Below are 144,179 nucleotides of genomic sequence, written 5' to 3' on the forward strand. Positions count from 1 at the left end.
AGTACCCAATTAACTCACGACCATCCGGTCATCACGGTAAAGTACTAGTAATAAATTTCCTAATGATCCTTTAGAAGTATCATATATGACAATTACCAACACATAAATAAAGTAATCACTTAAGATAAAATAAACAGAAACTCCATAAACCTGGCAGATACCAAATGGCATGAGTAATGAATGCAAAACTGGAAGGACTGTGTATAGTTACTACATGTGTAGATATAGCAGAATAAACTTAATTAGAACAAGGTCTAAATACCAGATGTAAACATGGTGAGAGTAATCTGCAGATGACAAATGAAGTCATACAAGTAACACTTGAAATCCAGTGCAAAAAGATATCATATTCAGCTTAATGATACACCGTAGTATTTATATCCTAAGGTAATGTTTCCAAAAGTTCTCAGTTAGTAGAGTATGGTACTGTAAATTAATATTGTGGTCAGAAAATCCATATTGAGGAGAAAAGTTCAGGGTGGTGTTTGACGCGTTTCATCACCAACGGACTTCTTCCTGGAGTGGTGATGAAATTCTGAACAGAGAGGGTATTTAAACCAGACAGCTAAAGATGACGTCAGTTAGGGCCAAAGATTTGTGACCAATCTCTCAGGGAGAGGATAACACATGTAACTGCAGTTGCAATCTGTATCCCTTTAAGCAGCTGATCTCATTTACACCCAACAGTAATTCAATTAGTGGGCTGAATGAAAGCTCGTAACATTTGCCGAGCTTGACTGGATTGCACATGCATAAAGACTACAACCAATCAGAATTCCCCTTGTGCAAGCCCAGCACAAAACTACAAAATGACAAAATAAACAAACTTCAGCACAGTTGTATTGATGGATTTTGTCTTCTAATCAGATAAAATTTCTTCCATATAAATGGAGATGAAAGAATCATCATGCTTAGACCTGATTAATGCTGCTTTGATTGTTCATTGTAGAACGTAATTAGACAAAATGTTGTAATAGATGAGCATTCCTAGTTTTGTGGAAATGTTGGGGGTTTCTTAGAGCTTGCTGGGTCTCTGTGTGTTTATTAACTTTGTCCAGCTGGTCTCAGATGTTTTGGAGGTTAATGGTTCCTCCCTGGGTTTAAGCTCGCCCCTCCCCAGTTTCCAAGTAAGCAGGTCATTTTCATGCAGCTGGTTGGGAAAGGTCCAATGTGATCATTCTTCCTCTAATTATAGAGTTAAATAAGAATGTTAATCAGTTAGTGTTAGGACCGGCAATATTTTGTCATGCCTTGATGTGGATTGCAGGCTTAAAATGCTTTGGCCAAAGAGTTTAACTAAATTACCCTTTTTCAAGAGATATATTGGTATTTTACTGTGTATTTTTGTCATATTGGATGTAGCTTTGGCCTTCTCTATTTTTTTGTTGTATAAAAGTTTTTTTTAACAGTTTAAATAATAATTGTCTGGAATTAAGTTTGACGTAATTTTTTAGTCATATCAATTTGGAATTTTTAGATGTTGAATTATTCCACATAGAAGGGTACATCCACACTACTGTAGGTTCTTTTGAATTTGTTTTAGATATTAATGGCTACATTAAAGCTACAAGTAGTCACTACTCTAAGTGGATAGAAAATATTCTGTATGGCAACAGTAGTTCCAGAGTATATGGAGGAACAGCTATTTTCAAAAGGTTGAAAGAAAATAAATATGACTCAGTTCTGATTTAGCAATTATTTGACATAACCTAGTGAAAATAAAGGTGAACAATAGCGCTCATGCAAACAATGAATTACAATTAATTACAAAAAACCTGTGAAATAGAGTCCAAGGTAGTCCTGGAGCTGCCCAAAGAAGTGAATCTGGAATCTCCTACCCAGATTTGGTAATGTAGGGGAAAGACACCTCCTGTGGCGCTGAGGAATGGTTTAATTGTGATTGTAGAAAAATTTCTTTTCTTGATGGATTCCTCAAGAGAAAAAGAGAAAACAAGCATACACACTGCAATAGTGCATTACCCAGGGACAACTAGGATGTATAAAGAGAGCAATTTTAATACAATAAAAAAATACAGTATAACATATAAAATAAAAAACAATTGTTTACACTAAAATAATTATACTAAAAAGAACTATCTGTGCCTTGGCATAGGAACCAGATGTCTTGAAACTTGCTCCGTTTGGTGTAAAATTGGAAACCTACTCACCAAAAGTGACTAGGACATAAGCGTTATTGAAATGGTCTTATCAGCATATGGGACCGCTTGCTGTGAGGTGAAATTGCGTCAATCCACGGAAGAGGATCTCCTTTTCTGCTCGGGTGTCTGCTTGCTGCACACTGCTTGCTGCTTTCTCCCAGAGTTCAGCCGATCAACTCCTCTTGTGACATCACCGCTTGTTCTCCACAGCTACGGTGTCTCAGTAATGCCAAAAGACCTCCTACATGTTTCGAAACTCCTAATAGTGGATTTCTTCCTCAGGGATAGGAAATATTCTGTATGGCAACAGTAGTTCCAGAGTATATGGAGGAACAGCTATTTTCAAAAGGTTGAAAGAAAATAAATATGACTCAGATCTGATTTAGCAATTATTTGACATAGCAGCAGTCCTGGAGAGAGATTCTTTAGTAAACAAAAAGGAACAAAGTAATGAACAATTGACAGACCTGCTGTAGTTCCATTCATCACAAGATACAATGAGGCAGCCACAAACATAATCGAAATCTTAAGAAACATTGATATATCCTCAAGGGGGATACTTTATTGAAAGAAAAATCACCAGAGTTCCCTAAAATATCTTAAAGTACAAGAAAAATTGCACTGTCTGCACTAAAGATTATTATAATAACTAGTGACATACCACGCATCTTAATAATATATTATTTACTCTATGATATCAGCTGGTGCAAAAGGGATAAGGATGACAGACATACATATATAAGGAGACAAGAGATGCTCCTAAAAAGATCCCAATTTACTGCACAGCAAAGCCGAAAATAATCCACAGGTATAGTAACCCACTAGAGTAGTAGTATAGGCTATAAGGGTACAATTAAGTAACCGCTCCCAACACTGTGGGAGGACAATGCCCAATGGCAAAAATAATAAATTGTTAAATATTATTCAAGAATCGACGCAGTAACACACACTCAAAATAACCACAAAAACAATTAAAACTTAAATCACAGGGGATGCAAGGTAAAGGGATATTTTATAGGGTTAATTCCCAAATATTAGTATATGTCCCCATACCAGTAACAGGTGGTAGTGTGAGACACAAATTGATAAATACAAATAATTATCACTAGACAAACGCTAGAACCTCTTGTCTCAGGGTAGGGTGTGGTAGAGGTTGCACTGATCAGTAAATGCTGTGAATAGTCTGCTCAGTATCAGTAACCAAACATCACACTGACAGCATGTTGTATTTTTCCGGGGGAGCGGCAATGGGTGCGGAGCAGAGGGTGAGAGGCTGCGCGTACATCGGCGTCTTGCTGGAGCGCGCGGAGGGCCTCGAGACTCCCGAGTCCTCACATAAACCCCCTCAAAAGATTCTTCCTGGTTACCAAGTAAACTATTTGGTTGCTATGAATTTTGTCAAAAGAATTCTAAAATCGGTACATTTTTTGACTATTAAAAGAAAGTAATTGTCTCAAATGTGACGTGAGAAACAGCCACTCGAACACTTCATCAGCTGCAGAACAATGTATTTATTTATTTATAAAATATTTTACCAGGATGTAATACATTGAGAGTTACCTCTCGTTTTCAAGTATGTCCTGGGCATAGGAGTTAAAATGAAAAAAACCATTGACAGACGGAGAGAGCTAAAGCCTTTGACTCAAAAACTAAAAGACAACAACGTAAAATACCGCTGGGGTTTTCCCTTTAAAATCGTGGTAAATAAAGGAGGCAAATTCCATACGCTCTCCTATCCAGAAGACTGCACGCGGTTCCTACGAGGCCTGGGTCTGACGCAAGCTGGAGAAGAGGATGACGCTGGGGATGCGGAGGATACAGAGCGCCAACATCAGCAGCCGAGACCACAGCGAGCATCACAAAGGATCGCCACACAGAGGGCCCCAGCAGAGGAGGAGTAGGGGATCCCCCCCACTCATCTCACCCACAGTACGCATAAGAGGAGCACTTGCCTGGCCTGCTGACATGCGGAGCTCCAGGAAGATGCAGTTAACTTGTTATACATTTTCTTGTTAATGTATTTGCCTTTTAACTAGGTCCAGATGACCACATGACTAATCACAGGGGGTCCCGGGTGTATCCAGATGGGTCCATGGGCGGGACGTCCCGAGAGGTTCTCAAGGGGCACTATGCCCTACACCCCCCCATCCTTAGAGTGATGGGGGTACCCATGACGGGGCGTACATATCGCCCACTCATTCTCTTTTTCTTTTTCTTCCTTTCTATCACCCCCCCATTATTCCCTACCTACCTCCCCCAGCCCACACTAAGCAGAGACAAAACCCAGCTGAGCCAAAAGGAAAGACAAGACATTGAGATTACACAAAGCAACTACGCTGATCACAAGAGGAGCTCCGAAGGCAAGTCCCCCCTCCATCGTGGGAAAATGGAGGGAAAGGTAAGACGCAATACACATACCAAAACCATAAATGGCTCTTAAAACGACACTTAAATTAATATCCTTAAATGTTAGAGGGTTAAATTCAACCATCAAAAGAAAACTTGCCCTCCAAGAGTTCAAAAAACAAAAGGCGACATACTGTTTTTACAGTAAACGCATTTCAATACTACGACCCCCCCAAACACTTTCCAGAGGGTTTTCCCACAGGCGTACTATGCGTCATGCCCCACAAAAAAAAGAGGGGTAGCAGTCTTATTTAAGCATACGGTCAAATTCTTGTTAAAACAAGAGAATGCTGACCCAGAAAGGAGATACATTATCCTCCAAGGTACACTGTCGGGAGTGGATGTCACTCTTGTTAACATCTATGCCCCAAACGAAGGCCAACCCAAATTCTTAAGAGATCTATGTGACCTTATCAACCCCCAAACTCGAACTACTTTGTTATTAGCAGGAGATTTAAATATGATAGCAATGCCGGAACTAGATAGAACAAACCCCTCAGGGACTCCACATCCCCGTGTCACGGAAAAGAATGCCAGAGAATTTAGACAGATAATGAAGGAGTTCTCCCTGACAGATATTTGGAGGGCCCAGCACCAGGGGCAGAGGGACTACTCCTATTTCTCCCCCCCACACCAAACCTACTCAAGGATTGATTATTTTCTGGGTACTAAAGACATCTTCCAGGCAACCTCCCAGTCAGACATAGGATCAATATCTTGGTCGGATCACGCCCCGGTCTCGCTGACACTCTCCCTCCCCTTCTATAGAACTAACCAATATAATTGGAAACTGAATGATTCTCTGTTAAATCAAGTAGATGTAGAAAAAGAGATTAAACAAAAACTCAGAGAATACTTCACGCTGAATAAGGGCTCTGTAGAGTCACCAGCAATGTTATGGGAAGCCCATAAGGCGACAATCAGAGGGAATATCATCTCCATAGCATCACATAAGAAAAAAATAAAGCAAAAACTCTATAATGAGCTAGTGGAGAAAGTCCAACTTTTGGAGCAGAAACATAAAACTAATCCCTCGAAAAATCTATTCAAATTGCTAGATAAAACTAGATCTGAACTTAAGCAGACCCAAATGGATGAAGTGGAGAAGGCGTTGCGGTGGACCAAACAAAAATATTATGATAAAGGTAATAAAGCCGACCGATTACTCGCCTCCAAATTGCGCGGTATGAGAGCTAAATCCCAAATAACAGCTATTTTGACAAAATCAGGTACGAAGACACATTGTGAGACGCAAATAGTGAACGAATTTTCGGACTATTATAACAAATTATATAACCTACATTTTCCCAAAAATAAATCATCAGATGCAGAGGCTATCTATACATACTTGGAGGCGTGTAAACTTCCGACACTTTCGGAAAATAACCTCTCAGACCTAAATAAAGAAATCTCTCTAGAAGAATTGATAGATGCAATTGCCCAATTAAAACCCAACAAAACGCCAGGCCCAGATGGATTCTCCAATCAATACTACAAAAAATTTAAGGCGGTCCTGGCCCCGTATCTACTCGATATGTTTAATGCGTTTCTGGAAGGAACAGTCATCCCACCATCTATGTCTAAAGTTAATTTAGCAATCATACCAAAGGAGGGGAGAGACCCACTACAGTGTGGTAACTATCGCCCCATAGCCCTGCTTAATTCGGATCTAAAACTGTTCAGCAAAATTCTGGCAAATAGATTGACCCCCATACTCCCAAGCCTGATACATATAGATCAAGTCGGGTTTATTTCCGGCAGACAGGCCTCAGACAATACTAGAAAAATTATAGATATAATCGACCATGTACATCTCTCATCCACAAAGGCCATCCTGTTGAGCTTGGATGCGGAAAAAGCATTCGACAGGATTAGGTGGGACTTCCTAGACCAAACCCTACTTAAATATGGATTTCAGGGCCCATATCTAGAAGGTGTAAGAGCCCTATACAGATCTCCCACGGCTATAGTGAAACTCCCAGGAGGAGACTCAAATCCTATAAACATAAAGAATGGTACTCGACAGGGATGTCCCTTGTCTCCGCTTCTGTTTGCTCTCTCTATTGAACCCTTGGCAGCAACAATTAGAGACGAAAAAAACATAAATGGAATTGTAATAGGAGAGACAAACTACAAAATATCCCTATTTGCCGACGACATTATCCTAACTCTCGCCAACCCCTTGATTTCACTCCCGAATTTACATTCACAACTAGATAAATTTAGCAAAATATCGGGATATAAAATCAACATGGATAAGTCGGAAGCATTGAACCTAACCCTATCAGATTCTGAAGTCAAATTATTACACGCAAATTTTAAATATAAGTGGAACTCCACAAAGACCAAATACTTAGGAATCCAAATAACAAGGGAGTATAATACACTATACAAACATAACTATCCACCATTATTTGAGAGGCTAAAAAATGACCTCCAGAGCTGGAACGAATACCAGATATCTTGGTTAGGAAGAATAGCCACGATCAAAATGAATATCCTACCAAGGCTCCTGTATTATTTCCAGACTCTTCCTATAGATATTCCAATGCCGGAGCTTAAAAACATACAAAACAGAATTTTCCAATTTATCTGGCAAAATAAAAGACCCAGGGTAGCTAGATCTGTTATGCTAGCCCCAAAAGATTGCGGAGGCTTGGCAGTCCCGGATATCATTAAATACTATTTGGCGGCCCAACTCAAACAAGCAATAATTTGGAACAATGATCCAGCCACCAGTTGCTGGGTGGGACTTGAGTCTACTTATACAAGACCTCTCTCTCTCCCGGCTGCTATGTGGACCGAGAGGGGAGGAGAGACCTTCTTGGAAACATTAAAACTGGGAGCAATGAAATGTACATGGCGGATATGGTCTAGAAATAAAAATAAATATGGTCTGACAGCCAGTCCAACACTACTAACCCCTATATTCTATAACCCTGAATTCTCCCCAGGCTGGCTACCACAGAGACTCAATAAATTTAAGACGTTAAAGCTGATGGTAGCTGACGACTTTGTAGATAACGGTATAATTCTACCACTCCAAGCGCTGGAGAAGAAACACAAAATCATAAATATACCAGTGTTTGGTTACCTCCAAATTAAGCATTACCTGCAATCAGTCTCCAAAGATTCGGCATTCAAAGATTTAACAAATTTTGAAAGACTGTGTAGGAAAGGATATTACTGTAAAGGGCTGATTTCGGAGATATATCTGGGTCTGGCGCGATCAGCGGGTTGTTCCCAACATAGCTATATGATCAAATGGGCAGAAGATTTGAATACAGAGATCGATAGAGAAGACTGGGAGGACATTTGGGAGGTAGCTGCAAAAACGTCAATCTGTACCACTATCAAAGAGAATATTTATAAAATTCTATTTCATTGGTACCTAACCCCGAGCAGGCTGGCTAAGATCTTCCCCGGGTTCCCGGATTTGTGCTGGAGGGGATGCGGGCAAAAAGGAGATATGGTTCATATTTGGTGGAGTTGCCCAAAAATTCAGGTATTCTGGGTCATGATACAAAGATTGATCAGAGAGTACTTGGGGGTGGAGGTTGAGGTGGAACCGCTGACCATGGTGCTGGCCAAACCAATAGATGAATTAGGAACGGCAGAAAGTAAGATGATCACTCATGTACTGACAGCTGCCCGCTGTGTTATTGCGGCTGCCTGGAAAAAGGTGAATGCGCCTTCTAGGCAGACTGTCTTACGGAGACTAAGGGAAATAAAGATGATGGAGCTCCTCACAGCACAGTTGAACCAGAAAACTGACAAATTTCACAAAATTTGGGAAATATGGCCAGGAAACTAGGGAAATATATATAAATATATATTATTTATATAAATAAATACAGAAATACCAGACAAATGGGCTCGTCCTACCCCCCCCCCCCCCGTCCACCCCTCCCACCCTTCTTTTTCTTCTTTTCTACGTTCTTCTCTTTCCTTTGTTAAGCTCATGAGAGACGCGTGTTATATCAATTATTTTATTTCAGATGACGAACTGTTAATGCTCTTTGTTGTATGGACAATATATTTGTTATGTCTCTCTAAAACAATAAAAATAAATTGAAACAAAAAAATGACAAATAATACATGGTTACAAATACAGTTACATAAGTGAACAGGGTATACATTATATACAAGGCATTGCATGCATACTTAAAGATAATATATATTATGGGCGTATGTAACAGTTACAGACCAGATTAAAATGTGAGACAGCTTTGGTTTTAAAAGAACTTAAACCGGTGGTGGATGTGAGAGTCTAGTAGGATGTGAGTCTCTAGTAGGTTGTGCCAGTTTTTGGGTGCACGGTAAGAGAAGGAAGAGTGGCCAGATACTTTGTTGAGTCTTGGGACCATGAACAGTCTTTTGGAGTCAGATCTCCGATGATAAGTGCTGCATGTGGTAGGGGTGAGGAGCTTGTTCAGATAGATGGGTAGCTTGCCCACAACGTATTTGAAGGCAAGACAGTAAAGGTGAACTTTGAGCCTAGAGTCAAGTGATGACCAGTCTAAGGGCCTCATGCAGTAAGCGTTGATAAGGGAATTATCGCCATTTTATAGCCAAAATTGGGTTTGAGATTCAGTAAGCGCCGATAAGTGCTTGATATCGCCAGGTTTCGGAGCCGATTATTTTGTTATGGCCAGTCGGCTGCCGATAAGCCTGTTTTCGCCACTGATCGCCACTTTTTTAAATCGGCTGGATTCAACAAAAAAAAACAGCTTATCGGGCCTGATCGGCACTACGAAATTGAGATGTTATGGCCAATTTCTCCCGCCAACTAAAGTTGGCAGTTTGGAGGGGAGAACGATCGCTAAGGCTGCCGCAACGGCACTTAGAAAAAAAAAACTTCTGTACATCAATGGAGTCAATGGAGCGGGGACGTATAACAGTATAGTACTGTTTACGTTTCATTGCTCACAATACAAACGTCATTTGCATTACAGTGTGGGGGCATTCCCTGCATTGTGTCACAGCTGACGTGTATTATTTGCATAACATTATACTTTTACATGTTTGCAGCATTTGCGGGTCACATTACTCATCATGTGATGATGTGCCAAGGGAAAATACTATACTCAACTCTTAAAGGAGAACCTCACATCATATCACACATTTTAATGAACTGAGCGACAATTATTTACATGATGTTACACATGTCACACATGTCACACATACACAGTATATTCATCTTCCTTTACATTACACAATGCTTGTAATGTGACACGCATCTTTAAACGTTCATGTACATCTGTCTTCTCATGTTTACATATAGTTTTGGGTCCTCCCTATTTTCATGACGTCACTTATTGGACGCTCAATCACATTGCATGTTTACATTGTAACCGTAGCATAACAAGCACTTCAACCTAACTTATACACACATGTACAGTAATTCAGCATTGGGACACCTTGTTAACTCATTCTATACCAACTATCCTCATTACACAAATGCATGCATATGCACACGACTATTCATTGTTGTCAACATGTCACAATAACATGCCTAATTACACATGTTACACAAAACTTTTCCCACGTCAATCTCAGCCTTTTTGCCTAATTACATGACTGACTGTTGCGTTCACAAGTGTTACATGCATTGCACATGCAACTATTTATTTGCAAGCAATGTTTCTACAAAGGTTCACGTCACATCATTGCCAAATATCATCATTCCCTGCAGAATACACACAACAAATACTTATAACAAGAACTGCACACAGCTTGCCACAGAAGTACTTTATTATGTTAATGTAACACCTTGCATTTTACTATGTCACCTGACATCATCACATACCTATTTAAAGGACGCCCATTACCTGATCATTCACAGCTACTCATTTCAAAATGTTGAGATTGTTTAGGAGACGGAGGAACATTCTTTTCTATGACATGCTTGATGATGAAGACAATCATATAGGGCAAGGGAGGGACACACCGAGGGACAGTGACAGGGACAGTCACGCGGATACGACAGAGACAGGGAGAGGGACAGGAGATCAGAGGAGAAGACAGAGGAGACAAGTTGTGCCTCGTCCGCGTCTGTACAGGGAGAGAACCCTGTTAGATGGGATGAGTGAGGAGGAGATTGTAAGTCGCTATCGTTTGAGTTCAGCAGCAATCTTAGCTCTTTATCAGGAGTAAAGGGGAGATTTAGATTTTTTCACAGCCAGAGGTCGTGCAGTCCCTGGGCTTGTTAAAATGCTGTGCTCATTACATTATCTTGCTTCCGCGTCATACCAGACAACTGTGGGCATAGTGGGCGGGGTCTCGCAATCTACATTCTCGCGGGCCTTGACCCAGTTTCTCTATGCACTCAATAGACGCGCTAGGAATTATATTCATTTTCCTACAGAGGCGACAGAGTGGCTGGAAGTCAGGACTGGCTTTTATAATATAGCAGGGATACCATGTGTGCTGGGTGCAATCGATTGCACACATGTTGCTTTGATTGCACCTAGTCAGAGTGAGCATGTGTACCGCAATCGTAAGCACTACCATTCACTCAATGTACAGGTGGTATGTGATGCCACGATGAGGATAATGCATGTGGTACCCAAATTCCCTGGTTCCAGTCACGATTCCTCTATCCTGAGGAACTCTTCAGTCTTCCATGCGTTCGAAGAGGGACATTTTGAACATGGTTGGCTGCTGGGTGAGTACACATTTACATGTTCTAACACAAAACACATTTTTATTTAGGAATGTTGGCATTGTACAATTTGATCACTAATGTCATCTTATGTGTGCTACATTCATTATAGGTGACTCAGGATACGGAATTAGGCCATGGCTCTTGACTCCGGTGCTAAACCCTCAAACTGAAGCAGAGGACAGGTACAATGCAGCCCATATATCTACAAGATCTGTTATAGAGAGGACATTTGGCCTACTCAAGACCAGATTTAGGTGTCTGGACAGAACTGGTGGGGCTCTTCTATACAAGCCTCAAAAAGTGTCTGATATTATCCTTGCCTGTTGCATTTTGCACAATGTTGCACTCAGGCACAATGTACAATCAGACCTAGCTGAGCCTTTGGTAGACGAGCATCCCACCCATGTAGCTGCTGAAAATGAACAAACAGCCAGTGGTGGCCAGACACGCCAGAATCTCATCAATTCATTTTTTTCTTGTAAGTAAAAACATATATGTTCCAAGTTATACTTTTATACTTACATTATGTTATCTTAACAATAATGTTTTTTTATATACCCTTCTGGTAGGACACAGATGAATATGGGTTGCACACCTTTCTTTTCTCTGCTGTGTGCACAAAGGGATGTGGCACCCGTATGTTATTGTTGCACAGGTTATATAATCCCTCTTCAATTGTACTTTAGTTGTGTGTATGTGAATACAACTGGGGTAACAAAGCACTAATATTTTAGCATTGTGTTGTTCCTTATGCTAACACAATACACATATTATGCCCATACTCATTCATGCTTCTAGTATGCTTACATACAATGTTATTGGTGCAGTGTAACATGTACATCCATATGATGTGTACACCAGGCTGATTTACATTTTGAATGTCATGAAATATACATGGTGTTGCACATTTAACACCAAATACACAATTTGCTGTGTTGTTTACGGTACTGAAGATGGCATGTCAATGTTTGCAATTTATATATTGTTCCTTTGCATTATAGGTATATCTCCAGTATGACTGATCATGGTATGTATATTTGCTGACATCTCTCATAAGATGTGCCTACATCAATCTTCCTATAATTATTTGAAGTCAAAACCCAACATATTGGTTTAAACACAAATGTTACATATATGTACTTTCTGTATCATGTATATGCATTTAGCTACTCTTGAGCTTTCATGTGCATTGTATTAGAAAATGATTACTCCCATTTCATCACATTTTATGTATGTTTCCTTATAAATTCCATTAATGTAATATAGAAGTGTTTGGAGACAAGGGGATAACTGTACTTATTTCTTTACTTACGGGACATCATTCATCACGGATGAAATTGACTGATCATAAAACTCCATGCATGAATGCCTGCAATCACAACAATGCGTACTACATCTTATATTTAGCAATGTTGGTGTTTTGTAATGCTAGGAATTAATAGTCAACATTAATTTACATTTGTGACATGTGTATGTATAAGTCACACGTGTGTGGATGTGTCCTACATGTACCAAGTGTTAAACTGTTAACAGAGAAGACAAATTTGTCACTAATGTTACTGTCATTTAGCATTTCTAATTTACCAATATGACAATGTTGGTAATATTTTTGCAATATAAATCACGTCACTTCATCATTATCATGATGATAATTATCAAGTATTGTCACAATTGTAACGTCAATCACGTGCACATTAGCATAGACACACTTTGTAAGACAACTGTTTGTGTCTGTATCAATTTGTGTAGGATCCATGTATAACACCGACAAATGATAACACCAGCTTTATTATGGTAGCTTATATCATCATATTGACTATACTATGTATTTTTAGAACGTTTAATAAACACAGTAAACTATAGTTAGTTAGGTTAATGAAATATACACAGAAACGTACTTCATTACATGATGTTGATGTCATAATCAGAACATCATGCATTGTAGGGGACCACAACATCTGGCCAATAACATTATTTGCTACAGTCCCAAACCATTTTATCAACATACCCATGTAACAAGAGATTTTTAACAAGAAATGGCTAGTTGGTTGTAAGTGTCCTTTACATTGGGAGAAGGAGTGGCTCAGTGAGTAAAGACACACACTGGCACTGAGATTTTGAAGCAGGGGAGTCTGGTTCAATTCCCGGTGTCGGCTCCTTGTGACCTTGGGCAAGTCACTTTATCTCCCTGTGCCTCAGGCGGCAAAAAATAAATTGTAAGTTCCACGGGCCAGGGACCTCAGCCTGAAAAATGTGTCTGTAAAGCGCTGTGTACAACTAGCAGCGCTATACATGAACATGCTCATATTATAATTATTATTATTATTATTATTGTTACATAGTTTCGACAGTCATACGTTCCATTACACAATAGAATTCACAAATGTGTTAGCAGAGTGGGAATGGTTGTTATATATAAAACACACCATGCCATAAAATGATAGTAGTCATTAAAGAACACTCAATAAAAATTCATGAGGCACTATTTTGCAACATCATTATGTTAATTAAGTGCTTATGCAATATAGGCATAAGGGTATCACATTTTTAATTGTTTGTTAATAAGCGCTGCAAGCAATATAAAATTAGTTCCATATGTAGTATAGTAGTCGGTGGCTCCTCCTCACAATCATCTCATATAAAGGTAGACTCTTCTGAAATCATACATTGATCCGATTGTATCTTCCCCGACATCTCTGAAATACAGCAAACACATGATGGTCAAATATGGCACCTTACTATATATGTATCCGTGACAACGCATTACACAGCTCTATATGATTGTGTACATACACACGTCACTCACTTATATGTTAGAAGTACAAGTGTACATCAGTATGTAATGTTTCTTTAAATTTGTAGCAGGCATAACTATGTATATGATGTGAACGTTGCCTGTATACTGAAAAATGTGCGCGCACATCTTAGTGTGCGCACGCACTTCACGCTTGGCTGCACTAACTGTTAGCGCATGCGCAAAACAAAGCGTACGTTGTGCGTTCAATACATCTTGAAAATACCATTAAACATAAAATCTTTATTTCAAATACAATGAATACGAAACTACATTCTGCTAACGCCCACTTTACGGCTACAAACACTGAGCCGCACACATGACACACTGCAGTTACCGTTACTATAACAAAACATGACAGCCAATAGGCTTTGAGGCGCGCACGTCGCTTGGGGGCGGAACTTACATCCGTAATCCTTTTTAAGGACGCCTTGGGCCATGACAAGGGTCCCACGTCATACGTGGTGGACCCGCTTTTAAATGTTGCATGATAACAAAACAGGTATGTGTTAGAGTTATGTTAAAATGTTGCTACTATGGTTAAAGGGATAGGAAAGTACGTATATTTATTCCGTCAGCAATGTTTACTACTCTTTCAGGTTATACTATATTGTATTCGGCAACAATTTCTTTGTGATCGCTACATGTTATGCAGTCTGCAATGTTACGCTGTATCCACGCATTGAAAGGGAAAATGGTGGTTAAAAAAAAAAAAAAAAAAACATTTAAACGCACAGTCAACGCATAACGGTTGTTATATTTAGCATTCTTCTAGAATTAACTCTTCGTCTGGCTGCAACTGGTCGCTCCAGAAATGCAAGGCATTTTCATCCACGCTTGACCCACCCGCTGAATCCAGTATGACACACATCTCCTCCATGAAGCGCTCATAGGAATCGCCACTGCTTTCTTCAAACAATTGGTCGGGAGGTAGGTTCATTTCTTCTGGTTCCCATTCCAATGCATTTTCAGCTGAAAGGCTTGGTACATAATCATAGTACTTTTGTTGTTGTACAATGTGGGTTTCAGGAATGGAGGGTGCAGATATTGCAGCAGGTATCGATTCACACGGAACAGTAGTAGCGGATCCATTGCTATTGGCATTAGGAATAAATATGCCTTTCACAACAATATATGTGCCCTCTTTCAGGGTAAAATGCTTTTCCTTTGCAATCTTCCAGAAACCATAGGTGTGTTCTAGCTTATCCTGCACACGTTCAAAAAAGTCATTAGTTGATAAAGTGAATCTTATTGAGGAATTAAAATTCCGCGCATGCCTATGGTCTTGGTAATAAGGATATTTTGCTCGAATCAAATCATAGATTTGGCGTGTGCTTGCTTTGTGTCCGCGACTGTTTAAAATAGCTTCTGAAACCATGTACTTATACCCTAAAAGGGGATTCATATTGTTAACGAATTCATCAGCCATGTCAGAGTAGCACAAAAGATGTGTGCAGTTCTGTCTTCTTTGCTCATCAAAATGATTCTGCTCAATGGCTAACAAATTCCTGTGTTTCGTTTTCAAGGTCAACAAAAGTAACTAATTTTACTCCTTATTTCAAACGCCAATTGGATGTGTCCTTTTAATTGGGTTAAGTTTTGTGGTTAGTGATAGGCGAATGTGGGAAAAACATGTATCATTATTTTATCTCGTTTGTGAAAACATTGCTACACTTATTTCAGTAACATTGAGTTTTCTAGAAAAATAACAAAGAGCACTGTGTGAAAATAGTGCTTAGACAGCCATATCAGTAAATACACACACCTGCAAAATGAAATGTTTTTTTCCCACATATTTTTCTGTGTGTATTTGAAAGTCTGGTTAACTACCTGTCTGCATGAGTTTAAATACGTGTGTATCTATATATATATAAATATATCTCTCTCATAAAAATATATATATATATATAAAGTGTATATTGTACTATATGTATAGTGTGTGTGTGTGTGTGTGTGTGTGTGTATATATGTATATGTATATATATATATATATATATATATATTGTATCTTTTTTTTTTTTTTTTTATATTGCAGGAGTACACACAACATATTGATGGCAGTAAGTAGGCCTTGTATGAAACCTATTTAAATGGTGATAAACATGAGTGAATTAAGTAATAAACATTTGTTTGCACCCAATAATGTTAGAGGCTCACACTTAGTATAGTTGTCAAACATTAGGCCTGTATTATTAAAATAGTGTGTTTTCACAAGGAAGCATGAAGTGTATGTTTTTTGTAAATACATCTATACCAGTTTAGATAGTACTATATATATACACACACACACACACACAGTGTGTGTCTGTGTGTGTGTGTGCATATATCAATACATACTACATATATTTTAGTATAAATTCAGAGATGTTCTTGAAACAAGAACACATAAATGATTAAAGGACAACATTACAATGGCCACCAAAGGTAAGTAATATTTAACACAAAATCCTGCTGTACACGTACAAGAAAGATGTTTGCAGTTAAATAGGTGCTTTTATAATTGCATGAAAATAATATGCACATGCAATGATTACATCAATTAACACACCCAAATGCAATGTTTTGCTGCAAAGTCAATGGCAGCTTCTCTAAACTTAGCAACTGGCTCTTGGTGGACCATTACTGAACAGACGATTAAAACATAAATATTTATAACACTATTCATTAATTAGTAGTGTTAACATTTCCAAAACTTCACGTGTACAAGAACATACTTGAAAGTTTGGAAACAACACAGTCTTCAGCATACATACAATAGTAATTAGATAATCTGAAGTCAACAAAACAAGGCCAAAGACATATTTTCTGAATTATAACATTTATTTTTTTTGTTCCTTTTGCGAGCGAGTAACAGGCCTGCTTGTTGTCTCTTGAATTTTCCTTTTTCTTTTGCCACCAACTTTAGGCACAACAGAGCCACTTTGAGTGGCCTCTGGCACTTCACGGGCAGGGCTTGTGGCCAGTGACTCACCTACAGGGCTTTTGGGCAGTGATTCACCTACAGGGCTTTTGGGCAGTGACTCACCTACAGGGCTTTTGGGTAGTGACTGTTCACCTACAGGGCTTGTGGCCAGTGACTCACCTACAGGGCTTTTGGGCAGCCATTCACCTACAGGGCTTTTGGGCAGCGATTCACCTACAGGGCTTTTGGGCAGTGACTCACCTACAGGGCTTTTGGGTAGTGACTGTTCACGGACATGGCTTGTGCCCACTGACACATGTGAGCAAGTTGGTAGACACTGCACAAGTGATGGTTGGTCTGTTTCATGTGTGTCTTTTGTTGTTTTTGACCAAAAACTGGTCAGTAGTAACTGCTTGTGTTTTCTTTTTGTGGCCTCCTTTGTAGGTGTCAGCTGCTGAATTTGTACAGATGGCAGCGGTAGGATGGCGTCAGGAACCTGCACAGCAATGTCTGCTACTTGACCGGTAACATTTGGGCCTGGTGAATGAATATCAGAAGCATGTGGTGAAAACTGACCTGCATGAACAGATCCTGCCTGTGAGCTGTTGAATTGTGGTACATTAGTCATTCTCCAGTAATTAGCTTGTGTTTGCTGAACAACTAATGCTTCGAATGAGGTGTTGATTTTTTGCAACTGTTTAGGCACTTCAATGAAGACTCTGTGGAGATGTGCCAATTGTGAAACTGTTTCTTCCTGCAGTGCAATCATCCTTTCCAGCACTGTCATCAGGTCAGAATGGCGACGATTTTCTGCTTCCACAATTTTTCCCTCAGAAGCTACAATTGCATCATATGTGGTATTTGCTGGACGTTTTGGCGGTAAAACAGTTTCAATTGGAACCTCTTCATGGTCACTTGCTTGTATTTGTGTGTCTATGGCGGCGGCGGCGGCATCATCATCATCATCACCATCATCAAAATCCTCTTCATCATGTTCTACAAATAAATGTACACATTATTAAATGGCATGTTAATCTCTGCTGTGTTACTATGTAATTGTACTGTGTCATAAGTAACAAGTAACATGTTTCCATACGTTTTATAACCTCACATTAAAAACTACCTTGACTTAAGAATAATGTTTGGACTCAGTATGAAATATGAGTGAATGAAAACTTGCTGTAAACTCACAACTCCTACATGATAGTTAACATCACTAACACAATACAAGTTGCCTTACACTTCATTTTCACTGACACTAAGTAATCCTATTTAAAGAAGATGTGCAAAACAAATAATGAACATGACAACATAACATATAGAAGAGCACATATTATATGGCCACCAACTGATACACTCACCTTCTAGGTGTGTTGAGCTGGCTGACCCAGGTGAAGACACTTGTTCAGTCTCAGGTGACACATGTCCTTCAGGGGCAACTATATATAACAATAACATAAGTTTTACATTTACATGTGTAAATATTGAACAAACAGTTATTGTATGTTCTGTATTTATGAGTACCTAACAGCATCATTTCCTTAACCCAAAATGTGTGTGTGAAAGTGAACATAAATAGTTGTAATAACAATGTACTTGCCTGTGTACTTAGAACTTTTGAGTTCCCTAACATAAAACATACTATGTTCCTGCAGTAATGCGTGAGGATAAATAGATAAAATTTGTACATAAAAATCATATGTTGTGTAGTGATATCAGTATCATAATGTACATAACTATCATGAGCTGACCATTCACAATGGTTATCATGAAGGTGGTCATATTGCAAAAAGTGTTGTTTTTGGTAGAGGATATGTGTGGTACATTAATATAAGATGTGGCACACCTGAATGTGGCTGTGACTCAACAAGACAACACATGCAGTGTGTGATAATGTGTCGTTGATAGTAGTAGTTCAACTATAGATATGAGTGAACTAATGTGTGAGGTACGCTTTGATAAGTAATGAGTTGTTGGGGCATTTAGTAGCTAAAGTGAAGCTTTCAAATGAGTGTGATTAACTTCAGTTGTGCTAGTCAGGTTGTAAGAACGGTATTCACTTCCCCAAAAAGCCTAATCAGCCACACCTTTCAATTACTTGAAACAGGTGAAAATGGTGTGAACTAAGTTGACCCTAAAATGAGGCTGTAATTAGTGTGTGTGCTGAACCCCACCCCCTCTGTTGAAGTGTATGCTGTGATGAGATATTAATTGCAGCTGCTTTAACACAATGGTAGATGAGCAAAATAGTCGTGTGCAGTTTTTAAGTTATGAAAACAATGACATAAAATATGATACGTGTGCCTCATTATGCTGTCTGTATATGACTTAAAGCAAAAATGGACCTTTTCATAAACAACTATAGATGTGTTAGTGCAAGTGATGTTTGTAGGCCGTTGCATGCAATATATTTGATGCATGCTTAAAATAGGCAGTAATGTCATGTTTGTTGGAGTAAAATAAATAAAATACACAATAATATTCTACATATTTCTGTTCTGTACCTGTAGCTAGTAATAATTTCTGATTAACATGTGTTACACATGTGTACTACCCTGTTGTTCCCCATCTTCGCCCACCATCAATTGCTTCCACTGCAGCAATGCATTTTGGGAATTCACATGTAAATGAGCACGCAATGGCACGTGCTATATTAGTTACTGCTTTTAGTAGGACTACAACATATATGTCTATTTTGAGATATATATATATACAGAATCAGACATATACATATATAGATGCAGGTATGCTTATATTGTGAAGACAGTATAAAAAGCAGTGTAACTATGCAAAATAACTGTAAGCAACGACACGCCTAGTACAGTAATATTTCTCACCTGGTGGAAATTGTGAGGGGTAAATTCCTATATCACGGTCACCAGGTAAGCCTTCCACGACGACGGGAAGTAATTTTGCCCGAAGCAGCTCCTCCAATGGACTTAATATGAGACGTTGTGGTGTGGGCCCACCTCCAGTGCCAGTAGCATGCACGCGTTGGTGTTGTATTTTCTTTTTCAATTTGGACCTAATATCATCAAATCTCTTGTGACAATTCCGCTTGTCCCTCACATGATTCCCACACGCATTGACACCAATGACTATTGTGTCCCACATTTCTTTTCTGCTTGCTGAACTTGTCCGCCCTTGAAAAACATATAAAATATATGAGGTAAATGAATAATAATAGAAGCACCAGTTTCCTACACTGCTAGCTGTTCCAAGAGATAGCAAACATGCTGTTTTATGTGTAATATGTGAAGCACATGAGCATTCACTACTAAACCTATACATGTAAGCAAGGTTGCATTCATATTGTATGCAGTTATGGCAAATTGACCGCCTGTGTTTAGTTGTCCTTGTAAGGCATGATAAAAAGCTGTGTTTCCAGACTAATTAACATAGAAAGATATTGTGAACCCATATTTGCATATGAACAAAACTCAGATGACCTAGGATCACATGTATTTGAATAATAAATGTAAAGGTACACTTACCTAGTAAATGTCCATATATACTGTCATAGTGCTCCAGAATGCCAGAGACAAGAGCTGTATTTTCCTGGTCATTGAAGCGAGGATTACGTGGCTTCTCCACACGTTTCTTCCGAGCAGGTTTAGGGTCAGAGCTTGGCTGGTGCTGACTGGACTCTCCTTCTTCCAATGGAAGAGCCTCCAAAAGCTGGCCACCAGCAAGCACGCCACCACCAGACACCCCATCAGCAACTGCGCCACCAGCAGCACTCACAGCACCAGCACTTCCACTCCTAGCAACAGCACTCCCACTCCTAGCACCAGCACTCCCACTCCTAGCACCAGCACTCCCACTCCTAGCACCAGCACTCCCACTCCCAGCAACAGCACTCCCACTCCCAGCAACAACACTCCCACTCCCAGCAACAGCACTCCCACTCACAGCAACAGCACTCCCACTCACAGCAACAGCACTCCCAGCAATAGCACTCCCACTCCCAGCAACAGCACTCCCACTCCCAGCACCAGCACTCCCACTCCCAGCAACACCACTCGGTGCACCAGCAACATCACTCCCCTGAACAGTACGTTCACTCCGACGCGTACTCGCACGAGTAGCACTCCCACTCCCACCAGCATCACTCTTCCCACGCTTTGCGGGCATACTTCCAGCACTCACAAAAAACAGACAACTAATGTACAGCCAATCACACGAAACACTTCCACATATAAAACAAGACAAAGATGTAAACAAAACAACAATGGACAAAGCTCACCCAATACACAACAAGTCTCTCCGTCAATATGCAAATGTTCAATCAGCCAGCTCTGTGCGTCTCTCTCTCTCTCACTCCCAACAACACAGAGAATGATTAGCAGTACACGTTGCCTTTAAATATGGCGCGCAATCCAAAACATGCTTGTTTCGCCTGATTCAGCAAGATTTGTGATTGGGCAACCTATCAGCACCCCGCCACGCACGCCGATACACCTGTGTGTGATCGGCTAATCATCGTGAGAGTGGGCGGATTTGTTTTCGGGTTGATTTTGAATGTATTCGGCACTTACTGAATACGGAGAGGAAAAATCGCCATTAACATGACTAATCGGTAAGCTTGCCGATTTCACTTAATCGACGCTTACTGCATGAGGCCCTAATTCTTTGAGCATTTCACAGTGATGTGTGTTGTAGTTGCATTTGAGAACAAAACAACATATTGAATTGTAGAGGGTGTCAAGTTTGCTACGGTGGGTTTGGGGTGCCGAGCCAATTACTATGTCTCCATATTCGATAATTGGCATTAGCATCTGCTGTGCGATATGCTTTGTGACCTGCAGGCTTAGGGAGGATTTGTTGCTGTAGAATACACGTAGTTTGGCATAGGTTTTGGATGTCAGGGTATCAATGTGCATCCTAGACCAAGGCCCTAGAAGATGGGGGTAAAAGGCTTTAAAGCCTATAAAAAACTGCACAAACTGCAAACCCATCAATGTCAAATGGCCACAAAATGAATATAGACATACCAGCATTCTTTTAATCATGTTTTATATATTGATATAATTATTTTGATTTGAAAGATTGCTATTGCCCATATCAATGGTCCGAGATTAGTCGTCTGCCACGCATAGAGGTTGCATGGTACTCTTGGTTGAATTCTATTAAATAATGGGTTCTGTAGCACCGTGGGATTGGCCTTTACTTTTCAGTTCTCAATATGAACTCCTTTCTAATGCCTTCAGATAAGGAGGGTACTACTCAGTGACGGGATTTGTATCCTTGACAATGGAAGTATTTCTAGCATGGGTCTTGGTGGGAAGGAAGCAAATGCAAATGCAGGGACCGTGAATACCATGCAGATCCAGCGTTAAGGGTATCAAGTCCAGATCCTCTCTAAGAGTCTGGTGAGAGCTACAAGGAACTAATTCCAAATGCGTCTTTATTATTTGCCACTCATTATTGTCAAAGGAAGATGTTCTCGCATGTGGAGCATAATCAAATGAATGAATAAAGCTCTTGTTTGTACCAATAAAGTTCCTGGCACCCTTCATTACTATCACCTTAACATCAATCCAGATGCCAGAACACTAACAAGTTAAATAGAGACTCTGAGCACCACTGAAAATAAGACACCTTGATGTCACACGCTTTTGAGCTAAGGAAAGGAGGCGTTACATATACATACTTATATGCAAATGCAGTCTTTGGGTTTCTGATCAGCTGGGATGTTCCCATAGTAGTCCGTTCACTTCCCCCGGGGAAATTTGTGCCCGTCCGCGGCATGGGATGTCCTGCGCTATGTAAAAAAAGGACATCAATGTAAATAAAGGAGTATGCTGCACACCACAATTAAAAAAATATACATACAGTCTACCGGTGCTGCTGGTTCAAGGGGTACCTGTCAGAGTAATTCCAGGGCAATACTCAGGAAAAGATGGATCCAACGCTAAGATGTCTAGACACTTGAGAAAGACCCACTTAGGTCAAAACGTTGTGTGGCACAAATAAATTAGCATTATCATCAAAACCGTAGAGCGTTGGATCCTTCTTTTCCTGAGTATTGTCCTGCGCTATAGCATTTAAACTTGCCTGCTTACTGATGAATCGTGCATCAACTTTGAGCACGCATGGCATGGGAAGGGATGCCGTACGGATCCTGAAAGGCAATAGCGCAGGGCTCCATCTGTATGTTTTTTTAATTAATTTTAGGGAGGGTTTGTCATGTTTCACCATAACGATGTACACTAGGTTGAACAGATACTTCAAAAGTTTAAAAAATTCTAACTTTGTATTTATATCTGTTATTGAGCATAACACAATTGAAGCTGAAGAGAAGAGACTTCATCAGACGTGAGTTCAATTGATCTGCTTTTATTTTATACACTGTTTTTAATAAAGTTAATGCATGAAGATAATGTGTTATTTGTGTGGTCTCATACTGTACCTGTTAAAAAAAATAAAATCTTACTAAAGTACACAGTCCCAAGACTTTCAGTATCAGTCATTTAAAACTGGAACATTGCTCCAAAAATTATGAAAAAATATTCATAGTGTCCATGTGCTCTTTAAAACAACATTTCTCTAACAGTAGTAAATTATATGGGCTGTGATCATAAGAGAAGGGTACATGCAATTACATTATATCTACAACTGGTTAATGTTGCCACTTTCTATCAATCTCTGCTCTTTAAAGATCAGGCCCAAATGTAATAAAGCAATAAAAAAATGTTTGCTCTGCTTTATGTGGCTATTTTTCATCATATTAACACATATTTGAAACAGTGTATTTACATAAAAATAGTACATAATAAGGCCTCCACCATTAACTGTACCATTAATGTCTAAAAACTTAAACTGTTATCCTGAATGGCATGATGGGTTTCTGACAACTATTGTAGAATAAATTTCCCCTTTTGGAAAAATATTCTGATACTTTAAGGCTCATGTTTTGTGTTCAAGCAGCATGGTTTTTTTTCATTGTGTTTTCACTTTGAATTATGTTTCTTGCTGAGAGTTGTGTTCTGCAGCAAGGCATTTAAAAGCACATATACAGTATACCTTTAAGTTAATAGAAATGAGTAAACTATCAACAAAACAACATGTTAGGGCCTGTGAAATTAAAAGTGTTGCCTAATAAACTTACCGTTTGTATAGAATATATCATTAGTAGTGATGAGACAATACGTGCAGATAAAACGATGATATTATAAATGTGTTTCTCTGTATGATCATGTACATACTGTGTGTAGCATATTACCCCCAATTATGTGTAGCAATGCATAAGAAAAAGTATGCATGCATTATAGAGTTAATAGATGCGTTATCATTTTTCAATGATGCACATGCATTAACACTGCTTTAAATATCATGATAGCATTGACAAAATGCATTGTGTTAATGGGTACATAAATGTCTGATACATCTGTATAATAATTATCAGAAGCGGCTTCAATTGTTTTTATATTTAGTTTGCTATTACGGTACCAATTATATCACTGAACAAACTTACAACAAAATCATTAGTTCAAAACAATATTACAGTCATTGTCACGAGAAACCAGGTCTCTTAACACATTTATACCGGGATCATATGATTGAGCAAACCAAGGAGGTAAAATAAATTGTAATTTGTTTCACGAAAAGACATACACACAATGTTCCACAATTACAGTCAAAATACACTTACTGGGACAGGGGCAAATGAAATAATTTGTTTCCAGAACAAAATCTTGCAAAATAAAGTCTGTAGGAGTAATTTCTCAGGAACGGGAACTACACGCGAAAGTCTTTGTCCGTTCTCAGCTCTGCCACTGCTGTAATGGCACTTGGAATCTTGATGACAATTATGAAGCTTGATGAATCTTATGCATCTTATGTGAATATCATTCCCGATGGGCTGCAGAGTTTTTAATAAGGTTCAAAACCCTATACCTAACCGGGGCAGCCAATCTCTCTGTGGGAATAACTTTTCCAACCTATCCCGGAGTTGCCAATACCTCAGACACCTGGCAGAGGAGGCTTCTCATTTTGCTAAGGGCATGTGCAAACCGAGCACCTTTGCTTCTTTGCATATGAGACCAAGTCCCTCTACCTGGCGACAGTAAGTCTGGGCTGGCAACCATTTGCCAAACTGGCCGGACTTTATACTAGAATGGGGGTACTCGAGGGACCCCATCCAACCTAACACCTTAGGAGCTTTGAAACTTTCAACTCCGGACTTTAACAGACACTGCGGTAGCAAGCCAGCGGGTTGCCTTAGAAGTCCGGAGCTGCAGATCTCTCAGCTCATCTCCAGTGATTCACTACACGCATTTCTAAGTGGAGTGATATAATCAATTGAGTGTTTCCCTATCTCCGGTGTCCTGAATGAAAGCCCAAACCTGCCTATCATGTTTAATACACCAATATAGGGGGACTTTCATTCATCAATTTTTTTTAAATGTTATAAAAATTGCATTATGGTTGTTTTTATGATTCTTCCTGAACTATGCACACAGCAAGTTTCAGATCGCTAGGAGCTTCCTAGCAAAGTTAGCAAAAAGCTGCTTTTATTCTTTAAGCGCTGGACATAGAAACATTTCCTCACTTTATCTTATAGGTAAAACATTTTACACTATCACTTAGAAAATAATTCCCTCTCACCACCTTATACCTGGTTGTAGATACTCCGAACCCCTACACTGGGTCTGGGGGTTTGGGCATAGACCGGGGGACCCTGGATTGTGATTTCACCCTGACCGGTCTTACTATTCTGGTCTGTTCTGAAGCAGGGAGATCTGGCGGTGAGCCACTAACTGCTTCCTAGGGAGGATTTTATCAGGTGGTCTGTGTCTTCATGTCTCCAGGAATCTGGTAGGATTCCTGGGTACATGTTTCGGTGTAACCAGCAAATCTTTCCCCCTTCTACCCAAACACACCCTGACAACATTTTACCATAAAATCATCCCTGAAACTCATGCCCTGCGAATCTCTGATGGTTGGCACACCTGCAACAGTAAAACACACATACATCTTTATTAAAATACAGTTCACAGGCCATAACTGGGTTGCAGAGCTGACACTTCAAACTCCCCAATATGGCTCTGCGGCACCCAGCCCAGCATCATACCTTTATTATTGGCTTGGGTACCCCCTCACCTTCACAGTCATGCTGAACATTTGGTTTTAATATCCATATTAATAAACTAATTCAAAGATGGTGGATTGCTGACAATGGATGCTGAATTCTCATGTCAAAACTACTTTGTGTTCACTTGATGAATAATAAGGATGCAAATTAGGTTATTATTTTTAATTATACATGGAAGCATCACTATCAGACTAATTCCACCCAATTATTCCAATTTGAGAAACACATGATAATATTGCATTATAGTATAAAGATTTATTTATCAGTTAGTGAATGCACTGACAAGCCATTACAGAACAAAGTTGCCAATTTACAACAAAGTTAAATGTAAAGAATTTCCCACAACAAATTCATATTAAAGACTATTTGCCATTTACTTCAAAATTGTTTGGGATTACATAAAACTGCGGTGTTGAAACAAAGCACTATACCCAAGCAGATATCACTCGGTGGCCCTGTAAAAAAAATATTTATTCAAGTCTCATGGACATAACAAATTTGAAAAAGAGTGTCCATGAGGCTTGAATAAATATTTTTTTACAGGGCCACCGAGTGATATCTGCCTGGTTATAGTGCTCCGTTTCAACAGCACGATTTTCTGGATTTCACTTAACGGACTGCACGCGACTGGCAGAGATCCAAAAGGACAGCAGGCATGCACCGAGGAGGATTAAGGTACTGGCATTGGATCTACATATTTATTATACAGTCCTTTATATTGCCTTAGAAATACCATACTCTAGCACCACAGCCATCATTGTGAGTACTGTTTGATGTCTCACTAGGCGGAGGATACATTATGTGATTTAGTTCATATTCATAATTTGCATCAGGTGGCTGCTAAACTCCATTTCAAGCCACCCCATTGGCAATCAGCATGCTGTATTATATTGCTGAGGTGGGTCTGACCAGCTGAGCACCATCCCCCTTTTCTGGATTATATAAAATGACTGACGTTTTGGTCCTACACATGGGAACTTGAAAAATATCCTGATGTAGGACCAAAACTTTAAGCACGAATAAACTCACTTAAAGAACTTTGGCCCAGATACATCAATCTGTGGTAACCTAAAAATGCAGTATTAGCAAAAGAAAAAGGTTCCTTATTTTTTTGTCTTGCACTACATCAATGTTGCACCAACAAAAATAAGGCACTTTTTAATCTCTGGTAAAATAAATCCCTAGATATTTCAAATTGGACTTTTTCCATTTATAGTCAAAGTGCCGTTTAAGCACCTCTACCTCCTTTTCAGTTATCGTGAAATTTAAAGCTTCCGATTTCCCCTTATTTACTTTGTACCCAGAGAGCTCACCAAACCCCCGAATGCTGGACTGCAGATTCAGAAGGGATGTCAATGGGTTAGATATCGTAAGAATCATACAGATGCAGCGGCCGTTATTTGAACACTTCACGTGTTGTATACCTCGGAATACCCATGTCATGGCGCAGTATTTCTTCCAACCGTACCACCTTAAGACGCGAGTGCAGTCGAGTGCAGAAATTGGCATTTTAGTGTTCTGGTTTTTAAACACCTGAAATTGACACAGTAGCACCGTACTGTACACATTACCATTCATCTCTCTCTCTCTCTCTCTCTCTCTCTCTCTCTCTTTCTCTCTCTCTCTCTTCTCTCTCTTCTCTCTCTCATCTCTCTCTTCTCTCTCATCTCTCTCTTCTCTCTCTCATCTCTCTCTCATCTCTCTCTCATCTCTCTCTCTCCTCTCTCTCTCCTCTCTCTCCTATACACTGCCGACACGCTTTATTGCGCATCGGCCAGATCCGCAAGCCGGGAGATTTCCCGGCTTGCTAGTGGCCGCCCCTCGGCGTGCCAAGCGTCATAGACGCGCGGTCACGCGTCTTCGGGAGCCTGCGCCCCCTGCACGCGCGTCCAGGGCTCCCCGAGGGAGCCCTGGTGTCCCGCGATCGCGGGACGGCGGCAGGGGGTTCCGGGGGACCCGGCGGACCCGGCAGCGGTAGGGAGAGCGCCCCGATCGGAGGGCGCTCTTCCGCTGCTTCGGCGCGCGCCCGTCACCCTCGGGCGCGCGCCAGGCTACTGCTGCGGCCAAGAATGGGCAAATGCTCGAATAAACTTGGCCGCAGCAGTATGCTTGCTGTGGAGGGTTTTTGTCACTTTCTTTTCCCCACCATAACTTAACTAAGCATGTCAAACCTATCCTTGCTTCCTTTTTGCATAGCCAGTATAACCAACCCCACACTGAAGAGACCCATTAAGGTCGAAACGGCTGTCTGTGGGTGGGTTTACTGCTATGAATCTTGACACTGGCTGTGCTCAAAGCTGTGACAATGCAGCAAGCTTAAGCCTATAGGGAACCATGTTAATGGTTTTGAAGCAAACACGGAACACTGCATGCAGAGAGCTGGGAACAGCTACAGAAGCACTAGACATCGGCGGGGGCAGGACGGTGAGCTGGTGCGGCGTGCGACTTCTCTGGGACCCCACTGTGGTGTTATAAGCCCATTTTCATTGCTTTATTGTAAGTGCACCATTTATATTTTTAATGATTAACATGACCATATTAAGTTGATCTGTGATATGTAGTTCTTTCTCTCCATTTCTTCATTTGGGGTCATTTCTTCTGAGTACCGTGGACTCTGTTAACCAGACCTGTTTCTTGGGAGAAGTTATACCACAGAATACACACTGCCTTTGAACATAATTTCTTGAGAGATCACTACCCTCTACCTACTGCCTTTGATTGTCTTACAGTTTGTAAGTAGGTCTTCTATAAGAGCCAAGATTTTGACCAACATCATCAATTGATTTATCACCTGTACACTTAGATTTTCTATGTGTACTTTGTTCCCCAGACATGCACCTCCTGGATTCTGAGAAATCAACTCTACACCTTGGGGATAAGTGAAGACGAATCCCACCAGAGGGTTTTAGCAGGGAGTTCAAATTAATTTTTATATTTGTGTATTTCACTCTTTGATAATTTTCATGCACATACAATATATATTTTTTTGTATTACACATCCAGTTAATCATAATACTTTATATATCACCGGTTAAGTTGTTTTGCGCCTAATATCACTTTTCTCTAATATTTTGAAGCAAAAGGAGGCACTGTGCGCTCATTTGCATGTCATTTCCCAGAATCCCTTGCTGCAGTGGAAGTGCTGTGTGCTGGGTGATAATGGTGAAAGACGGGGTTGCAGACCTGTCTAAGACATGCAAATGAGCATACAGTAATATTTCCATTATATATATATATATATATATATATATATATATATATATATATTGTATATATAAATATTGTATATATAAATATTGTGTACTGTTTTCTGTATATATATATATGTAGAGGTATCAGTACCGTGTTAGCTGAGCTTCAATAATCAAAAAATAAATAGATGATACCGTTCTGTGGCTAACGAAATGCTTTTATTTGTGCGAGCTTTCGAGATACACTGATCTCTTCTTCCGGCGATGTTACAATGAATGAAGCAAGCAAAAGCTATACTATAAACAGTGTCTATTGGAATGTTATCTGTACCAGCACAGATAACATTCCAATGGACACTGTTTATAGTATAGCTTTTGCTTGCTTCATTCATTGTAACATCGCCGGAAGAAGAGATCAGTGTATCTCGAAAGCTCGCACAAATAATAGCATTTCGTTAGCCACAGAACGGTATCATCTATTTATTTTTTGATTTTATATATATATATATATATATATATATATATATATATATATATATAAAATCACAGAAAACAGGTGGCAATAAGCTCCAACCCAATTAGTGAACGTGTAGGTAGAAAAAAAATTATATTAAAATGTTCAGTGTTAAATATGTGATGCTGAGACATCATTAAGCATTGTGGACCTTCCGAAACGCGGAAACACAGAGCTTTCCCTCCTGCTCTATATTTGGATTGCTGGTTTCTTGCTAACATTTGCCACAAACCTTTTCCAATCCGTTTTTTTGATGGACGATTGTGGATTGAAGAGCATCTTTGGGAGAAGCAAATAATTCCTGACAGTGACGCAAAGGTCTACATCGTCCTCGGATTGATGGTGGGTAAACTATTTATACTTTCAATGCTGAACTGAACTTTAGCTTACAGTATTTATTAAACTTTTTGTACTTTATCTTTGTTTTTTATAAATATATGTGTGTAACGGATTTTCTGGTCTGACTGACCCACCCAATCTCACATTGGCCCCTGTGGTCTAACCAGTCCCCGTTACATGGTCGTGTCTGGTTGTGCACCTGTTGGAAACAGGACTCCTGAGTCTCCCGCATGATGTTGTGTGGGGAATGCCAACCCAGACAGTCATTTGAGGTAGTGTGTTAGAGTCCTACCTACATACAGTGCAGCGCCTCCACCTCATCAGGATATCTGCGTCCTTCTTGGTGGTGCCTTCCGCTGGATAGTATCTTCAGTCTCACACAGTGGAATTGATTTAAAACTGGACATCTTTATTGCAGTTAGTATGGGCCAGCTGCCCTTCACAGCCAGTAACTCAGCCGCTCATCTTGGCTGGTACTTCCCTTTGAAAGGTCTGCTCTCTTAATGAAATTGAATCACCTCTCCCCTCAGGGAGATCACCTCCTGTGCCAGGTCCCTGGGCACAGTGTAGGCCCAGCCAGCCTTGCTGCTGCTGGCCTTTGAATTAGAGCGGTGTCACTAGTTACTTCACTAGTACACTCTGGCCTTCTGCTCTGCTCAACCTTGTAGAACACCTAACTTTGGGCAGTGCTGTGCCTTATATACCTCAGGAACCAGGCACATCTCTGATGTCACTAACGGTGGACTCAGTGTATGTGACCACTCCCCTTCAATACATATGACACCTCACCAGGTTGTGAGGGCAAACCTCCATGATTGATGCTGGCAACCCTGTAACTTACCAGGCTTACTGCCAGCATGAGAGAAAACTGTATGCCATTTTACAGCATAGCTACATGTGATAATGTCAGGCAAAAATAGGGATATGTGCACAAACATCGACCAAAACAAAACAGGGAAGAAAAACTAGAACATTACAGATGTACTGTAGCTACCTGTTCTCTACCACTTGCCATGCGTGTTTTGCACTTGTTTTTTTGTACCACTGTCTACTACTAGCATACATCTAAGGGATATCTATTTTGTTGACTGTGCTTGAAATCCTTTCAAGGCTACAAAGTAATATGTACTGAGGGCTATGAGTTACTGAGGCCAGGTGAGGTGATATAAAACAGAGTTTTTTTTGACACATACCGTACAAGTAAAAACAAGTTGAAGGACAGCAAATAAAGCAGATGCAGACAGAAAATAATATAACAAAGTGACCTGCTGACTTGAGTAGGTAGTACTTCTAATCTTAAAAAAGATAAAGACAGTGGGCTGTACTCACTAAGCAGTTTTCTGCTATAAGGCACCTTTGGTGCTGGAATACGTTAGAGCCTATTCAATTAAATGGACTGTAAGTTGTTTTCCCACACCAGAAGATGTATCATGGCAGAAGACTGCTTATTAAATACTGTATGCTTGTCTATCCCAGAAGAGTGTAAAGGGCTTTGCATATGTTTAGAAGTACTCAATGAGAAGTAGAGCTTAAAACTAATTATATTGTGACAGTGGTGTTATCCATAAGCTGGTTTAGCTCATATTGCTAGAGCTCTTGTTTTGAATAACAGAGGTTATGTGGGTTCATCTTCTGATCCTGTTGGTTCTGACACTATATAATATTCCTCATAAGGTGCTTTAGACTTGATAACCCCAAAACACCTTGGGGCCTATTCACAAAGCAATGATAAAATCAGTGCATTTGCACCCAACTTTGCATTTATTTATTGCGTACTAAGACATGAGGCCAAAAATGGTATTCACTAAGAATGAACGCAATTTTTTTTAAAGCCGATAAAAAAAAATGCACTATCGTCCAACCTGTTTTTGTATCAGACTATTGCGCTATAAAGCCTATAGTGCGATAACTGATAGAAAAATGTGCAGCTGGAAGAGCTGCATGGAGACGCTGCATCTCCATGCACAGCTCTTACAGGCGATCGTGGATTAAAATTTTTGATTTTGATAATAGTGTGGGAGCAGGGGGTCTCCTGAGCATAACCACATTGATTTCAGCCTCGGGAACCCCTTACTTCCTGAGATACAGTATGGGGAGCAAGTATTCTCTGTGATTTTAAATCTACGTCACGTGACCGTGGGATTTAAATCTTGCACTGGGATACCGGCACCCCATAATGGGGCCTGTATCTCATGAAGTAGTGTTCCCCGAGGTTGAAATCAATGTGGTTCACCTCAGAAGACCCCCTGCTCCCGCACACTAGTATCAAAACACAAATAATTTTTTTTTTTAAATCGTAACCGTAGCGGCGACCGCAATGGTAATTAAGCTGTTTTAATTACATTTGTATTAATAGGATACGGGAGCAGGGAGTCTCTAGAGCTGAACTGCATTGATTTCAGCCTCAGGGACCCCCTAATTTATTTAGAGTGATGTTGGAGGTCATATGTATATACAACTGAACACACTCACTACCCAATTAAAAGTGCTTGTCTCTCATTTTTAATAATCCAGCAACGGATTTCAGATTCAATATGAAATTTGAGTTCAGATTCTTAAAAATCCATTGGAATTATATTCAATGACAGATTTGAATGAATCTGCTCTGCTTTTTAGTACCCAATGCGCAGACAGATTTTGGTGGGTTGGACGGATTTGGTCAATCCGTGGAATCCCGGGAAATTAATTTGGACTTTTTCACCAATCTCTATAGTTGGTGCTCTTTATGGGGCTTATTTACCAAAGCACAGAGTCAGGCCTCCGCTCATCTTACAGATATTTTACGTACTAGGGGGGTGCTAAAGGGAATGTGCACTATATGTAAACAAAAGAGAAAAGAATCCCTATAGTAAGCACTAGGTCTCTAGTACTTTTTAATATTTTTTTGAACAAAAGGGAAAGAGATTATCACTGCAAATATTAGGAACTCTGTGATATAGAGAATTCCACACTGTTTTGTGGAACCAATTGTGGTCCCCAACTTGGCATTTAGTGTCCTTAAAGTTTTAACTCACAATCTCTTTCCCTCTTTTGTTCATTAAAATATTAAAAAGTATTATTATATATATTAGTAGAGGCAGAGTGCTTACTATAGGGATTCTTTTCTCTTTTGTTTATGCCTAATTACTAAACTTCAATAAATGCATTGCATATCGCATGTGTTTGCATGTTCCTACCGAAAGCAAAGAAAGTTGTGTAAAAGGGTTTTCATTGAGAAAAATTGCATTTTTTTTAGCGTTTGGTAAAAAAATTCCAGACCACACTAATTTGTAGTGACAAAAAGATCCTGCAGTATGCAAGAGCTGCATAGAAACAGCTGAATCTCCCTGCACATCTCTTACAGGAGATTGCACAATTTAAATTGTAATTTTAATAACAAAAGATTGAAGCAGGGGGTCTCTGGAGCTGAACCGCATTCGTTTCAGGTTTGGGGATCCTTGCTTCCCAAGGTACAGGCCCTCCTTAGGAGGTGCCAATATTTCCTGCAAATTTAAATGTCCCGGTCAAGTAATGCAGAAGATATACACTTGTAGGAGATACCTGCACCCCCTATGGAGGTCTGTACCTATGGAAGCAGGGGGTTCCAAGACCTGAAACTAATGCAGTTAAGCTCCAAAGACCCCATGCTTGAAGCCTATTGTCTGTTATTAAAATTAAAACACACCTTCATTACCTAAGTGGCTAACTGCTAAGGTAGTGAAGGGGTTAAATAGCGTTACCCGGTTTGCTGGTGGTAGAGAGTATGGGTGTAGCTTGTAGTTTCCCCAGAGTGGGTGGTTACGCTTCCCAGGAATTAACCCTTCATTTACCTACATGGTTACTACCACTAAGATAATGAAGGGGCTAATCCTCCCGCAAGGAATAACCACCCACCCTGGGGCAACTACTCCCTTCACCCCCCTCTACCTCCAATAACACCACACCGGAATGGGCAACAGTGCTATTAACCAAATATGACACATAGGACTTTTGCCCATTCAAATATACAATACAGTGCAAATAATTATAATAAAATTTTAAAAAAAGCTGTGTGTGCTGTGCACGCGCATAGTAAGTGAAACTTTTTTGACTTTTGTCACAGAAATTGACTTATAACGCACGTGCTCGGCACACGTGTCAGTCAGTGTATGTGTCAGTCAGTGTGTGTATGTGTGTCAGTCACTGTGTGCATGTGTGCAGTGAATACATCTGTGGTGCTTTTAATTGTTTAAGTGTTTAATTAAGTTCCGACCCGCAATGAGTTAAGAACGAGCTATATAAGTACAAGGGATTGCATAGGCTCCACAATACCCTGACGAAGTGACGTTCCCCGTCACGAAACGCGTAGGGAGGAGCCTAAAACGAACGTCAATCAGGACTCTCATCCACTCTCCGGTCAGTTCACTGAATAGTGACGTCAGCGTCCGGCGTCTTCTCGCTGTGTTGAACAGCGAAACGCGTAGAGCTAAATCATTTGCTGCAGCTGCCTTCACGAGAAGACGCCGGACGCTTGAACTCTCCCACAGACTTTCTCCCAGCGCATCACAATCCATTTTCACCGGATGCGGTGAGCCGCGAGAGTGAAGTGACGTCAGACGCCACCGCCGGCGGCGCGGCTGGAAACAGAGGAGGATAGGGAGAAAACACTGCCACGAACACGAGAACCTTGTTATCAAAGATACCTTTATATGTACATATTGTTTGTACCAATTGTGAGTACATCTCTTATCCCTTAGTCATATAAAAGCCACTGTTTTTGCAACCTGCACCATTGGGCGTTTCTGTTTCTCTATTGCATATTACCACATGGGGAATTGAGTATCATCATCTCTGGAACAGCCTATCTGCAGGAGAAACGATTGGGGAAAATACATACCTAAAAAGAATATCATATCTCCTGACTAAGTCAGACAAAAGCTTTAAATACCAATTGCTGTTGTAAGTAGAATAGCCTCAAGAGCCAAGACCTGTATCTAGTCCACACTGAATTAACATACTGCACAATTATTGTTTTTTTATGTTTTTTATTCACATGATGTGTTCCTGATTGGATCGCTCCCTTTCCACCCCAAACCAAGACTGCATTCGTGGGAAATCTTAGTACGTTTCCTGGAGAGGTTGAGAAGTATCTTGTTGGGTAACATCTAATGTTTATTTCTGTTGTATTTATATATCACTGTTGATTTCAAAGGAAACTGTGGCGCTCGTGCAAATCATTTAAGTACATTGTATCACGATTCCAACCATCATAATTTCTCTCGGCAGACGACAGGGATGGAGTTTTTCTTGGGGAGAGGATCTCTGAGAAAGAACTGCACCGGCTCCCACATCCGAGGCATCAACTTCCAATGTGAAGGGAAGAGAGGTAATAGGATGACGTAGGATGGGTGCAGAGACGAAGGCTTTTTTGAGAAACTCGAATGCGTCAATGGCTTTGGAGGACCAAGACGTGGGATCGGCGCCTTTTTTGGTCAAGGCAGTAATGGGGAGAGCAATGGAAGAAAAATTACGGATGAATTTCCTGTAATAACTGGCAAAGCCGAGAAAACGCAGCACGGCCTTAAGAGAATTTGGCAGCGGCCAGTCGAGGACAGACTTCAATTTCTCTTGGTCCATAGAAAAACCTTGGTTAGAGATAATATAGCCTAGGAAGGCAGTAGACGTCTGGTGGTAAAAACATTTCTCCATCTTGGCGTATAGGCGGTTGGCACGGAGCCTAGAAAGCACCAATTTGGTATGGTGAATGTGTTCATCTAAGTTTTTAGAAAAAATGAGAATGTCATCCAAGTATACGATAACAAATGTTCCCAATACATCCCAGAAGATGTCGTTCATGAACTCTTGGAAGACGGCAGGAGCATTGCATAACCCAAAGGGCATCACTAGATACTCATAATGTCCAGATCTTGTATTAAACGTGGTTTTCCACTCGTCCCCTTCCCTTATACGATTGAGATTATAGGCCCCTCTTAAATCGAGCTTGGAGAAGATAGAGGCTCCTTGGAGGCATTCGAAAAGTTCAGAGATTAGGGGAAGGGGGTAACGATTTTTTACCGTGATTTTGTTGAGTCCGCGAAACTCGATACAGGGTCTTAGTGATCCATCCTTCTTCTTCACGAAGAAGAAGCCAGCCCCAGCGGGGGGAGGTAAAATTGCGGATGAATCCTTTCTCCAAATTTACTTGGATGTAAGACATCATAGCCTCAGTTTCAGGAACGGACAAGGGATAAGATTTCGACTTCAAGAGGATGGTTTCTGGAATTAAATCAATAGGACAATCGTATGGACGATGGGGAGGCAGAACTTCAGCCTGTACCTTGTTGAACACATCCAGGAACTCATGATACACGGTTGGGAGAATCGAGAGATTGGAAGGAACGGAATTCAAACCGGCGAGCACCGCAACAGGAGGCGAAGTAGAGACTGACCCAGCGGAGGAAGGCCATGGAATAGGTAAGGTGCCGGTCCAATCAATGCGCGGATTATGGAGTTGCAGACACGGCAATCCTAAAATAAGCTGAATGGTGGGAGAATGGAAGATATCAAAAACTATTACCTCCTTATGACCGTCGGCCAAGGTCAAAGTGAGAGGGATGGACTCCCAGATGATGAATGCTGGCTGGAGCGGATGACCATCAATAGCCTCGAGGCCAATGGGTGTTTTCCTCTTGACCAGGGGAATTTGGTTATCAGAGGCGAAGGTGTGATCCAGGAAGTTACCGCCAGATCCAGAGTCAATGAAAGCTTTTACTTCCAATAGGAGGTCAGCACCCGCCAGCGTTGCAGGAAGCATGAACTTCTTTGGGAGATCCTCAGAGAGAGAAGGGCAAGAAGAGACAGTACCCAGTAGAAGCCCCTCTACCTTTACTGGGTGTTCCCGTTTCCCGGCTTCAGGGAACAGTTCTGGAGGCGATGTTCCAAAGAACCACAGTAGAAACAGAGTCCCTTCTGACGGCGTCGCATTCTCTCCACAGCCCGAAGTTGTTGGCTACCGATTTGCATTGGTTCTGGGGCGTCCAATGCCAGGAGGGGTGAAGAGGGCAACCTGTGAGAGACAACAGGGGAAGAAGGAGAACGGAAACAGTGTCTCTTATGCCGTCGTTCCTGGGTGCGTTGGTCCATTCGTATACTGAGAGTAATCAGTTCCTCCAGGGAGGAAGGCCAGGCATGAGTTGCAAGATCATCCTTCAAGGTGTCAGAGAGACCGTGCCAGTATGCAGCGGCGAGTGCCTCATCATTCCATTGCGTCTCCGTGGCGAGGGTACGGAACTCGATCGCGTACTTGGCAGCAGATCTTCGAGCCTGTGAGATATGAAAGAGAGAAAAGGCGGCCGTCTAGCGTCGTGCGGGAGTGTCAAACACTTGCCTGGATTCACTCCTAAATTTAGGGTAATCTTGGGTTAATTCAGTCTTATGTTCCCAGAGAGGAGAAGCCCAAGTGAGGGAGTCGCCGGTGAGCATGGCGTAAATGTATGCCACCTTAGAGCGGCCAGTAGGAAACTGAGAGGGAGACATTTCGAATTGCACCTCGCATTGGTTTCGAAATCTGCGGCAAGCGAGAGGGTCCACATCATACTGATTGGGAGGTGAAATACGGGGTCCAGCAGTACCATAAGCCATAGTGACAGGGGGTGACGGAGCCACTGGAGTCTCCTGGATAGAGAGGTTAGCAAGTTGCTGGGAAACAGTGGTCAGCTGGTTGCTCACAAATTGTAAATGTTCCAAAGAAACACCTTGACCCACCTCAGGGGGGTCTGCATTTGTTGGGCTCTGCATAATGTAACGCCTGTATGCCCGCAGACCTGGCCAGTCCCCAGTACTGAGGTGGGTAGGGTTAAAACACGCACCAACAGCAGTGAGGCATGCCCAGAGTGTGGTAGTGTGTTGCCGGGCCTGTAGAAAGATGGTTAAGGTACACTTGCAACGCCTTGAGATTCAGAGTTCAGATAGTGATGTCCGTGTGCCAGAGTCTAGGGCAATAGAGAGCAGAATAGTGATGTCCGTAAACCAGAGTCTAGGGATAACAGTAGGCAGCAAGGTTGTATCTGTAAGCAGGGTTCAAGGGCAGGAGAGAGCAGGGTAATCCAGTACAAAGCAGAGTTCAAGCCAGGGAGGTCCAAGGGTAAGCAGGAGCAGGAACAAATGCTGAAAGACACAGGAGAGCCAAGCATAGGACTGCACACACAGAGGTTACAAGAAGCTATGCAGAACAATGAGCCAGAGGACAGACAGGGGTTATAAAGGAGGGCACACCAATGGGAGAGAGAGGAGGAGCAGAGGGTGAAGTGAGAGGCAGCAGGGATAGGTGAGGAGAGAGGGAGGAGACAGGTGAACCAGAGAGGGAGATAGCTTGAACAGCATGGGAGGCGGAAAAAGAGGTCTGGGAAGGTTTACAAGAGGAGCGTGTGCGCGCGCCCTCTGTAAGGTTAGGGTGCACGCGCACAGGCTGTGTCAAGAGGAGCGCGGAGCGCTGCGCCATGGGGGCACCCGCCGAGGGAGGAGAGAGAACCGGAGGAGAGACTGCAGGAGGTAAGGGGACCGGAGGGGAGACAGAGGGAGGCCGTGAGCAAGGAGTACTGCAGAGGGGATGGGAGTTTGCGAACATGTGCGCGCCCTGTGGGGAACGCGCGCAGATGCTGGGAGAGCGTCAGGGGATGCCGCAGAGGGACGGATGCGGGAGGAGGAAGGGGAACCAGAGCGAGGAGGCAAGAAAGGGATATCAAGGCAAGGGGAAGCGCAGTGCCAGGGACACATGGAGAGGAAGGAATTCCATGAACCGTCACACCCCCCTCCAGCTCACCAAACTGAGGATGAAATAAAATGATAAGGGTTAACCTCTCACTTCGCTAAGGATTCCTAAGCTACAATATAAGGTTGGCTAAATGTGTATAAAGTATAAAATCTACAGTATGGAAGATTTTAAAATACATATTGTATCTACCATTATAATATAACTTAGTGATATACCTGTATTGGCATTGAGCTGCTGCTACCCCTCCACCCGCCCACGCTCTCCTCTCTCCTCCTGCCTTCCCCCTATATCCTTTCCCCTTTCCCATCTCCCGCTCCCCCCTTCCCCATCTCCCGCTCCCCTCTCCCTTCCCCGTCCCCCGCCCTCCCCCTCTGTATACATGATTGTCGCAATTCTGAAACTGTAAAATCCAATTCTGCCAATCTGACCAAATGGGTTTTGTCTCAGACAGACAAGCCTCAGACAACACCCAAAAGATCATAAGCATCATTGACCATGTGCACCTGACTGATACAAAAGTTATTCTATAGAGCCTGGACGCTGAAAAAGCATTTGATAGAATAAAGTGGGCAGTTTAAGATCAAACAATGTTGACATTTGGATGTAAAGGCCCATTCCTGGAGGGTGTTAGAGCCCTATAACAGATGCCTACAGCTTTTGTCAAACTTCCTGGAGGAGGCTCAAACCCAATCACGATTAAAAACGGAATCATACAGGCCTGCCCATTGTCCATGCTCCTCTTTCCACTAACGATTGCGCCTCTAGCTGCAATAATCAGTGATGAAGTCAACATACAGGAAATCCCAATTGGGAGGGGTACATTATAAAATCTCCCTATTTGCAGATGACATAATATTAACCTTAGCTAACCCACGGATATCGCTTCTCAGATTAAATTAGATCAATTCGGCAAAGTCGCAGGCTACAAAGTTAACAACGACAAATCAGAAGCCCTAAATCTAACCCTCCCAACCCCAGAACTTAGGCTGCTGCAATCAAATTTTAACTATAAATGGCGTTTGGCATCTATTAAGTACTTAGGAATCAAGATTGCAAACTCCTACGACTCCCTATATCAATGTAACTACACTTCCCTATTTGATCAAATTAAAAAAAGGCCTGCAGGCATGGAATAAATTCCAGATATTGTGGATGGGAAGAATTATCTCCACCAAAATGAACATCCTCCCGAGACAACTATACTATTTCCAAACCCTCCCGATAAACATCCCCGTGCATGAGCTTAAAAATATTCAAAACCGAATATTCCAATTCATTTGGAAAGACAAAAGACCAAGAGTATCAAGATCGATAATGTTGGCCCCAAAGATGAGCGGAGGCATGAGGGTTCCGGATATTATTAAATACTTTCAAGCGGCCCAACTAAAACAAATAGTTATTTAGAATAACGATCCAGCAACCTGTGGATGGCTAGGAATTGAAACTCATTGCGCGAGACCTCTATACCTCACAGCAGCGCTATGGACTCGAGGGGCCAGAAAGACACTAGCAAAAGGTTTGACCTGTGAGCAATGGGGTGCATGTGGAACGTATGGTCCAAAAACCAGAGGAAATTTGCCTTAGCCTCCTCCCCATCCCAGCTAGTCCCCATATTTAATAACTCAGAGTTTTCTCCTGGTTACTCTCATAACCAATTTTCCCAAATTAAAAAACTTAACATCAAGATAGCAGAGGACACGGTGGAAAGGGGGAAGATCATGTGTTTCCAGGAACTAAAAAACAGATACCAAACACAATATTTGCAGCTATGCGACTTTCTTCAAATTAGACATTTTCTCTTGACAGTGTCTAATATTGCAAGGTTTCCAAACTTATCAATATTTTAAACGTACTGTAAAAAAGGTACCTATCATAGTGGCCTGATTGCGGGAATATACGGGGGTAAAGAATCTTCAGTGTCTACCCAAACACATAACTATACTGTATGTTAAAATGGGCGGAAGATTTCAACGTTGAAATAGATAGGGAAGGCTGGGAGGATATCTGGGAATCGGCAGCCAAAACGTCAATTTGCAAAACAAAACAAAATATATACAAAATTCTATTTAAATGGTACTTATCTCCTAGTAGGCTGAGTCAGATCTTCCTGGGTACACCCGATCTATGCTGGAGGTGGTGTGGCCTGAGAGGGGATATGGCCCACATCTGGTTGTCATGTCCAAGGATTCAGAACTTCTGGACTATGGCCCAAAAAGTAATTCAAGAAGTATAAGATCTGAGAATACCACTGGACCCATTGACTTTTCTGCTGGCTAAACCCATAGAAAATCTCTTGTATCCCATGGGGCGGCTAGTCTCACACATTCTAACAGCTGCAAGATGCTCTATAGCTGCAGCCTGGAAAAAAAATCAATGTTCCTTCCAGAAGAACTGTCTATAAAAGAATAAACAAGGTCATGACCATGGAAAAAACTAATGACCCAATTAAAACAAAACAGAACAATTTTATAGAAAATTGGGAACCATGACTCCAAACAGAAATTAATATTTTTAAAACCTAAGTAAAGTAAAAATCCCACCCCAATAGTAAAGACAGAAGACCCTGAAATATAGACCAGAAATGAGTGGGTGGGGCCTCGGGCGGGGGGTGGAGCAATCTGTTCTGGTCCTCTTCAACCCTGCTCGCATCTCTGCCTCGTCTATCTTAAGCAGACCTCCCCCCTCTTCTCCACCCCTTCCCTCTCCATACCCCACTTCCTAGATCATCCCCGCCCCTCCCTTCTTCTCTTCTTTCTCTCCTATCTCTTTCTGTCTACTCTAAGCCTCATGCAAGGGGTCCAAAGTCCTTACAAGATACATGAATCTGAAGAGTTGGACAGGTACACCCATGAACAAAGTGCCAAGCCACTAACTTATGTTAGAACATGTATACATAGAAGTGAAATGTTAGTCTTTAATATGTATTTTGAATATTACCAACTGTAATCTGTCTCAACTCCCTTGTAAACATTGACCTGTGGGGATATATACATCCTTGTCTATGCAATAAATAAAGATTGAAACATAAAAAGCCATTTTCAAGCTACTGTATTTATATATATTACCATGTAATCGAAGCTTTGTGAAAAGCTATATGTGTTGCTTGAAAGTGCACTTAACAATTGTTAAGTCACTTACATTATCGAAGTTTAGTAAATAGGCCCCTATGACTGAATTTGAGGCACAGGCCTAATAAATAATCACAGCATTTGATGACCTTATCATAAGTTATAGTACACTGTTAAGTTACAAAATTCAACAGGAAACTAATTCAACTACAGTTAACCCTGGATATAATGGCACTCTAACGGCAATGTCTTTCTAATGGCACATTTCGAAATGTCCAATCACCAGTCAAAATGTCACAGCTCTGGCAGTAAAACACATTTTGTAGCATACAATAACTTGTTCACCCCTCAACAATGGCTCCTAATATTAACAAAGTAAAGATTGGAGAGAAATGAAGTACTATATGGTAAGAAATTTGAAAAAGATCTAAGCGGGAATTTTTTGATACGCGAGTACAATGTTGCAAATTTATTTATAAAGTGTAATTTTACATTAAATATGTTTTATTTATGTTTCATATGCAAGTTCTTTATTTTCAATATTTGTAATAAACAGCAGCACTGACATGTCCATTTTTTATTTATACCCCCTTATAAAATGAACTCTCTATATAACAGAATATTTGCTATAACGGCACCCACAATTCCCAGAGGGTACCGTTATATCCAGAGTTTACTGCATTACTATTCTGTAAAACAACTAGAAGTTGTTTATAATTTTTAGGTTATCACATTTTATGTAACTTTTTTTAGTACACTTATTTTAAATGTTTCAATTGGCAGTGTAGTATTTTTTTTAAATTAGATTTTATTCTCTTATATCTCAGGAAATAAAATAGCACTAATCTGTAATAGTTTCCTCTAATAGTTATGAACTAGTTTAAAGTAGAGATAATTATATTAATTAAGAAATCCCTATGAAAAAATATGGTAATGTATAACAAACCAGCTTTTGGGTAGCTAACCTTTGAGAAACAGAACATATGATCTGCCATAAATACCAATGACAGACATTGATGCTCTTTGTAAAAGGTAGCTGATATTTCAAATCACCATATGTTCATGAATGTCACTGGCAATCCTTGATAATCTCTATTATTCTAAATTGACATTTTCTCTTTTAAGCAGGTGGTTAATATGGATATTTCATTTAGCAAAGTTCACACATTTTTAGATAACACTTAAAAGGTTAGTCTTACTATTGTCCTAACATGGGAAACAGTAGAATTTTCTTTTTTGTGTGTGTTATATCATTTACATCCATACAAATACAATTCTACTCGTCATATTGTTTTACAATGTACATTTGAGTATATTTTAGAATATTTTTTTTTTATTAATAATGTTGGGTTTTGCAATTGTTCAACAACTCACTCCAAGGGAGTGATCCACGGGGCTCAATAAGGGATATTGTGCTCCAATGTTCCTTATAAGAGCCTTGTGAATGTATTCCATTTCGAGTTATTTTTGGTACAGTAGTTGGATCTTTTATAAAGACATTTTCTTTTGCTCTATCCCCTGTTAGACTTTTTTTATACAGTTGTGTGTAGACATTTTTAAATGTTTCATTTATTTTCTTTGGAACAAAAGTTATTTTTGGATTGTCATCTAGTAATTTAGTGATAGGTATAGAATTTTTGAAAATGTTCAATATATTAATAATAATAATAATTAATAATATATTAATCTGCTTGTTTTGTTCCCATAGTACAACGTTTATTTTTTTTTTTAATTTCTTACTTTTCTTCCTTGCCAACCAGATTATGCATGTCATACTTTTGTAAGAAGCTTTCTTTATTACTTTGTGTAGGGAAAAATGTAAAGCGTATGTTTGCTTTAGTAAATTCTATACAAGTTGTAGCATATTCTGCATTGCTATTTTTCTTGAACCTGGCAATGAAATAAATAAAATTTCCCCTCAACACCGCCTTTGATGCCTCCGAATATAACAAGGTATTTGTTGTATCTTTATTTGTTGCTTTTTAGTCTCCCACTTATTTATCAGATATTTTGTAAAGTTTTCATTAGTTTCTACGTAATTAGGAAATCTATATACAGTATATATTGGGGACATGTTTGTCTATTTCTAACCTTATATCCAGCCTGCTTAGATATAACAATTTCTCCTATGTGTGTGTCAAATCTTTTCTCATAAGGTGAGGTCTTATTATTATACACCTGGCATAGACGTCCCGTCTATGGCCATACGAGTAGCTTTGCGCCAACACTCTCATCTCCGGGGTACAAACGCCCTAGCCTTGGTAGATCAATGTACAGAGACCAAGGGGTATTATTCAGTGTTAGTGAACATTGGGCAAGATGTAAATGAGGAACAAGGACCGTCCAGCGTGTGGTTTGACGGCCCGGCCGAGTCGAGTTGTGCGGTGGTGTACCCCGAGCGGCCCATCAAGTCCGAACCCGGCAGCTCCCGCACGAACTTGGAGGAGGTGGATATGTGTGCCTCGTCTTCTTCCCCTGAGAGTTATTGTGAGTCTACTGTAGGTGCAGCCACCGACCACAGTGCGCCGCTCAGTATTGCACCGGCCCCTACTAGCGGGGGAAATGAGATCCAAATGTTAGTTCAAAGTCTTGCCGAGTTGGGAGGGGTCAGGGCTGAAGCATCGATGCAACAGCAGTATCGTAAACTGAAAATCTTTTCAGGCACTAAACCGACACCGGCGGGCGAAGAGGCGTTTGACGCATGGATAGAGTATACTTCACAGGTTGTAGAGGAATGGACGTGCCCTGAGCTAGTCAAATGACAACGCATAATGGAGTGTCTACGGTCACCCGCTTCCATCACCATACGGCTGGCTAAGGATCAACATGCAGATATCACTGCTCAGAAAATGTTAGAGACACTTGAGCGTGCTTACGGGCGAACAGAAGATTAAGGCCAACTGATGATGAGGTACCTCAGCCTTCGCCAGAAGCTGGGGGAGGAGCTGTCTGCCTATCTCCACCGAATTAGGAATGTCCTATGGGATATACGGAAACTAGACCAGATTTGTATCTAAAGCCCTCTCCCGCCTTAAACCTTTTTCATTGACTGCCCGTCACCTCTGGAATGCCCTTCCCCTCAGTACCCGACTAGCACCCTCTCTATCCACCTTTAAGACCCACCTTAAGACACACTTGCTTAAAGAAGCATATGAATAGCACTGTGGCTATTCTGAACACATGGCACATAAAGCTTGGCCCCCTGCAGATGCACTTACCAGAACTCCCTCCTACTGTCTCTGTACGTTCTCCCTACCTACCAATTAGACTGTAAGCTCCTCGGAGCAGGGACTCCTCTTCCTTAATGTCTAAAGCACTTATTCCCATGATCTGTTATTTATATTATCTGTTATTTATTGGATTACCACATGTATTACTGCTGTGAAGCGCTATGTACATTAATGGCGCTATATAAATAAAGACATACAATACAATACAATACATACAATACAATACAAGTCCACTCAGGTGGATGAGTATTACTGGAATCAATTCCGGAAAGGAGCACTTCCCGACAACCCTATCGCCATCATGGTTAAATGCTCCCTGATGCGGCACGACCCCCCTTGCTGGGATGATCTAGTGGATGAGATAAACAAGCATGAGGCATATGGCCGGTTGCATACTCCCGCCAAGGTTAAGGAGCCTACCACCAGTGACCCGACTAAAGCCGCGGGGGCCAAGGCCAAGAACCCCGCGACTCCAGAAGAGGAGGTCGCCACTAAGGGCTCGGGCCACAAAGCTAGGCCCACTCGCAACTCCCCTCCCCCGTACTGTGGCCGTTCTGAATCAAGGGACCCCCTTTGCTACACCTGCAATAAGAAGGGCCACTTCACTCGGGCTTGCCCAGAAAGGGAGGACCCCCCTGAGGACAAAACTCCCACTCGACGAAACCCAGCCCGGACGATGGTATGCCGAGCACAAGCCGCCGGAACTGACGTGGAGACCCCTCAAGAGAACCCCAATGCCCCTGCGGATACCGAGGCAGGGGAGGAGGCCCCCAACCGAGAGGCTTACAGCCAAGTAGGCCCTGCAGCCATCGTGCCAGTATTAGTAGAAGGGATCTACGCATCAGCCCTACTGGTTACAGGGTCGCAAGTGACCATCATATACCAACCGTTCTATGAACAGCACCTCCGGCACTGTACTCTGAGAACGGCCGATCATGTGACAGTACGAGGGCTAAGCAATGAAGACTACCCTATCGCTGGGATTGTACAGGTGCAAATGGAAATACTCCAGCTGAACACCGGAAACAGACACCCCATGCAATTAGCGGCCTTGGTATGCCTGGAACCCCAAGGACAGTGCAAGTACCCGATCATTTTAGGCACCAACGCTGATATAGTACAAGCAGTGTTCCGGGCGTACCTGAAAGAGACTAATGAGTTGCCACTAGCCACCGCCCTTCTAGATCCAGTCCTAAGAGAAGAGTGCCAACGGATATATGCCCTGGAGTGACATGGAGATCTAAACAATCGTCAGGCCGGACTGACGACCATATTACCAGGAGGAGTACAAAGACTGGCTGTCTGGTGTTGTTACCCTGAACGAGATGGGGATGATCGGCTTTTCTCTCTGGAGAGTACCCCGGAAGAAGAGGCCCAGAGAGGATATAAGATACTACCGGAGGTGAGGGAGTGGGCAACTAAGATTCCACGCCAAACCCACGTGTATGTGCAGAATATCTCTCCCTTCCCGATGGAGTCGGATGCCGGTCAGAAGTTGGGTGGCATATATCCGGTCAGCCCTATAATAGACACACCTGAGGTGAAGGCGGCGGCCGCAGATGAGCGTTCCGTCGAGCTGGATTTCAACTTCGGTGATTCGACACTGTCCACCCATTGGAAAGAGCGGCTGGCCACGCAGTTGACTCAACGACGACATGTGTTCTCCATGAGTGAGATGGACGTGGGGTGTAGTCGTAGCGCCCAACATACCATCCGATTGAGTGATACCACCCCGTTCCGAGAACGCTCCACGCCGCCTCGCCCCGCGGGATATAGACGACGTGAGGAACGTCCTTCACGATATGGAAAATGCCGGGATTTTGACGGAGTCTAGAGGCCCCTACACGTCCCCCAGAGTGGTAGTGCGTAAAAAGAACGGATCCGTACGACTGTGTATCGATTATCGGACATTAAACAATCGTACGATACCGGATCAGTACAACCTTCCGCGCATCGAAGAGATACTGACCGCGCTGAATGGAAGTCAATGATTCAGCGTGCTCGACCTCCGATCCGGGTACTATCAGGTACCTATGAGCGTGGAAGATCAAGAAAAAACAGCTTTCGTCTGCCCCCTGGGATTCTATCAATTTACCCGTATGCCCCAAGGTAAATGTGGGGCGCCTGCTACGTTCCAAAGGTTGATGGAGAAGACTATCGGGGACATGATTCCACGGGAGTGTCTGGTATACCTGGATGATATCATCGTCTTCGGAAGGACTCTGGAAGAGCACGAAGAACGATTATTTAAGGTGATCGACCGTCTGAGGAACGAAGGTTTGAAATTATCCCTAGACAAGTGCCGGTTTTGCTATACCTCGGTGACCTACGTAGGACACATAGTGTCCGCCAAAGGGATCGCCACCGACCCTGTAAAGGTAAAGGCCGTAGTGAACTGGCCTCGCCCCGAGAACGTCACAGAGTTGCGATCCTTCCTGGGATTCTGTGGGTATTACCGCCGCTTCGTGGAAGGGTACTCGAGCAAGGCTAAACCCCTGAACAAATACAAAAGAAACAGCGCAAAAGACCTCATAGTGTAGTATGAATATAAAATTATATTGGTAAAACAGGTGAGTATTGCACGTACATCAGATAAAATAATTACTGGCAGTACATGTATATGGACATGTTACCAATCAGAACCACGGGTGGAACGGGCAATCATCAGGTGGATATTCTCTCCTTCCCCTCTCCTTTGGTGGATCAAGGCTGCTGTGGTGTATGGTGTTACCCCGACATCCAGCTGCAGTAGTCCGGTGGAATTCGTCTATTTCACAGCTGTTGTTTCAGCGGGGCAGGCTCATGGCATCCAGTTTCAGCAGTCCGGTAGATTTCGTCTGCTGTGCGGCTGTTGATCCAGCGAGACAGGCTCTCACCCTGTATCTCTCGGCGTGTGACGTCAGACTCCGGCGCACGTCAATGACGTCATCTGGTAGCGTCTTCACGATCTCAGCCGGTCAGGGAGGCAGCGGGCGGGAACGGAGATTAATAAAGGGTGTATACAGGATACAAATGCACAGTGGGTAGTACTAGAGAAGCGTCCTCTTATCCAACGCGTTTCGTACTATTACAGTACTTCAGGGATATCGGAGGTGTCTAGAGGTGCGCTTCTTATACCAGTCCCTGTCTTGTGATTGGCTGTTTAGTTTGAGTCCAGCCTCTCAACAAGTGGAGGGAAAATTAAAGGGATATACCCTCTAAACATTGAAATACATATTAAAAAACTTTATTAAACACGGTATACTCCATAGGCTAAAAGGTAAAAGAAACAGATATTAATAAAACATAAAAACACAATGTTAAACATATTCCTAAGCTAACGGAAGTAAGATAAAGGGGAGAATAGTTTTCATAGACTATATCCTAACAGAGATACATATATTAATATTTTGGAGACAAAGTGAACATATAGTTTCAGTGCCTAAAATTATAAATATAAAGATTCGTTCTGCCAAATGGATATGTTTTGGGATATTAATATAGAGACCAGACATCTATTTCCTCATTTAGACCCAACGGGGACAGTGTTTGTAATTTATAGATCCAAACACTCTCTTGCCTAGAGAGCATTTTGTCTCTATCACCCCCCCGTCGTCCTGCAGGAACAGTTTGAATACCAATGTATCGAAGACTGCTATCATCACTGTTATGTTTTAGCTTAAAGTGTCTGGAAACACTATGGTTATCTAATCCTAATCTTATATTTCTAGCATGTTCCAGAATTCTCACTCTAAGATAGCGTTTAGTTCGACCAACATATTGATATCCGCAGGGACATTGAAGAAGATAGACTACATCTACACTGGATAAGAGGACGCTTCTCTAGTACTACCCACTGTGCATTTGTATCCTGTATACACCCTTTATTAATCTCCGTTCCCGCCCGCTGCCTCCCTGACCGGCTGAGATCGTGAAGACGCTACCAGATGACGTCATTGACGTGCGCCGGAGTCTGACGTCACACGCCGAGAGATACAGGGTGAGAGCCTGTCTCGCTGGATCAACAGCCGCACAGCAGATGAAATCTACCGGACTGCTGAAACTGGATGCCGTGAGCCTGCCCCGCTGAAACAACAGCTGTGAAATAGACGAATTCCACCGGACTACTGCAGCTGGATGTCGGGGTAACACCATACACCACAGCAGCCTTGATCCACCAAAGGAGAGGGGAAGGAGAGAATATCCACCTGATGATTGCCCGTTCCACCCGTGGTTCTGATTGGTAACATGTCCATATACATGTACTGCCAGTAATTATTTTATAAGATGTACAGTATGTGCAATACTCACCTGTTTTACCAATATAATTTTATATTCATACTACACTATGAGGTCTTTTGCGCTGTTTCTTTTGTATTTGTTCTTCTAGTTGGTCTGTGGAGCCATTCCACGAATACAGCTGCACACCTTCACAAAGTAACAGGTTTATATATATATTTAATCACTTTATCACTGTAAGAATACACCACTTTGTTCACAATTTATAGAGCGCAGTTCACTCCTTGTTTGTTTAAACCCCTGAACAATCTGTTGAAGATATACCCTACAGAGACCGGGAAGAAGGCTGTATCGGCACGCCAACCGTTCGGTGACAAATGGACATCTGAGTGTGAGCAGGCCTTCCTGAAACTGAAGAAGTGTCTGACCAAAGCGCCCGTGCTTGCATATGCGGATCCCGAACAGCCATACGTCCTGCATGTGGATGCCAGCCTCAATGGACTAGGTGCCGTCCTGCACCAGAAGCACCCGGAGGGCCTGCAGCCTGTAGCTTACATCAGCCGCAGCTTGAAACCCAGTGAACAGAGACACCCCATCCACAAGTTAGAGTTCCTGGCTCTCAAGTGGGCTATTACCGAGAAACTACACGATTACCTGTACGGTGTTGCCTTCGAAGTAAGGACAGATAACAATCCCTCACCTACGTCAATACCTCGGCCAAATTGGACACCGCCGGACACCGCTGGTTGGCCGCCCTGAACAGTTACAGATTCTCCATGAAATATAAGCCGGGGCCCTTGAATATAGGGGCTGACGCCCTCTCCAGACGACCCGGGTTAAGCGCTGTTCCAGATGATGAGGAATGGGAGGAACTCCCAGGACCCGGCGTAAGAGCTATGTGTAGCATGGCCGCTATCGTCAACGGCCAAGTGGCCTTTTCAGAATTACGAGCAGCTGATTCATTGGGATGCCGGTCGCAGGCTGTCCCAGCCGCTTACTGCGACCCCAAAGGGATGAATATCACGCCTGATAAGGTGTTACGGTGGAAGGACCTGGTAGACTACCAAGTACGAGATCCTGTCGTTAGTATCATTTTGAGAGCCGTAACAAAGGAGAACCCGGCCCTTCTTAAGCACGCGCCCAAAAACTTGGTGGCCTTGCTCATGCGGGAGTGGGACAAATTCGAAATAGACAATTGCTTACTCTATCGGGTGGTACAGTACCACAACCACCCGGATAGGAGACAACTAGTCCTCCCTAAGAACCTATAATATCTAGTGCTGAAATCCCTACACGATGATCATGGGCACCTTGGTACAGACAAAACCTTTGGGCTGGTCCGAGATCGTTTTTTTTGGCCTAAGATGCGAGAGGCTGTTGAGCGTCACTGTCGCCGATGTACTAGGTGTATACAGCGAAAAACCCTGCCTACCCGAGCTGCCCCCATGGGTCATCTGCAGAGTTCGGGTCCCATGGACCTCGTGTGTATGGACTTTCTGTGCATTGAGCCGGATAGCCGGGGAATATGCAACGTGCTGGTCATCACAGACCACTACACGCGGTATGCTCAAGCTTTCCCTACTAAAGACCAGAAAGCCATCACCGTGGCGAAGATATTATGGGAAAAATACTTTGTACATTACGGCCTCCCCAACCGCCTTCACTCTGATCAGGGTCGGAATTTTGAGAGTACATTGATCAGGGAACTGCTCCGAATGCTGAACATTGCCAAATCCCGAACGACCCCGTATCACCCCGAAGGAGATGCTCTACCTGAACGTTTTAATCGGACATTACTAGACATGCTCGGAACACTACAAAGTGCTCAGAAATCGGAGTGGAGTCGACATGTAGAGACCTTGGTGCATGCGTATAATTGCACCAGACACGAGTCAACGGGATTCTCCCCATACTTTCTGATGTTTGGGAGAGAAGCGAGATTGCCAGTGGATGTGCGTCTTAGAGTCTCAACGGATGGGATACATAATGCTACCCATTTTAAATATGTACAACGACTCAAAGACAGCTTGCAGCAGGCGTATCAGCAGGCAGAGAAATCCACCGCTAAGCTAAATGCTGATAATAAGATGCGATACGACCATAAGGTCAGATATCGGGAACTTCGGCCAGGAGACGCTGTGTTGCTTCGGAACTTAGGCATCCCAGGAAAGCACAAATTGGCCGATCGTTGGAGAGACGGAGTGTATGAAATAGAATCTCAAATGCCTGGCCTCCTGGTCTATCGCATCAAAGACTCTGACGGCCGGGTAAAGGTATGGCACCGAAAACATCTTCTTCCCATTCCACAAGTGGAAGATGAAGAGACCGAGATACTGGCCACACCGCTCAACGGTGAGCCCAACTTTTCAGAACTGGGTCAAGAGACTGTCCATAACGAGACCCACTCTGACACTCCTGAAGATCCTATGGAAGGACCCTCTCAAAGGGACTACTCCACAGAAGGGGCATCTCCCGGAGGAGCTACGGGTAAAGGGCCCTGTAGGCCAATGCCTACTAAGGTGGCACCAACAGGCCAGCCTTTGGATCCACAGAGCCCGAGCTTTGTGCCTAACAGAGACTATTCAGAGACATTTCTCCCCTCAAGGGAAGAGGCTGAGCCTCAGGACTGTGCTTATTACTCCCCCGAGGGAGTTGCAGAAGAACAGCTCCGACGGAGCCAAAGAATCAGGTACCCTCCAACTCGGGTAACCTATGATCAGATGGGGGCACCCCATTATGAGGCTCAGCAGTGTTCTCGGAGCAAGATCCAATCTGTGATTGTGATGCTCACGGAATTGTGCAATATTGTGTAGAGTCATGCATGTGCTAAGTTATGTTTCAAATGCATTTTCATTATATAACTGCTGTATATAGTTACATTGAGTTGTATCCCATGCGAGGACATTGGGGATTTTACCGGGGGGAGAATGTAGCCAGGTCCCCCTTGCCGTATTAACCCCCCTCCTGCTGGTGCGCGAGCCGCGCGTTATTAAGGGTTGCGGCCGGTTGCCAGGGATGCGATCGGGCCGGTTGCTGGGGACGCGATCGAGCCGTCGTTAAGGTCGCGATCGCGTTGCTGCGGTTCCGTCGGTTCGCGGAGCAGGGCGCCACCATTGTTAGGGGTGTTGCGCATGCGCAAGGGCTAGGAGCACCGGGAGGACTGCAGGGAGCTCGCGCCTGCGCAGTGGAGGCCCAGAAAGCCCGCAAAGCACTAGCCTATGAGAGGAGGGCTCTGTAAGAGGACTTCAAGTCCCATGAGCCTTTGGAACGGCCCCATGATGCCAGGGAGCCAATAGGGCTGGAGGAGCTCTGTTGGCAACATAGAGATACATTTCACGCGCAGGGACCACGTTAGCAGTTGGTGACCAGAGCAGCTAGGGGAAGGAGGTAGGGTGCTGGAGTCAGTGACTCCCTGCACTAGGCCAGTACTCCCCTAGGCCCCAGATAGCCCTGAGTCACCCTAGCGGAGTGTGATAAGGACAGGCCCTAGGTTAGGGTCCCGGCCCCATTATCTATACGCTAGTTAGGAATCCAGCGGACGCTGTGCTTTACACCGCGAGGCTTGGGCTTAAGCTTGGCCTCTAAGAGACTACTAGACTATAATTGCGGAGGCCCAGTACGGATTGACTGCGGCCTGTGGATATCAGCCCGGTTATCGTCAAGGTACAGACGGCGGGTAGAAGCGGTGATATTATCCACGCCGGAATTCACCCCAACTTTGGAGGACAACCCAGCGATTCCCCCGTGGTATAGCAGTACCCGTGGCTGGAGCCCGGGCAGGTAACTCTCCAACTCACGTGCACCAACAAGGCCTATCATCAGACATAGTGGCTGCGCAGTCACACACATACACTGGCGACACACTTTATTCGAGCTCGGCTAGTCCCACGAATTCGGGTATACTCGGGTGTATTGAGGTTTGTGACTGTTTTCTGCCCGAGTGCATTGCGTTATTTTCCAGGCAGGGATTGAAGCATTTTATTCCCGCTGGCTGCAATACTGCACAGTATATATATATATATATATATATATATATATATATATATATATATATATATACACAGTATACTGCATTACAATTCATGAATTTATGCCATCTGGTAGACACGTGAAGCATTGCAGCCTATTAAATCCTAATCATTATCATTTAACAGATCAGCCGCCCGTCAGCCAGGCATGAACCATGGCTGGGAAGGCAAACGCAACGGGGCTTGTCAGAGATGAGGAGCGGCGCATTCCAGGTATCTGCCAGGTACATACTGGGTATTTGCTCGAATAAAGTGTTTCGCAGCAGTATACACACGCTGGTCTATGAGTTGGGAGTGCGAGACTTTGGGTGGGATTCACTGGACTTGGGGGTGGGATGGGTATTGTCCTGCGTGGAACCACTCCCCCTCTGGTGGGAGCCATCGCAGGTGGAGGCACTGCATCATTGTAATTGTATATGCTAGTATATTGCCCCAGGTTCCCCGTGGCGGAAGCTCAGCCCTCCTGTGAGCCAACAGGTAATGCACAACACCGAGTAACACTATATGTTTCCTGCACCCCCACACTATATCTGCGATTGGGGGGGGGGAAACCCGTTACACATATATTAAGATTATGGTGAGAGAGTGCCCCCATCCACAAGGATATAGCCAGGAGCCAATCCAAGACTTTGGACTGCAGGAGTGAGTGTTATGGATTTCAGGTAGCATAAGGTATATATATACTGTAGCATAATTGTTATAGGTTACAGGTAGCATAAGGTACATATATAGTATAATTATATGTCTTAGTACAGCTTAGAGCATACTGTCACAATATTAACTACTTTTTCTTGCCTTGGAAATAATATCAGTTACCAGAAGTTTTGCAGATAGAATTTCTTTGATCTGCTGAGAATGGCCAAGATGTATTGTTGTGACACATGTCGTTAAGAGGCAGGTATTTAGCTTAAAGCAGAAGTTATTTGAACTGTAGGCACCCTGTGGTTAATCTGCCAGTAAGACAAATCAGCAGCCACAGATAATGATCACGTACCACACGTACGAAATGGATAATAAACGGTTAGTGTAAGGCCATGTTAGACAGAACCGAGTGGCAAGCCACACTGAGACGAGACTTACTGAGACTGGCATGACATATCATAAAATCTTTGAGTTCGTGAGTATGACAGGCATACTAAGCAAATAATCTCTGCACAGGTAGATATGGATTGTTAGCTTATTGTTAGCTTATTTTCTTTGCTATCTTCCTTATGATGTTTTCGTGTTATTTTGTTGTATTACAATAAACAACAAACCTTATCTTATACAAACTCTGAGTAACCTCTCTTTATAATAATCTCACAATACCCTAACATAAAAAGGGTGTGGGACCGTGTTCTGCAGGTGAAACATCGTGATGAGTGCTCCTGCTTAGGGCAGAATATAACTTATCACGAGGCATTACCTGGGAGAAGAGGGTATGGCCTTGCCCATATTATGAGGGTAAGGGTGGTTAGATATTTCTGCATATGTTTTGCATAGAGATGATACCTAATGCCAATAGTGTTGATGAGGTCACCAAGTGATAATGTGTAGAGAGAGAAAAAGACAGGTCCCAGAACAGAGCCTTGAGGTACAACAACAGAGAGGTACTGTAGAAAGAAGATGAAGACATGTTAACAACAGAGACATAAACTGTGTGATGAGAGAGGTAAGATGAGAAACAGGATAGGGCTGTCTTGCAGATAACAAGAGATTTTAGAATAATTATGCAGGAGAAGTGTATGAAAAGCAGCAGAGATATCGAGTAGGATTAGTAGGGAAAAGTGACCTTGGGATTTAGCTTAATGTAATAATAATAACAACAATAATAATTGGCTACTTTAGTAAGCACAGTCTCTGAGTGAGCTTTACGAAAGCCAGATTGCAAATGGTCCAGGAGAGCATGGGAATTAATAAGGCATGTACTGTAGCATCTAGGTTATTTTGAGAATAGGTGTGAACACCACATGCTTAAAGGAGGAGGAGAAATTGTCGGAGGTCAGGGTGGAATTTCAGGTGTGAATGAGAGTGGGGATTAAAACAAAAGTAAGAGATAAGATATGGTGTGATGTGATGGGAACGAGAGGGTATGTGTTAGAGGGAGAAGAGACTATCAGCTTCATAGTTTTCAACTCTGTAAGCAGAGAAAATGAGTCAAGAGTGGAAGAAGGAGGTTTAGGTAGCAGCAGAGATGAGCGGGAAGGAACAGAAGAAATCTCCTCATGGATAACATCCCCTTTGCCTTTAAAGTAGTTGGCGAATGCTTGAGTTGAAGTGAAGGAAGGACGGGAAGTTGGAGGAGAAGGTGGGTAGGGGGAGTCAAATAAAGAGAAAAGACTGCTTGGAATGAATTTCTCCCTGTTATCACATGAGTTCTACACAGTATATAAACCTAACTGGCATGTCATAGAGCCTTTCTGGTCCTCGGCATACCAGCATTAATATGAGAGTTAAAATGAACATTTTTTCGTTTTAGATAAAGGATATACATTTGTGTCAAAGTTAAAAAATGTACTGTGCTTTGTCAAACATCTAGCAATTTCCCAGCAGGATCTGATATTCTTGGGTTAAGAGTCTCTTTCACCCTCGTCTACTCTGTGAAGTTGTAGTCTAGCTTCCTCTTTTTTGTCTGAAGTAAACTGATTTGTACCAGTCTGTGTAATCTTTAAAGTGGCAGGATACTTTTAGGCACATTTAGGACGTATTCACTAAACAGTGATAAGTGGTCTAAGGCACAATACAGATGCAGCCACCAGTATCCGATGACTTGCCTTGGAAAATCTGGGACAATCTCCCAGTAAACTGCAACATTTCTGTGAGGTTTCTGCAGCCAGAATAATAGCCCATCAGATTAACACAGTGGGGGTCCCTGAAGTTCCCATTCAAACTTAATGGGACTGCAGGGACCCCTGCTTCGTAATCCGATGGGCCATTAGTCTGGCTGCAGAATCTCACAGAAATGTTGCAGCATTAACTGTGAGATAGCCACAGTATTTTCCCAGGCAAATCATCGGATACTGGTGGCTGCATCTGTAAATGTCCTTAAAGCGCATAACAGTGATTACAGTATCGCGTTACAGTAAAACAGCATTTAAAAAAAATATTTTAATTAGTTTTTGAATAACATGAAACAAAATAAATATAACGGCTTTTTAATGACCACTAACACCCTAAAGCAAAAAATTAAGGCAAAAAAAAAATCACTTTTTTTTGCCAGTAATTGCTATTCACTAAACAGTGATAAGCTTATCGAACTTTAAAATTTTGCAATATTTTGTCGCCATCTAAAGATTGGTGCTAAAGATATTGCAAGATGCATAAAAGCCTTTTCTTTTTTTTCTGTACAGGATTGATACTGGAGGTCGGCGGGGACCTCCTGGAGACCTCCTGTAGACCTCCAGGAGTCCCTGCGGGTGTCCGTGGTCCCTGCGGGTGTTTGGTGGTCCTCTGGGGTCTCAGGGAGGTCCCTGCGGGTCCATGAGGGGGCCCGAGGGTGTCCGCGGGTTTCCAGGGGGTGTCCGAGGGTCTCTAGGGGCTGTACACTGGCCTCTGGTATCAATCCTGTGCAGAAAAAAAATATCAGCCAGTTTCATTAACTTAGCGGTTAACCGCTAAGCTAAAGATAGGGTTAAAAAGCAGGCACTGATTTGTTGTTGGTACAGGTGGTGGGTAAAACTTGTATTTCCCCCTGGGTGGGTGTTTAGGTCTTGCGGGAGGGTGGCAGTAGAAGTTAACCCCTTTATTACCTTAGCTTTTACAACCACTAAGGTAATGAAGGGGTTAACCTCTTGCACTACCCTCCCTCAAGGCCTAAACACCAACCTGGGGTTGCTACTACCTTCACCGACCCCCTGTACCAACAGGAGGTATCCGGGGGTTTTCCCCTGGTGTTACGCGGTTCTCAAGAGGGTTCCCGTGGGTGTACAGGGGTCTCTGGGCAATCAAAGGGCAAGCAAAAAAATGCAAATTAAAAAATACAATTAAAACACCTGAAAAATAAAAATGATATACATTAAATGTTTTTCATTCCTGTAGATGTCTTTACCCTCCGATTCCCGATGTATGTCACATCCTTTTAAAAATTAGAATCTGTCACATTGGTCACTACAACTAATCAGATTGGGAATATACCACGTGATGCCTCACATGGTATATCTCATAATCCTTTTGGTTGGAGTAATGAGATGGCTTTTTTTGGTGATTTCATCTTAAAGGAGTGAAGCACAGCCTTCCTGATTGGCTGGCTTCCCTCCCTTTACATGACGTAACATCCTTTAAAAAAAACAGATCCTGTCACATGGTACACCATCCAATCGGATTAGAGGTGTATCATTTGACAGTCAAATGTAAAGTCACAGGCCTTATATAAGGCCTGTCCCATCTCATTTGACCTCAAGAACGTGATGGGACAATATCCGGCCTGGAATGGGATTATAAATACAGAAGGAGAAGACTCAAGAAAGAAGAGACTAACAGAAGAAAGAAGAACAGAATTTACCTGAAGTTGAGGATCATTGATTCGCGGATTGAGCGCTTCCAGATGCATTGAGAATCGGAGAGTGAAAACAACTAAAGGTAAGAAAAGCATTTAATGTATATAATTGTATATTTCAGGTATTTTGATTGTATTTTAAAAATGAATTTTTTTTGCTTGCCCATTGACTGCCAATGTCTTTATCTATGCCTCTTTAGGGCTATAGATACAGTGACAATCAATGCATTTTTTGGCAAATGCTTGTTTCTATTTATTTTATATGGATTTTTATTGATTGTTGTGTCTAATTATTGTTTGTAATTAATTTTTTTATTCTTGTTTATTTTTGGTGTTTTATTTTTTGAATATTTGTTTATTTTTGGTGTTTGCTAATTTAACTCTTGTGTTTTTTTTGTGTTTGCTTGTTTTGATTCTTGTATATTTTTGTGTTTTATTTTAAATCTGGTATTTTTTTGGTGGGAGGCGCTGTACTGCTAAGGAGATATGTGGGGTATGAAGCCCAGAAGCCTCTTCCTGTTTCCCCACTACCATCAGCAGACAACTCAGCCCTCCTGTTGCCAGCAGGTATATGCACCACATCCCCTGTAATGGCCCCTATCTGCGATTGGGTGGGCGAAACACCATTATATTTGGAGGCACTGCTGAGATCTGTAACAGGACAGGCTTACAGCGAAACAAAGTGCAAGTAACAAGGTAGGCTTCCAGAGCAAGTACTGAAATTGAAGGAGGGAGGCTAGGTATAGTGTTCAGGGGACCACGGCATACCATAACCAAGGACCACTTTCCCAGCTATGGAACTATGACCTAGACGGCCCTATCAGATGAATGGTCTGGAGGCACAAAGGCTATTGCTGTTTTAAGTCACCCTAAGGCGGGTAGTCGAGATGCCTAGAAGGGGTGTACCTGGAAGTCCCAGGAGCCACTGAAGCAAGGGTCTGCGATACTGGCACCCAAGTGGGGCAGCGTAAGGGTACTGCATAGGGAGTATCTTAGGAGGGGTGCCTGACATACAAGGTGCCTGAACCTCCACTAGAAGAACCCAGACAACTACTAGCCAGTAGCCTGACTATGGAACCACAGAGTGCTTGTAATGGACTGTAATCGTGTGCAGCGTATCGAGATGGAGCTTTGCTAGCTCGATTACAACCTTCTCTTGGTAGACTGCTAATCTATATGCCGCAGAGACCACAAGAAATTAGTTCCCACCAGAACCACGCAGACAACGTGATCCAGTTGCAAACTTCAGAAACCAGTGTTGCAAGTATGTTGAGTGGCACGAAAGCCATAACCGCGCCCTTTTTGTGCTGCTTAGGACTTCTCGTTCCACCAGAGGGAACAGACAGTTAGGACATTGTGCTTATGGGTGGGGCTGCAGACGACATGCCAGTCATAACGGCCCAGGTTCAACCCGGAGGTGAACTGTTTCAAAATGGCAACCAGCTTCCTGCCGACGGCCACAAGGTTGTGCTCAGCATGAACAACGTGCTAATAGGTGCACCCTACTCCCGGGAACTTGGGATCCGTCTATGGTGTGAAAACCACACTCCACCCCAGCGATGTGACTGGCTCATTCAGGAGCCCAAGTCATGCCCTGTCACTGTGGGTCCCTCCACTAATCTCCACCAGAGGGAGAGGGCACTGTGACAACCAATGCTCATGAACTACCAAAGACAAGGCATGAGTTGTCGGAAGTGCCCGACCGCACCCTCAGTTCTTCGGAGCCAGCAGCAAGGGCGGAGCTATCCTAACTGTGCTTCTGCCTACACACACTTTAGTCCAATCCAAAATGATGGACTCTGCCGCAGGACATTACTCCTTGCCCTGGGGATACCTAGAAGTAATAACTAGGGATGCCACCCTTGTGATGTGTCTATGCCCAACTTGTGCCTATTCGGGTAAAGACCTGTACTGTGAAGCTACGTGCCCTGCCTGTGGTGCCAGCTACTTCACACCCGCCTGCCCTCATCTACTTCTTGTTTGCCTGATGGCTCCTGAAGAAGCTTCTATCAAAGCAAAACGCATAGAGTTGAGACTGAGTAGGCCCTGTGTGCTCCAGTGACTGCCCTGCACCCACGGCTCTTAAAAATGGATTTTCCGAAACCGGAAGTGACGCGGTCGACCGCCGGAAGTGACGCGACGCAGTCCAGGAGCTTAGAGGAATCGGGCCATCTATAATTCTTATGTGTATATGCCATTGTGTTCAAATGTAAGTGTGATACTTTTCGTTTTAATATAACTTATATTGAACTAGCAATGTTGCACTAAGAGTGTGTTCTTCTTATATTGAGGACAAACACACTGTGTCCACCTGAGCTGACCATCCATCGGGTTAAACCATTACTGTTGATTCACTGGGAAAGTGTGAGTCCCCTTTTCTATTTTTACCAAAGATGTCTCCTATCTAAGAAAATACTACACTATATAAGGTTTATATATTTTTTCATATATGGTGGTATCTGCGCTCCCCAATAACCTACCTTTGAAGATCTGTCAAAGGAGAATTGGACCGTCTCTACAAAAGGGTTGAGCTGCGATTTTATATCACTGAATAATTTTAACAAACACATTTGCACGGTTATATTTTTTATTGAGCACTATATATATATATATATATATATAACATACACAGAAAGTGAATACCGCATCAACTTCCAATAAGTAAATGCAATTTCTAAAACTTACTTAACCAAAAAAATATATCTGAAAAAGAAATCACAGCAAACACATTAGCTGCTAGGCGGTGCTAGAGGAAAAAGTAAATATATAAACACAAAAAAGAAAACCTCTAAAAAGCACTCAGACAAGTATGTGCAAAATAGTTATGGTAATTTATTAGATCAAAAAATAATGAAAAAACAAACAGCTGACTGGAGAGACAGCCTGACTAATTTAGACAGATAATCATATTGATACACTCAAAATAACAAAAATACAATATTGTAAACCCAGCATGAATAATACAGTATCATAGAATAATAGATCACTTATGGGAACAAAATTCCCGCAGTGAAAAAAGACCGGCCGGTCATAATGAATGATACTAAGCTGAAGGTAATTGGATATCAGACCTAAAAGGAAACATATACAATTATACTAAATAAATAACAGATATGCTATACCAGAATACAGGATATTAGATGATAAAAAACCTGTAATCCTAATACCAGACACACAGTGTATTTCAATAAGGAAGTATATATATTAAGTACTTCAGTGACCCAAATAAATATGTCATATTAATGGGGAAAAATTGAGGAAGATACTCAGCTCCTTGGTGGCATGATACTGCAGTCTCAGGTAAGCATAGTCCACAAAAAATGTTTCCATGGAAAAAACAAAAATAATTGTCCCAATAGAGTGTAAGCAGGCAGGGTCAGCAGCAGCAACAGTTAAAAAATTCAGTCAGGCAGTCTCTCCAGTCAGCTGTTTGTTTTTTCATTATTTTTTGATCTAATAAATTACCATAACTATTTTGCACATACTTGTCTGAGTACTTTTTAGAGGTTTTCTTTTTTGTGTTTATATATTTACTTTTTCCTCTAGCACCGCCTAGCAGCTAATGTGTTTGCTGTGATTTCTTTTTCAGATATATTTTTCTGGTTAAGTTAGGTTTAGACATTGCATTTACTTATTGGAAGTTGATGCGGTATTCACTTTCTGTGTATGTTATATATTGTTACTGTCTATCAGTGTTCCTAGAATACTTGCTCCACCAATATACTGTAATACTATCTGATGGTTTTTTGTAGAATTTATAATAATGGATTTTAATGCTAGAGAGCAAGAACGTTTAAAAAATCGCTGATGAAATATTTTTTATGGCTGATGTTAGCCACATTCAGGGACCACAATTGGTATCAGCTGTGGGGAGGGATAATATTAAGCTCCTAAATGCACTAATGCGTAAGCGTGCAAGAGTGTGGTGGAATAAGACTGCCCTAGAGAGATATCTTGATCACAAACTTATACCTAGGGGTCTAAGAATTAAAACATTTCCTGCATTCCAATTCAGTGATCCAAATCATAAAGTCAGATGGGAGGGAGTACTTAATAACTGCTCGTTCGAATTAATGTCTATTCTTATCGAACATGATTCAAATACTTTTAAGGAAGTCTCTCTAGAAATAGAGATGATACAAAAGAATCTTGATCCCAGTGACTTACAATTTGTTAAAACAATTGAGGAGGATATTGTGAAATATGAAACTGAAATTACTGATATTAAGAAACTCAAGTTTAATCGTGATTCTGTCGACTACCAAACAGATAAAGTTTACAACTGGCAACATGGTAGGAGAACTACCAAGAAATCTAGACCCCAGAATGCAAATACCACAGCTGCTGTATCCGGTGCAACATCGACAGATATTGACTCCTCAGACTACGACTCCAGGCACTCAGTGGAAGGAGATGTAGGTCCATCATCTTTTTTAGGACAAAGTCAGGGACAAGATCAGTCGCCAGGAGGACAAGGCGTGGGAAGTCGTCAACTAAGAGACAGAGTGGGGTACGGCTACAAAGGCAGGAAGAGAAGGGGCAACTATGCCAAGTGGTGAGTGACGAATTAACTGTTATTAATCTTTCTGATGTGGTCCTTTCCGAGGAACAATTATTTGTTCTTCGGAAGGGACTTTCTTTTTCCCCTACGTTTCATATTAACAAATTTGATTGGATCAAGGATCTAAACTTGTTTTGTCGTAAATTGCTCCTTACAAAACACTTCAACAAATTTTCCAGTCCTGAGGAGGGCAGACATGAGGATGACAGGACTCTCAACACACAGGAGAGTGAGCTACTGCACCGACACACTTTATTCGAGCAAATACCCAGTATGTACCTGGCAGATACCTGGAATGCGCCGCTCCTTACCTCTGACAAGCCCCGTTGCGTTTGCCTTCCCAGCCTGGGTTCATGCCTGGCTGACGGGCGGCTGATCTGTTAAATGATAATGATTAGGATTTAATAGGCTGCAATGCTTCGCGTGTCTACCAGATGGCATAAATTTATGAATTGTAATGCAGTATATATATATATATACTGTGCATTATTGCAGCCAGCGGGAATAAAATGCTTCAATCCCTGCTTGGAAAATACCTCAATGCACTCGGGCAGAAAACAGTCACAAACCTCAATACACCCGGGTATACCCGAATTCGTGGGACTAGCCGAGCTCGAATAAAGTGTGTCGCCAGTGTATTACAGGATTTGGTCTTACCATCATTGACCGATATTGGGACAGTTAATGAGTTAAGTTTAGTATCTAATTTCAAGCCTAAATCAACTTTTTGTCCTCCTATACAAACCAATTCGTGCGTTGAAATTTTTGCGAATCTTGTTACAGAGGACATACTAAACTTACCTAAAAAGACAGGTTTTAATAATTTATCTGGCTCACAATGGAGGGCTCTAACCGATCTGAGCAGACTATCTACTGTGGAGATCAAATCGGCAGATAAAGGTGGTAACGTGGTGATTTGGCCTAAAATTCAAAAGGAAAAAGTGGTTTTCAGACAACTTAAAGATATCAAATGTTATTCCGAACTTGGTTCTGATCCAACAGAGAAATTCCAGTTGGAGTTGGATTGTATCTTAGAGAGTGCCTGCTCGCAGGGTACAATTAATATACAAATTTGCAAAGGTCTGTTAACCAATTTTCCGGTAGCACCAACGTTCTATATTTTACCTAAGGTTCACAAACATCCCCTTAACCCACCAGGCAGGCCCATTGTGGCCAGGATTGGGGGTCTAAGTGAACCAATCTGCCGCTTTGTCGATACTTTTCTGTATCCCATAGTAGAGACTCTACCTACCTTCCTACGTGACACTATGGATGTTCTATCAAGACTGGATGAAATCACTGTTGATGGTAATGTGATCCTAGCAACATGTGATGTGGAAGCATTATATACTTCCATTCATCACAAGGACGGTCTGGCAGCATCACATAAATTTCTTTCGATGACTAATCTGACATGACCTTTAGTGGATTTTTTGATGGAGCTGATGACTTTTATTCTCACACATAATTATTTTCTGTTTAAGAATAAATTTTATTTACAGGTAAGGGGTACTGCAATGGGGGCGGCATGCGCCCCCTCATATGCCAACCTTTTTTTAGGTTGGTGGGAACGTGAGGTGGTCTTTATAGAGGCCAACAGTGCCATGACAGATCGGGTTCTGTTGTGGTTGAGATACATCGATGACATCCTGATCCTCTGGCAGGGCAGTGCGGAGGATTTCGGTCAGTTCGTCGGTGTGCTCAACCAGCCTGAATATTAGGTTGACCTCCAAATGTAGTTCTACCTCAATCGATTTTTTAGATTTATGTATTACGATTGATGGTGACGGTCACCTATGCACTGACATATTTTGGAAAGAGACTGCTACAAATGCAATCCTACATGCTACAAGCTCCCATCCTCAACATCAGATTTCGGGAGTACCGATTGGCGAATTTATTCGCCTGAAACGTAATTGCTCAAACCCTAAGACTTATGAATCTAGCTCATTGGAGATGAAGCACAGGTTTCAAACTAGAGGTTACAGTAAGACAATTATAAAAAAAAGGATATGAACGCAGTAAAAGTATGACACGGGTTTCTTTATTAACAGCAAAAATTATAGAATAAGATTCCCATAAAATAAGATTTATTGGAACGTACAATCAGCAGTGGAATCAGTTGCGTGGAATTCTGCAAAAACATTGGTCAATCCTTATGATGGACCTGTACCTCAGACAGAAACTCGGACCGAAAGTATAGCTAACAAGCAGAAGGTCTCCCAATTTGAGAGACAAATTGGTACACAGCCACTACACCAAGTACTCCTACTTTCTTGTCAAAATTTGACAAGAAAGGATTTTTTAAATGTGATGGCTGCTCTGCTTGCAAATTTGTTAGACAAACCTCTACTTTTCAGGATCATCAGTGACATCATGAGTATAAGATCAAACAATTTCTGATCTGTCGCTCTAAGGGGGTGATATATTGCTTGCTGTGTCCCTGCAACAAAATGTATGTAGGGATGACAACTAGAGAAGTTCGTTTCAGAATATTTGAACATAGTAGGAACATTAAATCAGCATTAAGGGATATAGAATCTTTTTTAAAAAATTACGTCTGTGGCTAAACATTTTTTACTAGAACACAGTGCTGACAATTCAGTTCTCTCCGCGTTTGCAATAGAACGTGTCTCTTTGGGGATAAATGGAGATTTCAAAAGAGCACTCCTGCAACACGAATGCAGGTGGATTGTCACCCTAGGATCTATGCTACCCAATGGTCTTAATGACTATTTGGGATTTGCAATGTTCCTGTAAATGCCACTTGCGATCTCTTTCCCAATTTTTGGTCTCCCCTCTACCCGCTCCCCTTTCCCTCTTTTTTCCATCTATTCCATGCTTATGCATAGTAAGAATGTGTTTTAAGGGGTGTTTTATTATAGGGGGGGTTTGGTTGTAGGGGTTTAGGTTTACGACTGTTTTTTATATTAATTTATTAACAGTTTTTTACAGTTATCCATACACAATCCTCGCTTTTATTTATTTTTAAATGTTTCCCCTTCACATCCTTTCACCCTTACTTGGAGATTGATTTAAAATCTATTCAAAGATTTTGTCCTTTACAGATTATGGTTTGTGTTTCAATATGGCATTTTAATTATTTTTCTTTCCTCTCCACCACTTTAGATCATTATCACTGTTAACTTGCAGGTTACTTTTGCTCCTGCTAAGAAGATCTTTAAATTACCCTATTGTGGTTCTGACTTCCCTATATCACAAGGGAATACTATTATCACCGGCACTGATGGTGTTAAACCTCTCAGATGGACATTTTCATCATTGATGTACTGTATCTGTTTATATGGTTCATGGACTGTGGCTGGATCTCTAATAAGGAGTCTCATATACTTACTCTACATGGGACCAGGAATGGCTCTGACATGGGCTGCGGCAAATATTATGCATTTTTTCATCTTTCAGGAGAAGTGCAAGTATCATCAAACAGCCAAATATCTATGTGGGGCTGTTTGAAGCTGTTACACACACTGCGCACGAGCGAGGAACTGACTCCACTGATCGTGCATTTGAGCAATTGCTCTGAGTAAGGGCAAAGTCATAACCTCACCAAAGATGGCCGACACTATCGGCAGGCTATACTGAGCATGAGCAGGATTTGGTCCTCTGTTCTCGCGGGATTACGAGATGTCATACAGCACTACTTCATTGAGTATTGAGAATATAGTAGGCACCTTGAGAATTACCAGCGCCATCTAGCTGGAACCAAGCTCCATCTACACAATAAACGGACACTAATTATGATGTTTATGCTGTGCACCTTTGTAAGGATTTTTTTTGCGCGAAATACGTCATAACCAGTAGCCCTATTTAAATGTTCTTGCTCCATGGCCCTAGTATCACTTGTGAAGAAGCCTTAGCGGGCGAAACGCGTTAGTGGGAATTTTTTAACTGTTGCTGCTGCTGACCCTGCCTGCTTACACTCTATTGGGACAATTATTTTTGTTTTTTTCATGGAAACATTTTTTGTGGACTATGCTTATCTGAGACTGCAGTATCATGCCATCAAGGAGCTGAGTATCTTCCTCAATTTTTCCCCATTAATATGACATATGTATTTGGGTCACTGAAATACTTAATATATATACTTCCTTATTGATATACACTGTGTGTCTGGTATTAGGCTTACAGGTTTTTTATCATCTAATTTCCTGTTTTCTGGTATAGCATATCTGTTATTTATTTAGTATAATTGTATAGGTTTCCTTTAAGGTCTGATATCCAATTACCTTCAGCTTAGTATCATTCATTATGACCGGCCGGTCTTTTTTCACTGCAGGAGTTTTGTTCCCATAAGTGATCTATTATTCTATGATACTGTATTATTCATGCTGGGTTTACAATATTGTATTTTTGTTATTTTGATTGTATCAATATGATTATCTGTCTAAATTAGTCAGGCAGTCTCTCCAGTCAGCTGTTTGTTTTTTCATTATTTTTTGATCTAATAAATTACCATAACTATTTTGCACATACTTGTCTTAGTGCTTTTTAGAGGTTTTCTTTTTTGTGTTTATATATATATATATATATATATATATATATATATATAAAAATATATTATTGATTAACACAGTATAATTGCACTTGATTTTCTCTCAGAAAGGAGCGCCTACAATCACACTTTTTTTCTTTGTACTTGCCTGAAAACAAGACTGACTGACAACAGGTCAGACAATGGGGAGATTTCTTTCCGTACAGCGGAGGCTGGCTTCGTATTCGAGACGGTTCCACAGCCTGAGCCGATCCCCGAGTGAGCTGAAGGGCCTAAAGCTACATCCAGCATGCGCCACAGCTCGGTCCCTTTGATGCCGCAACCAGTGGTGTGTGGTTCTACTATTGTCTTTAAAGACCAGGGCTTTGCTGGAGATTCCAAATAATGGCGTAGCTTAGTCTGGACGTTCCATCTGGAAGGAATTGAGCAACAACGGAGCATTTCATGGTTGATGAGACTCAGCGACTCGAGCAGCAGTCGGACTACACCTCAAGCAATCATCGGGATTCCCGTGTATCCGCGGAGTGGTGAGGAACCACCTCCTTAATCCCAGCAGGACCCGATGGTGATGCCCGCTGAACCATTACCTTTCGAGGTCAGCTATGACGCTGAGGACGAAAGCAGTGACCGTGATCATGATCCCGTAATATAACGGCGTCCTCCCAACGGTGACTGCCGTAAACCCTCTTAAGCCCTCTCCTGGACTTTCAAAAGCTTCCAGCCAAGTGACAGTGCTACCGCTCATACGTGAGACTTTGGCCGAGCACTAGAACTATGATATGGAACAGCCCTTTCATCCACAGATAGAGTCCTAAATTGCCGGTATGGATGGAGTATCTCCTTGGGAAGTGGAGCAGATTAAGGACAATGATTCTCATGTTCCTATTGAAACTGTTTTGCCTGAACCAGACATACCAATGAATTTAAAACGTATGGCGAGGTGGGAGAGAAACAGGTTGAAATCTGAATTCTATTTTCAGGAGCCAGTAGGAGAGTATTTAGAGTTTGAGTATAGTACCAGGCATGAGGCGTTCGTATTTAGCTCTGAGGAGAGTGAAGGGACTGAGCCTTGCACCAAAGGGAATGAGTTAAGGTACTTTTCTGATAGAGCTATTAAAGATGATACACAGATACTGGTTGTGTAGAGTATATCCCCAGTTTTGAGTCTGCATCGCCTCATACTTCACCCCTCCACCCCCTTGGGTTAGAAAGATTATGGTGGAGTTTCAGACAGACTCGGGCCTTGTTCCGACAAAAGCGCTCAGGAGTTATCCTGGCGGGATATTTCTGCGTTCTTAGATTCCATGCCTTCCACCTTGCCAGGTTGTTGGTGCCTCTTATGTTACCAGGAATGTCGTTCGGCGTTCGCTTTAAATGCAGTAGATCATGCCGTGTACAGACCTCCCTAGTAGGGTATTTTCAGTGACAGTGCCTGGTAGCACAGAGCATCAGTTAGCCATTAAATCCGGAGCACTATTATAACAAGGTTCTCCAGGTTAGGAGGAACACATGTTTCATGGGCAGTAATTTGATAAAAATGTAATTTATCTTGTTCACAGACAATGTCTGCATATATCCTGCATACAAATGTGATGTTCATGTGAAATATGATCAACCATTATTCGAACTGTTATCTTGTTTTGTTCAGGTTTCATTTGACAATGGTACCCGAAAATTTAGAACCCAAGCGGGGTCATTGGGAATCCACCAAAGGGAGTGTGTAGCAGGACCACCCCTGACTACTATTCTGTCTAATGGGCTGGCAGCAAACCCTGGTACTATCTGGTTGCCAGTAGTTTGTATGTGGTTTTCCCCCTCACCTTTGTCACTGCACTTGAGTGACAGCAGGGGGGTGGTACATCCTGTTGTAGCTGGGACAATGGGGTGCCCGCCTTCTGGCTATACTTAAGGGCAGGACCGCCCTAAAATTGTTGTTCCTTCCCCTCTGAGGAAGACAGTTCACACAACAGGGAGCCTTAGATTGGGACCTTCCCATATGCTCTTCCTTCCGGGGGAGAGTGAGTGTGGACCATACCTCTGCCTCTGCTAGGAAGGTGGGGAAGAGCTAGGATGGCTGCGTTTGCCCTTGGCCTATAGTGACGGTCTAGGGACCATCTTTAGTGATAGCTGATCTGACAGACGTTATCTGGCAGAAGACTGCCGTGTAACTGTTACTGCAGAGTGTACTAATAAACCTGTTCCTGTTTTGTAATATACCTCCTGCCTGGTGTGTGACCTTGTATTGCTTATTCTTCATTATAGGATCTGCACCCACACCAGTGACTATTATTACGGATTGATTTTTGTTATTTTTCTATGTTATATATATAAATATATATATATATATATATATATATATATATATATATATATATAGGCGATACGATACCGTGTAAGCGAATATCAGAGGCAGTACTCCACGAGGTTGTCAAAAAATTTATTTTTGTATTTAGTGAGACATAATAACCAACGTTTCGGACCTCCACACGGGACCTTTCCCGCCAGGATAACTCCTGAGAGCTTTTTTTTGACAACCTCGTGGAGTGCTGTCTCTGATATTCGCTTACACGGTATCGTATCGCCTATTTTATTCATACAGGATTTGCACCGACCTTTATCTACGTGACGGAGTGCCTTGTTCTCATTTATTCACTATATATATATATATATTTATATATATATAAATATATACTACATATATATATATATATATATATAAATATATAATCCACAATAGATCAGTCAGCACACTGTAATGAAACAAAAAAAGCAGATGCTAGTCCCATAGAGAAACACACAGCATACGAACCAATCCAAGGATCAGAAAAGAGACAGCAAACTGCACGGGGTTAATCCAAAAAATCTGTATTCAAAACATAGACACACGTAAGCCGACGTTTCGGTTTCACATGGAGACCTACCTCAGGGCCGTGCACCCAACAAGTGACAGTGACTATATATATATATATATATGTGGGGGGTTGGAGAGAAGGGATGGGGAAGTATTCTTATCTGCTATGTTTCAACTGTAGGGCCTTCAAGGATAACTGCAGATCCGGAGGCTGCTTCTCTTATGTTGGCCCTACCTCCTCAAATGATACAATTACCAGTGTCAGAGGAGATGGACCAAACAGGAGTCTAAGGGCTTAAGTTTACCCATGCCGATCCAACAGCTGCCGTGGATGAGGTAGGGACTCACAAGCAGGAAGTCTGGGCAGTAATTTTTGAAGAGGTGAGAGGGAAAAACTGAATATGTATTAGGGGCAGAAATAAAGTGTTGGTTACATTTTGCCTCTCATTCGAGCTGTGTTCCATACAACTCTGAACTATGGATTCAGCAGGGGCTCAGATTTCAGGCCCACAAATTTGCTTATCATTATAAGATAATATTTTTTTTAGAAATAAGAAGCATAACCTAGTGCAATTTAATATAATATTAACAATTAGCAATATTTTAATGTTACCAATATAAGTACTGCAAAGAAAAGAAATATATCCATGTAAAAAAGAAAGATACTTTTTTTAATTCATAATTTGTTGTAAGTACATACTGTATAAACACAAACAATGTTTGATTTAAGTGTAGTACTAATTGTAAAGGTAAAATATGAACACCATCATATTGAAGTGTTAAATACTTTCTAATTAAATAATAGCAGTGTTTGTAATATAAAGGAGTTGTGAAATAGGAGGTAGAAAAGGCAATTGAAAAAAATGAATATTGTAATAGGAAGGGGAAGAAATATATACAATTGATTTATTCTCAGGCTTTTTGAGTTTTCTTATACTTGTTCAGTCAGACCTTAAAAAGTGCTGATAATTAAATTGCCAAAACTGTTGTAACATTGTTAGAATGATCTGCCTGTCTCTTCCCCTGTCACACAAGGCCTTAGCAGTCTAAGGGTGTGACAGGCCAGTTTGTAGGATTTTGACCACCATCCTGCTCCCTTTTGAGTGGCAGAAGGTGGTGGTGACTCATGGCCTGGTAACAGCCTATCTGGTATAGGTACAGACCTTGAGCCTGCCCCTTCTGGTTCATCTGAAGGGAAGAGCCAAAAGTGAGTCAGTCTGTGTTCACCCTTAATAGGGATAGGACGTGAGTTCCCTCACCTCCCCTCCTGGGAGGGTGAGAGGCCAGTCAGGCCACAAGGCTTACTGGTCTGTAAGATCAAAGGCTCCAGACTCAAGAGAGCACACACCATCCAGATGCCTGGATCATCTGTTGACCTTATTCCAAAGCTGTACTACCATCAATGCAGTGATGCTATAAAAACCCTGTTCTATTATATACCTGCCTGGACTGAGCCAGTGAGGAGGTGTATGTGATAATGCTACAGATGGAGACTGCCTCTGGTACTACTAGAGTTCCATGAAGCTGGAGGTGCCGACACCACACCAGATGACATCACAAGCCTGTCCTGATCTCCACTACACCGCAGATCCACTCAGCTCTCCTGGACCAACCGGTATGCCTCAGCACCACACAGAGACAGTAACAAGCCGTGTATCTCCAAGAGGGGGAGGAGGGGGGGCTCCATGTGTTACACTGTTAATTACAGTATGCTATTTACAGCTGTATAAAATGTACATACTGTAATACACATTGTTTAAGCACCAGTAAAAATCCTTTTTGGTGCTTTTTTCGTATGCTTCAGACTTCTATACAGATGGTAAGTACTGTACCATTTCATGCCTTCTTATAATATGTCTTATACTACTGTACTACTATACAGTAGTGTTGGGAATGGTGCAATAAGGAGCAACATGTACCACATTCCAGTGCAGGTAGATCTTATTTTACACTGAAATAAAATACATTATGAATTTATGTCAATGATTATAGCCACACACAAACACACTAAACTTCACCTATACTCTGAAGGTGTGTGTGTGTGTGTGTGTGATTATGTCCCCTATCATTAAGCTGTATAGTACGTTCATTTTCAAGATTGTTGCTTGTGAAAATAAAATTCTGCTTCAAGTATAACATTATTATATTTTTGTATTCCTTTGGCCTACACACCTAACATATGGCTGGAACCTTGCCTCTTTTGTCTATGAAATTGCCAATGTTCTTGCTAAAGGAAAATGTACTCTCAACAACCTTCAGGCCAGTAACATTAAGCAGCGCTTTGTGTTTGCTGTGCTGCTTCGTTTCTGGATTGAATAGAGATAACACCTGGCTGGTTGCACATAAAACCAATTACAATATATTAGCACTAGTATGGACAAGTACATGAAATAAAAAATAATACAGTTTGAAAAAGCAAGTGTAATTTTGCAGAATATTTTCTATAAAAATACACATTTAATTTTAAAATGTATGCAATTGCAGAGCATTGTAATTGAATGTACAGTAAGCTCATATTCACTTTAATTCAACAATTACTGGAACAACTGAATTATTAATTTTACAATTTCAATTTTTAACTTGTTGAAGGAATTTTATAATGGAAAACTGGTTGAAGGATAGACACAGAGTTGTCATTAATGGAAACTTTTTAGGTAGGGCTAAAGTTGTAAGTGAAGTACCTCATGGATCGTACTGGGACCCATGCTTTTAACCTGTTTTTTTAATAACCTTGAGGTTGGAATAGAAAGCAAAGTCTCCATCTTTGCTGATACTAAATTGTGTAAGGTACTGTAGTAAATTGAAAGCAGGATGTAATTTCTCTGGAGAAGGACTTGGATGGACTGGAGACTTGAGCATGTAAATTAGAAATGAGGTTTAATAAAGATAATTGTAAGGTTACACTGCCGACACACTTAATTGCAGTGCGGCCAGATCCGCAAGCCGGGAGATTTCCCGGCTTGCTAGTGGCCGCCCCTCGGCGTGCCGCGCGTCATAGACGCGCGGTCACGCGTCTTCGGGAGCCTGCGCCCCCTGCACGCGCGTCCAGGGCTCCCCGAGGGAGCCCTGGTGTCCCGCGATGTGGGGGACGGCGGCAGGGGGTTCCGGGGGACCCGGCGGACCCGGCAGCGGTAGGGAGAGCGCCCCGATCGGAGGGCGCTCTTCCGCTGCTTCGGCGCGCGCCCGTCACCCTCGGGCGCGCGCCAGGCTACTGCTGCGGCCAAGAACGGGCAAATGCTCGAATAAACTTGGCCGCAGCAGTAGGTATTTGGGGAACAAGAATAAGCAGGCGATTTACAAATTAAATGGAGCAAAATTAGGTAAATCCTGGATGGATAATGATTTTGGAGTGTTTGTAGACAGAAAGCTTAGGAATAGTGCCCAATGTCAGACAGTAGCTGCAAAGTCAGATACGATCTTATCTATCATTAAATGAGGTATGGATGGAAGGGAACTAAATATAATTATGCCACTGCATAAGGAATTCGTAAGCCCACACTTTGAGTACAGTTATGGGAACCGCCCCATAAAAAGACATTATGGAAGTAGAAAAAAGGTCAGAGAAGAGCCACCAGATTAATAAAGGGGATAATAAATCTGACATACCAGGAGACATTTGGTAAATTAGATATGTTTACGTTAATAAAGAGGCATTTAAGAGGGGAAATTATATATATATCAGAAGAAGCCTCACGGCGAAACGGCCGTCGGAGCTGTCATACCTCCACATCCCCCTGACCCGTGCATGCTCGGTATAGTGTGATGTCTGTGGTCATTTCAACTACACATCCAGACTGATGCTGGGGCGCTTTACGTTTGCTGCTGGTTACGATTCTTTTGTGGGACTGGAACGCTGGGTTCTGTATTCATTGCACATTGTGCTCTACTTGGACCTCCTCCCTACCTTACCTATCACATGCTCGCAGTGTTCTATTAGCATCAGGACTTATTTCCACATTCAAGCATCCTCAGGCTTTCATTATACCTTTGTGGCTTTGTTTTATTTACCATCATTATCCTAGCTATTCAGGCTTTTGCTGCTTATCTTTCGATTTTCCCCATCTTAGTACCCACCTTTGCCTCTTATCTCATGTGTTATACTATGCACATTTAGTTATTTTTTCTAGTTGCTTTGCATGTAGGTTTTTGGTTTAAGTGTTACTTTTTGATTTATCATCTTATCATTTATTATTGTGTCATCTGGCTTTTCCATTTATTCTTTTGAGTCCCTACTTACTTTATGATCAGCCAATCGTTACTACATCTCTAGGGGAATTTTCTTTCCCCTAGTTTTGTTCTGTTTCATTGGGACTCTTATTGTATGGTTTTTCCATGTTGGGTTTTTTTTTGTTTAGATGTTATAAGTTTTATTTTTGCAGCGGTTATCTATTATGTGTTATGTGTTTTGGTATGTTTTAATTATTTCATTTTTTGCATTACTAATAAAATCCATTTTTCTATTTTCACTATATATTTTCTGAGCGCTCCATTTTTAACCCTCTTTTCTCTTCCTGTGTTTATATATATATATATATATATGTATATATATATATATATATATATATATATTTATATATATATATATATATATATATATAGTGTTCGACAAATAGTTATAACCACACGCCCGTGGCGAGTGGATTTAGGCCGCTGGCGAGCCGTGCTGCGGCTCTATGAATTCCCCTCCCTGATTGGTGTGATGCGGGGAAGAGGGCCGGCTGGCAGCTCTGGGTCAGCCCCAGCCCCCCCCTGCCCTCAATCCCTGCTTTCTGCCCAGGGCGGAAGGAAGGCTGGGGGGGTGCCGCGGCTGCTGCCCAGGCGCTTCCCCTCTGTCCCACGCTCCTTTGGTACACGCGCAGGTAATGGGAGCGGGGAAGCAGGCTGGCAGCTCTAACTCCCATCCCCATGGCTGCAGCCTGCGCCTGCGCCTGCGCCTGCGCATGCGGGGATGGGGGGGGTCAGGAGGGTTTTGGCAAAGTTCCCCGTCCGGCCACGTTTCTCATGGGGAGGTTGGTGCGGCCGTGCGGCTGTCCTCCGCTGGCCCCCGATCCCCCCGCACTGCCCGACCTCCCGCCTGGCTGCCCAACCCCCGCGCATGTCTGCTTGACCTCCTGTCTGCCTGTCCGGTTGCCCGACACCTCCGACTGGCTGTCCGAACCCCCCGCCTGGCTGCCCGACCCCCCCGCCTGGCAGTCCAACCCTCAGCCTGCAGCTGGAATGTGGAGGACAAGGCCTGGAAGAACAGATGGGCCACCTCCCTTCCAATGAATACCCACCCAGTGTGTGTGTCTGTGAGTGTGTGTGTCTGTGAGTTTGTGTGTCTGTGTGTGTGTGTCTGTAAGTGTGTGTTTCTGTGAGTGTGTGTGTGTGTGTCTGTGAGTGTGTGTGTGTCTGTGAGTGTGTGTGTGTGTCTGTGAGTGTGTGTGTGTCTGTGAGTGTGTGTGTGTCTGTGTGTGTGTGTGTCTGAGTGTGTCACCCTCTCCCTGTGTCACCCTCTCCCTGTGTCACCCTCTCCCTGTGTCACCCTCTCCCTGTGTCACCCTTTCCCTGTGTCACCCTCTCCCTCTGTCACCCTCTCTCTGTGTCACCCTCTCCCTGTGTCACCCTCAACCTGTGTCACCATTTCCCTGTGTTACCCTTTCCCTGTGTTGCCCTCTCCCTGTCACCTCTCCCTCTCCCTGTGTCGCCCTCGCCCTGTGTTGCCCCTTGCCCTCACTCTCTCTCTCACTCACCCTGTCACGCTCACCCTCTCTCTTACCCTGTCACCCTCACCCTCTCACCCTCTCTCTCTCACCCTGTCACCCTCACCCTCTCTCTCTCATCATGTCGCCCTCACCCTCTCTATCTCACCCTGTCACCCTCACCCTCTCTCTCACCCAGTCGCCCTCACCCTCTCTCTCTCTCTCTTTCTCTCTCTCACCCTCTCACCCTGTCGCCCTCACCCTCTCTCTCTCACTCTCTCTCTCTCCCTGTCGCCCTCACCCTCTCTCTCTCTCTCTCTCTCTCTCTCCCTGTCGCCCTCACACTCTGTCTCTCTCCCTGTCATGCTCTCTCATTCTCTCTCTCTGTGTGTCTGTGTGTCTCTCTCTGTGTGTCTGTGTGTCTCTCTCTGTGTGTCTGTGTGTCTCTCTCTGTTTGTCTGTGTCTCTCTCTCTCTCTGTGTGTCTGTCTTTGTCTCTGTGTGTCTGTCTCTATCTCTCTCTCACCCACACTCTCTCTGTCTTTGTCTCTCTCTCACACACTCTCTCTCTCTCACACTCTGGATCTCTTATTTACCCTATATATCTTAACTGCCCTATACTACACCGAAATAACCTACACTGCTTTCTTCCAGATCTGACTCTCGAGCTTCACACGGAAGACATTGTTATCCCCTCTACCCAGAAAACAGGTAGGGAACACCTCCCCTCCAATGTATAACATTGCGGGAATGCGGGTACCTGGACATTGAGGGACTGTGGATCAGGTAAGATCCCAGGCAGGATTGCTGCATTAGATATTGTGAAGCGGGGTCGTCCAGGCACTATTTATGGGGTTCAGGAAACTAGTCATTCACATCTGGCTTTTTTTTCTAAATCCGACATATACACACACACACACACACACACACGTAACAAGGACTAATTGTAGTATAATGTACTACAATAAATAAACTTATGTCAAAAACTAATGTTGTTCTTACTAGGAATTTATTATTTTTTTTGTTAAAAAAGCTGGCCTGAGGGCGGGACTTGGGGCGGGGCTAGGGGCAGGACTGGGGGCGGGGCTAGGTGGCGAGTAGATTTTTTTGTTCGTTGAGTAGATTTTTGGGTGATTTGTCGACCACTGAATATATATATATATATATAAGATAAGTGATTTGACCTATTTTTGCCTATTTGAGTGCAATATCTTTGTGTTATATATATATATAACACAAAGATATATCAAGGGCACTCAAATAGGCAAAAATAGGTCAAATCACTTATCTTATCTTGGTATTCAGGGTGCTAGCAGTGCAGCTAGGATCAGCATCCAGCAATAAAAATAGATCGAACAAAAATCCAAAGAATCTGCAGCACTCGCTGTTATGTATCAATAGTAAAAAGTTTAATTTATATCACAAGCAACAAGGGTACAAACAAGACAGAATGGAGTGAAGTTTCGGACCTCCCGGTCCTTTCTCAAGCTCTTACACCAGTGCATCTATATAAATATATATATAGTTAACTAATCAATCTAAATTGTGGTCAAGCCATTGCCAATTGAATTTCTACTGAACCCCAGAGAAGTCAAAACTCATGGCTAGTACTCATCTAGAAACGCCCATCTACACCTGCTGTGCAATCACCTTCAGTGTACTGCAATCAAGGCTGGTTATAAAGTTGTCAAAAAATATATGTACACCAATATATCTAAGTGATCCTCTAATAAACATAGCCTCTTAGTACCAGCTATGCCCCTTTACCTCTGCGCTAGCGCGTTCGTGCACAGCACCTTCAGAATCCATATACGCTTGTTTACTTTGTTCGTGCACGTGCAGTATATCAAGATCCCCTGCCCCAGTCTCCTTGGTTACCATAAACTGTATACCACTATACACATGCACAAAAGATCACCAGACATGTGTCCGTTTGTTTATTTTGTTCGATCATGCGAAGTATAGCAAGATCCCTTGCCAACTGTCTCATTAGTTACCATCAACAGTATACCGCTATACACATGCGCAGAAGATCCCCAGACATGTATTACAATCTACACAGTGTATTAAACTTCTCTAACGATGATACAACAAATGAATAGTGAACAGCGAACAGAGGGGAAGGGGGTGAAATGGGGGGGGGGGTAGGGGAAAAGGAAGAATGGAGAGGAAAGATATACCAAAAGCTTGAAACAGGTATGAGTGTAAAATAAGTTTGGTGAAGGAATGGTGCTCAAAAGTGCTTTGGTCGTGTATATTAAGTGAAAGGGAGCACAGACTGGGTATTAACTATTCAGACTATTACAGTACTAAACCTATAGAGGGGCTCTAAGATACCCTGAAGGTGGGGGTAGGTTGCCCAGAGACACCCCCCCCTCCTCATTGGGTTGGCCCCAGGTAAATGTACTCACGATACTTTTGTCCCCCACTGGCTCCCTTCCAAAAGCGTGCTGCTGTATCCAGGTAAGGAGTCCAAAATGCAAAGAGTGTGCAGCGCATAGCAATAAGTGAGGGAGCAGGTCTTGCAAACGAAATCCTTTATTGAGAAGTCATTAAAAGGAGGGCTGCAACCCTTCTACGCCCAAAGACGCTCTCCCGGATGCTATGACAGAGCCCTGCCTGCGATAGCATCCGGGAGAGCGTCTTTGGGAGTGAACCTTTGGGACTGTGAATTGCCTTGATATGTGGTAGGGACTCTTCCTGAACTCAGTCGCGAGGCGCATGCGCGGGAGGAGCGATGTTTATTGGTTAATATGGATCTGTGACATCATTGTTTTGGCGCCAAAAAACGGCAGTCAGCTGTATTTAAATGTTTGGTATACCGTGTATGGCACTTCTTGATAAAGTGCACTAGCACGAAACGCGTAGAAGGGTTGCAGCCCTCCTTTTTATGACTTCTCAATAAAGGATTTCGTTTGCCAGACCTGCTCCCTCACTTATTGCTGTGCGCTTCACACTCTTTGCATGAGTGTAAAATAAGGCAGTAAATAGTGCCAAAGACACCGCCAGCAGTGAACATAGTTCGAGAAGCGTACACTCCCTGCATAAAGGGGGGGGGGGGGAACATCTCAGGTGTTATCCTATAAGAACATGTTAAGCATATATAGTTCTAATAGATGAATCAATTAACAATATCCGGCAACAAAATGAACACTTGATTAAAAAACTCATATCATCCCAATAGACTAATAAAAATCCCTGTAATAGCATGGAGAATAGAGAAACATTATCCACATGGTCCAGTCAGCTAATTGTGAGAGACCATGTGGACTCACCATATAATACTCATAACATATAGAACATATCATCATAACTCGCTATCAACTATTGTGGATTTCTTTTTTCTTTCACATCTTGAATTAGTGCAGTCATCAAAGTTCAGGATAAGGATGGACTCAGGACAGGCAGAGTTCTGGAGCAGGTACCCAGTATAGTTAAGTAAAGTTAAAATGGTGTACTGTAGTGCCGACGAGTATTCTAAAACAAACCTGGGGCAATCACCAAAAGGACCCAGGTACATGCTGGGTACATGTTGGGTACATGCTGGGTACATGCTGAAACATTCCAGTGACATTTCTGCTGACAGACTAATGGCCCATCGGATTAACAGAGGGGGTCCCTGGCAGTCCCATTGTACTGCCAGGGACCCCTGCTGTGTTAATACGATGGGCCATTAGTCTCTGCAGAAATGTCACTTAAATGTTTGCAGCATGTACAAAGCATGTGCCTGAGTCATGTTGGTGATAGTCCCAGATTTGCCCCAGATTTTCAAGGCAAGTTTAAGGCAAGTTTTAGAATATTCATCGGCGCACCTGTATCTATATCGTAATCAGAGACAGATCCTGTATGCCCCTACCTCGATCACTCACCCCTAAATCAGACAGGTACTGGAAAAATCCATGGCAGTCCAACTGGTAACGTCCGCACATTCCAGAAATGCAAGGGTAATCTGCGGCAGCACTCCATGGCCCTACCGAGGTAACTCTCTTCCCCAATATAGGGAGGATCTGCAAGGGAGGCCTCTGGAATAAAGCAATACTCAGACGTAGTATAAAGTGACTTGGATACCAACAGCGCCAGGACTGAGTAGAAAAGCGTCTTACGGCACTCATCACTCACCCTGGATGTCATTCTCTCTCCAATGGTCAAAATTAATTCTGGGCCAGGTCGTAACCTACAAGAAAAGAATCACACTATATTAGTGAGGTCATATTCTTTTTTAAGGCTGCCTTGATGTAATATGTCCAGTTACAAATCCAAAAGGCCTCCCTTTTCCTTAATAGGCGCAACTTGTTGCCACCTCTCTGAGGTTTAGAAACCACCTCAATGATCTGAAACCGGAGCTGACTTACGCTATGCCCAGCCTGTAGGAAATGTGCAGACAAGGGTTTATCCAGCACCTTACAACGAATTGTCGACTTTTGATGACTGATGCGTTCTTTAGCCTTACATATTGTTTCTCCTACATATGCCAACCCGCATAGACATTTAAGGAGATAAACCACAAAAATCAGAATTACAAGTAGCGTAATCCTTAATCCAGTATTTTTTGTCTGTCCGTGGGTGAGTAAACGACAGATCCTTTTGCACATTTCCACTTTGTGCACATAAAACTATTTGACTTCAAGTTAATTCTCTCTTCTGAGCCAAAAGAGCAGGCCTTGCACATGATGCATTTTAAAAAAAAACTATCGGTTTAGAGAGCCACCCATCTTGTGGTCTATTATTTCTAAAAATACTCAGTGCCAATTTGTCCTTAAAATTTGACGGCCGTTTAAAAATAATTTTTGGTCTGTCCTCAATGCATTTACTAAAATAGGGTTCCCCTTCAGGATATGCCAATTTTTATTATTAACATTCTTTATATCCATTGCTTTTCTATTGAACTGGTTATAAAAGCAATTTAGAGATTCAATGTTTGACTCTTATCTGTCCTGGGGACAAGTACTGTAGATCCTTTTCATGGTTTGCTAAATCTCTCTTGGATCCTAATTCCTATCCATAAATCTTGACCTAAGTATCTCTGCCTGATTCTGATAGATATCTTTTGTACAGTTCCTTTTTATGCGCTTAAGCTGTCCAAATGGGATGTTGGCAATCCATCCCAGATGACGACAGCTATATTTGAGTATATATTTGTTTGCAACTACATTCTTAAAAAAGTTCTTATATTGATCTCTTGGTCTTTAATATAAATAACCAGGTCTACCTCTATCACTCCATTTACTGGTAAATTTGAGATTGAGCAGGTTGTCATTAAGATGTTTCAAAAACAGATCTAAAGTAACAAGATCACCCCTCCAAATAAGAAAAGATATTGTCAGAGTGACCCCGCTAGAGTGTCTCCGGCATATGCGGGTTCGCTCCCCCCCTCCACATACTAACCAGCGTTGCACCTCCATCGGACAAGGTGGTGCACCGGGGTGACCTCCTCAGCTAGCACAAACAGCCGCCAGCAGTTGGCAGAGGGGTGAGGAGCGCGGAGGATCACCCATTTTGACTCGACGCCCCGCCAGAGTGCCGCAGGCAGGCACGGGTGCCTCCCCATCCCCACATACTAACCGGCAGCGCTGCCTCTGTTGGACGAGGGGGTACCCGGGGGTGACCTCCCCAGCTAGCACACACAGCCGCCGGCAGTTTGCAGGAGAACCCAAGCCCAAGTGTCCCCAATACCCAAAATTGCCGCCATGGTCCTGTGACAGGGGGGAGAGGTGGCTGAAGTGTGATAAAAAGACCAGCCTGCCTGTTTCCATGCTGAGTGGGCAATCGGTGCCTGCATCAAGTAGCACAATCTTTCCTCTGAGGTCCTGACTGCTGCAGGGATAGAATTTGGACCATATGATTCCCTGGAGTGCCACTTAAGCTGGTAAGAGTTGACCTAGTTTGGATTTAAAGATACAGGGACTGTTCTATTTGACAAAGTATAAGGCAGGGGTGAAGTGAAGTTGAGTCTTACACAGACCAAGAGACCACCAGAGACTATTGATCATAGACATTTTTCTGATTAAAGACACAATCTAGACATTCCGGCGCAGTTCAGAGGAATATAATTAGAGACGGAGCGATGACCTCCCGCCCCTCTCCCGACAATTACAGCGCACCTGCACCGAGCCGGAGTCCCAAGATGGCACCGGCAGGTGTGTGAGGTGCTGGGAAAAGCTCACAAACTTGCAGATGCAGCGGAGCCAGCGCAGGTGATTGCGCAGGTGATTCCCCTCGTGACACAGGGATCCGCGAGCTCCGGAGGGGAGAGGGAGACCCATCCCGGGGGAAGAAGGTGGCCAGTAGTGCGGCTCTGCTGCGAGGAGGGTGGTGGCCATCTTGGTCCACCCTACCTGCTCACATTTGCTGAACTGAAAAGAAACAGACACAGGCTGCAAACAAAGACCCGCAAAAGAACCCATATAAAGAACTCCCCTTCTCCCTCCCCTCCAAGTAAACCCTAATTTGAGCCCCACTATCTCCTTTAAATTGACCACTGGGCCAAGTGCAGGGTCAGCCAAGATGAGACAGAAGGGTCCAAACTACCAAGGTATAAAGGCTCAACTAAAATCAAATAAAGAAATGTAAACAATGTGTATGTGATCGGGACATTTTAAGAATGAAGGGGCTCATCTCAATTTAAAATCCTTCTGTTTACATCACTCAAACACACCCAGCTCTACCTCCAGCAAAAATTGACTGACTAATAACAAATATGCCGTCCACTAAACAACCAAAAAAACCAGCGGTCCAATGCGAGGCTTCCCTCTTCTTCAAAAAATAAAGCTCAAAAGACCAAGAAGCGTCCACCGCAGGTGGAGACGCAGATTCAGATCCAGACTCTGGAGAAGAGACGGACGCTCCGCTTACCAATAAAAAAATTATGGTGTTTGTACAAGAAATAAAAAGCTCTTTCCACTCCGAGATGCAGAGCTTCCGCCACAGCATCAGAGCATAGATTGCGTCCATAGGAGACCATATTGTGGACTTGGAGGAAAAGGTGGATAACACCGCCCTGGCACAAGAGACCCAAGCGCAAGAAATCGAGGAATGACAAACCCAAGTCAAAACAATTCTTGAAAAACTGGAAGACACGGAGAACCGGTCACGACGCAATAACCTGCGGATCAGAGGCGTCCTGGAAGAAGTGGACAGCGCCCAATTGGACGCATATCTCACTCGGTTTCATGTCCCTGTTACCTGAAACATCGGATGATAAACTTCAGATGGACAGAGCACATAGGCTTCCTAGACCGAAAGGCCTAGACCAAGCGAAGCCACGGGACGTGATCACACGCCTACACTATTTCCATATTAAAGAGGAAATATTGAGAGCCACTAGAACCACCACAAAGATATAGCAAGATAATGTTCCACTCTTCATCTTTCCGGACTTGGCTCAAATCACGCTGAATAAGCGGAGAATGTTTGCGCAGATCACCAACTCACTGCGGAACCATAAAATCCGCTATCGCTGGGGTTTCCCGTGCAAACTACTGTTCACTTATCAAGAAATGATGTACATTCTACTCTCACCAGCAGAGGGTGAGGAAAAATTACGATCATTGGGTCTACTCGAACCAGAGGATCCGAAGGCCTCTCAAAGGCCTCGTCATTCACCTAAGGCACAACGCCAGGCATGGGTGAAAACTCCAATCTCTAGGCGAGCAAAGACCCAACCCACTTGAAAAACTAGAGCTGGATACTTACCTAACACCCATTTAAGATGGCAGGCAAGCCAAAACGTGGACTGGACATAAGGTACAAATCAAGACGTGGTTCACACCAGCAACCTAAATCTAAAAACTAATCAATGGTCGCGATATCTGGAGCACATCAACCAATTTGATCAAGCCACAACGACCATGACAACCTGCACATCAAGAAGTTACAGAGTTTAGCTTCTAAGTTTCTAAAAGCGTGCCAGATCCAAAACTCAGGTTATTTCTTTGTTCACTGTAGAACTGTTCTCCCAAGTTACCCACAAGTTCGAGACTTTTAAAGTTTGACAGTCAGTTTGAACTAATCTGAACACTTAGAGGGACTGATATACAATGTTTGTTTGGAACTGTTTTCTAGATAGAAGTGTATTTGCAATATAAGTTTTAGATAGATATGTTGTCTATAATAGAATTGGTCTCCAAATTTCAGCTACTAAATCTTTATTAGAGACTAAAATATTAAAGGTTATGTTTAGGTAATTTTTTCCATGTTTTTTGTCCCCCCGCCCCCTATAGACTACGAGTGCAAAGCCTGCCAAACTATAGCTGCCAGCCAACCCTACTTAATGCTTTTAAAATAGAGAAAGGATATGTTGCTGTAAACAGTTATAACGTTCAATGCCCCTCTTTCTTGTTTTTATTCCCCTGATGTGTAAGATCACACATACAACCCACCCCGTACTCTTTGGGGTGATTTTGTTTTCCCTTTTCGAAGGCTTAGCTCCTAAACAAAGGAGCACTGCGGCATTGAGCCGCTGGGCCATAGCCCGCCCCCCTCATGTTCATTTAATCTGTGAGTGCAAGAGACTCGCACCACGGGTCCCACTATGGCTGTTCCCCCCAAACAATGTTTGGAAGCCGGGGTCCTCGGTTTACCCCTCCCTACCCTCTCTACCACTCCCCTCCTCCAAGTTTTGCAAGCATTTGTCACTATTATGTAATATTATGTATATCTCTCGTTGTATATGTTCCCATACCAGATTGTTTCCGAAGACGGATGTACCGACTCTTCAACTATATGTAAGTTATCACTTTATTCATTTGTATTATAGAACACTTATGCCCCTAACAAAAATCAAGAATCTTTTTTCCAGGAACTAACAAATTTAATTCACTCTGTCCAGAAAGGCCTTTTAATTTTAGCAGGAGATTTAAATGCAATTATGGACCCAAATTTAGATAAATCCCCCAGTCTCCCACCGCCACAAAAAATAGTTCCCTCTTCCCGGGGACTTGTATCTATGACCAATGAACTGTTGTTGGTAGACTCCTGGAGATTAGTAAATAACAAAGTAAAGGATTTCTCCTTTTTTTCTCATCCCCATAATAGCTATTCTCGAATTGACTATATCCTAATAGACCAACAAATTAGCGATAATATTTCCGCAGCAGTAATTGCCCCCTCTGCTTGGTCAGACCAATCTACACTTATAACCAAATTGGTAGGCCTCACTACCAAAAATAAAACAAGGTTGTGGTCCTTAAAAGAATCCCTACTATTGAACCACAAAATCTCCAATTAATAGAAAAAGAACATTCTGAAAGGAAAGTAGCCACCATCCAAGAGCCCAGGTCAACGGTATACCTACTGGTCAATTCTTAAGGCTAAGACGAAACTGTAACACTGATCAAGAGTTTGAGGTACAATCCCTAAATATGAGCCAACGATTTGTGAACAGGGGCTACAGTAAAAGGAGCATCAAAAAGGCATATAAACGAGCTAAACATACCACTCGGAGATCACTTATCATGGACAAACCACCCAGTCCACAAGATAGAGTGATACGATTTATAAGCACTTTTAATAGGGAATGGCCTCAGACACGTAATATCCTCCAGAAACACTGGCACATCTTAAGAGTTGATGAGCTACTCACAGGGGTCACTAAGGACTACCCATCCATGACCAGTAGACGAGCAAGAAATTTGCGAGATCTACTGGTCCACAGGAAGAGACACCAAGGACATGGCTTCCACCCAAACCCACTGGATTGTACACCTGTCAAAGATGCAAAGCATGTCAATACATGAAAATCACTAAACAATTCAACAACTGGAACAACACAAAGACATACCAAATACGCGGTTTTATAAACTGCCTAAGCACAGGTGTAATATACCAAGGCATATGTAAATGTGGGAAAATTTATGTTGGGAAAACCAAACAGTGTCTTAAACAGAGAGTGCTGGAGCATATCGGCACCATCAGGAACAAGGCTGACAAACCTCTGTCTAGACATGTTAATCGGTGTCATACGGAGATCTTAAGGCTGTGGCATTCTGTGGTATTGACCATTTTATCCGAGGACGGAGAAAGGGGGACTGGGACAAAGTCCTCCTTCAAAGAGAGTCCAAATGGATATACACGCTCGGTACACTATCACCTAAAAGTCTCAATGAGGGGTATCTGTTCACCCCATTTCTATAACAGTTCATACTAAGTCTTTCCATTCAGCATTAGAGGGCAGCATCTCAGTCGACCCTCCGTATGCACTTCTCCATCAGATTATACACTAATTACTGCCATGCTAACATCAGGTAGCTACCACATCCTGACATCCTATATACCACCACTCAGTGTTGATCATTACTAATATTTAGGGCATCTCTGGACCCTAGCTCTATTAGCATTATTGTGTACTATTTATACTATACCATGTCATTTATCCTGCCCTTGAGGCGCAAAGAGAGTGTAATTTCATTCATCTCTCTCTGTGTAAGTCTGACCAATCAATATATTCAGACACTATAAATAAGTGAGTCAGACCATATCACCTTTATTGTGCGAGTTATGCAGTCATACAATAGGATATACTCACTGTGCACATCAGCACAGCTTCCCACATGCCCCAGCACACCAAGGGTTAACCGTGACGTCATTAAACTTGGAGGACCTATATATACCTGCTCACCTGCAGGGTACTCTTACGATTACTTACAATTTCGCCTTGAGAAAGCCTCTCGCGAAACGCGCGCGTCGGCGGCTCTGTCTCCACACGTGCACGCTCAGGGCTCTGACTACCACCGCATTCATAGTCTCACACCAAGAGTTGATGCGGTACTCTGCCCGTGCGATCGATATAGGCTCTTAGAGTGCCCTGACGGACACTATGAGCCTCTTTTGTAAGATCTGATACAGGGATGTGCTCTCTAAATGGTTTTAGTACTTAGTTTTGTTCCCTGTTGAACTGCAACTCACTGAGGTTGCGCTGGTTATTGCTGTTACTTAGGAATCTCCCTGACAGCAGTCTGAGGGTTACTTCACTGTACCTTCAGAGGATTCCAAACAGCCTCTCTATCTGTGACTCAATCCTGTGTCAGATTCCCCCTGAGAAGGACTATTACAACCCTATGTTAGTCTGTGACATAGAGTTTACTGTCTATAACATCTGTCACAAAGGTTACCAGAGGGCAACTTTGCTTATCACTGCAAACCTCATTAGGTCACTTTAGGTCAACCTGACACAGCGCTGTGTATACCATTACTTACCATAGAGAAGAAGAAGCTGAGATCCTATTGTAAGCTGGAATCATTTTGGTTCAATACTGCATAGGCTCCCATATATCTCTATGCACCAGTCACTACAAGTCCTATCACATATATATATATATTTACAATTTGGTTCAGGCAGTTTCTGCCATCAGTGATTTGTAGCTATCAGTACTTACCTATGAGCACACCCTGTACGATCTGTTCTCTACCTCAGATCCTTATAAGGACTGTTGTTTAGTGTGTTACCTGGGTCACACAGAACACACCATTACTTTAGATCCTGAACCTATACGGTTTCAGCATTGGAGATCTGAATACCTTCAGGTCGTTGTTTTAACACCCATTATTTTATTGGCGGCTCTGTCTCCACACGTGCACGCGCAGGGCTCTGACTACCACCGCATTCATAGTCTCACACCGCGAGTTCATGCGGTACTCTGCCCGTGCGATCAATATAGGCTCTTAGAGTGCCCCAACGGACACTATGAGCCTCTTTTGTAAGATCTGATACAGGGATGTGCTCTCTAAATGGTTTTAGTACTTAGTTTAGTTCCCCCGTTGAATTGCAACTCACTGAGGTTGCGCTGGTTATTGTTGTTACTCAGAGATCTCCCTGACAGCAGTCTGAGGGTTACTTCACTGTACCTTCAGAGGATTCCAAACAGCCTCTCTATCTGTGACTCAATCCTGTGTCAGATTCCCCCTGAGAAGGACTATTACAACCCTATGTTAGTCTGTGACATAGAGTTTACTGTCTATAACATCTGTCACAAATGTTACCAGAGGGCAACTTTGCTTATCACTGCAAACCTCATTAGGTCACTTTAGGTCAACCTGACACAGCGCTGTGTATACCATGACTTACCATAGAGAAGAATAAGCTGAGGTCCTATTGTAAGCTGGAATCATTTTGGTTCAATACTGCATAGGCTCCCATATATCTCTATGCACCAGTCACTACAAGTCCTATCACACACATATATATATATATATATATATATATATATATATATATATATATTTGCAATTTGGTTCAGGCAGTTTCTGCCATCAGTGATTTGTAGCTATCAGTACTTACCTATGAGCACACCCTGTACGATCTGTTCTCTACCTCAGATCCTTACAGTATAAGGACTGTTGTTTAGTGTGTTACCTGGGTCACACAGAACACACCATTACTTTAGATCCTGAACCTATACGGTTTCAGCATTGGAGATCTGAATACCTTCAGGTCGTTGTTTTAACACCCATTATTTTATTTACATGTTGCAGATAAATAAAGTTTATGTTTTAACCAATTCATTTATCACCAGAGGGCGAACCTGAGTGCTACATTTGGGTTCTTTCTCTATCCCATATCTATCTGTGTTTATACCCAAAGCACCGTTCATCAATCACTATATCAGTGGCAGAAGCAGGGGCTTCCCTATTGCTTTACTTAGAAAAAGAACTGGCCCAATATTTTGAAATAAACAATACCCCAGAGGTTTCCTCTTTTACCCTTTGAGAGGCCCACGAATCATAGATAAGAGGCAAATTGATTGCCCTGGCTTCTCGAAAAAAAAAAGAAAAAAAAAAGAAATTGAAATACTAACACAAAAATGATCAGAACTAGAATTTATTCACAAGTCAAATCCGTCCCGGAAAAATTACAGGCAGATAATCTCAGTGAGGAGCGAATTAAATCTTTTGTTGGTGTCAAACGCAGAAAGAGCTATAAGATGGACTCAACAAAAATATTATGAAAAAAGTAATAAAGCAGATAGAATGTTGGCACGCAAATTAAAGCAAAAACAAGCTAGAGCTAAAATTCATAACATCTACACTAAAAATGGCGCCTGGTCCTGATGGATTTTCTAATCTTTATTATAAGAAATATTCCACAACGCTCCTCCCATTTCTTACCAAAGTATTTAATCAGATGCTACAAGGCCTTCCCCCTCCTAGAGATATGTTTCGTGCTACCATAGTGGTATTCCCAAAAGAGGGGAAATATCCTCTGTTGTGCTCTAGCTACAGACCTATTTCACTGTTAAATACAGATCTAAAACTATATGCAAAGATCTTTGCCAACAGATTAAATAGTATCCTCCCTAAATTGGTTCATCCGGACCAGGTGGGGTTTGTCCTGGGCAGACAAGCCCTTGACAACACAAGGAGGACGGTGAATCTAATACACGTAGCAAAACACACAAAGTGCCCATCTCTATTACTCTCTCTAGTCTCAGAAAAAGCGTTCGATCGATTAGACTGGCAGTTTATGTCAGCTACGCTTTCGCAGATGGGATTGACAGCCAAAATTTTAAATAGCATAAACACACTATACTCCACACCAACGGCCATTGTGAGAACGAACAACTCTTTGTTTGATCCCTTTTCAATATTAAATGGAACTAGACAAGGATGTCCGCTGTCACCTTTGTTGTTTGCCTTAGCCATAGAACCATTAGCATGCCGGATAAGGATGAATCCCAATATTGCGGGTATTTCTGATGGCCAGGAAGAATTCAAAATAGCTCTTTTTGCGGATGATATACTATTGACGCTCTCCAAACCTCTAACATCCCTCCCTAAACTTTTTCATGTTCTATCAGAATCCGGCTCCTTTTCAGGTTATAAAATTAATCATTCCAAATCCATGGCCCTTAGTGTAAATCTCCCTAAAGAATTAGTAAAATTACTCCAACTAAATTTCGACTTTAAATGGAATACGAACCATATTAAATATCTAGGGGTCCAATTAACAAAAGATTATTCAACTTTATACAACGCAAATTTTATACCCTTTTTCGACCAGATAGTTAAGGATTTAACCACTTGGAATCCATATATAATATCCTGGTTTGGGAGAATTACGACTATTAAAATGAATATTTTACCTAGACTCCTCTATCTCTTCCAAACTCTCCCGGTTAAAATCTGTCAGAAAGACCTAAATAATATTCAGAAGAACATTTTGAAGTTTGTCTGGCAAAATAGGCGACCAGAGTTCGCAAAAATATTCTTTATAAATCCAAATCAGAAGGAGGCTTAGCTCTCCTGAACTTACAAAACGACTATAGAGCCGCACAACTAGGGCAACTTATTAGCTGGCATTCAAACCCACCCGAAAAGAGGTGGGTCGAAATAGAGGATTTGATTTGTTCCCCATGTAAAATAAAAAATCTTCTCTGGCTCAATACAAAGTCTAGACCACCCAAGATTTACAAGAACCCGGTGATATCCTTTGCCCGTAATCTCTGGGATTCCCTCAAATCCAAGTTCCAACTAACCAGTACCCCTTCCCTCATGCAACCCCTATTCTCGGACCCCTCCCTTCCTTTTTACACAGGAAACCCGCACTCCCATACCTAGGTTCAAAAAGGACTCACACACAAAGGGCATTATCTCCAGAATATATCAACGTTTATCCTCTATCAAGAGCAACCAAACCCCGATAACTATATGGTATCCTGGGAAAAGGATCTTAACGTCTGTATAGATCTCGATATCTGGAAAGACATCTGGGAAGCAGCTTCCAAAAATTCATTGTGCGTTGTAATTAAGGAGAATATTTACAAGTTAATATTCAGATGGTATATGACTCCTGCCAGGCTGCACTCTTTTCTCCCAGGTGTTTCCCCTCTGTGCTGGCGTGGCTGTGGTGAAGTGGGAATATACTGCATATATTCTGGTCATGTCCAAAAATCCAACAAACATGGACGGAAATGTTCACCTTAATACACGAGATCCTAGAAATCACTGTCCCACACGACCCAGTATATATATATATATATTGCTAGGAAAAACCAATGGCCAATATCTCCAAAAAAAAAGCTAGAGTAATATCCCAAATTTTAAACGCTACACAGTGTACAATTGCCAAAAATTGGAAACAACCTGCCCCCTATCCTTAAACAAAATAAATAACAAAATTTAGCATACAGTCTATATGGAAAAACTCTCAGCCTACCTGAACGGCTCTACCTCGCAATTCTCTGAGATTTGGGCTCCTTGGTTCCGCCATGCAGGTATATCCCAATATATAGTGTGTGTGCAGCGCACAGCCAAGAAGGGGGATAAGGAGCAGGTCTGGCAAAAAAATCTTTATTCTGAGTCCATAAAATAGAGGGTTGCAAACCTTCTACGCGTTTCGTGCAACGCAGACACTTTATCATGAAGTGTCTTACATAGTGCATAGAACATTTAAATAACAGCTGTTGCCGATTTGGCGCCAAAAACTCCATGACGTCACAATCTATCCTCACCAATGGGTATGGTCCCCGTAGCCCAAGCGTCATACAGACCAGTGTATTGCTAAGCTTCACTGCGAGACACAGCCAATCGGTGCTCATAGGAATGACACGCATCCCACGAGCAGTGAAGGACTAGCTCTCGCGAGATGCGGCTCACGCAATTCTCGTCCGTTCGCGCATGCGCACGCGGACCACACATGGTTCCCTTATTTTCCCTTGTTAGGTGATCCACATGTGTGTGGATAATTAGTAAACTTTAACACCCCCCTGCCCGGCACCGCAAGGATTCATCCACAGTAAGGATTACAGGAACGAACACCCCTATTGTTACCAGGTTGAGGATAATAAAAGACATAAAGAAGCAATATAATTAAGTGTATGCACACCCAAACAAGGGAATAATCGTTATAACAAAATCAGCACAAAGCTGCCATTATAGTGAAGTGTAAACACAATATCCTAACAAAACATCAATTACCAACATATATTTAACATGATTACAAACAGTATATTTCTATACCTATATTAAAAACACACGTTCCAACCCTCTAATGATGCAAAGGACATTATTTTTAATGGTTTTTAAGTAGCTACAAGTTTAACCTAGGGGAGGTATTCCTAAACAAATATTGTATTGATATGAACATAATACTCCCATTAGTTTGATGACATCCATAACCGATTTATTCAATTAATATTCAATTAATATATATGATGAAGACCCAAAACAAAAGGACATCGCTAACCCTTATATAACCTGTTGAGAAACATAAGCAATATTTCATTGTTGCTTGAATAAACTACAGTCAGGTGATAGATGGTAAGTAACCAATAAATGCTCTATAAGCGTTTTTAGAAGACTCTCACGCTTTGTATATCTACTATAGGATGTAATCTTTAAGCATATTTATTGTAAATGGGTATTTTTATTACTCAGAACTAGGTACTAATCTGGTAAAGTTGTTCCCAACAAGATTTTATTTGTTTATGTTAAACTAATGAAGAGTATTTAAGTCAGAAAATGGTTAAGTTTCCACTCAATATTGATCCCTTCTGGGAATCTTGTCTTTAGCATGAAGATCCAATAGGATTCTCTGCAATCCAATTTTTTAGTAAGATCACCACCTCTTGCTTTTTGCTTAAGTCTGTCTATTCCCATAAATGAGAAATTTTCAATGCCACCCTTTCCACATTCAGAAAAGTGTTTGGAGATGGGGTGCGTCAAGTCTCCTTTCCTGATTAATCTACAGTGCTCCTGTATCCTCAATTTGAGGGCTCTTGTTGTCCTACCAACGTATCTTTTCCCACAGCCACAGTTGATGATATATACTACAAATGACGTATTGCAGTTGATAAAACTATTGATGGTAAATCGTCTTTGTGGGCTTTGGGAAAAGACACATTTGGAAGGTTGCATGTATTCACACATGTTGCAATTGTTGCATCTAAATGATCCCTTAGTGGCAAAGATATGTTTACCTCGGGTAGAAATTACACTTGGAGATATAAAGGTAGCTAAGGTTTTTGCCTTTCTATACACGATCTTTGGTCCCTTCTCCGTATATTGACGGAGTATGGGATCCATATGTAACAGACCCAAATGTTTGTTGATAATGCTATTTACTTGGCCACTGGCTTTACTAAATTGAGAGATAAATAAAGGAGATGTTTTTTCCCCATCATTCAGATCCCTTTTGCGACCACCATCCCTCACTCTGGAACCTTTAATGGGAAGCAATGTCTTCCTATCTATTTTGATTACTTCTTCCAATGTGGATTGGAGGGTCTCCCTGTCATAGCCTCTTTCTACAAATCGATTAGTGAGAGCCTCAGACTGAGCCAGAAAACCACTTAAAGTGGAGCAGTTTCGCCTTAGTCTAAGGTACTGACTTTTTGGTATCCCAGTAATCACAGATCTGGGGTGACAACTGTCCGCTCTAAGGAAAGAATTCCTTGAATTACTCTTTCTGTAAACGTCGGATTGTATCTGATGATCCATGTCAATAAATAACAGAATGTCCAAGAAGCTAATGTGATGTGCATTGAAATTAGTGGTAAACTTAATATTCGGAGTGTTATCATTAATATAATTAAAAAATTATTTCAAAGTGTCAGTGCTCCCGTGCCAAATGATAAGCAGATCATCAATGAAACGCTTGTAAAAAATAATATTGTGTCTAAAGGTATTCGTGCTATTATAGATGAAATTATATTCCCACCACCCCATAAAGAGATTGGCATGAGGGGGCAAAACTTGTCCCCATTGCCGTTCCCCGTAGTTGCAAGTAAAACTGGTGCTCAAAAAGAAAATAATTGTGCGTGAGAAGAAAAAGAATAGATTCCATAATAAATGTGGTCATAAGAATTGAGCTTCCCAGACATTCTATGAAATGGCGTACAGCCGTCATCCCCAGATCATGCTCTATGATTGAGTACAGGGAGACCACATCCATAGTAACCCATAGAAAATCTTGTTCCCAAGATATGTCTTGCAATTGTGTTAATAAATCCCCTGAATCCAGAGTGAATGAAGGCAAAGCCCTAACAAACGGTTGTAAATAAGAATTAACATAACGAGATAAACCATCTCCCAAAGATCCAATGCTGGAGACAATTGGCCGACCAGGAGGGTCAACCAATGTCTAATGGATCTTTGGGAGATGGTAAAAAATGGGGATCACTGGGTGAGGGTTAACCAAAAATCCTATTTCATGTTTATTTAAAATGTGTGTTGCTGACCCCAGGTCAATGAGATCCAATAATTCCTTCAGGAAGTTGTCTGTTGCATCCCGAGGTAGTTCAGAGTAGGAGGACACATCCCCAAGTTGGTGAAAAGCCTCCCTGAGATAGTCTGTCCTACTCTGAACCACCACGGCACCCCCCTTATCAGCATTTTTGATAATTAACATGGGATTGTCTTGCAATGTCTTGATTGCCAGACGTTCATTTTTATTGAAATTGTCATAACCCCCATGGGAAAATGAGAAACCCTGGGCCAAAAGTCTAAGATCACGAATAACCAAATTTTCGAACATGGAGAGGTAGGGGCCTTTTACAAAAGTGGGATAGAAAACAGACTTTTCTTTGAAATTGGATCCCCAATCCCCCAATGTAAGGTCTTGGGAAACTTCCACAGTTTTACCCTGTTCAGCAAGATCATCCAAGTCTCTAAGTGCACAAACATCACGGAAAGAGTCCAGAAATATCTGAGCAGGGGGAGTAGGAGGATTTACTAAATCAGAATTGGAGCCAGGTGAGTTCTCCAATGGATTCCCATCAGGGACAGTCAGAGTCTGAGATTCCTCCCCCGTGTTACGATGATGAAATAATTTTTTTCAAGTTAATTTACGGACGTACTTATGCACATCAATCACTGTACCAAAGAGGTCGATGTCCATAGTAGGTGCATACTTCAAACCTTTGTTCAGGAGAGAAATCTCAGACTCTGACAACTCTACACCTGAAAGATTTATGACATTATCAACATTTAGTAATTTTTCTTCCTTTTGTTGGCTCTTTTTCCCCCTGCCTCTTTTCTTCCCCCTCCTGGTTCCTTTTCGTTTTTTCTGAACATCAGGTAGTTTTTTGACTGCTGTTCTTGATGATAGGTATCATTTGGTCTCCCTATCGCAGAGTCTCCTCTCAAGGGGTTACCATCTAATGGACGTCTTTCATCTCTAGACTGTGGGATAGTTTCACGCTGTGTATTTCCAGATCTATTTTCCATGTCAACAAATGAAACAGAATGGGAGGTGATCTCCCCATCAGAGAACTCAGAGTCAACACTCTGATAGTCCATATTACTGGTTTTCAGGATTGATTTGCTAGGTGTTGACCCACGTGACATATTCCTTGATGTATTTTGGCTGGATCGATCAGAAACATTAACCGTTCTTTGCCAGTTATAGATTTGTTTTTTTTCATAGTCAATACGGTCACGGTCATATTTATTCTGTTTTCTTATCATGATTTCTCGTTCTGCTTCCTCAACAGTCTTGGATACAATTTTATCATAATTAGTGAAACCTTCCATGTCTTTGAACTGCCGTAGTTTATCTTGTAACTCTTTGATTTGGGTGTCAATTGTGTTCTTTTCTTTTATCTTATGCTGTAATATCAAGTCCATTAATTTGAAGGAACAATGGTTACGTGTTTGAATCCATTGATCCTCAAAATCTTTGTCAGGAAAACCAAAGGTGGGGGCCTTCTTAACCCGCAGACCTCTTGGAATTCTTTTCAATTTCAGGTAATTTTCAGTAGCAACAATGTCCCACCAAATCCTGGTCTTATAAATCAGCAATTTTTCCAATCTTTGAAAATATATTTTTAGGTCAGCAATGTCATTTGAGTCAATGTCCACAACGTTTTCAAACACACGAAGTGCCTTCTTTTTTCTAGAGGAATCATCTCCACAGCTAAACGTGTAGGATATAGGGGTTAAAATATCTTGTGTATCCTCTGCATCATCCATTATGGTAACTCCACAAATAGTTTTAAAAGTCCATATGACAGAAAAAATATATATTGATAAATGCACAGACCCGCTCAATTACCCACAAAAAAGGAATTCTTCAAGTAAATTTCTTCCATAAAAATATTGGTATATATCCCCATATATAGATTAGAATACTTGGAACATAGTGATACATGTGGTATTTAAATTGTTGTGAACCGTACTATATTGTTACAAATGCTACCCCTTCCCCCGCTCCCCAATCTCCCTATCCTTTATTGTTCCACAACCAGTTTATTTGTATTATTGTTTCCCCCCTTTTTTCTGTTGTATGTTTTGTTTACCTTATTTTGTATGTACAAAAAATGCTCAATAAAAAATTTAAGCAAAAAAAAAAAAGAAAAGATATTGTCTACAGTATATATCTTTTCCATAGAACAAAGTTCGCACCAAACGGGTTCTGGCTCCAGACACCCATAAAAAGATTTGCACAACTCTGTGAACCTGGTCCCCATTGGCTGTGCCACATCTTTTCAAAAGGAACTTATCGTTAAACAAAAAAATAATTGTGCTCTAAAATAATTAAAATGCTATCCAATAAAAAAGTTGCTTGTTTATCTAAAACATCAGGGTAATTTTTCTGATTTTTTTGTATTGCGTCACAACCTTGTGTTATTGATAGAGGTGTATAGTTAGGTTACGTCTGATGTGACCAACACATATCCTGGTTCCCATTTAAATTTGCTCAGGATATCCAGTATATGCATGGTATCCCTCAGATAGGATTTTGCACCATCACATATTTGCGGAGAAAAATGTCTATACTGTATATTCGGGAAGATTTTCGTCAAAGAGCTAATACCCGAAATAATGGGTTTCCCTGGGGGTTCTTGAAGGTTCTTGTAGGTTCTTGTGTATCTTTGGAAAGAAGTAGAACACCGGTGTGATTGATGTGGCGTGACACCGGAGTATTTACATTGTTTCTGATCATGCTTGCATGCTCTAAAATGTGGCGTCGAAGTTGGCGTGATGTTTTGCCCACATATAGCATGCCACATTTGCACGTAGCTAAATAAATCACGCCACTGGTCTTGCAATTTATAAAGCTTTTAATGTTATACGTTTTTGTATTATTCCAGTTTTTAAACTCCTTGCTTGGGTTGATGAACTTGCAAGCCTTGCAAGTTCCGTATCTATTTGTGCCTACTGTTTTATTGGTAAGCCATGTCGACGCTTGTGATGCTTGGTAGTGGCTATAAACAAGCTGGTCAGATAGATTTCTTGGCCATCTATAAGTAATGGAGGGTTTGTCATTGAGCACTGTTCTCAAAGTCCTCATCTTCACGGAGGAGGTGCCAATGTTTTTTAATACCTGTTTGATTTGTCTCCATTGCTTATTGTACAGTGTGTTTCAATTAGTCTGATCTGATTCTGGCCTACTTGTTCAGTTTTCTTATTACTGCCAAATAATAATGCATCCTGGTCTGTGTTTTTTTTGCACATTTGTATGCTCGATCTATGCATGACCTGCTGTAACCTCTATTCTGGAATCTTTGAAACACAATCCACGATTATGGGTAAAAGTCCTGGAGCCTGAAACAATTTCTTTTAACCCTTAAGAATTGTCCTATAGGGATAGTCTACCTGAGGTTTGGGGTGATGACTCGAGTACAGGAGCAAATTGTTTGTAGCTGTGGGTTTTGTGTGTACCATAGATTGCAGACCACCAACGTGATCCTTGAAAATCTCCAAGTCAAGGAAAATAATCTTTTCTTGGTCATTGTTTAACAATGACCTCTCGGGAGGTCTACAGCAAGGAGATAACTATGCCGGCTCCACTAGATACATTTCACTAAGCTAGCAACATAGTTAGTGACTCTGTTACTTTCAATATTAGGATCTTAGTGAGCAGCAAGCGCTGACAAAAAGTGCTGTTGACTTGACATGCAAGGGGTTCAGATGGACTCCATTGTTCAGTGTACCGTGTGCCTATATACTGTACTTCTCTGTGACTTATGGCTGGAATTTGGGGTCTGGGTCATATAGGGATGTTTAACAAAATAGCCCTTATAGCCTGACTGATAATTTCAATGTGGCCTTTTCATCGATATAGTTACTTACCTTCAACCACACATTGCAACACATTTGGTGATGAATGAATACCAGTGACACAAGGGCTTTAATTAATGTGCATGGTCTGGGATATAATATTAGTTTTACACCAAGAGTGCTATCACCTATCAGCAATACCCACATACAATGTGTAATTTGATCCCTGCTATTTGACTATCCATTGCATGACAGCTTTGGCTAGGATTATCCCATCCATTTAGCTAGAATTACATTGGGTCAGTGTATATACTCTTTATGTGATACTTAGTGATAGCAATGCTCTATAGTGTGCAGACAATCTGTGTAGGCTACACAAGATATATGACAACCTACAGGGCTGGCTATTAACTTCTTACATATAGCTCTTCATGTCTGTAGGGCATTACTATTCAGGCAGCCTGTATATTTAAATTATCATCTGTGATGAAGATTATATCACGCACTATTGATTCACACTGCCATTTATATTTCAGGATTTAGAACAAGCATATCGGGTCACACTCATTAGGATAATATCAGCCACAGGGGCAATATATATATCACTGAGGAGCTGCAATCTAACACTGTATCAAACAAACCTATACCGCACCGACACACTTTATTAGAGCAAATGCCCAGTTTGTACCTGGCAGATACCTGGAATCCGCCGCTGCTCACCTCTTGCATGCTTCGTTGCGTTTGCCTTCCCAGCCACGGTTCATGCCTGGCTGACGGGGGCCTGATTTGTTAAATGATAATGATCAGGATTTACTAGGCTGCAATGTTTCACTTGTCCACCAGATGGCATAAACTCATGACTTAAGTAATGTGTGGGCTTTGCAGTTGTTTCGTTTAAAAAAAGATACTGTACCACAGTGTGCTATTGTAACTTGGCCTTGAGACTGAAGGAAGACGTTGCAAAAATGTATCAATTTAGGTTTTACATACTGTATTAAATAAAGACAAAGACCACGTAGTTTCAGTTACACTATTCTTCAGAGACCCACCATGAGTGTTCAAATGCAGCCCGTGTTCCAAAAACCTGACAGAAGTTATGCTTATTTGATATGGGCCGCTATTAATGCAACAGAGGATAAGATGGCAACAGTTGTTCAAATTTATCAGTATTTTATCGAAAACTATGACTTTTACAAATTTTCGCCAGCTCCTCATTTGTGGAAGCGTGCAATAAGGAAAAGGTTATGTAGTGACCCCTGTTTTCACCGTATTGAGCCCCAATTTGTTGGAGGGTATTGGTGTGTTTCACAGGGTTTTTCCCGTATCTATGATCATGGAGGCGGCAAAAGGCGAAGGGTCGTGTTAAAACCAACTAAGAAGCGACAGTCCCTGCCAAGCAATGCGCCAGAACCAGAACCAGCACCAGCACCAGCTTCTAATGATGGTCCCGCCGTCAGTGACAACCCTGAGACAGAGTCGGATTTCGCAGCCAGTTTTGATGAAGCTTGCATGTACCTAAGCGATTTCCCGCCTCACCTGCTGACTACAGGTGGGCTAGTCCCGCTGCAAACTATCGACGTGGGTGATGATGAAAGCTGGACTGGCAGTTGCCCGGCGCCGGCGCAAGCTGAATGGGAAATTCAGTAATACAGTATGGTGAGTACTGTATTGTTGCCGTATTATTTTGGTGGGGCAGGCTGGGTACTTCTTTAGGGGGCTGACCATTACTGTACATTAAAACTTTTCATTTTGTTTTTCCTCAGAAAAGAAAACGGCTAATGGGGGGATTTCGATGGATAATATTGTGCAGTACAGTATGCTGATGTTTTCCGGCCGAACAGTATACTGTGTAATAAACCCGAATAAATAAAACTATGCATTTATTCTACAGTACATGTTCAGTAAATTACTGCACATACTGGGGGCGAGATGTGTTTGCAGCAGAGAGAGAGATTTAATAATATTGTACAGTGAGCAGGGGGTTCCCTGAGCCAGAAAGTAATGCTCAGGGACCCCCCCTGCTCCTGCTCAGTATTATTAAAATTACAGAAAATGCTGCGTCATTACCATAGCGGATAGCCGCTAAGGCAATGAAGGGGTTAACCCACAGTGCCCGCTTTATTGTGTGTAGTGGGGATGGGTGAGGGGGGTATTTGGCCCTTGGTGTGAGTTTAGGACTTGCGGGAGGGGGGGGGGGTTGCGGGTGCACTTAACCCCTTCACGACCGTAGCAGTTAATACCGCTACGGTCATGAAGGGGTTAAGCCCTCCCGCTACCCCCCCCCGCAAGCCCTCCCCAACCATATTTGGGGCTAATACCCCATTCACCCACCCTCCCGCTACCCACAATAAAAAAATACACACACACACAGCAGCCGCCAAAAAATAAATAAATAAATCTAAATAAATAAATAAATAAATGACAATAAATACATTTGAAATACATTTTTATTGATAGTGTAGATGTGCATAGCCGCTAAGGCAATGAAGGGGTTAAGGCATAATAAACAATTAATACATTCAATACATATTTTTCATGTCTGTGTTAAAACTCCCTGCCTTCTCTCTAATCTATGTAAAACCCCCTCCCCCTATTCTCGCTTTTAAAACTCCCTGCCTTCACTCTAATCTATGTAAAACCCCCTCCCCCTATCCCCCTATTGTGTGTGTGCGTTAAGCTTCCCTGCAATCTATGTAAAAAAACCTCCCCCTATTGTGTGTGTGTGTTAAATCTGCCTGGCCTGTGTTTCTGAGTGCTGAGTGCTCTGCGTTAAAGGCCCCGATCACGTGATCGCGGCCTGTAAACCAAGCAGAGCAGAGGGATACCGGCACCCCCTAAAGGGGCCTGTATCTCGGGGGGCACGGGGTCCCCAGACCTAAAACCTGTGCGCTTCAGCTCCGGAGACCCCCTGCACATCTACACTATCAATAAAAATGTATTTCAAATGTATTTATTGTCATTTATTTATTTAGATTTATTTCTTAATTGTGCTGCTGCTGCAAGTCCTAAACTCACACCATGGGTCAAACACCCCCCTCACCCCCAATAAAAAAAATTCACGCACAGCAGCCCCACAATTAATAAATAAATCTAAATAAATAAATAAATACATGAAGAGAAATAAATATATACTGTACAGTATATACTGTATATATACTGGATATATATATACAGTATACAGTATATATAATAACAATCCCTATACAGTACATATACAGTATAAACTGTGTACAGTATATATATATACTATATATATATATATATATATATATATATATATATATATATATATATATATAGTATACAGTATATACACACAGATGATGAACCAATATACAAATACGGTACATGTAGAATGGTTATCAAAATCATACTGTCCTACAAATAACGCTTCTCTATACAGTACAGACAATAATAATAATAATCCATTTAATAATCCTAACTGATTTTACAATATAAAACATAACATTCCAATCCACACAGTACATTGCATTTACATTGTTTACTGTAAATGATGCACAGCATTAAATCTATGCACCATATACTGTACATTCTGCAAATGAATGTTAACAATATAATTGCAAGCTACTCTACCAGTAAATACTGTACAAACACTTCCAAACAAACACTTTAACCAATCAAGTAAACAAAAGTCAATATATACTGTACAGTAAGTACCAACCAGAAAACACAATTTAAAACCAAAGCTAACCCTTACAATACCAAGGATTACATCTATCTAATTGTAAAAAACCTTATACATTATACACAGCATTGTTTAAAGCCCCCTCCCCCCTAATGTTTCTGTTAAGCAGATTACACTGAAGGGAGAGAGATATAAAGGCCTAAAGCCCCTTCCCCTCTAATGTTTCTGTTAAGCAGATTACAATGAAGGGAGAGAGATATAAAGGCCTAAAGCCCCTTCCCCCCTAATGTTTCTGTTAAACAGATTACAATGAAGGGAGAGAGATATAAAGGCCTAAAGCCCCTTCCCCCCTAATGTTTCTGTTAAACAGATTACAATGAAGGGAGAGAGATATAAAGGCCTAAAGCCTTACCTGCATTGGTAAACCCTCCCTGCATTGGTAAACCCTCCCTGCATTGATGTCGTGCAGTGTATGTAAATGTGGGGAGGGGGGGGGGACCCAATGTGCATAATTTACTGTGAGGTCTAACCACCCTCACCCCCTACCCACATACTGTACCGTTACCCCCCCCCCCCCCCCCCATCCTGGCCATGGCCCCTCACGCACAGCAGCTCCACAATTAATAAATAAATCTAAATAAATAAATGACAATAAATACATTTGAAATACATTTTTATTGATAGTGTAGATGTGCAGGGGGTCTCCGGAGCTGAAGCGCACAGGTTTTAGGTCTGGGGACCCCGTGCCCCCCGAGATACAGGACCCTTTAGCGGGGTGCCGGTATCCCTCTGCTCTGCTTGGTTTACAGGCCGCGATCACGTGATCGGGGCCTTTAACGCAGAGCACTCAGCACTCAGAAACACAGGCCAGGCAGATTTAACACACACACACAATAGGGGGAGGTTTTTTTTACATAGATTGCAGGGAAGCTTAACGCACACACACAATAGGGGGATGGGGGGAGGGGTTTTTACATAGATTAGAGAGAAGGCAGGGAGTTTTAAAAGCGAGAATAGGGGGAGGGAGTTTTACATAGATTAGAGAGAAGGCAGGGAGTTTTAACACAGACATGAAAAATATGTATTGAATGTATTAATTGTTTATTATGCCTTAACCCCTTCATTGCCTTAGCGGCTATGCACATCTACACTATCAATAAAAATGTATTTCAAATGTATTTATTGTCATTTATTTATTTAGATTTATTTATTTATTTTTTGGCGGCTGCTGTGTGTGTGTGTATTTTTTTATTGTCGGTAGCGGGAGGGTGGGTGAATGGGGTATTAGCCCCAACGATGGTTGGGGAGGGCTTGCGGGGGGGGGGGGTAGCGGGAGGGCTTAACCCCTTCATGACCGTAGCGGTATTAACTGCTACGGTCGTGAAGGGGTTAAGTGCACCCGCAACCCCCCCCCTCCCGCAAGTCCTAAACTCACACCAAGGGCCAAATATCCCCCTCACCCATCCCCACTACACAATAAAGCAGGCACGGTGGGTTAAACCCTTCATTGCCTTAACGGCTATCCGCTATGGTAATGACGCAGCATTTTCTGTAATTTTAATAATATTGAGCAGGAGCAGGGGGGGTCCCTGAGTATTAATTTCTGGCTCAGGGAACCCCCTGCTCACTGTACAATATTATTAAAATACAGAAATGATGCTTCTTTACCATAGCGCATAGCCGCTAAGTTAAAGAACGAGTGTTTATTTATACTGTATATTGTATGTGTTTTATTGATACTGTACATGTGCAGAGGGTCTCCAGAGCAGAAGCGCACAGGTTTCAGGTCTGGGGACCCCTTGCCCCCCGAGATACAGGCCCCTTTAGGGGGTGCCGGTATCCCTCTGCTCTGCTTGTTTTACAGGCCGCGATCACGTGATCGGGGCCTTTAAACGCAGAGGGATACCGGCACCCCCTAAAGGGGCCTGTATCTCGGGGGGCACGGGGTCCCCAGACCTAAAACCAACGCGATTCAGCTCCGGAGACCCCCTGCACATCTACACTATCAATAAAAATGTATTTCAAATAATTTTTATTGTGCCGATGTTTGCGCAGAGAGAGAGCAGCGGATCTCTCTCTGCTGCAAACACATCACGCCTCCGCCGCCCATACAGTAGTATCATTTATGTATATGCATACAGTATACAGTACTGTATGTGTACAGTACTGTATGTTAGGGCTTATAGGGGTTGTTGTTATACAGTATATATATATATATATACTGTACAGTATATACTGTATACTGCATTACAATTCATTATAGGGGACGGCTTCACAGAGAACAGCTCGCAAGCGCCACCATGTGTATTTTCACGGCATTGCAGTATTTCAGCAAGCCGGAATAAAAAGCTTAAATCCCTGCCGGAAAAGAACGCAATGCACTCGGGCAGAAAACGATCAGAAACCTGAATACACCCGAGTATACCCGAATTCGCGGGACTAGCCGAGCTCGAATAAAGTGTGTCGCCAGTGTATGTTGGGTACATTTAAGAAGAGGATACTATCCCCTGGTAGACATTGAGCAAGACATATTAGGAGACACACAACTCTGTGTGTATCAGCTTAGTCTTACCAGGAAACATAGTTTCTCCAATATACATTTGACATTTAAGCGTTCTTATTTAGGCTTTAAAGGTTGTATGTTTGATGTTTAGTTCTAGGGAAAAGAAAAGAAATTAAGTGGAGGCGCAGTGACAAGTAAATTCAACTTTATATTCACCTATGAATACCATATAAACATAAAAAATGCACATTAATGACACTAGTGCATGGACACAAACTGAACAACCACATTGAATAAATGTAGTTCTGATAAAAAATAAAATTGATACAATGATCAGTTCAAGGAATGAACTGATAGTAATGTGTAAAAAGACAGAGATATTGCCTGTTTGGGTGGATGCTGTCTGGATTGCAGCTGTTGGCTGTCAGTTCCTGCAAAGTCCTTACTCACTGGGGTTAACACCAGATAGTTCCTGCTTCAGGGCTGGATCGGGCGTATACACTGTCGGGATTCACTTCCTCCGTGAGTAAGCGGGGGTTGTGGGTCTCCTTGGTATGCGCCGTCAGATGTACAGTCCTGTGTGTCTACAAATTGCCCCCTCCGGTTAGACTTCCACAGTCACTAGATAAGTACTAGGTAAGGACAGGCAGCAGGCTGGTCAGCCTAATCAGCAGCAGGCAGCAGGATATTCCCCTCATGGCTTCCTCTGTCACTCTGTACACTGGACTCAATGCTGGCTCCTCCTACGCGTTTCACCACGTAATGTGGCTTTGTCACTGTATCACACAAACCTATATGTTGGGTACATTTAAGAAGAGGATACTATCCCCTGGTAGACATTGAGCAAGACATATTAGGAGACACACAAGTATGTGTGTATCAGCTTAGTCTTACCAGGAGACATAGTTTCTCCAATATATATTTGACATTTAAGCGTTCTTATTTAGGTTTTAATCGTTGTATGTTTGATGTTTAGTTCTAATTTCAAATAAAATGTAATTGTTTTTGTACTAGTAGAGGTAGTGTAGTGTGCATCTCAAAGGGTTATTTTTCTCTTTCATGTTGCCCCCCTGATTAATCCCCACATATCCCCCACCCCCTCCCATTAAGCCCCACACTGCTGAGCATATTGTGTGTTCCTTAGGGATGGGAGAACGAGATAGAGAGAGAAGAGAGAGAGAAGAGAGAGAGAGACTTTTGAAAACTCTTTATTATACTAAAAAAGTTTAAATATAAAACACTTACCAGGAATATAAAATACATATAAAATGTCAACTCGTCATCTTCACCAAGACTACAAACAGCATCTCTCACACACCATTTCTTAACAAACATTTGAAAATTACTATACATTGCATAAAAACGACAACCAATCCGAATTCTGGACACAAACCAAAATTCGGAAAATACAAAGAGCATTTATAAGTCCAACACCAAACTGTTTTTTATTTCTAGATTTTAAGATTGCAAGCTTTGCCTGACCAATCAAGAAATTTGCCAGGCAAATTAAAAAACTCCTTTTAGAGGTCTACCGTACACCCATAATGAACACTTGTTTAGAAAAAGGTAGATGCAAACTAAAAAACTAACTCTCACATAAATCATAAATAGGTTGTAATCTGGCACAGTCACAAAATAAAGGAAAAACAGTTTCAGGAGCTGCACAAAATGGACAATCGGTAAAGACACTAGAATCAATATGATGTACAAAAGAGTTGGTTGCAATAATACCATGTAACAAACACCACTGCAAATCCCCCGATCTCGTTGGGATTGGCAACTTGTACAAAAGGGAATAGGGAACAATCCCCTAACTGGTGCTACAAACGTCACTATGTGGTATAGCAATATGTTAGGCAAATCCGGAATCCATGTAACATGAAATAACAAATCAATCCAGGTGCACAATGAGGTGTGTAAATGAAGGCAATCTCACTCCTATTAAAGCCCCATAAGGTAACACCAGTAGGGGGGTCTAACTGTGCTAAGAAGGGCAAGTGAAGGAAAATCAACACTTACCCTGTGTGAAAGCACATGCCTCTGCCCGGCGGCCTGGACGGCTGGAGTGATATGAGAAGCACACTGGCAACCAAAGGAAGTTACTTGTAAATAAATAAATAAACTCACGAAGTCAGCTGGATCCCAATGAGGCGTGCTTCAGTCCAGGAAGGTGCAGCAAAAGTTCAATAGAAGGGACTGATCACAGCAAGTGATAGGGCTGGAGGCAGGTAACCAATAAAAAGTATTTATTTAATAAACAGCATAACAGCAGACAGATTCAGGGTCCTCTGACGCGTTTCTCGCCCAACAGGCGCTTTATCAAAGAGTAACCCAGCTTGTGAACAGGGCTCTATAAGTAGCAGACAACCCACTGAACCAGGTGTGCTCATATCAAAATCAACCATGTCATAGAAGTAAAAGACAGGTAATGGACTACGGAAGCCCAGATAAGACAGAGCACAAAGTCAGGGGGTCTGTTATGTAAGTAGAAACAAATATATGATGTGATCAAATAACTAAAAACATGTGCAATAAAAACAAACATAAGAAAACATATATTACATAGAAATTAATGAAAAGATAAAAAATAAGGAGATAATAAATGAATTAATTGAAACAAACACAAGCAGAAAAAGGGAAACATGAATGTATCATTGAAAGTCTAAGAAAGAATAAAATGAATAGAGAAAATGATTCTATTATAATCTATAGCACGAAACATATTGGTAGGGTAATGCCTTGCTCTTTTTCCTTCCATGACTATTAAACCCTTTTATGGATAACGCACTTTCCTCCTAATTCTTGGAATATTCTGGTTGTGCTCTGCATTTCTCTCTCCTATTGCATTCTATCTCCACGGACGGAGGCACACCTTGAAGGTCTGACGGGATTAACATGGACGCTGCAGCAGATTTGTGAGTTTTTCCTGTTTGCTACATGGTTATATCAATTTAAGAAGGGATTAGGGTATTATCTATTGGGGTGATTATTAGCCTTTGGGTTCCTGGACAACTTGAGTGCCACTTATGCTGGTTTACCAACTAGGATACCACACCCAGTACCCTCCCTACAATCAGGATCACATCCCAGACCTTACACAGGAATTACTCTCATTATCTCATTATTACTACAACTGTATACGGTTCTTAGCACCACGCATTATACTCCCATCTCTAACTGTAGCAGTGTGTTGAGCCACAAATGTTTTCTGATTTCAAGGATTTCTGTTTCCAAGTCAGACATTGTCTGATTAAGAGAGGCTGTAGCATTACTAGTATATTGTTGGCAAAAAAATCTAACCTTTATTTTACCTATATCCCACCACTGCCTAAGTGTCTCAAAATCATTCTTTTGTGTAATCCAATGATCCCAAAAGAATGTAAAATGATTAACAAATGGTGTGTCTTCTAAAAGCTTAATTTTAAAATGCCAATAAGAACTTGTATGGTTTAAGGTTACTAGAGAAACATTACAGCAAGCCATACGATGATCAGAAAAACTGGTTGGTGTAATTCTACATCCACTCACCCTGTTTAAAAACTGGCAAGTAACATACTCACGGTCAAGTCTTGCCATGGAAACATGATTACAATTAACTTTTAACCAAGTATATTGTTTAGCACCAGGATTCACATTTCTTCAAGTATCAACAAGAGAAAACCTTTGCAAAAAAAGAGATTAGCTCTCTGGAGGACTGAGGGTGTGGCTCTCCATGGTTCCTGTCTATCATAGGATTCTCTGTGGAGTTAAAATCTCCAGATACAATATTGACCTCATCCTGTTTACAAGTAGATACTACATCACTCAAAATCTGCATAAAAAACAACATGATCTCTCCCAGTTACTGGTGCATAAATATTAATACAAATGAAAGCTGTGTCCCCTATGGTAGTGTAGCCCTTTTTCTGAACCCTCCCAAAGGAACTACTGGTTCCAGGAGATCTGAGCCTCCGCTAGCTGGGAGCCTGGGGTAACACTCATACACTTACTTAGCGCAGTGCCTCCACTCACCCAGGATCCCCGTGATGTGAGATTCCCCTGGGCAAGAAATACATACACACACATGTAATGCAAACAATTTTACTGTATTAACGATAATGCAGAGTAACCTTATCACTCTATAATGCAACAGGTAACCTTAGTGGCCCAGCCACTCTCATCAGGAGTAACGTCTCCGTCACCTCACCGCGTGCCCCACACACCGTGTCCATGTATGATACTATATGGTATAGGCTCAGTCTTGTAACCATTCACTCAGTGCTCCTACAAAGAGTTTAGCCTAAGGCGGGATCAGCGCCTGATGACCGGTGTTGGTGCACGTGATGATATAGTACCTGCCAAGCCCTCCAGTGCTCGGATCTGCAACTGCTTCACAAAGGATCCGTTGAGTTCCGGCCCGACATCCAGGATCCACCATCCGGGAAGACCCCACCAAGATGGCCTCTGCAGCCGCAACGACGAGCAGCACCCAACCATCTGCATGGGTGCACAGCGTCAATGGAGTCCCTATCTGACTCCGTGAACTAACGTGACACTCGCTATACTATAGGCCGCCCCTACAGCACAGCAACCTTGAATGGCTTTAGGGGAAACTCCTAGGGCCTACGGGGTAACCTATCCTATGCAAGCGGGTCACTGACCCCCTGCTCTCACACTACCTCTCCCGTACCCACCCGGGTCCCCTCTGGCTAACTTCTCCCTAACCTCTGCAGCAAACACACTGCACACACACTCAACCTGCAGCAACCCACTGCACTGCACACACTGTGCCTACTTGTCAGCGCTCACAGCACTACCAGCGTGACACTGACAAGACTGCACCCTCACACACCTAAGGGCAGAGTCCCTAACCTATGGACCCTCCCTCAGTACCTACCCCCTACCCTGGTGGGGATTGGGGCCTGCCTGAGATCTGGGGAATTACCTTACCTGGTGTAGGAGCCACTTGCTCCCTACCCCCTTCCTTCCCCTTCCTGCTCCCAGCTTCAACTGCCGTTCCTAAGCCCGCGAATTGTATCTCTTTCTCCCTGCCTGAGAATCCTGGCCTCTCATTGGTTCTTCACATCAGGTGACTGCCCAGGAGCTCATGGGAGTTGTAGTTTCTCCACGGAGCCTCTCTGACTTAATCTGCACAGACACACAGCTCAGTATTGCATCAGCCACTGCAACACTGTTGTAGACACCCCACATGCCTCTCACTGAACAGAATCAAACACCAACTGAACACACACTGAACACACATATGAGGTTCCTACCACATCCTTACAGTAGCATTTACCTTCAGTAAACATCCCTTTATAATCTCATTGCTAGAAACATTGCATTTTAGCACACCTGTGGCAAATAAAACAGCACTTGTATTTGTACAGTACCATGACTGAAAACAACTTCCCTTTTCCACTCCATAACCGAATCAAGCTGATTGTTATAATCAGCCTGTGTCTCTTGAAAAAAAAAAGAACGTTTAACTTTTTTTGAGTAAACTCTCATCCACCATTAAGATTTAATCTCCCAATTTGAAGTTTTTGCATTGCAAAAGAGGAAAAACACACTGTTGAGCAAAAACCGACAATAACAAAAGAAAAAACCAACAGTATTTACTTTACAATCCTTTTTTTTAACTTTTAGCAATAACTTATTTAAACAATACCATTTTTGTTGATCAATATCTAATAGAGAACCTTTCTTCAAATGAGATTCACTGAGTCCACAAATAACTCTGGGAAAAATTCCTGCACTTCATCACCCCGCCTGCCAGTAGTCTGGTTAAGGAAACCCTTAAGCTCAGTAAGACTATACTGAGAGCCCTTAAAGACCTGACTAGAGGGAAGATCAGAAAACTATGAGTTATCTGTAGCATACTCATATTCTTCATCGTCCGAAGACTCTGATACGTCACTTTCTGCTCCCACAAAAACTATTTTTGAGGCATTTGATTCATTGGATACTGCAGACAGACTTACTGGTGGGCTGGGCTGTTTAAACAGAGAAGGCGTAGCTTCCAACTCAGAACTTTCTTCTACACCAATGCAGGGCTGCAGAGCTAAACTAGTGGTTGCTGCTGGCAGTGAATTTTCCTCCATTCTCAAAGCATTTTCTGGCAGATTATCAGTTAAAACATTCACTGTTTAAGCCATTTTTTCCCCTTTGGCCCAGAGTCATCTGAAAAAGTGGCCTCAGCAACTTCAGCGTTCAGAACAGTACTTTTAGTTACCTCGAGAATTCTTTCATCTTCCTCCTGTTCTAAGACTCTCTTCTTGCTAGTCTTTTCACACTTCATGTCGTCACAGTCAACATCATGCTGCCCTGTTGCACAGATCCGTGCTGTTTCACACAACATTTTTTCAATGTCTTTTCCATGCTGCCCCTGTAACGAGAGAGAGAAGAGAGAGGACAGAGAGAGAGGGGAGAGAGAGAGAGGAGAGAGAGAAGAAAGAAAGATAGAAATGAGAGAAAGACGGGGAGGAAGGAAGGTGAGAGAGGTAAACAGGGGGTAAGGAGGGAGAGGCAGGGGGAGAAGAGAGACGGGGAAGGAGAGCGAGATACAGGGGGGAAGAGAGAGATGGGGAATAGAGAGAGAGAAACAGGGGGGAGGAGAGAGAGACAGGGGAGGAGAGAGAGATGGGAGGAGGGAGAGACGGGGGAGGAGAGAGAGAGGGGTGGGGAAGGAGAGAGAGATGGGGGAAGGAGAGAGAGAAAGGGGGGAGGAGAAAGAGAGACAGTATGGTGGAAGGAGAGAGAGAGAGGAGAGGGGAAGGAGAGAGAGAGAGACAGGAGGGGGAAGAGAGAGACAGGGGGAGGAAAAAGGGACAGTGGAAAGAGAAAGGGACAGGAAGAAGGAGAAAAGGACAGGGAGAAAGAAAGAATAGGAGAGGGGTGGTGTAAGCAAGAGAGAAGTGGGAAGAGAGAGGAGTGAGAGACAGAAAGGGGACAGGGATATCGGGAGAGAATCTGAGTGTGCCCCACTGAATATCGGCTGCCCTGGAGAACTGAGGAGCCTGTTAGAGGGGCCCTGTTTAGAGGGGGCCTGCCAAGATGCCTGCTAAAAGGTGCCCATAGAGGTGCTTGTCAGGAAAACCTCCCATCTATCGGCACCACGACCAATCAGATAGGGGGATTTTATTTTTTATGCTGGAAACAGCTCCTCCACCAAGCAAGGGAGGTATATACAGTAACTGCAGGGACGGCTTAAAGAACCACATGTTGATTAGGCAGCCATGACAGCTCTCCTGTGGTGCACATCCCTAGTCATAACATATGAAAAATGCATGTTAAATCTAGCAATTCAATCAAATATCATTATGGAGGAAAGTAGGCACAGAACAAAAAGATATATCATTCATCTGACTTCAGCAAACAAATGGTCTTTCATAATGCCTGGGACATAGTAGGGTGAGCCTTGCTGAGCCGTGCTGAGCCGCGCTGAGCCGCGCTGAGCCGCGCTGAGCAGATGCACTTACCCCCTGCATCTGTCATCAGCGCGGCTTTAGCAGTCGCTTCCGCACACTTTCGCATGCGTGCGGAGGCTGAGAAAATTTGCAGAGACAGGCAAGTTTGAAATTTGCTGCTCAGGGGAGCGGAGGAGCGGTCACATGACCGCTCGATATCCAATGAGTCTGCAGCCGGCATTTTCAGTGCTGTGTCTGTGTTCAGAGCAGAGCCAGCAGAAAGAGCAGAGCCAGCAGAGAGAGCAAAAGCCAGCAGAGAGCAGAGCCAGCAGAGAGAGCAGAGCCAGCAGAGAGAGCAGAGCCAGCAGAGAGAGCAGAGCCAGCAGAGAGAGCAGAGCCAGCAGAGAGAGCAAGAGCCAGCAGAGCCAGCAGAGAGAGCAGAGCCAGCACAGAGAGCAGAGAGAGCAGAAGAGAAAAATGAATCCCTCCCAGATAGAGCGACTAATAGATGAGGTTGAAGTGAGGGATTCCTTATGGAATCAACGATCCAAATCCTACCATGATAGGATTATGCACAACAAATTATGGAAGGAGATAGGACAGATTATGAATATAGCACGTTAGTATTTGATAGTATTTAATATGTTAATAAAATGGTGTCATATTTATGTAAAGTGTTACATTTTTTGTTTATAGTACATGTTTATTTTAAGTGCCCCCAAAAGTGTCCGCAAGGGCACGCGCAAGTGTATTTTTAGTACCCCCAAAAGTGTCCGCAAGGGCACGCTCAAGTGTATTTTAAGTGCCCCCAAAAGTGTCCGCAAGGGCACGCGCAAGTGTATTTTAAGTGCCCCCAAAAGTGTCCGCAAGGGCACGCTCAAGTGTATTTTTAGTGCCCCCAAAAGTGTCCGCAAGGGCACGCGCAAGTGTATTTTTATTTTATTTCTATTAAATTATTGTTATTGTGTATTAATGTCTTGCTTTCTGTTTTGTGTGTTTTTTTAGCTACTGTACTGTTGTTAAAAACAAATGGAAGGACCTTCGTGATGCCTTTCGGAGGGAACTAAAAAAAGTTAAGGTTCCACTTTCGGGGGACCCCGGACCAAGCAGCATGGACATTGGGTCACCGTGGCCTTACTTCACTAACATGCTGTTCTTGAGGGAGCAGATGTTAGCCGCAAAAACAATGTCCAACCTTGAGGAACCAGGAAGCTAAGAGGAAACCATCGAATTATCATTTGTGGATGATGATGATGATTATGAGCCTGTTCCAGATTGTGATCCAACACCGGCCTCAGCACCGTCACCGCCATCGGCACCGTCACAGGCACCGGCACCACCTGCCGCAAAAAGCAAGAAATCAAAATGATTTGTGGCGCCACATGGTCAACATTGAAGAGCAAAAGTTTGGGCTACTAGACCAATTAATCAATTCCAACAATGAGGACATGGATTTTTTTTAAAGTTTTCTGCAATAAATTTCTCCTCTTGATAGAATGGCGAAATTACGTTTTTGTATGAAATTCCAGGAACTTATTCAGGAGGCTGTTGAGGAATATGAAGCCTCACAATAGCAAAATTATTTTAAAAATTTGTGTTTCATTACTAAGTTAAATTTTTATATATTGTGTTAAGTTATTAAGTTTTATGTGTCGTTACGTTAATGACAAAGTTTACATTATTTTGCATTTGCACTTTTAAATAAATATTTTAATGGTTATGAAAATTCTACTTTTGTTGTATTTATGTTATTTCTAGTCTTGTATGCAGGGGTGGTGGTGTGGGTGGGGCACCAATGAACGGATATGTGCAGGGGGGGAGAGAGGGGTGGTGGGAGAGAGAGTGGGAAGAAAGGAGCGGTGGAATATAGAGAGAGAGGGGGAAGAGAGGGATGATATCTATCTATCTATCTATCTATCTATCTATCTATCTATCTATCTATCTATCTATATACACACATGTATATATGTATGTATGTATGTATGTATGTATGTATCTATATATATATATATATATATATATATATATATATATATATATATATATATATCTATATATATATATATCCAGTGTTTGACAAACCTATACGTTTGCACGCCCCGGGCGAGTGGATTTAACATCGTGGCAAGCTCCTATTGGCCCAAGCAGCACATATGTGGTACTAGGTGGCGAGTAGATTTTTTGGTGATTTGTCGACCACTGTATATATCTACAGTATATATATATATATATATATTTATATGCAAATATAACTGTATGCTCATCTGCATGTCTTAGGCAGGTCTGCAACCCCACCTTTCCCCATTATCACCCAGCATACAGCACTTCCACTGCAGCAAGGGATTCTGGGAAATGATATGCAAATGAGCACACAGTGTCAGTTTTTGCCTCAATAACCATTTTTAACATGGTTCCCTATAGGCTTAAGCTTGCTGCATGGTCACAGCTTTGAGCACAGCCAGGGTTAAGGTGCATACCCAGAAAACCACCCACAGACAGCCGTTTCGACCTTGATGGGTTTCATCAGTGTGGGGTTGATTTTACTGGAATGCAAGAGAGGCTATGGGATAGGCTAAACCATAATACTGAGTTAAGTCATGGTGAGTAAAAAAAGTGACAAAAACCCTCCAGAGGAAAGCAAATATGCAAATATAACTGTATGCTCATCTGCATGTCTTAGGCAGGTCTGCAACCCCGCCTTTCCCCATTATCACCCAGCATACAGCACTTCCACTGCAGCAAGGGATTCTGGGAAATGACATGCAAATGAGCACACAGTGTCACTTTTTGCCTCAATAACCATTTTTAACATGGTTCCCTATATATTCCAGTAAAATCAACCCCACCCTGATGAGACCCATCAAGATCGAAACGGCTGTCTGTGGGTGGTTTTCTGGGTATGCACCTTAACCCTGGCTGTGCTCAAAGCTGTGACCATGCAGCAAGCTTAAGCCCATAGGGAACCATGTTAAAAATGATTATTGAGGCAAAAAGTGACACTGTGTGCTCATTTGCATGTCATTTCCCAGAATCCCTTGCTGCAGTGGAAGTGCTGTATGCTGGGTGATAATGGGGAAAGGCGGGGTTGCAGACCTGCCTAAGACATGCAGATGAGCATACAGTTATATTTGCATATTTGCTTTCCTGTGGAGGGTTTTTGTCACTTTTTTTACTCACCATAACTTAACTCAGTATTATGGTTATATATTTATATATATATATATATATATATATATATATATATATATAGATATATATATATATATTTATATATATATATATAGATATATTTATATATATATATATATATATATATATATATATATCCCTCTCACTCCACACACACCTTGTGTAGAGCACTGTTTATACTGTGGGCTCTTCATTCATTTTTATTCACACTGATACACATACACACTCTTTCTTCACTTGCTTTCAGTTACCCTTTGACACCTCTAGCCATAAAACACATCCACACCGGGGGAAGGAGAAGCACAGATAACATTCCAAGAGACACTGTTTTTAAGTTATCCTTGCTTCATTCATTGTAACATCGCCGGAAGAAGAGATCAGTGTATCTCGAAAGCTTGCACAAATAAAAGCATTTCGTTAGCCACAGAACGGTATCATCTATTTATTTTTTGATTATTGAAGCTCGGCTAACACGGTACTGATACCTCTACATGTATATATATATATATATATATATATATATATATATATATATATATATATATATATATATATATATATATATAAAAAAGGAAAGAGAATGAAACAGGCGCACACCTAGTGCATTACCACAATAAAAATGTATTGAATGTACATAAAATCTTACAAATGCCCACTCACAAAAGTACAGCAAATATAGGCGTGTATGAGATAGGCTCTCATGTGCCAAGCAGCTCGATCACCAGCGTCCGTCCGCAATCAATGGCGTCGTCACGTGAGTCACCTCCGTGGAACCGGTACCGGAAGAGGGGTCCTTAGCCTTCGGTGTTCAATAGGACAGGTCCCTCCAGGAAACAAACACCTCCAATGTAACTGATGTAATAGGTTGTTAGCCGGGAGAGCAGCACACGGGAGCCAAAATTCTACAATCAAACTGCAGCAGAGTTCGTGGGCAAATGGCGGCCAGAGTCTAGCCACGCCCTACGCGTTTCGTCATCAAATGACGACTTCTTCAGCAAGAAACCAAAGACATTACCACTGGAACAGGACTTTATGTATTGAAGGTTTTTTATTACATCTTTATATTTTTTGGCAATTTTTTCTATTTTTTACTTAATAAATATATTTTTTAGATTTTTATTTTTACTCTTTAGGGTTAATTGTCAGGAGATTGCATTGATATTGTATTTTTTAAAGTTTTATCATAGTGTATTAGCCTTACTTTAGCTGCCCCTCTAAGCACATCCAATTATAGCTACTGCCTCTCTTATTATTATCTATATCATTAACTGGGTTATTTAGCGGCGCTACTTCAAATAGTTTTTTCTTGTTTATATTTATATATATATATATATATATATATATGTAAATACAACTGTATGCTCATCTGCATGTCTTAGGCAGGTCTGCAACCACGCCTTTCACCATTAGCACCCAGCACACAGCACTTCCGCTGCAGCAAGGGATTCTGGGAAATGACATGCAGATGAGCACACAGTGCCGCTTTTTGCTTCTAAAACCATTTTGAACATGGTTCCCTATAAGCTTAAGTTTGCTGCATGGTCACAGCTTTGATCACAGCCAGGGTTAAGGTGCATACCCAGAAAACCCACCCACAGACAGCTGTTTCAACCTTAATGGGTCTCATCAGTGTGGGGTTGGTTAACTGGGTATGCAAAGAAGCTAAAGGATGGGGTTTACCATACTGAGTTAAGTTATGGTGAATAAAAAAAGTGACAAAAACCCTCCACAGCAAATATGCAAATGTAAATACAACTGTATGCTCATCTGCATGTCTTAGGCAGGTCTGCAACCACGCCTTTCACCATTAGCACCCAGCACTCAGCACTTCCACTGCAGCAAGGGATTCTGGGAAATGACATGCAAATGAGCACACAGTGCTACTTTTTGCTTCAAAAACCATTTTTAACATGGTTCCCTATAGGCTTAAGCTTGCTGCATGGTCACAGCTTTGAGCACAGCCAGGGTTAAGGTGCATACCCAGAAAACCCACCCACAGACAGCTTTTTTTTATTTTTTTTTGTAGTCCGGGCGGTGAAAAACAGTGATTCACCCTGAAAACCGTGCTCATGGTCCACAGAGTGAGACCAGGTGCGCTCCACTTTGACTGTAAGTTCCGGAGAGCTTGCCAGTCCTGACATCATCGGTCCTCTTCAGCCTGGAGGCTAGGAAAAGTCCCGATGTTACATTGACATCTTCATCCGCAGAATAAGACGTCCATCTCGTTCCCTCCCCGTGCAGTAGGCGCAGCAGGAGGGTCCAAGTCATTAGGGTTTTCAGCTTTCGCCTACTAACCCACCGCAGTCTTTTCCCCAAGGAGGGGCGACCACCGACCAGCACTTAGTCTTCTTGCACTCCGAAGAAAGAAGGGTGACTATAACCCAACAAACGAAACATCAAAAATCCATAGTGCAAGTGCTCCTGTGCGCTGTGTGATGCAGTGCAGGAAGTGCTCTGACAGACGACACAAAAAAGTGTGCAAAAATGCACGCCCGGCCCTTTGCAAGGCCAGGCGGGTGAAAAAATAATGGCGAACCTCTCAGCGGAAGGCAATAAGAGGTGCCAGTGCGGGAAAAATAGGGGTCGTGCAAATAATCAGTGCTCGTGCCAAGTGCTCTTGAAGTGGAGGTTGCAAATCCTCAACCTCCACAACCCGAAGGTGCAGCAAGTGGTACTGCCCCAGGTTAACCACTCTCCTGTTTCAACCTTAATGGGTCTCATCAGTCTGGGGTTGGTTAACTGGGTATGCAAAGAAGCTAAAGGATGGGGTTTACCATACTGCGTTAAGTTATGGTGAGTAAAAAAATTGACAAAAACCCTCCACAGCATATATGCAAATGTAAATATAACTGTATGCTCATCTGCATGTCTTAGGCAGGTCTGCAACCACGCCTTTCACCATTATCACCCAGCACACAGCACTTCCACTGCAGCAAGGGATTCTGGGAAATGACATGCAAATGAGCACACAGTGCCACTTTTTTAACATGGTTCCCTATAGGCTTATGCATACATATAGAGTGGGGAGAGAAGGGCGGTGGAAGAGAGAGAGTGGGAAGAGAGGTGCAGTGGAATATAGAGAGAGAGTGGGAAGAGAGGGTCGGTGGAATATAGAGAGAGAGTGGGAAGAGAGGGGCGGTGGAATATAGAGAGAGCGTGGGAAGAGAGGGGCGGTGGAATATAGAGAGAGAGTGGGAAAAGAGGGGCGGTGGAATATAGAGAGAGAGTGGGAAGAGAGGGGCGGTGGAATATAGAGAGAGAAGGGGAAGAGAGGGGTGGTGGAATATAGAGCGAGAGGGGGAAGAGAGGGATGATATATATTCACGCACGCACACACACACGTATGTATATATATATATAAATATATATATATAAAAATATATATATATATATACATATATACATATAGAGTGGGAAGAGAGGGGCGGTGGAATATAGAGAGAGAGTGGGAAGAGAGGGGCGGTGGAATATAGAGAGAGAGTGGGAAGAGAGGGGCGGTGGAATATAGAGAGAGAGTGGGAAGAGAGGGGCGGTGGAATATAGAGAGAGAGTGGGAAGAGAGGGGCGGTGGAATATAGAGAAAGAGGGGGAAGTGAGGGGCAGTGGAATATAGAGAGAGAGGGGGAAGAGAGGGATGATATATATATATATATATATATATATATATATATATATATATATATAACATTGATAAAAAAATGAAAAATGTTTCCGACACAAGAAACTTGTTATTCAAAAGGAACACTTTTATTTAGCACGTAACAGTCGTTTTGAATTTAAAACATCTTACATTTGGTAAAGAATTATATTGATCATTTTTAATAAACATGGTAATGTATTTTTTTTACACATCATTTTGCCATGGCACTGCTCCCTCGGCATTGAAGTAATCTTTGAACGAGTCTCGTATACATTTTGCCATTTTCCCAGGTACATTATTAGCTTTATTTCGACGGAGAGAACAAGTAATTACATCTTCAGAATCTGTAACAGAACAATCAACAGACCCTTCTAAATCTATGACCACATTGTGAAGTACAGTCACACATTTCACAATATGTTTGGCATTTGGCAAAGATGTTTCTATAGATTTTAATAGTATTCTCCATTTCCCTAACATGATACCGAATGCACATTCAACACAATGTCGGGCCCTAGATAGTCTGTAGTTGTAAATTTCGGCCTTTTTTGATAATGATTTTCTAGGATACAGCTTCATGAGGTACTTCAGCAATGGGTAGGCCTCATCTGCTACGAGTACATGAGGCATCTTGTCCCGGTTACTTGATGGCAATGTTTTGTCTGCTGGGAACACAAGTTTTTTTGTTCGATTAACTTGAACAGTGAGGATGCTCTGAACACACCACCATCGCTTTGCTTCTCATATGCTCCGACGTCGATCGCAATAAAATGACATTTGGCTTCAGCAACAGCTTGCAAAACTATTGAATGAAAATGTTTGTAATTGTAGAACATTGATCCTGACTTTGCTGGGAGTTTTATTCGAATATGCTCGCCATCTATACAGCCAGCGCAATTAGGGAAATTCCATTTAAACTCAAATTCCCTAGCCACATTTTCTAATCTGTCAACTGTTGGAAATGGCATATGCTCAGGTTGCAACGAAATGTAAATGGCGGTGCATGTGGTATGCACTATCGATGCAACTGTGGATTTGCCCATCTTAATGAAAATGCCAATGCACGAAACGATAGTCCAGTTGAAAGAAATCTGTAAAGAAACAACAAAGAAAAAGAACACTATAATTGCAGTATGTTAACAGCATCACAAGAGCAACAGACAAACAAATACAGACACAAACACATACAAATATATACGGACACACACAAAATACATCTATATATATATAATATTTTATATATATATATATATATATATATATATATATATATATATATATATATATATAATATTAAGCAGAATCTGTCTGACAGACATACAGGTTTATGCTTGGACGTCGTCGCCGCCATGATGTTGACGCCGGCGGTGTGACCTTGACGTCGGCGACATAACGTTGATGTCGGCGGCATGACGTTGAAGTTCACTTCTGAGATACACATTATCCAATAAAAAAAACATGCAGAGCTCTTTAGACACTGCCATTGTACCCAAAAAGCAGACAATCTAGTACTGCCTGTGATTTGAGAAGGAGGAGAGGGGACAGTGACAGAGAGAATTTTGTCACATGAAATATGGGGAATTGATGGGGAATTGATGGCTTGGACGTCGTCGCCACGTGACGTTGACGTCGGTGGCGTGACGTTGACGTCGGCGACATGACGTTGACGTCGGCGGCATGACGTTGACGTCGGCACCAGAATAGCCCTGCCTGCCGATACCCCCACCACCCGCCTCCCAAGCGCGCTTGCTGTCTCCTCTGCCAAGCCAGCAAAAAAGCTCCTGGTTGAGCGAGTGGCAGCGAGCAGGAGCGAGCAGCAGCACGAATTGAGCTACTATGTCCCAGGCTTAAAGCAGCTTGTATTTTTATGTTAAGGTTGCCACCATCTCTTGCAAAATTAAAAGCCTTATAATGAAAGATGGTAAAACCTCAAGTTCAACTATATGTACTGTACTGAACAATGCTCTGTTTATTAAAATGTTCCTATCTGGCATGCAACAAAAAAAAAATTCTATAAAAGTTTACTCTTTAAATATGACCTCTTAAGTTATATTCTGTTAACCGCCGTTTGTCCTCTGATGTAGAAAGAAATGTTGAATGCGGTTTCTGCTTAATTTTTTCTTCATGATTGCTTCAGTGGCTAACAATTTTATTGATACTTGGTTTGAGCATAACTACATCTAAAGTCACACAGGAATAATCAAATTTAAATACACTAAAGAATATCATGGAAACTGTTGAAATTGCATTATATATTGCATTTAAAATGTTAGCATGCTAGTGATTACATAAATATAACAGTATTGATTTAGCTTTTATAAAGCAATGAACGTGTCTATGACACATACCTTTGAGCTACAACCCTGGGGTATGGTCCTATAACAGTTTTTATACTGTACCACTTAAGCTTATATTCAACAAAGAAAACTTATTGAAAATAACCTACAGCAACAAAGAGCTTTTCCAGCATTCAACCGAGAAGGTCAAAAAAAATTGCCATTTAGAAAATACAGTGTGCTACTGATCAGGGCATCACAGCTGCTTTATTTGCCTTGGGGAACACTGGGAGAAACAGATGCACTGTACCATTTATTTTCCATAAGTTTTGAGTGAAAATGACCTAGAAACCACAATGTGTAATAAAAATACATTTACTTATTCCATATCTGCACCACATTTTCTTATTTCATCTAATTATGTTTATTAGAAGGAAAATGTAACCATATTATACCAAATTAAACTTAGATCGATATTGCAATCTAAATGAAAGGAAAAACAGTTATTCCCAGTAGAGCACAACTTGATATATCTCATTATAATCCACCTCGTTTTAGTACTACCCACATTGGGTTGTTGGTGGCAGAGAGGATGGGTGATGGGGGTAGTAGGGTGCCCATTTATTTTCAATGTGGATATCTGTGGCCCGTTGCCACAATGAATGAATGTGATCACTAGTGTTTGATTTTATTGTAATGTATAATACAGTATATTTTATTGTATTTTGTAATTGTATGTTTTTTTATGCTTCAAAAATGAGTAAAAGCCCTATTAGCCAGATGTGGTGAATAGGGCTATTGACAATTACTGTGTGTGTTGGTGGTAGAGGTGGTTGGTGATGGGTGTTGTTGCCCCTGAGATGGTGGTTAGACACCCCGGAAGGTACAGTAGCGGGATGGTTAACACCTTCATTACCTAAGCGGTTAGCTACGAAGATAATGAAGGAGAGGTTATTAATGTAGTATTATTGTTAATGTTTTTTTTAAATGAAAGCTTAAAATTGATTGCCAATATGAATATTTTGGCTCTCCATTGAGAAAGTCTAGTAATCCTTAGTATCCTTAGTGACACAATCCCCATCGTTTTATGTTTTATATATATATATTTTGTGGTTTATATATATATATATATATATACATACATATATATATAACATAAAACTATGGATTGTGTCACTAAGGATACTAAGGATTACTAGACTTTCTCAATGGAGAGCCAAAATATTCATATTGGCAATCAATATTAAGCTTTCATTTTAAAAATACATTAACAAAAATATATACATATATATATATATATATATATATATATATATATATATATATATATATATATATATATATATATATATATATAAATATATATATATATATATATATATATATATTTATTTATTTTTTAAATTGGTAATTACTTTACTGTTTTTTATTTTATGTTGGTTAATGCTCAAAACCGCTATTAGCCACATTGGCATTATTTTAGAGTATGGGGGAGTATGGGGGTGAGTGGTTAGGCCACTTGAGGGGGGCAAGAGGGTTTAAGCCCATTATAACCTTAGTGGTTAGCCACTTAGGTAATTAATCTTTGCTTTAGTTTATTTTTGGTACATACCGTGGGAATGAAGAAGGGAATCTACAGAGCTGAACCACATTACTTTCCGGTCCAAGATCCTCCCGTTTACTGAGATACAGACCGTATGGAGTGCCGGTATCTCTTACAAGTTTAAGGGTCCCGGTCACAGAGAGAGGGACTGCTTTTCTCTGCTTTCTCTACGCAGCTCTTCCAGGCTGGTGGTGGCCCGGTAGCATTAACGCAGTGGAAGTCCCATTCAAAGGCAGGGACCCCCACTTCTTTAACCCTGGGAAATTCCCCCTGCACTGGGCCATAATCATGCTGGGCCGTGGTAATGACGGCACTTGTGCCAAGGTCCACTCACTCCAAGTGATTCAGAGGGGAAACTTGTATCATGTCACATCTTTAGGGCTATGAAAAAGTGCATATATTATTGGACATTGCAGTACTATAGTTGGTTGCATTGCCATCCCGAAATCTGCTGCAGCACCGTGTTTTCTTCATTTGTACTTGGGGAGTCCTAGTAAGGAGATTTAATGGCCCAATTGGATTAACACAGCGGAGGTCCCTGCATCTGAATGGGACTTGTGAATGCTACAGGGTTGTACCTGTCTGTAAGAGACACGCAGTATGAGTGTGACCGAACCAGTCACTCTCCCTGTGCGCCTCTAACAGGCAATCACATTGTTTTTATTTTATTTTAATAGCACATTATTGATGCAGAGTGTCTCCAGAACAGAACTGCATTAATTTCATCCTCTTGGATCCCCAGCTTTCTGAGATACAGGCCTTGGTATGGGGTGCTAGTATCTATGCCATGTTTAAAGCCTACTTATTCTTACTGTGACACCTTGATCTTGTAATTTTCTGTTGGTGTCTGTAACTATGCAGTGAATTATTTTGACGTCAATAAACTGATGTGTATGAGATACAGATACTGATTGCATCTTGGCCTTTTTTAAAGTTTGGGGTTGTGTTGTGGTGCACCATCATTAATTTTTCATGATGTAGTTGGATGTTACACAACACCTTACTATCTAAGTTGAGTAACCTTATGATATTTCCTTTTTTAAACAATCAAATCCACATGCTATTTGTTTCTGCTGTTTCATAAATGGCCTTGGTTCTTTGAACATATTTTGAACACTGCTACTTGGATTATTCTGCAGTGTTGCTTTACTAAGTCTACCCTCCTCAGTTCTTTTTTTTTTTTTAATTTGTTTATGTAATTCATAATGTTAGTGTAACCTCCATTTGGGATAACTAGGGGCTTAAGGAGTTAACTGTGTGGACCCACACAGATTAATAACCTTTCCCCTTACATGGTGCTAGGTGACTAAGAAGAATCATAGCGTCCCCGTCTTCCACACAGTGTGTTAAATGTCCTTTGTCTTTTCAATAAATGACAATAACATAAGAGAACTCAGCATTTCAGTTTTAGCACATAAAAATAAATGTTTATTCTTGAAGATACATTCTCATATTCAAAAATAGTACAAAATGTGTGGCGACGTCAAATAAGTTATAATATCTTCAAAGATGGTTGCATAATTATCTCTTCCTGGTGTTAACCTTCTGTCTGATCTTGGTGGTATATCTTCTCTCCCACTGTTATTCCATCTCTCTCTTTCTTGGTGTAATCCTTCTCTTAGCTATAAACTGCCAGATATTTATCCAGAGAATATCCCTTAGTCAGTCTTCCTACTACTACGTTTATTACCAGATAAAGTATCTACATGTGTACTACTGCTTAAAACTGATGTCATATTTGATAGGAACTGCCCATCCTCCATACAATGAAAATAACCTTTTTTTTTAATCTTTGCCCACCAAGCTAAACCTATCATTATTGACCATTCATGTTCTCTCCATTTTAATTTACCCTGTGAAAACTGAAGTAAGCCTTCATCTTTCTTAATTTCTTCAGTCCATTTCTCCCAAGGAAACTCATTTGTTTCAGATATATTTAATTGTAATGGAATCATATTTACATTGCGCTCGACAATCTGTGACATATTGGGCTTCATGCAGTAAGCGTTGATAAGGATTTTTTCGGCATTTTATAGCCAAAATTGGGTTTGAGATTCAGTAAGCGCCGATAAGTGCTTGATTTCGGCAGGTTTCGTAGCCGATAATTTTGTTATGGCCAGTCGGCTGCCGATAAGCCTGTTTTCGGCACTGATCGCCACTTTTTTAAATCGGCTGGATTCAAGTACCAAAATCAGCTTATCGGGGCTGATCGGCACTAGGAAATTGAGATGTTATGGCCAATTTCTGCCGCCAACTAAAGTTGGCAGGTTGGAGGGGAGAACGATCGCTAAGGCTGCCGGAACGGCACTTAGAAAAAAAAACTCTTCTGTACATCAATGGAGTCAATGGAGCGGGGATGTATAACAGTATAGTACTGTTTACGTTTCATTGCTCACAATACAAAGGTGATTTGCATTACAGTGTGGGGGGCATTCCCTGCATTGTGTCACAGCTGACGTGTATTATTTGCATAACATTGTACTTTTAGATGTTTTCATCATTTGCGTGTCACATTACTCATCATGTTATGATGTGTCAAGGGAAAATCCTATACTTAACTCTTAAAGGAGAACCTCACATCATATCACACATTTTACTGAACTGAGCGACAATTATTTATATGATGTTACACATGTCACACATCTAACACATACACCGTATACTCATGTTGCTTTACATTACACAATGCTTGTAATGTGTAACGCATCTTCAAACGTTCATGTACATCTTTCTTCTCATGTTTACATATACTTATTGGGTCCTCCCTTTTTTCATGACTTCACTTATTTGACATTCAATCACATTGCATGTTTACATTGTAAACGTTGCATTACAAGCACTTCAACTTAACTTCTACACACATCTACAGTAATTAATCATTGTGACACCTTTCAAAATGATTCTATAGCAACTATCCTCATTACATAAATGCATGCATATGCACACGACAATTCATTGTTGGCAACATGTGACAATAACATGGCTAATTACACATGTTGCAGCAAACATTTTACACGTCAATCTCAGGCTTTTTGTCTAATTACATGACTGACTGTTGCGTTCAGAAGTGTTACATGCATTGCACATTAAACTAATTATTTTCAACCAATGTTTGTACAAAGCTTCACGTGACATCATTGTCAAATATCATGATTCCCTGCAGAATACACAGAACAAATACTTCTAAGATCAAGTGCAGACAGCTTGGGACAGAAGTATTTTAATATGTTAATGTAACACCTTGCATTTTACTATGTCACCTGACATCATCACATACCTATTTAAAGGACGCCCATTACCTGCTCATTCACAGCTACTCATTTCAAAATGTTGCGATTGTTTAGGAGACGGAGGAACATTCTTTTTCATGACATGCTTGCTGATCAAGAGAATGATATAGGGCAAAGGAGGGACAGACCGAGGGACAGTGACAGGGACAGGCACGCGGATACGACAGGGACAGGGAGAGGGACAGGCCGAGGGAGAGGTAGAGGGACAGGAGATCAGAGGAGAAGACAGAGGAGACAAGTTGTGCCTCGTCCGCGTGTGTACAGGGAGACAACCCTGTTAGATGGGATGAGTGAGGAGGAGATAGTAAGTCGCTATCGTTTGAGTTCAGCAGCAATCTTATCTCTTTATGAGGAGAAAAGGGGAGATTTAGATTTTGTGACAGCCAGAGGTCGTGCAGTCCCTGGGCTTGTTAAAATGCTGTGTTCATTACATTATCTTGCTTCCGCGTCATTCCAGACAACTGTGGGCATAGTGGGCGGGGTCTCGCAATCTACATTCTCGCGGGCCTTTACCCAGTTTCTCTATGCACTCAATAGACGCGCTAGGAATTATATTCATTTTCCTACAGAGGCGACAGAGTGGCTGGAAGTCAGGACTGGCTTTTATAATATAGCAGGGATACCATGTGTGCTGGGTGCAATCGATTGCACACATGTTGCTTTGATTGCACCTAGTCAGAGTGAGCATGTGTACCGCAATCGTAAGCACTACCATTCACTCAATGTACAGGTGGTATGTGATGCCACGATGAGGATAATGCATGTGGTACCCAAATTCCCTGGTTCCAGTCACGATTCCTCTATCCTGAGGAACTCTTCAGTCTTCCATGCGTTCGAAGAGGGACATTTTGAACATGGTTGGCTGCTGGGTGAGTACAGATTTAGATGTTCTAACACAAAACACATTTTTCTTTAGGAATGTTGTCATTGTAGAATTTTAGCACTAATGTAAGCTTATGTGTGCTCCATTCATTATAGGTGACTCAGGATACGGAATTAGGCCGTGGCTCTTGACTCCGGTGCTAAACCCTCAAACTGAAGCAGAGGAGAGGTACAATGCAGCCCATATCTCTACAAGATCTGTTATAGAGAGGACATTTGGCCTACTCAAGACCAGATTTAGGTGTCTGGACAGAACTGGTGGGGCTCTTCTATACAAGCCTCAAAAAGTGTCTGATATTATCCTTGCCTGTTGCATTTTGCACAATGTTGCACTCAGGCACAATGTACAATCAGACCTAGCTGAGCCTTTGGTAGACGAGCATCCCACCCATGTAGCTGCTGAAAATGAACAAACAGCCAGTGGTGGCCAGACACGCCAGAATCTCATCAATTCATTTTTTTCTTGTAAGTAAAAACATATATGTTCCTAGTACTACGTTTATAGATTAATTATGTTATATTAACAATAATGTTTTTTTATATAACCTTCTGTTAGGACACAGATGAATATGGGTTGCACACCTTTCTTGTCTCTGCTGTGTGCACAAAGGGATGTGGCACCGGTATGTTATTGTTGCACAGGTTATATAATCCCTCTTCAATTGTACATTAGTTGTGTGTATGTGAATACAACTGGGGTAACAAAGCAGTAATATTTTAGCATTGTGTTGTTCCTTATGCAAACACAATACACATAGTATGGCCATAGTCATTCATTCTTCTAGTATGCTTACATACAATGTTATTGGTGCAGTGTAACATGTACATCCATATGATGTGTACACCAGGCTGCTTTACATTTTGAATGTCATTAAATATACATGGTGTTGCACATTTAACACCAAATACACACTTTGCTGTGTTGCTTACGGTACTGAAGATGGCATGTCAATGTTTGCCATTTATATATTGTTACATTGCATTATAGGTATATCTCCAGTATGACTGATCATGGTATGTATATTTGGTGACATCTGTCATAAGATGTGCCTACCTCAATCTTCCTATAATTATTTGAAGTAAAAACCCAACATATTGGTTTAAAGAAAAATGTAACATACATGTACTTTCTGTATCATGTACATGCATTTAGCTACTATTGAGATTTCATGTGCATTGTATTAGAAAATGATTACTCCCATTTCATCACATTTTATGTATGTTCCCTTATAAATTCCATTAATGTAATATAGAGGTGTTTGGAGAAAAGGGGATAACTGTACTTATTTGTTTACTTCCGGGAGCTCATTCATCACGGATGCAATTGACTGATCATAACACTCCATGCATGAATGCCTGTAATCACAACAAAGCGTAGTACATCTTTTATTTAGTAATGTAGGTGATTATTAATGCTAGAAATTAATAGTCAACATTAATTAAAATTTGTGACATGTGTATGTATAAGTCACACGTGTGTGGATGTGACCTACATGTAACAAGTGTCAAAGTGTAAACCAAACCACAATTTTGTCGCAAATGTTACTGTAATTTTGCATTTCTAATTTACCACAATGACAATGTTGGTAATATATTTGGAATGTCATTCACGTCACTTCATCATTATCATGATGATAATTATCAAGTATTCTCAAAATATAAACGTCAATCACGTGCACATTAGCATAGGCACACTTTTTAAGACAACTGTTTGTGTCTGTATCAATTTGTGTAGGATCCATGTATAACACCGACAAATGATAACAGCAGGTTTATTATGGTAGCTTATATCATCATATTGACTGTACTATTTATGTTTAGAACGTTTAATAAACACAGTAAACTATAGTTAGTTAGGTAAATGAAATATACACAGAAACGTACTTCATTACATGATGTTGATGTAATATTCAGAACATCATGCATTGTAGGGGACCACAACATCTAGGCAATAACATTATTTGCTACAGTCCCAAACCATTTTATCAACATACCCATGTAACAAGAGATTTTTAACAAGAAATGGCTAGTTGGTTGTAAGTGTCCTTTACATTGGGAGAAGGAGTGGCTCAGTGAGTAAAGACACACACTGGCACTGAGAGTTTGAAGCAGGGGAGTCTGGTTCAATTCCCGGTGTCGGCTCCTTGTGACCTTGGGCAAGTCACTTGATCTCCCTGTGCCTCAGGCGGCAAAAAATAAATTGTAAGCTCCACGGGCCAGGGACCTGAGCCTGAAAAATGTGTCTGTAAAGCGCTGCGTACAACTAGCAGCGCTATATATGAACATGCTCATATTATTATAATTATTATTATTGTTACATAGTTTCGACAGTCATATGTTCCATTACACAATAGAATACACAAATGTGTTAGCAGAGTGGGAATGGTTGTTATATATAAAACACACCATGGCATAAAATGTTAGTAGTAATTAAAGAGCACTCAAGAAAATTTCTACCTGCACTATTTTGCAACATCATAATGTTAATTAAGTGCTTATGCAATATAGGCATAAGAGTATCACATTTTTAATTGTTTGTTAGTAAGCGCTGCAAGCAATATAAAATTAGTTCCATATGTAGTATAGTAGTCGGTGGCTCCTCCTCACAATCATCTCATATAAAGGTAGACTCTTCTGAAATCATACATTGATCCGATTGTATCTTCCCCGACATCTCTGAAATACAGCAAACACATGATGTTCAAAGATGGCACCATACTATATATGTATCCGTGACAACGCGTTACACAGCTCTATATGATTGTGTAAATACACACGTCAGTCACTTATATGTTAGAAGTACTAGTGTACATCATTATGTAATTGTTCATTAAATTAGTAGCAGGCATAACTATGCATATGAAGTTAACGTTGCCTGTATACAGAAAAATGTGCGCGCACATCTTAGTGTGCGCACGCACTTCACGCTTGGGTCGACTAACTGTTAGCGCATGCGCAAAGCAATGCGTACGTTGTCCGTTCAATACATGTTGAAAATACCATTAACCATAAAATATTTATTTCAAATACAATGAAGGCGAAACTACATTCGTTCTAAACGAGTACATCTGTATTCTTTTTAAACAGACGTGTGTGGACAAAAAGCCCGGCCGATAACACAATGCGCAAATGCAATACGTGTGACGTCATGTTAAGCCAGCGTGAAGCGCACGCAAACACTCCTCCCACTCAATTAACATTTGGCTAACGCCCAGTGTACGCCCACTAACACTGAGGCGCACGCATTACATGCAGTTACCGTAACTATAACAAAACAACACAGCCAATAGGCTTTGACGCGCGCACGTCGCTTGGGGGTGGGACTTACATCCGTAATCCTTTTTAAGGACGCCTTGGCACATGACAAGGGTCCCACGTCATACGTGGTCGACCCGGTTTTTTATTTTGTAGATGTTGCATGATAACAAAACAGGTGTGTGTTAGAGTTATGGTAACATGTTGCTAATATGTTTAAAGTGATAGGAAAGTACGTATATTTATTCCGTCAGCAATGTGTACTACTCTTTCAGGTTCTACTATATTGTAATAGGAAACAATGTGTTTGTGATCGCTACATGTTATGCAGTCTGCAATGTTACGCTCTATCCACGCATTTAAAGTCAAAATGGTGGTTAGAAAAAAAAAAACTTTTAACGCTAAGTCAACGCATAACGATTGTTATATTTACCATTCTTGTAGAAGTAACACTTCGTCTGCCTGCAACTGGTCGCTCCAGAAAACCAAGGCATTTGCATCCACGCTTGACCCAAATGCTGAATCCTGTATGACACACATCTCCTCCATGAAGCGCTCATAGGAATCGCCACAGCTTTCTTCAAACAATTGGTCCGGAGGTAGGTTCATTTCTTCGGGTACCCATTGTAATGCATTTTCAGCAGAAAGGCTTGGTACATAATCATAGTAGTTATGTTCTTGTACAATGTGGGTTTCAGGAATGGAGGGTGCATATATTGCAGCAGGTTTCGATTCACACGGAACAGTAGTAGCGGATCCATTGCTATTGGCATTAGGAATAAATATGCCATTTAGCATAATATGTGTGCCGTCTTCAACGGTGAATTGTTTTTCCTTAGCAATCTTCCAAAAACCATACCTGTCTTGTAGCTTATCCTGCACACGTTCAAAACAGTCATTAGTTGATAAAGTGAATCTTACTGAGGATTTGAAATTTCGCGCATGCCCAGGTTCTGCGTAATAAGGATACTTTGCTCTAATCAAATCATAGATTTGTCCCACGTTGGCTTTGTGGCCCGTAGCTGACATAATCGCTTCTGCTATCATGAGCCTGTAACCCTTGTGCGGATGCATATTTTTAACTACAGTAAATCTTCAGCCATTGCAGATTATCAGAAATGATGTGTGTAGTGCTATGTTCTTTGCTCATAAGAATGAAACCGTTCAAATGCTAACTATTTTGTGTCTTTCCTTTTCAAGGTCACACAATGTTTCAACTTGTACTCCTTGTTTCACGCACCAATTGTAGGTCTAGAAATAATTGGTTTCACATTTGTGGTTTGTGATAGCCATTTGACTGAGCAACATGTAGCAACTTTTATCTTGTTTCTCAAAACATTTGTAGACTTTTAATTAAGAAACATTGTGGGTTGAGCAAAAAAACATAGTCCACTTTATGAAAATAGTGCTTACACAGCCATATAATGAAATACACACACACCTGCAAAAGTAATTTTTTTTTTCCCCCATAAATTTCTGTCTCTATTTGAAAGTCTGGTTAACTCCCTGTCTGCATCAGAGTTTAAGTACATGTGTACAGTATATGTAGATATATAGATCTCTCTCATAAATATATATATATTATATATTATTTATATATAATGTCTGTAAAACCAAACTTAATGTGTGTGTATATTACAATATTTAAGGGTTTATATGTAAAGAGTGTTTTTACATTGGTGTGATTTTTTTAAAGGTTTAAATAATAGAGGCTTAAAATGTGTTATGGCCTATTGCATTGACCTGTCTGGTAAATGTGATTTACCATCAAACAAGGTTTTTTTTTAATTTATAAGGCCTGTAGTGTTACAACCAATAATATCTCTGTAATGCAGGTGCACAAAGAACATATTGATGGCAGTAAGTAGGCCTTATATGAAACCTATTTAAATGGTGATAAACATGAGTTAATTAAGTAATAAACATTTGTTTTAGGCCAATACTGTTATAGGCTCACAGTTAGTATAGTTCACAAACATTAGGCCTGTATTATTAAAATACTGTGTTTTCACAAGGAAGCATGAAGAGTATGTTTTTTGAAAATACATCTATACCAGTTTAGATAGTACAATATATATATATACATACACACACACAGTGTGTGTATATATATTATATATATATATATACACAGTGTGTGTATATATATTATATATATATATATATATATATATATATATATATATATATATATATATATATATATACACACACACACACTGTGTGTGTGTACATATATCCATACATACTACATATATATTAGTATACAATCACAGATATGTTCTTGAAACAAGAACACATAAATGATTAAAGGACAACATTACAATGGGCAAGCAAGGTGAAGGTAAGTAATATTTTACACTTAATCCTGCTGTACACGGACCAGAAAGATGTTTGCAGTTAAATACATGTGTGTTTTTAATTGCATGTGAATAATATTAACATGCAATGATTACATCATGTAACACACCCAAATACAATGTTTTGCAGGTAAGTCAATGGCAGCTTCTCTAAACATAGCAACTGGCTCCTGGTGGACCATTACTGAACAGATGATTAATACATCAATATTAATAACACTATTCATTAATTAGGACTGTTAACATTTCCAAAACTTCACGTGTACAAGAACATACTTGAAAGTTTGGAAACAACACGGTCTTCAGCATACATACAATATTAATTAGATAATCTGAAGTCAACAAAACAAGGCCAAAGACATATTTAGTGAATTAAAACATTTATTATTTTTTTTCCTTTTGAGAGCGAGTAACAGGCCTGCTTGTTGTCTCTTGGATTTTCCTTTTTCGTTTTGCAACAACTTTAGCCATAACAGAGCCACTTTGAGTGGCCTCTGGCACTTCACGGGCAGGGCTTCTGGCCTCTGGCACTTCACGGACAGGGCTTGTGGGCAGTGACTCACCGACAGGGCTTGTGGGCAGTGACTCACCGACAGGGCTTGTGGGCAGTGACTCACCGACAGGGCTTGTGGGCAGTGACTGTTCACCGACAGGGCTTGTGGCCAGTGACTGTTCACAGACAGGGCTTGTGGGCAGTGACTCACCGACAGGGCTTGTGCCCACTGACACATGTGAGCAAGTTGGTAGACACTGCACAACTGATGGTTGGTCCGTTTCATGTGTGGGTTTTTTTGTTTGTGTCGAAAAACTGGTCAGTAGTAACTGCTTGTGCTTTGTTGTTTTTGCCGCCTCCTTTGTAGGTGTCAGCTCCTGATTTTCTACAGATAGCAGCGGTAGGATGTCGTCAGGAACCTGCACAGAAATGTCTGCTACTTGACCGGTAAAATTCGGACCTGGGGAATGAAGATCAGATGCATGTGGTGAAAAATTACCAGCATGTAAAGATCCTGCCTGTGAGGTGTTGAAGTTGAAATTGGGTACAGTAGTCATTCTCAAGTAATTAGCTTGTGTTTGCTGCACAACCATTGCTTCTAATGACGTGTTTATTGTTTGCATTTGTTTAGGCACTTCAATGAAGACTCTGTGGAGATGTGCCAATTGTGATATCGTTTGTTCCTGCAGTGAAATCATCCTTTCGAGCACTGTCATCAGATCAGAATGGCGACGATTTTCAGCTTCCACAATTTTTCCCTCTGAAGCTACTATTGCATCGTATGTGTTACTTGATGGACGAATTGGCTGTGTAACTGTTTCAATGGGAACCTGTTCATGGTCACTTGGTTGCTTTTCTGTGTCTATGGTGGCATCATCATCTTCATCTTCATCTTCATCATCATGTTCTAAAATAAATGTACACATTATGAAATGGCATGTTAATCTCTGCTGTTTTACTATGTAATTATACTGTGTCATAAGTAACAACTAACATGTTTCCATACGTTTTATAACGTCCCATTAAAAACTACCTTGACTTACGAATAATGTTTGGACTCAGTATGAAATATGAATGAATGAAAACTTGCTCTAAACTCACAACTCCTACATGATAGTTCACATCACTAACACAATACATGTTGCCTTACACTTCATTTTCACTGACACTAAGTAATCCTATTTAAAGAACATGTGCAAAACAAATAATGAACATGACAACATAACATATAGAAGTGCACATATTATATGGCCACCACCTCATACACACACCTTCTAGGTGTGTTGAGCTGCATGACCCAGGTGAAGACACTTGTTCCGTCTCAGGTGACACATGTCCTCCAGGGGTAACTATATATAACAATAACATCAGTTGTACATTTACATGTGTAAATATTGAACAAACAGTTATTGTATGTTCTGTATTTATGAGTAACTAACAGCATCAGTTCCTTAACCGAAAATGTGTGTGAGAAAGTGAACATAAATAGGTGTAATAACAATGTACATGCCTGTGTACTTAGAACTTTTGAGTCCCCTAACATACAACATACTATGTTTCTGCAGTAATGCGTTAGGATAAATTGATTACATTTGTAGATACAAATCATATGTTGTGTCGTCATATCAGTATCATAATGTACATAAGTATCATGAGATGAACATTCACAATGGTTATCATGAAGGTGGTCATATAGCAAAAAGCTTCGTTTTTGGTAGAGGATATGTGTGGTACATTAATAGAAGCTGTGGCACACCTGAATGTGTCTGTCACTCAACAACACAACACATGCAGTGTGTGATAATGTGTTGATATCAGTTGAACTATAGATATGAGTGAACGAATGTGTGACGTACGGTTTGATAAGTAATGACTTGTTGGGGGATTTAGTACCTAGAGTTAAGCTTTCAAATGAGTGTGATTACCTTCACTTTGCTAGTCAGGTTGTAAGAACGGTATTCCCTTCCCCAAAAACCCTAATCAGGCAGACCTTACTATTACTTCAAACAGGTGAAAATGGTGTGAACTAAGTTGACCGTAAGATGACCCTGTAATTTGGGTGTGTGCTGAACCCCACCCCCTCTGTTGACGTGTATGCTGTGATGACATATTCATTGCAGCTGCTTTAACACAATGGTAGAGGAGCAAAATAGTCGTCTGAAGTGTGCAAGTTATGAACACAATGACATAACATATGCTACGTGTGCCTCATTATGCTGTCTGTATATGACATAAAGCAAAAATGGACCTTTTAATAAACAAGTAGACATTTGTTTGTGTTAGTGATGTTTGTAGGCCGTTGCATGCAATATATTCGATGCATGATTAGAATAGGCAGTAATGTCGTGTTTGTAGGAGTTAAATAAATAATATACACATTAATATTATACATATTTATGTTCTCTAACAGTAGCTAGTAATAATTTCTCATTAGCATGTGTTACACATGTGTGCTACCCTGTTGTTCCCCATCTTCGCCCACCATAAATTGCTTCCACTGCAGCAAAGCATTGTGGGAATTCACATGCAAATGAGCACGCAATGCAACGTGGTATATTAGTTACTGCTTTTAGTAGGACTACAACATATATGTCTAATTTGACACACATATATATATATATAGAGAGAGAGAGAGAGAGAGAGAGAGAGAGAGAGAGAGAGACTGAGAGAGAGAGAGAGAGAGAGAGAGAGAAACAGACATATACATATATAGATGTAGGTATGCTTATATTGGGAAGACACTATAAAAAGCAGCGGAAATGTTTAAAATAACTGTAAGCAACGACACGCCTAGTACAGTAATATTTCTCACCTGGTGGAAATTGTGAGGGATAAATTCCGATGTCCCTGTCACCGGGCAAACCCTCCACGACGACGGGAAGTAATTTTCCCCGAAGCAGCTCCTCCAATGGAGTTAATATCAGACGCTGTGGTGACGGGCCACCTCCAGTGCCAGTAGCATGCACGCGTTGGTCTTGTATTTTCTGTTTTAATTTTGACCTAATATCGTCAAATCTCTTGCGACAATTCCGCTTGTCCCTGACACGATCCCCACACGCATTGACACCAATTACTATTGTGTCCCACATTTCTTTTTTGCTTGATGAACTTGTCTGCCCTTGAAAAACATACAAAATATATGACGTTAATTAATAATAATACAACCACCAGTTTCCTACACTGCTAGCTGTTCCAAGAGAAAGCAAACATGCTGTTTTAGGTGTAATATGTGAAGCACATGAGCATTCACTACTAAACCTATACATGTAAGCAAGGTTGCATTAATATTGTATGCAGTTATCGCAAATTGTACGCCTGAGTTTTTTTGTCCTTGTAACGCATGATAAAAAGCTGTGTTTCCACACTAATTAACATAGAAAGATATTCTGTACCCATATTTGCATATTAACAAAACTCACATGACCTAGGATCACATGTATTTGAAGAATAAATGGAAAGGTACACTTACCTACTAAATGTCCATAGAGACTGTCATAGTGCTCCAGAATCCCAGTGACAAGAGCCCTATTTTCTTGGTCATTGAAGCGAGGATTACGTGGCTTCTCCACACGTCTCTTCCGAGCATGTTTAGGCTCAAAGCTTGCCTGGTGCTGACTGGACTCTCCTTCTTCCAATGGAAGAGACTCCAAAAGCTGGCCACCAGCAAGCACGCCACCACCAGACACCCCATCAGCAACTGAGCCACCAACAGCACTCCCACTCCCAGCAACAGCACTCCCACTTCGACCAACAGCACTCCCACTCCCAGCAACAGCACTCCCACTCCCAGCACTCCCACTCTGACCAACAGCACTCCCACTCCCAGCAACAGCACTCCCACTCCCAGCAACAGCACTCGAACTCCTAGCAACAGCACTCGCCTGAACAGTACGTTCACTCTGACGCGTACTCGCACGAGTAGCACTACCACTCCCACCAGCATCACTCTTCCCACGCTTTCCGGGCATACTTACAGCACTCACAAAAAACAGAAAACAAATGTACAGCCAATCACACGAAACACTTCCACGTTGAAAACAAGACAAAGATGTAAACAAAACAACAAAGGACAAAGCTCTCACAATACACAACAAGTCTCTCAGTCAATATGCAAATATTAAATCACCCAGCTCTGTGCGTCTCTCTCTCTCTCACTCCCAACAACACAGAGAATGATTAACAGTACACGTTGCCTTTAAATATGGCGCGCTATCCAATACATGCTTGCTTCGCCTGATTCAGCAAGATTTTTGATTGGGCAACCTAACAGCACCCCGCCACGCACGCCGATACACCTGTGTGTGATCGGCAAATCATCGTGAGAGTGGGCGGATTTGCTTTCGGCTTCATTTTGAAGACATTCGGCACTTACTGCATACGGAGAGGGAAAATCGCCAATAACATGACTAATCGGTAAGCTTGCCGATTTCACATATTCGTCGCTTACTGCATGAGGCCCATTGACCTGTATCTCATGTAAATATATTCCTATTGGATTTCCTCCAATACAATTAAATTATTTTAATAAAACCTTGGAATGTGTACAGGAGTAACAAAATCATGAAATGTATTTACTGTCTCAATTCAAACTAAACATAAAATATGGTTAAAAAACAGGAATGATAAATAATCTTGGCTTGGTGTGGTAAAAAAAATATTTTGGAATTGAAATGTTAACAAGCATAAAAATCAACTTTTTCAAGCCTTGCTGTAATTGTGTCAAAAACAAATTCAGGATATCTGAGACTATAATAATTGAATATTACTTATAGGTATTCATAGTACTGTCATAGGAACTAAAACTCTTTCTTTTCCAAATATGGGTATTAAAAAAAGTCTTGTCCATACATCATTTCTACAACCCAATAATTTTTTTACCCATACAGTACTTACATCTGTATAATTTAGAACAAATACAAATTCTTCTGGCAAATTGCGTTATTTCCTTGAGATGTAATACCCCTTTGTACTTTTTTCCAATTGTCCCAATAGTAATAACAAAAAAAAAGTAATTTTGATCTTTTTCCTAAAAATAAATATTCAGTCCCATAGGTGATGATTCTTGTTGCTTTTTCTCCTTTTTCTTGATTCTGACCATCCATCATCCAATAGTATCCTTCATGCATAATACAATTACATACAGTATGACCTGTAAAATAAAGAAGTACTTTTCTATTGATACACATAATTTATCTTAGTCCATGTGGACCCAAATCTTTGCTGTCTGCATTTGTTACGTATATAATCACAAAATCCGATAACCTTTGTACCTTTAACATTGTCTAACCCATAATATCAATGATATTGTAATTTTCTTAACTTATTTTCATAAAAAATATATCATAATGTTCTCTTTCTCCCCCCCACCCCTTTAAAAAGTTTAGAAATTTCAGGAGAAGACAGATTTTTACATTCTAAATGGTAAATCTGATTCTTGCACTCCACAATACCAACTGATTGTGGATACGGTACATTCAATCTTTTTCAAATCCCTAATATTTCACATGTAACTTTCATAACCTGACATGGGAAATGAGTACTTACTCAAGAATATGTGGAAAAATATATTCCCATAAAACTTTTGACGTTGTAATTGTATCGTCTTTCCTAACTAGAATTTCTTCAAATACAGCTAAACCCCATTATAGCGCGGTCCTCGGGGGCCACCCGATCCGACCGCGCTAGAACCGGGGTCGCACTAATTTAAAAAAAAATGGCTGCTGCGCGCCCGATCGGGAGGGAGGGAGTAAGGAAGGAGGGAAGGAAGGAAAAGGTGGCCGGAAGCCCTACACGTCCCCCAGCAGCGGCCATCCGAGTCAAGCCACAAACTGCTCCTTACCTCCCACCACCGGCATCCATCCCCCTCCACTGGCATCCACTTCCTCCCCCGCCCGAGGCCCCCACACCTACCGGTCCTCCGCGGCATATTCAGTTTTGTGCCTAGCCCACGCGACCCTCCGATTCCCAGCCTGCTCCTCACTCACCCCCCCCCCCCTACCGGCATCCACACCACCCCCCCTCCTCCCAACGCAGTGTGCAGTGTGCAGTGTGTGCAGTGAGAGTGTGTGCTGTGAGCAGTGTGCAGTGAGTGCTGGGAGTGTGTACAGTGAGAGTGTGTGCAGTGAGTGCTTGGAGTGTGTGCAGTGTGCAGTGAGAGTGTGTGTCGTGTGCAGTGAGAGTGTGTGCTGTGATCAGTGTGCAGTGAGAGTGTGTGCTGTGAGCAGTGTGCAGTGTGTGCAGTGTGCAGTGTGTGCAGTGAGAGTGTGTGCTGTGAGCAGTGTGTAGTGTGGTGTGTGCTGTGAGCAGTGTGCAGTGAGAGTGTGTGCAGTGTGCTGTGAGCAGTGTGCTGTGAGCAGTGTGCAGTGAGTGCTGGGAGTGTGTGCAGTGAGAGTGTGTGCAGTGAGTGCTGGGAGTAGGTGCAGTGTGCAGTGTGCAGTGAGAGTGTATGCAGTGTGCAGTGAGAGTGTGTACAGTGTGCAGTGAGAGTGTGTGCTGTGAGCAGTGTGCAGTGAGAGTGTGTGCTGTGAGGAGTGTGCAGTGTGTGCAGTGTGCAGTGTGTGCAGTGAGAGTGAGTGTAGTGAGAGTGTGTGCAGTGAGAGTGTGTGCAGTGAGAGTGTGTGCTGGTAATGTGTGCAGTGTGGCAGTGTGGCAGTGTGGGAGCCACGTGAAAATCGCGTTACAACCATATTTGCGTTATAACGGGTCGCGCTATAACGGGGTTAAGCTGTACAGTACTTCTAAAAGTCTCTGTTATCCCAAACTTTCATGATTGTAACAATACAAGAAAATCTTTATATATTTAATCTGATCCATAACTACAACGCCCTCTCCCTTGTCCGCCTGTTTCATTACAATATGTAATTCTCCATAAGCTCCATAAGGGCATCTTTCTCTCTTTTTGTTAAATTCTCTCTCTGTTTGATACCCGTACTTGTGAGTTATTCGAAATCTTTCGTCACCATTGGGAATAAAACTTCCAAATGATTCCCCTTTGAATGGTGGGGGTAGAAGGTGGACTTCATCTTTAAATCCAAGTGGATGAACTGTCTTTCCTGTTGAAAGACAGGAGGAACTTTCTACTTCCACCCTTGGTTCCAAATTCCTACCCAAGAAGAATCTCTTAATAGTGAATTTCCTCAGAAACTTATTAGCATCTATGAAAAGGTCAAAGTTACTTGCACCCCTCATAGGTGCAAAGGATAACCCTTTAGCCATAACACTATTTTGTGATTCCGTTAAGGACAATGAGCTCAAATTGAAAACACTATCTACTGCTTGGAGGACCTTTTTACCTCCTGTTCTCTTTTGTCTCCCCCTCTTTCCTTTGAACTTCTTCCTATTTTCGAGGGAACTCTGGACTTTCTCTCCTCCAATGGGAGAAATCTGTTCGCCGTGTCCCACAGAGTGGATGGGCCCTCTGCCCCTACAAATCCTCTAACTTATCAGTACCACGATGATTAGGCAAGGTCTCTTTCCTCCCCCTATCCCTTGTTTCTGGATCTTTTTTTCTTATTCGGGGATGCATGTGATTTTGTATTTCTATCTTTCTCTCTTCTATTTCTTTTTACCTGATCGATCGGCGTATAATTGGCCCTGTCACGATCATGTGAAAGATGATGGGATTGATTACTATTACAAGTGTGCGCCGACGAGTATTCTAAAACTTGCCTTAAACTTGCCTTGGAAAATCTGGGGCTATCACCAACAAGACCCAGGTACATGCTGGGTACGTGCTTCAACATTTCAGTAACATTTCTGAGGAGACTAATGGCCCATCGGATTAACAGCAGGGTCCCTGAATGAATGGGACTGCCAGGGACCCCCGCTGACCCCCACTGTTAATCCGATGGGCATTAGCCTGTCTGCAGAAATGTCACTGAAATGCTGCAGCATGTTCCCAGGATGTACCCAGCATGTACCCAGCATGTACCCAGCATGTACCTGGGTCTTGTTGGTGATTGCCCCAGATTTGTTTTAGAATACTCGTCGGCACTACAGTAGTAAAAGAACCCCTATTTTCTTGTTGTGAATCTCGTCTATCATGGTACCTTGTTTCCATTTTTTCCCTTGAAGGAGTTCTATGTTATATATACTCGTTAGGTCTTTTGTAGTATTTCATCTTTTTATTATAATGAGTATCATTACCCTTATCCTTACTGTATATTCTTGTGATCTTTTTGTTCCTAGTCTGATTCCAACTCCTCTGTTCTCCTTTCTGATAATCCTCTTCATCCCTCCTGAATTTTTTCATTTTTACAAAGTTGAGATCCTTTTCAAGAGTGTCAAATTTTTTCTGTAATAATTTATCCATCTCTTTGAACTCTGTTGCGTTCTCTAATGGAGTTAATTTCTCTTTAATAATATCTATCTCCTCATCAATACTTTTTAAGTGTATTTCAGTTTTTTTTTTAATGATTAAATCTATTAATTCATGTGAACACTTATCCAAAGTTGTATTCCAATTACTGACAAATTCATTGTCTTCCAGGTCAAAAGAAGGATTTTTTTTTAATTCTCAGATCTCTAGGGATCCTCCCACAGCTTTTGTCCTTTTCTAGAGATGTTAAATCCCACCATTGTTTTGTATCCTTTGTGAGTAATATTTCTAATTTAACAAATTCTGTTTCAATAATGCTATTAACAGCTACATTAGCTGCCTCTTCCTCCGTTGGTACACAATCAAATCGGTCCATTCTTACATTAAAGATTAGAGTCTAACTATTGTTTTCTGCAATTGTGTATTTATAATCATTATCTTTGTTTTTTACTCTCTCCCAATGCCGTTTATGGGGTTCTTCCTTGTTCTGAATATACAATGTTCCATCTGTTTTTTATGTTTTGATATGCCTCATCATCCATTTCCTTGAATTGCTGTGTAAGATCAAGTCTCCACTGAGTAGGCTATAAGTCCTTTTGTATGTAGTCCATACTGCATCCCCTATTTGGCATCTTACAGTAAATTGTTATTAATATATATATTATATATATATATATATATTGTGACATAGTCCAAAGATGTTAGGCAGCTTTCTGCCCCATTTTAGAGCAGAAAGTGCAGGAATAGTTAATGATCCGTTCCACAGCTTCCCATTAACTCAGGCAGCTGGATGGAAAATCCAGACCACAGATTACAATGGCTCTAGTTCTCCCTCACCTGCTTTTCTAATCACATGCACAGGTACTTAGAGCAGAGAGGTTTTGCATTTCACTCTCTCTCCTTAGAGCCTGGAGGCTGGGGGTATCGCTGCTCCCCTGTTTCCAGTATCGGGGTTGACGGCCCCTCCACGTATCACAGTACCAGAGGATTTGCCTGGACCCCACGAACAGATAAGACAAAACAAATGGTTATTGCTGTTGCTAAGAGACTGTGCTGTATCTTGTGACCCTAAATGAGAGAGCATTGTTTTAAGCTGGGGAACCAGTTTAGTTGGCCAGCAGCTGTTAGAGAGACTGATTCTGATGTGTAGTTAGATCCCTGAAAGGGATAGGATTTTGCTTATATGATTTTGGTTTTATTTCTTGAAATAACAGAGTGGGAAATATTGTAACACTGAAATATGTGAACTGCTGAATGAAAGTATCTGAGTACCTCTAACCTTCACATGTTAAAGCTGCAGTACCTTACTTGGATGAAAATAAAGCAGGCAAAAGCCTGAGTTAAGCAGCATAATACTTTGCATGATCCTGTTTGTTGTATAATTAACCCTAGAAGACTGTGTCGGGAAGAACCCAGACAGACGTCAGCGCTACAAAAGAGGGGCGTTTGTCACATATGGTGGAGAATGCGGGCAGACACTAAAAAAGTCTGTGGGTTTGCAAATAAATGCGGGGGTTTAAAATGGCAGCCGAGCTGAACTAAAGTACAGATGCTATGAGTGAAGTCTGTCCCACTGTGTATATCAGTTGTGCTTCTAGCATACACAGAGAATGTGCGAAGTGTGGATGCAATAGCACCCTGAACCCAAACAGAAAACCAAAATGTTTTGCTGAAAAAGAAGAAAAAAAAAATTGCATCTAGCAAGTGCTGTTTGTAAAGCTAATGCCTTTTGCTGAAGTGAGTGAATTTGCAGCTAGCAAGTGCTGTATGCAAGTTGCTGAAGTGAGTGAAATTGCAGCTAGCAAATTGTCCCTGCCGGGTTTCTAAAATGGCCGACGTGAAATGTTTGTTTTGTAATGTACATAATCATGAAAAACAGTGTCCCTTCAGGCCATACGATGATGATGATGACGACTCGTATGTGGCCCCTGGAGGAGAGTCGTACCCACAGATGAATTTAGTATGCTGGGCCTGTCATAAAGTAGGTCACATGGAAGATGTGTGCCCCAAAATTTTCAAAGACAAACAGCTGCAAAAGCAAGCAACGCCCTATGAGTGCAAGCAAGATGTGGAAGCTGATACCAGTGAGCGTGTGCCCAGTACCACTGATATCTCTGGAGCTAATAAAGCAAAAAGAAAGAAGAAGAAAAAGAAAACTGTTCCTCAAGTCACAGGGGAAGTGACCGAGCCACTTGAACCTGCGCTGTCAGGACATGCGTCAGAAAGGCGCCGAGATGTGCTGCAGACCGCAGTGACCGGCAGAATTGTCATGGGAACAGTGGCAAAGGAAAAGGAGGAGCAAAGGGAAGCTGAATCCTTGAACCAGGATAAAGAGGCTTTGGTTTCTGCACTCCAAGCTGCCCGCCATAATTATGAAGTCCTGTGGCAGGATTTGGTGAAGGAGCGAGAATGGAGCAAGAAGGAGCGAGAATGTTGGATGGAAGAGCGAGAATCGAACGCCGAATTACAGAGGTGTATACTTCCAGCTTTACAGGAGTACGAGGCTTTGAAGAAAACAGAGTCTCTCTTACGGAGTGAGCTGGAAGAGGTGACGACTAGGCTGGAAAAGGCCAACACCGTAATGGCTATCCTAAAACAGAAATACGGGAAGGCTCTACAAGAGGTTCACGCGCTCAGCACAGAGGTGCAAAACTCACGCCTGGAGGACCACGGTCTGAACACAGAGCTGGGAATGTTGAAGCAAACCCATGAGATTGCCCTGAGTGAGTTAGAGACTGGAAAGCAAGAAAATGAGACTCTGAAATTGGAAAATTCAGATTTGACTGACCAAGCAGAAAAAGTAAAGAAACAGTTGACTCAGGAAAAATTAGAAGTGCCGGAAGCACTACAGAATGCATTGATGCACACTCAGAGCCAGCACCAGGAAGAAATGGACGCTCTGAGAACAGAATTGCGACATATATGCACAAAACAGAATTCTCTCGTGGAGGAACTTAACGTTTTGAAAAAGGAGAAAAGCGTTAGAATAATTCAGAAGCACTGCACAGCTCTTATCCAAGGAAGAAGGGAAAGAGAAAATTATCGGCGTAAACGCGCCGCAACTATCATCCTACAGGCTGCCTACAGAGGGATGAAAATTCGTCAGTTTAATCGCCGGAATAAAGCAGCCTGTGTACTTCAATCATTCTACCGTGCCCGCATGGTACGAAACAGGTTCCTCATTATGAAAGGAGCAACTATAAAGATCCAGTCTCTGACTAGGATGACACAGATCAGGATTCACTATCAAACCCTGAGAAATGCGTCACTGGTTATACAGCGGTATTTCCGCCTTTATAAATGTAGGCCTCAGGAAAGAGAGGCCCAACACTACATGCCTGCCGGCTGCAAAGGTAAAATGCCACAGGGTACAGCCGGAGTTAGTGAGAACCCCATCAAGGTAATCAGTACTTCATCTTCTAAATACCATATAATTGCCCCAGAGGGGAAATCCCAAATCTCTGAGAGTGATGGTCTTGAGAAAATACATGGCAGTAAGAAGTACCATAAAGGTTCAAAGGTTGCAAAGCAAAAGCGACGAAGGTCAACGCTGGCCTTGAATTTTTCCGGATCTCGCCACTCTGGGCCACAATATAAAGACAAAGACTATCCGGCCCCAGAGTTCTGTCAGAGGCTAAAGAAACAGTACAGTCATTTGCAGGTTGCAGCAGCCTATGAAATAAAGTCAGGAAATGTAATGGACTGGAAGTCAAAGAAAAAAAAAAAAAAAAAAAAATGTGTTTGGGGAATTGACCGATATTTCTTTTTGTTATTACATGTGTGGACTATGTCATGGACACTTAACTATGCAAATAAGCTATTGTAGTTAAGGTATATTAGGCCTCTAGCTAGAATAAGCATTTTGTCAATATTACAATGTTATATTGGTTCTCTGTGTTGAAAATGTAGCTAAACTACAAATTAATATACAGGGTTGATGGCCCTTTCAGTTGGTAAATTATATAATGAGGTTCATATTCT

General features: G+C 41.7%; 1 long non-coding RNA gene across 1 annotated transcript; it reads right to left on the reverse strand.

Moving 5' to 3' along the window:
- Positions 1-22,595: 22,595 nt before the first annotated feature.
- Positions 22,596-108,479, reverse strand: LOC142488593 (uncharacterized). Its single transcript, XR_012799521.1, has 3 exons — positions 108,435-108,479; positions 107,840-107,981; positions 22,596-22,692 (listed from the first exon to the last, which is right to left on the reverse strand). It is a non-coding gene; the product is annotated as an uncharacterized LOC142488593 (long non-coding RNA).
- Positions 108,480-144,179: the final 35,700 nt, after the last annotated feature.

The sequence above is a fragment of the Ascaphus truei genome, chromosome 2 (genome assembly GCF_040206685.1).
Source record: "Ascaphus truei isolate aAscTru1 chromosome 2, aAscTru1.hap1, whole genome shotgun sequence".
NCBI classification, from domain to species: Eukaryota; Metazoa; Chordata; class Amphibia; order Anura; family Ascaphidae; genus Ascaphus; species Ascaphus truei.